The sequence below is a fragment of the Dipodomys spectabilis genome, unplaced genomic scaffold, assembly GCF_019054845.1.
Source record: "Dipodomys spectabilis isolate Male_0828 unplaced genomic scaffold, ASM1905484v1 ptg000197l, whole genome shotgun sequence".
Lineage (NCBI taxonomy): Eukaryota > Metazoa > Chordata > Mammalia > Rodentia > Heteromyidae > Dipodomys > Dipodomys spectabilis.
Genome location: NW_024870874.1, coordinates 4,141,779 through 4,285,957, shown reverse-complemented (window position 1 = coordinate 4,285,957; position 144,179 = coordinate 4,141,779). Strand labels below are relative to the sequence as shown.

General features: G+C 37.1%; 2 protein-coding genes, 1 long non-coding RNA gene and 1 pseudogene across 3 annotated transcripts; 2 read left to right on the top strand and 2 right to left on the bottom strand.

Moving 5' to 3' along the window:
* Positions 1 to 61,303: 61,303 nt before the first annotated feature.
* Bmt2 (base methyltransferase of 25S rRNA 2 homolog) lies at positions 61,304 to 96,348 on the top strand. The gene is made up of 5 exons (XM_042695971.1): positions 61,304 to 61,578; positions 76,249 to 76,390; positions 79,578 to 79,748; positions 85,858 to 85,972; positions 93,185 to 96,348. The coding sequence occupies exons 1-5, from the start codon at positions 61,419 to 61,421 to the stop codon at positions 93,812 to 93,814; spliced, it is 1,218 nt and encodes a 405-aa protein (XP_042551905.1). The 5' UTR covers positions 61,304 to 61,418; the 3' UTR covers positions 93,815 to 96,348.
* Positions 77,620 to 94,621, bottom strand: LOC122121800. Its single transcript, XR_006150040.1, has 3 exons — positions 94,544 to 94,621; positions 84,019 to 84,031; positions 77,620 to 77,630 (listed from the first exon to the last, which is right to left on the bottom strand). It is a non-coding gene; the product is annotated as an uncharacterized LOC122121800 (long non-coding RNA).
* Positions 96,349 to 103,202: 6,854 nt separating the features above from the next.
* Positions 103,203 to 122,801, top strand: Tmem168 (transmembrane protein 168). Its single transcript, XM_042695925.1, has 5 exons — positions 103,203 to 103,405; positions 110,225 to 111,476; positions 113,634 to 113,776; positions 115,604 to 115,878; positions 120,140 to 122,801. Exons 2-5 carry the CDS (start codon positions 110,349 to 110,351, stop codon positions 120,685 to 120,687), a joined length of 2,094 nt encoding a protein of 697 aa, XP_042551859.1. The 5' UTR covers positions 103,203 to 103,405; positions 110,225 to 110,348; the 3' UTR covers positions 120,688 to 122,801.
* Positions 122,802 to 126,707: 3,906 nt separating this feature from the next.
* LOC122121758 lies at positions 126,708 to 127,563 on the bottom strand (annotated as a pseudogene).
* Positions 127,564 to 144,179: the final 16,616 nt, after the last annotated feature.

Sequence of the window (144,179 nt, the reverse complement as noted above, 5' to 3'; positions counted from 1 at the left end):
TCCCTTTTTTCTGTGCCAATCTTAGTTTCATGGGACACATTATTGTTAAGGTCTTGGCATCCTGAGTCTTGACTTGAAAATCAATTGCCTTAAAAATAATTTATAGTAGCCTTCAGATGCCTAGCAATTCCTCTCTCTGCCTCCAAACTCAGCCTCCCCAAAGGCCCTATTAACCCATAATGTATCTGATTTATAGAACATTCAGTTTCAACTGCATTGTAAATTAAATAAACTTGGTGAGCTAGCTGAAGACAATACTACCATTTATAGAGTCTCTAGTGTGGGGGAAATGTGTTTTTATTAATGAATTCATTTAACAAATGTCTTTCTGGACCATGCCTCTTATTAGATTACATTTTTATTTAATAATTCAGTTTTAGGAATAGTATTGGAGGAAGTTTACTTTTGCAACTGTCACTGAAACATGGTATTATTTTCTGTGGCAGCAAAAATATCATCCTAAGCCAAAAGCATGGAGAAAAAATAAACTTAGTTTCTAATAGGGATTAACATTAAGACTATATGGGCCAACATACTCTGTCAGATTATCATATTTTCTCCCAAGAGAAGTGTGATGGCCAAAAAACAGGTGGTGAACGTATTAAAATTAATATTTTATGAAACTCTGTCAAAATGAGGAGTTTGTAATATGTATGAGAGAAACATAACAATGAATTATCTTCTCTATGGAAATAAAAGGTTGTGCACCTGAGAACCTTTCTAAATATCCCCAGTTTACCCTGAAATTATCTTATGAAGCTTTATTACCAATTTTATTCGTTACCATTTATTACCAATTTTTTTCTGGGATATAGAACATTCCCAACATATTTTCTAGTATTTTTATATTATCTATTCCATAATTTTTTTTGGAATTTATGCTTTCTCCTGGTTGAAAATTATCCAGTTGGTTCGATTTTTCCCATATGGAGAAACAGAAAGCAGACTAGCAAAGCCAAGTGTGATCTTTCCAAGTCGCGATGAGAGAGGCAGTCACTATTTTTGTACTCTAACAGATTGCTAACATTGTTGTTTATCAAAGTGAGGATCTGGGTAACTTTGCCACCTATAACTGTCATTTAAATTTTCTTAGTTCATGTTTTTTTGGAAGGGGAGTATTTTTTTATTTTTTTGTATTTGTGACTATCATTTTATCTATCTTATTATTTGTGACCTATTTTAAAGATTATCAGAATATAATCTTGAAATTGTATGCAAGTATGCTATTTGAATGTATTAAGTTACCCAACTACTCCAGAAGATCATCTGACTATTCTAGGAAAACACCTATGGATTTGTGCTCAAAATTTAAAAATGAAAAAACCTATTAGTTCTTCAACATAACTGCCTTAAGAATTCCTACCTTTATTTCATCAGTGTTGTTACTGCTTAAAAACAATTTCTTTGGACTCCATTTATACATTTTAATTTAGATCCTGCTGCTTTGTTTTAACTAAACTCAGTAGGAGTAAACCCTTATCCGTCAAATGTGGAATTTTCAGAAAGAGATAATTCTTTCCCAAGATCTGATGAACAATGTGATGCTCAGGCTGGAAGACTATTTGAGAGAAAGTTTATGACTACATGGTATCAGTGTGATATTTCTGTCTGCCTAAAGTAGTTCTGAAACAACTCTAAAAATAACGTCCCAAATTATCTCAAGGGCACTTGTCTGCCCAAATGCCTGTGTATCCTTCACAGATCCCTGTTTTCACCAGTACTATCACTGGCTCACATGGGTTGACATTATCCTGAACTAACTGAATGGGCCATTTGACCATAAAGGAAATGTGAAGTTTTCAGAGAGTTGTGAAGAGATGGGTGGTGTACACTCATATTTGGGGAGAATCACTCTGGCCTGGATTGAGAGTACTGAGGATACAGTAGTGTAAGGTTAAGTAGACACAAGGACTCTAATTAGGAAGCTACTGCACTGATTCAGGCAAGGAATCTTGGTGGCTTAGAACAAGGGTAGAAACGATAGAAAATAGAAGTGGTAAGAGGTGAATAGATTAGGACTACAGTCTGAAGATACAGCAATCAGGTACTCCTACACTGGTTCTCAACTAGTTGTCAATTTTCTTGCAAGGTACAGTGGGCAATAACTGGAGACATGGGATACATGACATACTTATTGTCATGTCAGGAGACAGGGGATACATATCTTAGTCCAGGGCTGCCATGAAGCAATCTCCATTGCACAGGGCAGACTCCCTGTTTAAGAAAAAGATAATTAATTTGCCAATTTTTACATTTTTTTATTTTAACATTTTTTATTGTAAAAATGCTGTACAGAAGGGTTACAGTTACATGAGCAAGATAATGGGTACATTTCCTATTGAGCATTGTTGCCTCCTCCTTTGTTTTCCCCCTACCATGCCTTCCCTCCCACCTCCACAACTACCCGTCCCCCCCACCCCAAAGTTGTCAAGTTCTTTTTCAACATAGTGCTTTGTACATCTCATTGTTATAATGGGTGGAAGATTGAGCTACAAGGTTGAGGCCAATATCAAAGTAATGTCATTGTTTTTATTGTCAGTAGGCAAAATCACATGATTCCTGCCATGTTGGAATAAGGAATAAAATTAAACAGGCCTTCTTTGTTATACACATATTTATTATTCATGTCCTCAAATTTACAAGTTTGCATAGGGAACTACCACACATAGAATCAGTTTACATTTTAAAATTCCTCTTTCTGCTTCAAACTAGCTTATATTTTATGTAGGATTTTTTTATGTTTGCCATTTTCTGACAAAAATTGGGCATGTTATAATTACCAGAGAAACTGAAAAACCTCACAAAAGGTACAGGTATTCATGACATGCATGAAAATAAGCCATTGAGATATCAAGATCTGATAGCAAAGACAAATTCTTCAAAAGAGGCTTTGAAGTAGCACTTGGTTATTTGGCAAAGTTCACCCACTTTATGAGCATGCTACAAAAGACAAGTGAGATATAATAGACAGATTATTGTGTTTTCCGATCATTTCTTTTTATAAATTAGCCTCTCAACAAGCCTTGATTTATTTTTTAATTTCATTTTCTTTTATTGTAAAGGTGATATACGGAGAGGTTACAGATACATAAGTAAGGTATTGAGTACATTTCATATCAAACATTGTTACCACCTCCCTCGTTTTCTCCCACTTTCCCTCCCTCCCTCCCCCACACCCCATCCCTGCCAAGTTGTAAAGTTCATTTCCAACATAATGTCTTGTGAGTATCGCTGTTGCATTGATTCATCCTTTGTCCTTTGTCTCATCTTTTTGTGATTCCATTTCCTTTCCGCAAATCAGATAAACATATACAAGACACAAGAGGTTTTTGTTTGTTTGTTTGTTTTAATGTACTGTGTGAAGTTATTTCTTTTTCCTTTCTTTTTGGCCCTTTAGTTTATCCCCTGTTGTCACTGTTTTTGATTTTGGTATTCTTTTTTTTTTTTTTTTTTGCCAGTCATGGGGCCTGAGCTCTGGGCTTGGGCGCTGTCCCTCAGCTTTTCAGCTCAAGGCTAGAGCTCTACCACTTGAGCCACAGCGCCACTTCTGGCTTTTTCTGCTTATGTGGTGCTGAGGAATCGAACTCAGGGCCTCATGCATGCAAGGCAAGCACTCTACCACTGAGCCACCTTCCCAGCCCTGATTTTGGTATTCTGTGTCTTGTATCTTCAAAAACTTGATTTGTATCTACATTTATTTTTTATGCATCCTAAGAAACAACCACCTGCAGAATCTAGCCTAGATGTTCTTAATTAGGGTATAAAATAAACTTTGATAATTTAGAAACTAACATCTTAGCTTTTTTCTCCTATACAAAAATAAACAAGAATTCACCTCAGTTCCTCTATTTATTGCCATTCCCATCACTCACATCATAAATGCAGTTCTTTCTTAAAGAATTTGACTTCCATCTCTTCTGAGCATATGACATGAAACCTCACCTCTGCTCAGCTTTTTTTTCTGCTTGGTTGTCAGGCACTAGCTGCTTTGTAGTTAGACATAATTACAATAAGTTAACTCCAATGAGTTACAGAACATGCAGCCTCCTCTAAGTTACCTCAAGAAGTTTCTGAATCTATTGATATGTACAATTAGTTTGGATCAGTATAAAACTTGCTACCTAATCAAACATATGCACTTCTCAGTAGGCCAGAGAATTCTTTTTTTTTTTTTTTTTTGATCCGGTTGTGGGGCCTGAACTCTGGGCCTGGGCCCTGTCCCTCAGCTCTTCAGCTCAAGGCTAGCACTCTACCACTTGAGCCACAGTGCCACTTCCGGCTTTTTTTTTCCTTCTGCTTATGTGGTACTGAGGAATTGAACCTAGGGCCTCATGCAAGGCAAGGCAAGCACTCTACCACTGAGCCACCTTCTCAGCCCCCCAGAGAATTCTTAATACAGATCAGTCTCCAAAATGGCAAAAAACAAAAACAAAAAATCAGCTTGAAACTACCATTCCAATGAAGTATGTCCATGCTTGGTCTATATTTGGAGAACTCTCTTATCACTCAGAGCCAAACATACATTGTGTTCCAGGAGATATTCTTCCTCTTTGGAACTTCATGGTTCTAGAATAGATCATTCCCAATTTTAGCTTGCCTGTCAGTTCAGTCATAGTCCCTGTGGATGTCCATTTTACTGATTAGGGAACACAGGCTTGGAAGGATTAAGCATTCTTCATAATCATAAACACAGCAAATGGCTCAACTGAGATTGCAACCACAGCAGATTAAATCCAGAGACTTCCCATGTCATCATTCTGCAATATGGACTCCATGGAAAAAAGTGCTAAGCAAAAACAGGAAATAAGGCTAGTATTTGATTCATGACAAAAGGACCTCTTGAATAATGAAGATGGTTTGGTGGTGAATTTTGAATTACACCAGAACAACTGTCTGCAGCCAACCCTTGGATTTGAGGAAGGATGCACCTACATAGAAATTAACAATTTTAACACCTGGAAATTCTTCCAAACATAAAAGCTGCTAGATATCTCATATGAAGAAAAGAGTGTCATGGATGGACATGACTTTCATCTCAATACTTGGGAGACTGAGAGAGTAGGATTGCATATTTGATGCCAGCTTGGGCTACATAGCAAAATATATCTTAAAGAAAAGAGAGAAAAAAGGAAGATATGGTTTAATGTCTATAACCAGACTGAAATTTAAAACAAACAAAAACTACTGCACTGACCCTAATGATTGCACCAAAGGTACATCCATTAAAAGCACACAGCAACAATCTAAGCATGAACATTTTTAAAAATCAGGTTTAGCAAATATGGTCCTAATAAGTTAGCATTTCTAAGATTTATGCTTCTTTATTTCTGCTATGAAAGTACCAATTTAAGGTGTGGTTTCAGTGAGGAGCGGAATGTTTAAAAATGCAAACTTTTGGGGCTGGGACAGTGGCTCAGTGGTAGAGCGCTTGCCTTGCATGCATGAGGCACTGGGTTCAATTCCTCAGCACCACATAAGCAGGAAAAAAAAGCTGGAAGTGGTGCTGAGGCTCAAATGGTAGGCTCAAGCGCTAGCCTTGAGCTGAAGAGCTGAAGGACAGCACCCAGGCCCAGAGTTCAGGATCCCGGAAATGACAAAAAAAAAAAAAAAAGCAAACTTTTGCTTCCCTTCCCCTCACTTACTGAAACAGAATGTGTAGAAGTAACTTAGATTATTTTTTGATATTAGTTTTTTATTGTTCTTCCATGTTCTTCTTAGTAGCAGATGCTAATAATACAAAAGTTTCACTGTGACATGTCCATATATGCACATAACACTCGTATTTGCCTCTGAAATTCGTTTTGCTTAGCCTCTCATGCGGTTCTGACATATATAAGCTTGAGAGGCACAGCATCATAGAAATTAGATTTTTATAGCCACAAGCACATGAATAATATATTTTGTCATTTGTATAATTTCCTATATCATAATTGGCCCCTATAGGTCCTTGTCCAATAGTTTGGCTGTGAGCAATTAGTTATTTCTGGAAATTGTTTAGCATTGTTTTCTAACATTGATTCACATTTATCATTCACAAAGTTGAGAGGATGATGTAAGGTAGCAGAGAGTACGAACAAATATGAGCCACATCAGGCCCTGTCACTATCTTCTCAGCACAATAATATCACAGTGACCAGAGCCTTTATATATTTTGTTTCTTTTTTAATTTAATTTTATTGTCAAAGTGATGTACAGAGGGGTTACAGTTACATATGTAAGGTAGTGAGTTCATTCCTTGTCAAACATTGTTACCTCCTCCCTCATTTTTCTCCCACTTCCCTCCCTCCAAACCTCCTACCAAAGTTGTAAAGTTCATTTCCAAGATATTGTCCTTTGAGTGTCACTGTTGCATTGGTTCACCCTTTGTCCTTTGTCTAATCATTTTGTTGTTCTCCTTCCCTTCCCTAAGTCAGATAAATATATATACAATACACTGGGTACCAACATCAAATACAGTGACAAGTGATAAACCATAGGGAAAAAAAGAATGAAAAAAAAAAGAAAGAACTTCACATAGTGCATTAAAAACAACAACCATGAAGAAAAACCTCTTGCTTCCATACCTTGGGGTTCATTTCACTTAGCATCATCTTCTATGGTCAAAGTACATAGCTATTCAGCTATTCTGCTCATCTTTTAGGACTATCCTAGGCATATACTAATTATTACAAATGAGGGAAACCGTGGAGCTATGTTTTTTTGGGTCTGGCTTACTTCACTTAATATGACTTTTTTTCAAGTCTTTCCATTTCCTAACAAATGGGGTGGTGTCATTCTTTCTGATGGAGGCATAGAATTCCTACACACACACACACACACACACACACACACACACACACACACACACACACCACATTTTCTTGATACACTCATCTACTGAGGATCATCTGGATTGGTTCCATGCCTTAGCTATGATGAGTAATGACACTATAAACATAGTTGTGCTGGTAGCTTTAGTGTGGCCTTGTTTGCGGACATTTGGGTGAATGCTCACAAGTGGGATTGATAAATCATAGGGGAGCTCTATGTTTAGTCTTTTGAGAAAACACCATACTGCTTTCCAGAGTGGTTGAACAAGTTTACACTCCCATCAACAGTGTAATAGCAAACCTTTTGGTCACATCCCTGCTCTACTATGGTGAGCCACTTTACCAACTCCTCTTTACATTGGTCGTTTTTTGTAATAGGTTTTCCCTTTTACACACTGAGTCAAGCTGGACTGCAATCTTTCTAACAGTGCTTCCTCATGTTGCTGGACTGACAGCTGAGTTGCAGGACACTCAAGTCATTGTGATTTGCTTATATTTGGGATGTAATGCTTGAGCCATTGTGCCTAAGTGTTGGTCAAGATGGAGTTGCTATCCCATGATTTCCATCTGCGAACTAGATAGGATTATAGACTCGTCTGGTGCCACTGTTATTTTTTGTTATTGTTTGTTTGTTTTTTAATCATGGTGCTTTTACAGTGCCTGGGCATTGACCATGGACTCTTTTGCTCACAGCTAGAACTGTACCACGTTGAGCCACAGTTTCACTTCTGGTTTTCTGGTGATTAATTGGAGGTAAGAATGACATTGCCCCATTTGTTAGGAAATGGAAAGGCTTGGAAATAATTATATTAAGTGAAGTAAGCCAAGCCCAAAGAAACATAGGTCCCTGTCTGAGACATGCAGAAAAGGTCAGATAAGGTGATGTTAGGGAAATGAACCCTAAGATATGTATTCAAATGTTTTTCTTTTCTTTCATGTGATTGTTTCTAATGCATTTATAAGATTATTTCTTTGTTGCTTTGTATGTCCCTCCCCCACAGTATAACCCCTGCTTTCACTGCATTTGATGTCGGTATAATTTGTGGAGGGGAAGGGAAAAAACAAGTCGTTTGAATAAGGATAGAGGTGGGCCCGTTGCAACAATGAGAAGTACAAGTAGTTATGTCGAAAACGAACTTTACAACTTTGGTGGGGGAGGGGGGGCGGGGGGAAGATGGGAAGGGATGGGAAGGGGAAACAAAGGAGGAAGCTACAATGCTTGATAAGAAATGTACTCATTATCTTGTCCATGTAATTGTAACCCCTCTGTACAGTATTTTCACAATAAAAAATAAATACAAATTTAAAAAAAAAGAATCTTGTAGACTTTCCTATCTGGGCTGGCTTTGAAATATGATCAGCACATCTCACCCTCCTCAGTAGCTAGGATTACAGGTGTGAACCACCCACTGGTGACTGGCTGCTTTTTTTTTTCTTCAGTTATCTATGATGAGCTCTTTTCCATGTTTTAAAGCAACATATATGAAGCAGAAAGAGCACTAACAATCTGCAAGGCATTAAAATCTGCTGTGTTAGGTTTCTATGATTATATCATCATGTGGTCTTATTTCACACCCCAATGCAAGAGAAGATATCTCTTCTCAGATAGGCACTTAGTTTAAACATAGTATCTACTACTTTATTCCCAAATACAAAGCTATAAAGATTAGCCTCAGTATAAGAAAGCATAAGCCAATGCTCCAGAAATCAAAATTGTTTGATCTGAGAATTAAATAAGGAACATAGTTTGCTTTTTCCTTCAAAAAAGTAAATTATGAAACTATGAAAATGCTAAATAAATTTATGATATTCATGAAATGTTTATAGATAATGACAGGTTTTCCAAAATTATGTAATCAGCCATTTCTAAATTGGTGCTGGTATAATTAATGTTTATTTGAAAAATCCTCAGAGAGAAGCAGAAGATATATCTCCAGTTTTGTAATGATCTGAAGTTATTCTCTTGACTGCTTTTCCAAACACTTGGGTTAACACCTATGTAAATCAGCTCATGCTAATATATGCATATTAATGAAGGTCAAACTTTACTGTTCTCAGAGCTAATTTAAAAAGAAAATAAAACTAATTTCCTCTTTCAGATAGTAGTATCACCAACAGATTCTTATTTTCACAGATCCAAACAACACTGAAGAATAGAAACCTTCCCCATTCAATGCCTCTAACAGTTTGTGTCTTATTTTAAGATCCTCTTAGCTGCTATTTCTAAAAGTTTTGTCTGATGTGTTGTAGTGTTCTTTCTACTATAGTAGAAAGAACCTTGTTCTATCATTCTGAAAACCCAAATTTCAATCCTTTAGCTACCATTAAAGGAAACCACTTTTCTTTTGAACTGCTTCTCTAAAGGGGAGATAGTCAAAGTGGCTTTTAATGTTAGTTACTGCGGCTGCTATCAGAAAAAGGAGAATATATGAGAGAAAGAGAGACAGACACAGAGAGAAGAAGAGGAAGAGGAGATGGGGGAAGAGGAGAAAAAGAAAGAGGAAGGAAGGGCCATGACAATGTGGAAAATGTGTAAGCCTTGTGCACTGTTGGTAGGATTGTAAAACCATGTAGCCAATAGCCAAAAAGTAGAAGCATCCCAAATGTCTATGGCTGGATGAATATATAAAGAAAATGTGGCATATACAGAAAATAGAGCCTCAAGAAAAGAAAAAGATTCTGACACACATGATAACATTTGTGAGTATTCAGAACATCATGCTAAGTGAAATAAGCCAGTCACAAAAATGCAAATACACTGTTTCGCTTGTCTTAAGTATCAAAGCTATCAATTGTACAAAGCTATCAAATTATCAAATTATACAATTATATAAGCTATCAAATTCTGAAGAGCAGAGTAGAAGACAGGTTGCCAGTAGCTGGAGGAAGGGGGGCATGGAGACAAGCTGTTTAATGGGTGTAGAGTTGGAGATCTGTAAAATTTCTAAAGCCTGGTTGTACAATAATGTACATACACCTAATACTATTCAACTGTAATTTAAAGATAATTTTAACAGTACATTTAATGTTATACATAATCAGTATTATTTTTTAATCATATAACTTAACATTGTTACTATGTTACTAGGTATGGGCCAGGCCTTGAACTCAAGGTTTGAAAACTGTCCTGAGCTTATTTTACTCAAGGTAAGTGCTCCACTATTTGAGCCAAAGCTCCATTTCCAGCTTTCTGGTGGTTAACTGGAAATTAGAGTGGCGTGGATTTTCCTTCTGGGGCTGCCTTTGGATCATAATCCTCAGCTCTCAGCCTCCTGAGTAGCGAGGGTTACAGTTGTGAGCTATCAGAGTCCAGGTCAATATATGCATACTATATGTATATATATGTACATATAGTTTTAATATTAAAAAGTGTAGCTGGACACTGGAGTCTGACACCTATAATCATAGCTACTCAGGAAGCTGAAAGCCAAAGGATCATGGTTTGAATCTCAAAAATGTCATGTAGGCACAAAACAAAACCTTACCTCTGCCTGCAAGCCAATATATTAAGAAAAAAGATCTTACTTGGATATATTTGAAACAAATTAATAATTACTAAAGATGATAGAATTCTGGCATAAAAACATTCTGAAATATTCCAACTAGAGGAAAGAAAACTGAAGATAAAAGTTTTAAGATATAGAGATTATTCTTACATGTAGTTTGAATTGGAACCGCATACAATATTTTAAACTGGTTATCAGTGATTCATGAAAAGTATTAATGGATTGTTGATAAACACATAGAAAGGAATAGAAATGTTCAAACATACGGCGTCTTCTTGAGCCCAGGGCTCAAACCAGTATTTTACTTTTCATTCTTCAAATGTATTTGCATAGATAAAAAACAAAGAAATAAGACATAAAGAGATAACTTCAACCTTATAAGGACCTACACTCAGAAAGGAAAAATAAATAAATAAATATGTATGTATATATATATATTTATTTATTTATTTAAAAAGGAAAAAATAAATATAAGTCACTAACCTAGCCAATTTCATATACTTTCAAGCATCCACCGGATGTTATCAAGTATCCCACATGGATAAGGGAGTAGACACACTTTATATATATATATATATATATGTGTATATATATATGTATATATATTATATATATAATATGTAATATATTATATATATTGTATATATTATATATATTATATTATATATTTATATATACATATATATGCAAATATGTCAATATACAGATGTGTGAATATACACACATGCATATACATTTATGTTTATGTATATATACATATGTTCATATGTTTATATTTATAATGTATACATATTCATGTCAGCTATATATATATGCATATGTGTGTGCATGTATGTGTATATATTGGCCTAAACTTTGTTTAACTTCTCATTCTCCAATTCTATCCTCTAACACTTTGGTCTTCACTCTTTCCCACAGCCCAAGCAGGACAATGTTTGAGAAACAGCTCATTGGAGCATGTTATTCAGGAATGTATTTTCTCTGTGCTGAAGTCTTCATAGGAAAGGAAATTATACCCCCAAAGGGCCATACCTGATAAACAATAGATGACTGTTTTGCAAAGATGGAAATGTAAGACAAGGAGATAAACTGATCGCTGTGACTTCCTGAGGAGAAATGAAGAGATTGACTCTGAGGTCAGAAGAAAAAAGATACAGTAGGCAAGAAAGAGGAACACTGAAAGCGAGGGTGATATGGAAAGGTCTAACAGGAAGTGCTAAGTTTCTGCTGTGTATTGGACCGTCTGAGACCTTTTCTCCGATTCCTTACAAAATCTGAAAAAAAATTACTTTCTCATTGTTTCCGTTGATTGTACTTTATAGGTAGACTAAAGAACTAAGTGAGCTAAGTATAGAGTAAATGAAAGCTTCTTTTTGGGACACCACAATATTTCAATAAATTGTATGAATGCATTTGCTGACAACAAAATGAAAGGAATTGTCTTGAGAGTCTAGATAACCCACTATTTTGAATTTTCTATTATTATTATGCAATTTTACATAAAAATTTACACATTGTTTCTTTTTTGAAGAAAGAGCTTTGAGCTCAAGTGTGTCCTTGAGCGAGGTACTGGGAGAGGGAAACTCAGAGACAGTGTTGGGAGCTTGCAGCAAGGTCCTCTTCTGGGCCTAGTCTGAGCCACATGTTGGCCACAGAATCATGTTATATTTCTCTGCAGAATTCCCAAACAGACTGTGGATTATCAGAAAAGCCTCTGTGCATCTTAAGCACATAACAAGCCAACAGGAGCAGCGTTGAATGTGCCTTATAAAACCAGTTATTGAGGAAGGAAAAGCCGCTGAACACAATGATCAATGTGACCTAACTCAAAATTGAGGAGAGGAGCCTACTAAGGGTGTTTTCTTGGCTTCTCAGTGTGTGTTCTCACCTGAGGAATGACAGTCACAAGCTTTTAAGGAATTGTTTAGCATAATTATTGTGGATCCTTTGGGCTATGTAGGAAGTGGTAATGTCTGCAATCAATGGTGCATAAATAAGACTTTTTAAGAAATTCCAAACGTCTACATTTCTCAGAATTTACTTCTACCTTAATTCACATTGACCTGACTCATGCTTTCTCAACTACTTCACCTCTTTATTCTTTGTATCATGGCATCACAACAACATAGTCATACTATGGGAACAAGAGCAGTGAAAGCATTTTCACAGGTGGTGACTTCTATGAAAACCAAAGCTAAATGACCTAGAGAGGAAAAATGGAATGAACTGGTTTCTTTAGAGAACATCTTAACTTCCCTTGCAGTATATCTGATTCTGCCATCAAGTTTTATAGTTTAATTAATGATGTTATTTAGCAATGTCATTGTCTGTCTAGTGTATTCTAGCATATAAGTGAAATATTATGTTATATGTTCCAGTGGAGGAAGATAAAAATATGGGAAGGTCACAGACATTACAGAATAATAGTTAACCTAAAGCCAGTCTGCCCAGATTCAAATCCAGTACTTTCTCTTACTAATTGCATGAGCCTCATTCTCCTCATTGGTAAGGTGGTAATAATAAACACATATCTTAAAGAGTTGCACAAATTGAACAAATGGGTATGCTCAGGATTTTACTTCACATATAGCAATTGTTTAATAAATATGCCTATTAACAATGGAAGGAAAGATGTAAATTTCTTTTAATTGAAGTATATTATAAGCTTTTATCATATGGTTTCTTATGGTTATCACTGGAAACTAAGACTCATGGCACAGAAAATAGCTGTTACTCCCTTAATTCTTTTGAAGACAGGTCAGCATGTGAGTGGAAGTCTATAAGTTTCAAAATAATAACATACATTCAGAAAAACATTGCATAGATATTTTAATTATACATCAATGAGATCAACATGAAAACTAGAAGGAGCCAGGTGCTGGTGGCTCAGGCCTATAAACCTAGCTAATCAGGAGACTGGGATTTGAGGATCGTGGTTCAAAGCCAGCCCAGGCAGGAAAGTCCATGAGACTCTTATCTCTAATAAACCACTCACAAACCCTGGCCCAAGTGGTAGAGTGCTAGCCTTGAGCTGAAGAGCTGAGGGACAGCTCCCAGGCCTAGAGTTAAAGTCTCTTTACCAAAAACAATAACAACAAAAACTAGAAGGAAAAGAGAAAGTATATTTCCTATTAACAAAGCAAACTCTGGTGTGGATATTAATTAGTAAAAAGGATTTTCCACTTGTTTTCACAGCTATCGCAAGGACAGCATGAACTTTAAAAGGTTTCAGTCTTGTACAATCTTAAATTCAATTCTAGTTAAAAGAGACTAAAATAGAAATAAATGTGGATATGTTTGTTTTTTTTAAGAAAAGAAAAGAACAGGTCTTAGCACTAAGAAAAAAAATCATTTACTTTATCTGACAGCTTAATCACCAACATAAAAGTGAGATGAAATCTGACACCTGTAGGTTAGACAGAGAGTCAAAGGAAATTGATGTTATATTACACATAATAATACTTGGAAACATAGAAATACCAAAGAATGAGTGTAATGCTTCCCAGCCAGAAATCTGGTATTTCAGTAGGAAGAAAACAAAATTAGATAGAAAAATTGATAGGAATTGGTGAAAGAGGGTTGTAGGTTAGGACTACGAATCTGACATTAAAATGGAAAGGAATGTTCATCAAATAATGTCCTAATAATGTTCATGTGCAATAATGGATTGCTAGAAATGGGTGGGAATAGAATAGATGGGGGTGAGAATGATGGGAAGGGCAACTCTGATTAATATGCATTTTACATAAAAATGGATATGTTGTATTGAAACTTCTTCATACAACTATGTAAAATGATTTAAAAGGTATTTTAAAGCATTAGAAAATTTCCCAATATTTTCTGAACTATTCTGGATAAAAGAATATCATTAAGGTTAGTGTTATTTAGAGCACAGAAGAATAAATAGTACAATAACAGAAGAATAACAGTACAATAAATGGAATAGCTAAAGATAGCACTTAGGGTGAGTCATCTTAGTAAAATAGAGTAAGTTTTCAGTGGAGGGATCTCACAGAATGCCATCAGGAGTTAGTGATAAAGATTTAAACAGAATATACATCATCCCTATTGAATGAATCAGAGATTCATGATCCATGTATTTAGTAACAAATGCTTTTTCTATAACTCAGGTTGACCCCTGTGCTGACCTTGTTTCTCCAGGTTGACCTCAGTACCATCAATGCTGCCCTATCCCTTTTTCATCCATAGGAATCTTTACTCCACCATCATGGCACTGAAGAGGGATGGTCTGCAACTTCAAACTCCCTTGGTATCCCCAAAGGCAAGTGCTCAGGACTTCTGGTTCAAGAGGATGGCTAAAGGAAAATTCATGGGGAAGTAACACATTTTCAGTAATCATATAATGTTATGATTATGTTCCTGTTTTATGGCTGCTGACTTTTAAGAAATCTTTGGAAGGGTAACAGTACTTCTACTCTCTAAATTTCGTCCTTACCTCTGAGCTCTTCAATTTTCATTGGCCACCTCATCAATAATTCAGGTATCTTGCAAAAAGAGAAAAGACAATGACAACCCTTCTTCCAAGTAGGAAATGTTACACAACCCAGAGAACTCAAACAGTAAAGACCTGATTTTCCTCACTGTGGGTAACAATCACCTTGATACTCAATGTTTCCACATTTGTCATGATAAAATCCTTACAAGAATAACTCTTGCCATTTTATCACCAATTTGAATGGAAAAAAATGTGCAATTATAAGGTTTATTGTTAATTTAAAACATGAAAACAAAACTAATAAGTAGACATAATCCAACTCAAATAGTCTGTGTGACAGACTACAAATTGAACTCTAATAAATTATGTTTTAGGGTTTAAAATATGAATTATGATATCACTTATGGTATGAATTATAAATGCAAAGTTATACTAGTATGGATTTTAGTTAGAATGTCTTTATAAGAAAGTCTGAAGGTTGAGCTGGACATGGTGGCACATGCATGTAATCTACTCCCAGCTAAGCACATGGTAGATATCGAGAACAAAAATGACCCTATTCTGGAAATAGCTGAAGCAAAAAAAAAAAAGAAAAGAAAGGGACTAGGAATGTAGTTGAAATGGCCTATGAAGCATGAGACTCTGAATTCAAAGCCCAGTACCAGTGTCTCACAAAAAGTCTTTACAATAATAAGATAACCATTGTGAGAAAAACATAGTCCAAAAGCTTTTCTTCTAAGCCTGGTTTTCTTTACTAGAGAATAATCATAGTAATTGTAATTTGCAGAGATAATAAAAACATTAAATAAATAAAACAAATGAGTCTTGCATACATTCAACATTCCATTATAGAATATTTCTCTTTGACAGGATTTAAAATTTGATTGTACCTTTCTTCTTTGTCTCCCCTTATGTAAATAAGATATTGCAAAATTTTATATATTGCCGGATATAACCCTGTATATTGAAACCTAATGGAAAAAAATCTTTTAAAACCTCTATTTTATATTTTAAAAATAAGGAAAACATCAAAATTTCAGGGTACTCTCCATGTTATATTAGTGTCATATTTATATAAATTTTTAACTATTTACTGCAATTTCTCTCATGCTTCATTTGTTTTTCTCTTTACTTTAAGTAAATCTTAAAATACAATGTTTTCTGCTTTAAAATTTTGTTTTCATATATCTGTAATTCTTTTAATTTATGCTTAAAATTATAAAGCGGTCAAAATTATTTTTTACATTTTGAGTAGGTAGGATTAAGCTTTTTCCAAAGCATTTTATTAATTACATGACTCAACAACAACAGTGTCAAAAAAGTAAACTTTCACTCTGTGAAAATTATTATGGAGTTTATGGAGAACACATAAAAATTTGTTCTTAATAAATTATTTAAATGTGCTTAGAGAATAGCTATGGTACAGGTTCATGCTGTATTGTGGTTCATAAAATTATTCTGAGGCAACTATTTTGAATTTGTAAACTTTTGTGATTAATACAATTTGGCATACATCCAATTCATCAACCCAAATTATGTTATTGATACAGGAAATTTTAGTAATGTGTCTTTATAACTACAAAATCACTTAATCATGAATAATCTAGACCAATTCAGATAAATATATCTTTCAATCACACATTTTCAGAATTTTTTGTTGAAGGACAGCAATAATTATTAATAATTATTAACACTAATAATTTAATAATTATTAACACTAACCTTGTTTGTATTTGTATAACTATCAGTGCGCAATATTAATATATATCTTGTTTTTGTTCTTTCTTTTCTCATAAAAAGGGTTAATATATATTTTCAGTCACCTGCCCTCATATCCAGGTTTTTGTTTATTTGTTTTTGTTGGTCATAGAGCTTGAACTCTAGGCCTGAGTGTTGTCCCTCAGCTCTTCAGCTCAAGGCTAGCATTCTACCGCTTGAGCTACAGCACCACTTCCTGTTTTCTGGTGGTTTATTGGAGATAAGAGTTTCATGGACTTTCCTGCCGGGCTGGCTTTGAACCGGGATCCTCAGATCTCAGCCTCCTGAGTAGCTAGGATTACAGGCATGCGCCACCGGTGCCCAGGTTTTATTTTTAAAATAGAAGTGTTAATTGATAGGTACACGTATTTCTTAAGAATGTCATTAATTCATTTTCATTAAGCAATTATCTCACCAAGGTAAGTACAGCAAATGATTATCTGACAAACTAATCTAGCTTCTTGAGGGCAGATTTTATATTCAATGCTTTCTTTTATTTCTAGGGAAACAATAAATGCCTCATGTAGAGAAAATGCTTAAATGATTCTTGTTTCTGAACAATAAAATTCAAGCATAAAATGTTTTAAGTAGTATGAGATTCTAAAAATGTCTGAGTGAAATGCAACTAAAAAGTTCTGTATTTGATGTTGGTATAATTTGTGGAGGGGAAGGGAAAAAACAAATTGTTTAAATAGGAATACAAGTAGACCCATTGCAACAATGAGATGTACAAGTCCTTATGTGGAAAAACAAACTTTACAACTTTGGCGGAGGGGGGGGGAATATGAGTGGGAGGGGGCGGGATATGGGAAGGGATAGGAAGGGGAAACAAAGGAGGAAGCAACAATGCTTGATAAGAAATGTACTCATTATCTTGCTCATGTAATTGTAACTCCTCTGTACGGTATTTGAAAAATTAAAAAAAAAGTTCTGCTAGAACTAGTTATCTCATACTGAGATGTAATATTTTACAAATTGAGGTATTCACAAAGCTGTGCAACTAATGAGCTTCCACCTACTGTCTATCTACTATAAACATATTATCCACAGACCCATGTCAGAGATTTGCATGCCCTGGAATGTGATGAACAACAGACAGTCAGATAGGTACACTATGATCATTGTAATCAGTGCTATCATAAGGGTATGCAAGAATAAGGAGGTTGTCAGGGGCACAAAACCAACTGACTGGGCCTGTGGGATCTCATAAGCTTTATGATACCCCTGAGAGCATGAGGGCACACAGAGAATGTGGCAACGTACATGCAATAGCTCATTGACTGTTGCCATGGAAGCAGGCAGTAATGGAGTGTGGGGAACAGAAGGACATATAAAGAGATGACTATACTACACATTCTGAAAAAGAAACCCATGAAATGCTAGCTTCTTATTGGTCATCACTATAGAGACAGCCTTTAAAAGCCCATATGAGATGAAAATTCTGGTACACACACACACACACACACACACACACACACACACACACACACACACACCATAGTTATCTATGCCTCATCATGAAAAAATTTTAAGGTTAATTTTATAAGCTGTTTCCAGGATCCCTTTATAACCTACAACAAGGAAAATGTCCCTAGATTACACACAAAATAGTAGCATTATTTACTAACCCTGGCATTCATCTGAAAAAGTAAGTAGTTCCTACTGTTTTATCTCAATATTGCATAGCAGATTCCAAAACTCCTATTTCCTATTATCAGGCCATTTAAAAAAATGCAACCTCCTCTTGTGCAGAAAGATGGAATTGTGCCTAAGTCAGAATCCTATAAGAGGCAAGAGATGGGTATCATAAATTGTACATCGGAAGTGACCTACAAGAAGTAATCCCAGGTCATTGTTACTCTCTGAGGATATTTTTAGCCACAAAAAAAGACTTAACAGGGGAAAGAGACCATGACAGGTGGCAAAATTCTCTAATTTTTCCCCAACAAGTTATGCTTTGAAGTAAATTCTACAAATCAAGGGATGCACATACTTTTGCTACAAAAGTCAAACAATAAAAATAGAAAAAAAAGAATTACAGATGGAGAAGTCAAAACAAAGACACCAACTCCACACAATCAAACATAATCCCATCTTCCTTCCGAGAGTCAGAGCCAAATAAGATATAGACCCAGGAACTGAAATCATCATATCCTTGAACTACAGATTTTCTTGGTTTGAGATCAGCTCATATTTGAAAATTATAGTCTTTTTATGTTTTTTATTGTAAAAATACTGTATAGAAGGGTTACTATTACATGAGTAAGGTAATGAGTACATTTCCTATTGAGCATTGTTACCTCTTCCTTTATTTTTCCCCTACCATCCCTTTCCTCTCCACCTTCCCACTCCTCCTTCCCTCCACCCAGAAATTATAGTTTTGTCTATAGCTTGGTGTCAGAAGCAATCCTGGATTCAATGTACTTGCATAACACACCCATGGAATATATCTGCTTTAGATACTGACAAGAAATCTCAGAGCTACTAGGAGAATGGATCTGATCTTATCAGTTAGACTGAGATGTGCTTACAATGGTTCTTGCATGTTCCACAGTGTCTAAATTAACTTTGATGCATGAAAAGTGTAATTCATCCTTCAAAAAAGAAAGTTGGTATTTTTAAGTAAATATGAAGTATAATTGTTACATGGATTTTTTACACTGATTTACTTGAAATTTCAGCCACGTGGGTTGTAAAATACAATATCTCACTCCTTTGAGTCTAGACACTGTCATCAAAAATTTCACTTGAAGAATGAGTATCATTTTCAGCATTTATTGTAAGTAATATTAATAATAACATTGACATTTTAAGCTCTCATACAAACATTAAGAAATTTAAAATTTGATTGAATTTCCTTGGAGCTTAAAGCTCCAAGCATTTGCATTATTACATGCAGAGATTAACAACACTATTTTTAAGGTAAATTGACTCTCTTATTTATATGTTATGTTGTATGTTAGTTACAACTATACAGACTTCCAATTCTAAGAAAAGACCTCCAAGGCTTTAGTTAAATACCTGGAATTTCTAAAACTGCCAATCAATAGGAGCATTGACTTTATAACACTTATTTGTACCCAGTATATTATAAGTCTATAACATGACATCTATAAACATACTTTATTAAATGAATGTATAGCATATACTTATGTTAGTATATTTATTTGTAATAGAAGTAATTAAATAATATATGCATATAGAATATAAATAAATATAATTGGTATATTCAAACATATCATTTCTAGAAAGTATACTCACATTAGCAAGTTATATTTCAAGTAAATGTAGTTTCAACATTCCTATAAGTATATTTATCAAATCAGGGAGAAAAGACATGAAAAGAACTGGAAGGACTTCAATGAATCAAAGTCATATAAGGTGAATACTGAAAAACAAGGATCTGATTTTATCAGAATCCAAATTTGCAAATAAAATGAAATATTGTTTTAATGTACTATAGTTTGGCATCCCTAAGTAAATAATGATGTATTTTATAGATAATAAAATTTAGAACAAATGATACAATAACTAATCTATTTTAAACATCAGATAACTCAGAGAAAAGTTTAAAACAGTACCAGTACTTGGGGAAATTTTGAAAGCACTTTCCTTAACTTAACAATTGAGTCATTTGGGATTTTTTTTTTTAATTTGCTTTTACTTTACCTCCGAATTTCATTAGGTGTGACTCTTTTTAAAATATGTTTTTACTGTTATCATAAAGGTGATGTATAGAAAGTTTCATAAGTCAGGTAATGAGTGCATTTTTTTGGATAATGATATACCTTCTTTTGTTCTCTCCCAGTTTTCCCTTCCCATCCCTGCCCACAAGTTGTATAGCTCATTTTCAATGTAGTGTCTAGTGAGTATGTACTTACCACTGCTGCATTTGTTCACCCTTTGTCCCTCTATTTCTGTACTCCTCTTATGTTCATTTCCCAAGCACAGGGAAATGAACAAACAAGAAAAAAGAAATGAAAACTAAAATAACAACAGAGAAAAAATCCTCATTTTCATTTCCTGAAGTTCATTTCAATAAATATTATTTTATATGATCACTGGCATATAGGCATTGCACTTTTGTGTCCCTTCCCCTCCTTCTCAGGCTGCACTGTGTGTGAATGCCTACAGTCCTGTATAAATTATCCTGCATTGGTGTATGTCAGTAGATCTACCTTCTGTAATGCACCTTTTGTCTCTCTGAGCTTGGCTTACCTCACTTTTAACATGATTTGTTCCTGGTCTTTCCATTTCCCTGTAAATGACATATTATTTTTTCTAATAGCTGCATAAAATTCCACTGTGCATAGATACCACATTTTTATCCCCTTATCTATTTTAAGGCTACTGGGATATTTCCATAACTTGGCTCTTGTGAATAGTGCAGCAATGAACATGGATGTTCAAATGTCTTTGCAATATCCTAGTTGGTGTGATATTGTGGGTAGATGCCCAGGATGGTTGTGACTCTTAATCCATTTCCTCGGTTCCCTAATCATATTAACAGCATTCTTTTTCTAGTGTTTTGGAAGTTCAAAGCTCCTCAGTTGTTGATAACTGTGACAATTCCAAAAAGAAATGTGACTGTACCTTCATTTTAATAGTTATTGATATCATCTTATCCTTAACTTAGCTATTAAGTAATTTCCCCAGAGAATTACCTATCTTCTCTTTTGAGTTTTATCTGTCCTTTCCTTATGAGGTTTGGTGGAAAGAAACCATGGTCTACTATGTTTTATATTTTCCCAATTTATTTCATGAAACCATTTTTCAACCAATCAAGAAAATTTCCTTTCCTGACTATGTTTGCTTTTCAAACACATTTTTCTCCCTTACTGAATACATAGCTAATTTAAGTTTCTACTGTAAGCTTAAGAACACATTCAAGTTTTCCTTGGTAATTAATAGATAATGCATTTTAGCTAATGAGTTAATCTGTTTCTTATTGGTATTGTGAAGAGCATACATCTTTTCCATTTTAAAATTGACTACAGAGCTGGGTGTGTTCATGCATGCCTACAATGACAACACTGCAGAGTCTAATACAGTGTGGGTTATTTAGTGAGACAATGGCAAAAAACAGACACTAGCAAGAATTTAAACAGGTACAAAAAATGGTTTCTTTCTCTGTATCAACTAAATTGCCCTCACAATTGCTCAAAAGTACTAATCCAATCTATATTTTTAATATTCTTAGAGAATAAATTGTTACAACATTCAGAAATTTCATGTCTATGATATCATTAACTTAAACTTTTCATAAAGCAATGATGCTTTTAAAACACTTGTTGGGAAAGTGGGAGAAAATGAGGGAGAGGGAATACTGTTCAAAGAGAAATGTACATGTTACCTGACTTATGTAAATATAACCCCTCTGTACATCACTTTTACAATAAAAGTTAAATTAACAATAAAAATTTTTAAACTTAAAAAGTAAAAAAACAAAATATTTGTCATCTTATACTAGCCTATAAAATATTTTGGAGATAACAAAGAAACTATATTTTCAATAAACATTTAAAACTCTTATTATTTTAGATATTAGTAGTAAAGCTAAAAAGTCTACAAACAGTAGATTCATTGACATATTCTTCTGAAGTTTTTATTAAAACCTTTTTATCGCTATGATTTAATTTGTTCGTTAGAAATAAAATTCTAATTCTAAAAGGTAAAAATGTCAGTTCTCTATTCCTACCAACCCTTCCCTGCTCACTTTCATATCCATCTTCCTAAAATGCCTTTGGGTGCTTTCTTCACATTATTAGCATCTTAAATATTTTGAAGAACAAGTCAAATGACTTATATGAAGCCCTCTTAAACAACTAGATTGGAGTCACTGATTGCATGATGTGTATAATCACTTGAACTTTTGTCTATGCTATACTTAGCATTGTTTACTGTGGTTTATCTTATATGCATTCATATCTCCTTCCAGAGCATGAAATTTTAAGTACAATATAATGTCAGTTTTACTTTTATATTTTCAAGGCACAGAGACGTGTTGGTACAGAATAGATTCCACAAAAATCACTTAATAAAAATATTGGTTGCACTGGGCACTGGTGGCTCATGTAGTAATCTTAGCTACTCTAGAAGGCTGAGATCTGAGGATCACAGTTCAAACTCAGCCTAGGCAGGAAAGGTCGTGACACTCTAGTCTCCAATTAACCAGCAGGAAAACAAAAGTACAGGCTGTGGTTCAAAGTGGTAGAGTTGTTAGTCTTGAGGAAAAGACCACAAGAGGCAATGCCCAGGCAAAAAAAATTTTTTTATTAGAAATAGAAATAGAGATAGATAGATAGATAGATAGATAGATAGATAGATAGATAGATAGATAGATAGATAGATAGATTGCTATGAAAATTAGTAACACTACAGACCTAAAATGGAAGCAATAGTCTCTTCCTCTGACACAGGAGGAAAAAAGGTTGAAAATCTACAGTATAATTCTTTCTTGGAGATTCTTCCACCATGTCCAAGATGTAAAAGAAAGAAAAAAAAGGAGAAAGGAAGGAGGGAGGGAGAGAAGGAATGTGAGAGGGAGGGATGGAGGGACCAAGGAAAAATTGGGGGAAGAAAATCAATTCAGATAACTGTTATGGTTAAGGCATTCACACCTTTGGTTTGGCCAAACTACAAATATTTGTGAATAGATTTTACAACATACACTCTAAGGAACCGGAAACAAATAAAGAGAAGTTTTATTTGGGAAATCAGAGGACAGTTGAGGGGGTTATTCCTATCTCATCCATCATCACACCTAGCTGTACTGAGAATTAACACACTCAGAACAAAACTATTTTAGACACAGAATTAGAAAATAAGAGACAATGAAATCTATACCATCAAACTCTTTCATTTCTGTGTATTAGTCTGAGTTCTAAAGAAAAAACAAAACTACATATAAATTTATTTTTAATATATGTTTTTATTGTAAAGATACTGTACAGAGGGGTTACAGTTACATGAGTAAGGTAATGAGTACATTTCCTATCGAGCATTATTACCCTCTCCTTTGTTTTTCCCTTACCATTCCTTCCCTCCCCACCTTCCCAACTCCTCCTTCCTCCCAACCCCAAGTTGTAAAGTTTGTTTTCAACATAGTGCCTTGTATACCTCATTGTTACAATAGGTCAACCTGTATCCTTATTTCAGCATTTTGTTATTTCCCTTCCCCTCCCCAAATTAGAAAAAATGTACATAAAAGATGCAGGCACTGGAGTCAAACAGAGTGAAAACAGGGGTTATACCATGGGGGAAGAACATACAACAGAAACAAAAAAATCATGTAATACATTATAAGTACATTAAAAACAACAGCAACAAAAAAAACCTCTTGTATCCCTATCTTGTGGTTCATTTCACTTAGCATCATCTTATTTGTACATAGCTTTTGACCTTTTCTGCTTGTCCTGGACATATACTAGTTATTGCAAATAAGAGAAACCATGGACCTATGTTTCTTTGGGCCTGACTTATTTCACTTAGTATAATTTTTTTTCCAAGTCTTTTCATTTCCTAATAAATGGAGTGGTGTCATTCTAGCTGATGGAGGCTTAGAATTCCATTATATACCATATTTTCTTGATCCATTCATTTCCTGAGGGGCATCTAGGTTGATTCCAAATCTTAGCTATGGTAAATAATGCTGCAATACATTTCCTGATTTTTATGTATCTTAGTAATTAACAGGTGCTCAGGACTATTCTAAAGAGGATTTTACACTTTACAGACAAAACATTAAGTGATTTTAAGGTCTTCTCAGAGTTATCATTTGCATCATGAAAATGACCTGAACTTTATAGGATTAAAAACCTATAATCTCACCTCTCCAAGTTACTTCTTAAACTAATTTATCTAATACTTGACCAATAGAAAATTTCTGTAATCTAGGTATAGTAGTCATGCTTGTTGGAAATCCAGAGGAGCTCAATGAGGCCAGCCAGTCACAAAGTTCATGAGACAAAACGCGCCCCACTCCCCCATCACAACCAATAAGAAGCTAGGTGCAGTGGCTCATGTCTATCATTCTGGCTGTGTGAGAAGTATAAAAAGGATGACTGTGGTCCAAGTTATCCCCAAGCTAAAAGTGAGGCCCTGTTCAAAAATAAAGTTAAAAATGCTGAGTAGCTCAATGAGTTGAAAAACTGCCATCAGTGTGATGTTCTCAGTGCCAGCTCCAGTAGCTATAAAAGACAATGATCTCAAACTTGCCTGAAATGATTTTTATGTCTTCTGTAGGTCAAGTCTTTTAAAGTGGGAAGCAAATATTTGGGAAAGAAGTACCCAATGACTCTGGGAAATATTGGAAGAAATTGGATAACAAAATATTAGAAATATGACTTGAATACTTTGGTGGAGAATTGTTCTTAGAAATGTGTATGTCCTGACCCTGGGGGAATACAAGGACACTGTCTGCCCCCACCTCTACCCAGGCTCCTTGGGTACTCCCATCATCATGACTTCTGCATTGGCTCAGGCACTCCCAGTCCGAAAACTGCTGTTCTGCATTATACACCTCTCTGTTGGGAAATGAAGGAGCTACCTCTGTCTTCTTCGCACTGATCAGTTGGTTCTTGCAGTCTATACTTATTTGTTATTACTGTTGTCTTCATGTGTGTGTTGTTGCTGTTATTGTTATTTCTCATTTTTCCTTTGCTCACAATTTAAGCAAATAGGTAAACAAAACGGCAACAATATTGAAGCAAGGATCAGTAATAAATTGGTTTCAGGTTAGCCTGGGGGTGGGAGGGAATGTTCACACGATCCTCATCTCAACAAAAACTGATGAGAATAATGTTACATACTCATCAAGAAGCATAAATAAGATAATCACAGTCCAAGCAAGTCTGGAAAAAAAAATTTTAAGCAAGTGTCTACCTCATAAAGAGGCCAACACAAAATAGTCAAGAATCAAAACTCAAGCAACAGAGGACCTAGCAAGCACTAAATACTGAGTTCACACCTCAGCACCAACCAAAAGAAAATGTGGAAACCTAATAATGATCAATGCAGGAAGGTCCATGAGAAAAAATACTTCCTTACATGTTGGTAGTGAGTGTACAATGGGCACTTGGAAACTGCCTCTGCTAGAAAACATTGTCTCCTTACTTGGGTTCACAAATTGCCAAAAAGATAACTACTAAAAGCAAGAATAAGAGCTTGGCAAGAAACAACTGCCCAATAAATAAGTGGGCTAAAGACTTAAAGTGAAACTTCTCTGAAGAGGAAAGAAAGATGGCTAATAGACACATGAAGAATTGCTCAACCTCCCTAGCCATAAAAGAAATGCAAATCAAAACAACATTGAAATACCACCTCACTCCAATTAGAATGGCTATAATCAAGAACTCTAATAACAACAGATGCTGGAGGGGATGTGGACAGAAGGGAACATTACTGCATTGTTGGTGGGAGTGTAAACTTGTTCAACCACTTTGGAAAGCAGTATGAAGGTTCCTCAAAAGACTCCACATAGAGCTCCCCTATGACCCAGCAATCCCACTTTTGGGCATTTACCCAAATGATCACAAACAAGACCATACTAAAGCTACCAGCATGACTATGTTTATTGCAGCATTATTTACCATAGCTAAGATATGTAATCAACCCAGATGCCCCTTAGTAGATGAATGGATCAAGAAAATGTGGTATATATACAATGGAATTCTATGCCTCCATCGGAAAGAATGACATTGCCCCATTTGTTAGGAAATGGAAAGGCTTGGAAAAAAATATATTAAGTGAAGTAAGCCAGGCCCAAAGAAATATAGGTCCCATGGTTTGTCTGAGACAAACAGAAACTGTCAGACATCAAAAAATTGATGTTAGGTAAAATGAACCCCAAGATAAGGACTCAGATGTTTTTTGCTTTCTTACGATTGTTTCCAACATATTTATAAGATGATTTCTTCGTTGCTTTGTATGTACCTCCCCCATGGTATAAGCCCTGCTTTCACTGTATTTGATGTTGATATAATTTGTGGAGGGGAAGGGAAAAAACAAATCGTTTAAATAGGGTTACAGGTGGACCTATTGCAACAGTGAGATGTACAAGTTGTTATGTCGAGAAAGGAACTTTACAACTTTGGCAGAGTGGAGGTCGGGGAGTGGGAGGAGGTGGTAGTAAGGGGTTGTGGGGGTCATGGGGTGGAGAGGGGAAGGGATGGGAAGGGGAAACAAAGGAGGAGGCAACAATGCTTGATAAGAAAAGTACTCACTATCTTGCCCATGTAATTGTAACTCCTCTCTATGGTATTTTCACAATTAAAAAAAAAAGTATAAGAGTTTGAAATCTGTGTCTCCAGTTTACATGAATCTTTTCTGTGAGCCATTTTCTCATGCCTGACAGCCACCTCAAATTCCAGAAAGAATAACATTTACTGATCAATACCTTGTGACAAGATTTGAGTGCACCCTGAAAAACCATATGAAAGTCTTCCTTTCATCACCAGGCCCCTGCCTGAACCACCATGGGCTGACAATCACCTGGAGCATACCTCTGATTCGGGAGCAACACCCCTGACTTGGCTGTTTTATAATTATGCACAACCTTTAACCCTGTGCCATTTTTTTCCCTCTTCTTAAACCTGAATTTGTGCCATTACCCTGTAGATGTGCTTGCAATGCTCACCTTGCCTCTTCCAAGAGCAGCACTTCTTGCCACATAATAAATCTTCTTTCTTTCCCTGTCACCACTTTTATTTTATTTGTCTTGACATTTGAAAGCCTTGGAGCAAGGTCTCATGCCTGAACTTTGTTCAAACTCTGGTGAGAAGCATCAAAAAAGAAATACATGTTTTGCCAATTCACCATTCACCATAAGTTAACTCCAGATGGAAAGACTAAATTGGTCCCACACAGCTGCTGGAAATCTTTGATTCCAGGAACTTCTTCTTACCTTTCTTCTTCGGCATCAGATGTTTCCTTGATCATTTTTGGTGAGTCATAGAAATGAGAATTTGGATGTTACAATCTGTGAAGTCTGACCTTGGACAAGTTCTCTATTATCAGTTTCTTTTCATCCCCTTGTTTCCTGAAGGCTCTTTCTGGGGCTTTGTCTGCTCATGGAAAATTATGGTTTGCAGATTCTGCTGAGTATCTGTTTATCTGACCTAATATGAATTTCTGCTCTTTCTCTGATGGGAAAATTTGGATTCTCTTAACTTTGTGCTGGCATTAAATAGGAAAGAGACATTGAGGTATACAGAAGAAAAAGAGTTTGTAGTTGAGATCTGAGTTGCGATTTGCTTACAATTGGACAGGACAATGTATACTTTATTGTTCCCTCAGGAGAATCCTAGCAGGCTAGTCAACAAACTTGTGATTGGAAAAAGAAGATAAACGATTGGTTTTCCTAAGAATGTATTCCTACTTAATGAAATTTCTCTGTATCATTTTGTGTTTGCCTATTAATCAACATGCATGATGGTTGGCTTGATGGAGATTAAAATCTGATGGATGTGGTTGTAGAGCACAGGGGCAGCAAAGATGGTGCTGAGAGGAAGTTGAGTGGGCAGAGCCCGATTTACTGTAGAGCACGTGGGCAGCAAAGATGGCGCTGAGAGGGAGTTGAGTGGGCAGAGCCCAATTTGTTTTACGTTCAGTGTGTAACCAGCCCGTGGAAGCTTAGGTGCATGATAGGGTGTGACCTTTACAGTGATTGGTTCCTCTTCCTCCCCTGCCTGCCACCTGCTCTTTTTTGCTTTAAAAAGGGCTTGCTCTGTTAATAAATTTCTTCCTGCTTGACTTGACTCCCAACTGCGTCTGATTGTCTCCCAGGCTGAGGGAGGCTGGGGAACGGGCAGGCAAGTGGCGCACTTACCTTTCCTAGGCGCACTTACCTTTCCTTGGACCCTGCCCGTCTTTCGTGGGATGGATGAAGACCTGACATCTGGCGCCCAACGTGAGGCTCGAAAGGAAAAGATACCGGCTGAGGCTAAGCAGTCTCTCAGGGTAAGTGAAACCCTTAGTATGGGTAATGCTATCTCACAGAAGGAGGAGGAGGCAACATTAGGCCTAGAGGGAGTAAAGGTGGACTTGGGAAGTGAGAAGGAAAAGGAATGGGTCAAATTTGACCAAGAAGGCACTGGAACATGCACAGTGGAAGTCAAAACAAGGGAGAAAGTTACCCCCTCTGACTCAGGTGATCCTGATGGTCCTAGGCCCCCTCCCTATTCCCAAGGTTGGAGGGGAGGTACGGCACCCTACGCAACCTGCGAAAGGGACCTGCAAGACCCGGACCCCTACTAACCTTCCATGGAGGGGCCGAGGGCTGGGGAAGTAACCTACTTGGAGGTCTACCCTGGAAGGGAAGGGCCACCCGAGAGCCTGGGACCTTAGGCCACAGGATTCGCTTCCCCAAGCTTATCCAGTCAATCTGGCACCAGGAGCTAACAGGCCCTTGGAATGGTATCCATGGGAAGCTAAGGATCTTAAAGAGCTCCGAAAGGCAGTGGTGGAGGATGGCCCAAACTCTCCTTGGGCCCAGACCCTATTACAGGACATTGCTTATCACCCATGGGTCCCTAAGGATTGGCTGGATGTGGCCAAAGCCATCCTTACCAGTTCTCAGTTTATTAAATGTGTGCTTTCTTTAAGGAGGAATGCAGAGTGCGAGCAGAGAATAACTGGCAGGTTCAACCCACGATACTCCACTGGCGTCCAACAGGCCGCAATACCTGGCCCGTACCGTGACCAGGTGAGGCAGGCAGGACTTGCCACGTGGTACAAACTGGATGATGGGCCTACTGAGTCCCCCATAGCAGGAGTGAGACAAAAACCGGGTGAGCCTCTACCTGATTTTATAGACCGAGTCCAACAGAGTGTTCACCTCAAGCTGCTGGCAGGGAACCTCCTGTAAAGCCGAATTTGAAATCCTTACCCAAAAGACCACCAGAGACCGTCACCAATGTAAAAGCAAAGGAGTCTTTATTGCAAGCTCCAGCTTGGTCCCCCCCCCCCCCCCCCCCCGTACATGGCAGCAGCCCATGACGCTGAGAGGCCCCGAGCCCAGGGTTACAGCACTTTTTATACATTTTTTAGGGAAGGCAGGGGCTTTGCATACATCATAACTTCTTGTAACAAATGACTACAAACCGCGCAAAAATCATAAAAACAATTCTATAGTATGATTGGCGCACTACAAAGCGAGAAAGGACCAGAAACAAGTTGTTGGTTAGATCAAGGGGGCTGACATACTTTAAACTGGTTGGCTTGCACCACAGGGGAGTCTCAAGAGGATAGGTGCTAAACTGCAGGGTGTCTGGTTTAGATAATGGTCACCAGACCCTAGGAGGGGCTCTTCTGGAGTTTCAGATATCGTAATTCCAGGCATTGGGGCTGAAGTGGGTCAAGGGTTAAGTTGAAGAACTGAGATGGGGATCTTAAGAGAAATGGAGTTGCTTAGGATCCTCACTCCCAGATCAGTTTGTAAAGCTGCTGGTCTGGGAAGGGGTGAATGCAGACCACCACATGGCCTGTGCGGGATTGAGAGAGTTCCCTGAGCAGATGGGTGGTGGCCTTGTAGGATGTGGGAATGCAACAGCACCAGTCCCTATCACTAGCTTTAGCTTTACAGGCTCAGACATCGGCAATGACTGAGGCTATTACCCAGGCGCTGGCAGCCCAGGGCCAAGGAATCCCAAGACCATCAGGGACAGGGACTTGTTTTAAATGTGGCAGGAGGGGCACTTTAAGAGGGACTATTCACAACTATCCCCCTCCCACCAACCGACCTGGGGGGGTCCAAACCGCCCCCTACACCCTGCCCCAGGTGCAGGAAGGGATACCATTGGAAAAAGGATTGCTGATCCAAATTTTATGTAAATGGGAAGCCTTTAAACAAAGGGAGGGGCATCCTCAGCCCTATTAACTCAAGCAGGAACCCCCTCTGCTGTGAGGCCCAGGCAGCCTCGCTCATGGCAGGGTGACCCAGGCCCATTGGACCGTCCCCCTGGTGGAAGGACTCCACCCTAAAATGAGTATTCTCATAGGCAGAAAGAGGTTTCACTGCTTAATTGACACGGGGGCAGATTAAACCATACTCAGGGAGGAGGAAATGCCCTTGGACTGGAAGCTTGCATATGGGTCCCTGATACTGGGGGTAGGGGGCAACTCCCAGTCCAAAGAGATGGTCGCCCTTATGAAATGGACTAGCCCAGATGGAGAACAGGGAAAGATACGCCCTTTAGTGGCAAAAAACCTCACTGCCAATTTACTAGGGCAAGATATGCTAAGACAAAATGGATGCTGTGGTCACTACAGACCATCGAGCAGCATATGATGATATCCTGGATGGAGAAGAAGCCCAAAGGCTTAAACAGGATCTAGAGAGAGTTAAGGAAAAGGATTTTTTTAACTTTCATAATTACAGAGAATAACATAGGGGACCCGCTCGGGTCTACCCCCAATCCTAAAAGCCACTGCCCCCCAAGTTACCTCCCATTAGCCTCCCAGAAGCCCTATCTGGGTGGAGCAGTGGCCATTGACCAAACCTAAACTTGTAGCCCTCCACCTTTTGGTGAAGGTACAGATAAACCTTGGGCACTTATGTCCTTCTAGGAGTCCTTGGAACACACCTGTATTTGTTATTCAAAAAGCCTCTGGGGCTTGGCATATACTCCTAGATCTACCTAAGGTAAATGAAAAGATGGAGCTAATAGGAACGCCCCTAAGAGGCATGCCCTGGACTCCCGCTATACCTCCAGAATATGCCTTGGTTGTGATTGATATTAAAGATTGTTTTTTTTTTTTCTATCCCCCTGCATCCAGATGACTGTGAGAAGTTTACTTTCTCCATCCCTTCTCTTAATTTTTCCCAGCCTGATCAGAGATTTGAATGGACAGTGCTGCCACAGGGAATGGCCAATAGCCCTGCCTTTTGCCAACAATACTTGGACACACTTTTAGGGCCTGTGCTGGGTTCAGATACCTACCTTGCCTATGCCTACATGGATGATATAATTCTGGGGCACCAAGACCCGAGCTGCCTGGAGGGCCTTCTGGCCCAGGTTCTCGCCATATTAAAAAAGGGGGGGTTTACCATAGCCCTCAATAAAATTCAAAAGGTACCTCCTTTTAAGGTTCTCGGAACCCACCTTACCTTGACTCAGGCCAGCGCCCTTAAGCCTTTGCTGGATTTTCCAGCCTCTCTAACCTTAACCCAACTTCAGAGTCTTTTAGGGGAAATCAATTGGCTGTTGCCATGGGTTTCTGTCCCTAAAGCTAGTCTTGTGCCCTTATTTGCCCTACTAAAAGAAAGGACGGGGGCTGGGAAAGTGGCTCAGTGGTAGAGTGCTTGCCTTGAATGTGTGAGGCCCTGGGTTCGATTCCTCAGCACCACATAAGCAAAAAGAAAAAAGCCGGAAGTGATGCTGTGGCTCAAGTGGTAGAATGCTAGCCTTGAGCTGAAAAGCTGAGGGACAGCGCCCAGGCCCAGAGTTCAGGCCTCACGACTGGACCCCCCAAAAAAATAAATAAATAAAAATAAAAGAAAGGACGCCCCAAGAAGTTGTTACAATTACAGACAGCCATCGGGTAATATTTTTGAACCCATTTCCCTTTGGTTGTTTGCAGGTGTCACATTAATTTCTGCAGTTTTACCTCCAAGGGGGAGCCATTAGAGTGGGTTCACACTCCCTTGGGGGGCACACCTCGGGTGTACTCTCAAGCAGACCAACTTGCAGATGCTATCGTCAAGGGAAGGACCCAAGCCCAAAGGCATTATGGCCTTGACCCTCATTCCATTGTTTTTCCTTTTCGGATGGCAGACATTGAGTGGCTCACTCGAGCCAATGCTCGTCTTGCTCTCTCCTTGGAGGGGTTTCTAGGCCAAATTGTCTGCCATTATGGGCCATCCAAATGGACTGTCATGTTATGGCGACTTCCCCTCAAAATGCCATCTCTATTTTCTCCTATGCCTATTCCTGGTGCCCTCCATGGTTTTACTGACAGAGGGAAAGCAGGCTCTGCATATGCAGCCTTTGAGGAGCAACAAAAGACCCCGAGCCAACAAAGATTTCAACCTTGTCAAGGGTCAGCACAATATAAAGAAATGCTGGCCATAATTATGGCCCTTCAGGACATTCAAAAACCCTTTAATTTGTATTCTGATAGCTTATAAAACAAAAAAGGGGGAGTTAGCCCCCATATACAGTTACAGATAGCTTTGTTTACCATTAACATTTTAAATTTTTCAAAAGGGACAACTGAATCCAGATTTCAGAAGCACTGGGGACAACTAAACCCTAAGCCCCAAGTGAAAGTCAGGTGGAAGGACCCCCTGACACAACAATGGAGAGGACCTGATCCCCTAGTTACTATGGGCAGGGGATTTGGATGGGTTTTTCCCCATAGGGGAGACAACCCCCATTTGGATCCCTGCCAGGAACCTTAAGTTTTTACCCAACTCCTCTATACAGGAGGATACCCAAGGATAAACTAACCAACAAGGAAAGAAAAATGGCTATGGTGACTGAGGCTTGTGTTTAAAAGAGAAAAGCCAGAAAGATAATTACTAACCATCCCCAAGGGCAACCAGCCCTTGAGAAGCTCTTGTGTTCTCTAACAATTGCAGATAGCAATACTCCAGCTGTTGGCTGTCCTGACCCTCCCAGTCTCGGCAATGGCCCTACAGAATCTGCATCAACCTCAATGGGTGACCTGGGCAGTGATCAGCACTGGCAATGCAGAAATTCAATAGCACCACAAGAGAAGCTGTCCCTTCGACCTGGTGGCCTGACCTTCATTTTGATCACCACCCTATGTCATTATGTATGGACTGTTTAATATTTCTGTAGGAGCTAATTATTTTAATGTTACCTGCTCTAATTGTTCTTTTACTAATTGCTTGTATAGTAGCATTATTGAATCCATACTTATTGTTAAACAACCACCTTTTGTTATGCTTCCAGTTTAGATCTTTTTCAACCCCACAGGCAAATAGCTGGATTAGAACAAGCCCCACCTCTGGATTCTGAAGTGGCAAAGACTTCTATCCCATCCTTGACTAATGTTAAAGGACTGCTAATGGTAATGCTTTTGCTGATGTTTTTTCTATTCCTTCTTTGCATTATACGTGCACTGCAAAACTCTTATGGGCTTAGCCAGCCAGTTACATAAGATCAAGCTCCAAGTGAATGAATTTCCCCTGAGAGGAATCGCAGCCAGAGACGGGTAAGAGGGGGTGTCAGTCTGACCAACCTAAGACAGGGCCTTCAGGTTCGCTCTGAAGAAGTTCCAGATGAGGGGTAAGGCAGACAAGGTGATCCACCCAACCTAAGACAGGCGGGTTCACTTCTGTAAACAAAGACTGGGGAGATGTTGGGAGCCTTTGGGAGCTGACAGTAAAGCTCAAAGGTCATTTTAACCCCTGTGCTTGCTTAAAGGCACGTACAAGGAACTGGCTCACTTAAAAGACACCAGGTGCCCAGGATTGCTTTGCTATGTCTGCAGTTTGTTTTAAATTTTCCTTGTTTTTCTGGACTATAGTAGAATGGCCTGAGTGTGGGGGCCCACGACGATGCACCATGATGCATGGGTGGAGCTCCTAATATCTAGGCTGCTCCCATGTTCTGAAGAGGATGACCTTACAAGATACTGACTTTTATATATGCCCAGGAATTAATTGAACTGCTTCGGACATTTCTAACTGTGGTGGGACTGATGTTTATTACTGTGCTAGGTGGGGATGTGCGGTAACTGGGACGGGCTCTTGGATCATGCACAAGGGCCCTCCCTATCCTTGTCTGGTGAATCTCACCCCCCAGACTTGCCTTAAACCCCCTGCGTGGCCAATGCTATCCTTACCAATGTAATCCTGTTAAAACAACCTTTACAGAGGAGGGAAAAGGATAACTAACTGGGAGGTGGGTCTGCCATTAAAACAAAAAAGGGGGAATCTGTAGAGCACATGGGCAGCAAAGATGGCGCTGAGAGGGAGTTGAGTGGGCAGAGCCCAATTTGCCTTATGCCTTATGGCGTAACCAGCCGGAGGAAGCTTAGGTTCATGATAGGGTGTGACCTTGACAGTGGTTGATTCCTCTTTCTCCCCTGCCATGCCACCTGCTCTTTTTTGCTTTAAAAATGGCTTGCTCTGTTAATAAAGGAGTTTCTTCCTGCTTGACTTGACTCCCCGCTCTGTCTGATTGTCTCCCGGGCTGAGGGAGGCTGGGGAAGGGGCTAGAGGCGCAGTTACCTTTCCTTGGACCCCGTCCATCTTTCATGGGACAGACGAAGACCTGACATGTGGTAATGGCCTATTCATTGGTCAAAACTTAATTTGGCCTGAAATTACAAAAAATAATTAAAAATAACTAATTCTAACCTGCATTTGATTTCACTATGTCTATAAACATTTCAATGTAAAGAGCCACAAGATTGAAACCTAGAGAAATTATTTAAATTTAGAACATTATTTTGGAGAGCCTTAAATATTAAATAAAATTCCATAAAGTCATAAATTTGCAAATAAGGATAAGGTTAGTGAATAAGGAGAAAACAGAAAAAGATCACAATTTAAGCAAACAAGTAAGCAAAACAACTACATTAAAGCAAGGATCAGGAATAAATAGGTTTCAGGCCAGCCTAGGGGGAAAAAATGTTCACATGATCCCATCTCAACAAAAACTGATGGGAATAATGGTACATGCTCATCAAGAAGCATAAATAAGACAATCACAGTCTAAGCAAGTGCCTACCTCATAAAGAGGCCAACGCAAAACAGTCAAGAAGCAAAGCTCAAGTAACAGAGGATCTGCCTAGCAAGCACTAAATATGAGTTTAAACCTCAGCACCACTCAAAAGAAAACATGGAAACCTAATGTGTGCGTTCAGCCACTTTATTTTTGTATCTACATTTTTAAGCTCATTGTAGAAAGATGTTGTTAAATCTCTGTGTATGTGCACACAAGCTTCCATATGTGTGGGTACACATGAGTATCTGTAGGATGACTTGGGTGCAACTAAAGAGTTAATATGGAGGAACTGCTGCCTCATTTTACTTTTTCTATTTTTATCTACCTCTTCTCAAATACTCAAAAGTATTTGACTCAAGTCAAACTAAAATTCAGGGATTCAAGACTTAATTTTCAGACACTCAGGAATGAAAGGATAAATTGATTTGATGGACAAGTAATGTTAATCTATTTCAATGCCATAAATATAATTTGGACTCAATTTCCTACATGTATACATATGTATATCTTCCATATATATTATTGTATCCTCCATATATATTGTATCTATATATAATATATTATAAAAAGATATAGTAACATGTAATTACACATTATGTATAATTATGTATAATATATAATTATGTAATTATACATTACAAATGCATATTTGTTTATATAGTAGCAATATACTTTTATGAATTGCTATTGTATAGAAAACAGTTAAAGATTGGCTTCTTCCTAGGTCTTTAATGAAATATAAGACTACTAAGAGTAATTTACTGTATTGGGAAAAATAAACAATATTGTCTAAATTCAATCTTGTATAAAAAAATTGCAAACCTTGTTTTTATTTTTGGCAAAAGTGTCCACTTTTTTCAAATACCCAAAGAAGATTTACAAAAGTTGAGAACATCCTGGAACATAAATTCAACAAGCTTCAATGTATTGAAGTTTTACTTACTGTGCTTTCACTACAGTAGAATTTAACTCCATGACCCTAAATCTGGGCAGTGGTGAATCTTCATACTAGTAAATTCTAGTAAGAATTTCTTCCTCTATATAGATGACTTTGTGATGCCACAGGGTTCCCTTCTTTGTGGAGCTGGGACAACATACAACTGTCCTCTTTGAACACTCACTGTCATTCTTTGCTGTGTATGGATTGTTCTCTTTCCCCAACTTGCTGACTGGTAGTAATTACTCTTCCTATTGCTATACTAAATGATGTTTGTCACAGCTAAGACATAAACAATGCATTAATTAAAAGGATGCTTTCTTAAATTTGAAATTTGATAAATAATGGTCTTTTGGTTATTACTAAGCCACTTGTTAACACTAAATTTGATGTCTTCTGGCTGTTTAGGCAATATGTTACACTAATCTTAGCACTGGTTCTCTGGCTCTGGAAACTATAAATCATCACTGAAAATGACGGAGTTTTTCTATGATTGCTCCTGATTATCAGTTTTGAGCTGTGAGATATAAAGAGAAGTGTGCCCTTTCTGCATAGCGATTGCTTCCCAGTCATGGGCTCAGTCTTTCATGCCACACTAGCCAAATTATGTTCATCAAACACAGATATTTCTAGTTAAGCTCTATAAGTATAGTGTGGAATCTGACACTTATTTTGGTGATTCAATTCCCTTTCATTTCGTAACTGAATAATCCATATAACTGATTGGATTCAGTAGGGTTTTTTAAATTTTTAATGTAAAGGTGATGTACAGAGGGGTACCAGTTATGTAAGTCAGGTATTGAGTACATTCCTTTTGACAGTGTCACCTCTTCTCTGGTAGTTTTAATTTTGATGGCAACATGTATTTTCATAATAATTCTTAGAGCAATATTACTTATGAGAGTCATATTGATGACTGACTTGGAACAGAAACTTGTTTCTCCAGGAGAGGATTAGATAGTGTTGGAATCTGGTTCATATTAGATATGATACCTGTGAGCCAGTTTGAGTAAAAGATGGCAAATACAGTGTGCCTTTTAGTAGTATCTCATGCACTTAGATAATGGAGGTTAACACTGGTTTAAAATTAAGCAAGCTACTTAATACCATTGAGGGCTACAGGTTCTCCTAGTCCCTTAGTTGCACTGATGTGGTATTTGAAGGTAAGTGATTGTGATCCTTGTAGAAAAGAATGTTGTGCTTATATTGTGTAGTGTGTCTGTAGGTCTTCCCACATTGCCTTAGCAAGATCAGCCTTTCCTCTGGCTCCTTCATCCACCAAGAGTAGCTTTAAACTTGAAAGGTTGAAAATATGATTAGCTTCTGATTTTGAATCTATTTTGTGTTCTGCTCTGTGATGTTTCTGCATTGGCTAGACTTCAATTATTACAAATTGTGTCCTCTTTCATGTACAAAGTCAGAGCGACAAACACCTTAGTTCAAAAACTGAGGAATGCCCAAACATGGAGTTGAAATTATAATAGTGGCTTAGAAACTGCTTTTTTTTTTTTTTTTTTGCCAGTCCTGGGGCTTAAACTCAGGGCCTGGGCACTGTCCCTGAGCTTCACTTGTTCAAGGCTAGCACTCTACCATTTGAGCCACAGCACCACTTCTGGCTTTTTCTGTTTATGTGGTACTAAGGAATCAAACTGAGGGCTTCATGCATGCTAGACAGTACTCTACCACTAGGCCACATTCCCAGCCAGAAATTGCTTTTCTAAAAAATAGCTGCCTAACTCTTCATGTGGTCTTACAAATGACCAATGATTAACTAAAAGCAGTCTTAAAGTTTTGTTCTGTGTCCATTTTACATCTATCTTTGTGTTGAGCCATTCTCTCCCATAGTGAAATTCACAGTTACCTTGAGATTGATAGAGAACATCTTATGACAAGAGTTGAATCTACCAAAGCCACAAGTGACTTTCTTATCATGGCCAGGTGGCACCTGACTAATCATGAGAAGATAATCAACTAGACCATACATCTGACTTCTTAACCTTTGTTTTGGATTATTTAGTAATAATGCATATATGTTGACCCTGCTCTTTTTCTTAAGCTTGAGATTCATGTCTTAACCCTGAAAATGTGTTGAAATACTTTCTTACCTCTTCCCACAGCATAATAAAGCTACAATACATCTTTCTTCACCCCTCATCACAATGTTGTTCACTTTTACTTGGTAAAACCCCCAGAGCCAAGACTCTAGTGTAGAATTCTAGTTATAGATGTCAAATTGATTCATTTTCAGGAGGATATTTGGCAATACCTATCCATATTTTAAAACAATGGATTTTTGGCCCAGATGTTTCTCCACTAGTACTTACCCAGTGAAGCATTAGCAAAAGAATTATAAGAAAGCCCGGCACTAATGACTCATGCCTGAAATCCTAACTACTCAAGAGGCAGAGATCTGAAAAATCACAATTTGAACCCAGCTCAGGCAGAAAAGTTCATGACATTCTTACTCTAACTAATCACCAAAAAGCTGGAAGTAGAGGTGTGCTCTCCTTGAACACAAAAGCACAGGGACAGTGCCCAGGTCCTGAGGTCAAGCCTCAGGACTGGCTCACACACATAAAATGTGTTATAAGATATATGAGATAGATGGATAGATAGATAGGATAGATAGATAGATAGATAGGCAGGCAGGCAGGCAGGCAGATAGAATGCTATGATATATAATTATTTATAAGGAATATAAATAGCAATGTAATTATAAAATTCTTTAATTTTCATATGAGAAACTGCAGAGAGAAAAAGTAAAAAATCTGATTTTGGAGAGTTTTTTTTATTTTTACTGAGGAAAACAAGAACATAGTGCCTTTGCTCACTTAGACAAATTAAAAAGTTGAGTTGTAAGTGAAGCTATTTGGAGGGAGATGGGAAAAATGATTTACCTTTTTAGACTATACCTTTCTGCTTTATATTATATATTTGCATATACTCTATATAGTATCTTACTATGTAATTTTCTAATAATCCTCGAGTATTTGTTTAGCAGGCCAATCTAGTGGTGAAATTTTATTTCATCATTTTATTTATTCTTATTAGTTTATATTGAAAATAAAATCTAAATTATTTTATCATTTCAGAACAATTTCTCTAAATTATTTATAATTGACTGTGAAGTACTTCAGACCGTGTGATAGATGAATTTGTTGCATCCCACTCTAAGGGAGACAGGTAACTATCATTTGAGTATTTGCATGAAGAATATCTGCTAAATGCATGGTTATTGACAAAATGCTCTAACCAAAGTTTATAAGCTGAAGGCAGCTGTACTGAACTTTTCTGAGTCTTTATCTCCAACCAACACCGGAGGTTTTTCCAGGTGTTCGTAAGCCTCCTCCCACTACCACTGGTGAAACAAATGATGCAAAATTGTTGTGTAGATTTCACTGCTCTCCCTTCCTCCTGCCCTCCGTTAATGAACACCTTAGTATTATAGGATGCTCAGTGTCCTAACCCTTCAGAATGAAACTCTAGTTTTTAATTATGAATGAGTTATGTGACTGCCTAATTTATGTCTTTTCTTTTGGTCACTGGACTCTAAAACACTACAGTTAGTAGTTAACATTAAAGTTAGTCTACATTAAAGTCTGTCAAGTTGTTGTTAGAGTGCCCAAAATGATATCTCAGAATATGTCTAGAAAACTATTTATTATACAAGCAGATCATGGGACTATTTTTTCCAATGAACATTGGACAAATTTAGTTTAAAAACTTGGCCTTTTTTGTAAGAAATTACTTCATTGTGAAGTTATAGGGAGGAAGAAAAACCTATAGCTTAACTTTTAGAGATCATGCTGTTTGCCTCTGAAACATGAAATGTTTTCTGTACTTGACTCAAGAAATATGCACACAGAATTGAAATCTAAGATTCAATCACAGCTTTCACATGCATCTTTCCCAAGCTATCCAAAGATCTCTATCATAAATTCAATTCTTCAACCTGATAGCCTCTTTGGGAAGTGTGTAAAAGGCTTTCCTCATAAGATATGCAAAATATTCTGCTGGTTTCTCAATCTGCAATGCCGAGGAATTTGATTTAAGCCTTTGATCATTCTAGCTAAATTATTTCTGACAAAACTCTGCTGATCACAAAAAAGTCCTCAATTAGTAGTCAAAATAGAATTCTCCTTAATGTAGATTTCTCCATTATCACATATTTGCCATCATTTTGCATTGCCAGTCTACCTGCATTACCTGAAATAGTAGTTACATAATTAACTGCATACCTTGTGGCTCATTCCTGTAGTCCAAGCTATTTTGGTGTCTGAGACTAGAAGGATTAAGGCTCAATGCCTCCTTCACAAAAAAAAAAAAAAAAAAAAAATCCAGGAAAACAGCAACAACAAGAAAAAAGATTGTTGATAGCTCAATACCAATACTGCCAAAAAAGGATAGTTGTGTATTTTAACTACTTTCACAAAATTTAAGTCAACTAATCCCTTGTAGTAATTATATTCATCAACTCTTACCATTTTATATCATTTAGATCTGCTTAACAAGTTATTTATTCTTAAAAGCTAAAATAGTTCTAAAGAATAGTTCACATAATTTTGAATGTCCTGCCTTTTCAAATGTAAGTCTTCTGTGTGCTTTTTGATATATCATCTTGGCCTAAAATTTAACATACTCAGTTTCTCTGCCTCATAAGATCCTTTTCTCCATTCCTTATCAAAATGTTAATTCAAAGTAACAATCTCACAATATTTCATCTTCCAGTAAGATTCACTTTCTACACGATTGGTAAAATTCACATGAGATTATTTTGTACTTTTAATCTGGACATAGTTCACTACAGGCTTTGTGTTGAATAGTTCACTATGCTTTCTGTACATAATGAATTAGACATGTTCGTCTGATATCTGTGGAAACAGAGCTCCAACAGTTGCTAGAAACAAACACCTGCCAAAGATCTCAGAGGTAGCTATTCCTGTATTCTTATAGTTGAACTGTGTTCTCAAGTCGTTTTGCAAGTTGCTCAATCATCATACAAGTTAGCCACAAAGTTGAAACCAAAACCCAATTTCCTGATTACAGGCATTTCCACTGAGGATTGATAACATCAATCTCTCTTCAATTTTATGTTCACTCTGAAAAGTCTAACTTTTTAGCAGTAGCAAATATAAAAGAAAATCTATATGGGAATTCCAATCTATGTTGTTAATATCCAGATAATATCCTAAGTAAAATCATTGGCAACCAAAGCCTGAGTTGTAATACCTGACTTTGAGTCTGAATATTCACCCATCAGAAAGAATGGCACCGCCCCATTTGTTAAGAAATGGAAAGACTTGGAAAAAAAAATATACTAAGTAAACCAGGCCCAAAGAAACACAGTTCCCATGGTTTCTCTTATTTGCAATAACTAGTATACATCTAGGATAATCTTACCAGACAAGTAGAAAAGGTCAAAAGCTATGCACATATGAACATATAAGATGATGCTAAATGAAATGAACCATAAGATAGGGACACAAGAGGTTTATCTTGTTGCTGATGATTTAAATGTACTTATAATGTACTGTATGATTGTTTTGTTTCTTTTGTATGTTCTTCCCCCCATGGTATAACCCTTGTTTTCACTGTATTTGATTCCAGTGCCTGCATCTTGTATGTACATTTTCCTAATTTGGGAAGGGGAAGGGAAATAACAAAACGTGAAACAAGGATACAAGTCGACCCATTGTAACAATGAAATGTATAAGACACTATGCTGAAAAGAAACTATACAACTTCAAGGTGGAGGAGGGGGCTGTAAGGACTTGGGGAGGTGGGGAGCAAAGGGATGGTAGGGGAAAAACAAAGGAGGGGGTAATAATGCTCGATAGGAAATGTACTCATTACCTTACTCATGTGACTGTAACCCCTCTGTACAGTATCTTTACAATAAAAATATATATTAAAAAAGACAGTAGTTATTGCAAATAAGGGAAACCATGGAACCTATGTTTCTTTGGGCCTGGCTTACTTTACTTAATATAATTTTTTCCAAGTCTTTCCATTTCCTAACAAATGGGGCAATGTCATTCTTTCTGATGGAGGCATTGATGTTAGGCGAAATGAGCCCCAAGATAAGGACTCAAATGGTTTTTCTTTCTTGCTATTGTTTATAAGATGATTTTTTTTTTTTTTGCTTTGTATGTCCCTCTCCTACGGTATAACCCCTGGTTTCACTGTATTTGATGTTGGCATAATTTGGGGAGGAGAAAGGAAAAAACAAATTGTTTAAATAGGGATACTGTGGACCCATTGCAACAATGAGATGTACAGACGTTATGTTGAAAAACAAACTTTACAACTTTGGTGGGGTGCGGGTGGGGTAGCTGAGAGGCCAGGGATGGCAGCAATGCTTGATAAGAAATGTAATCACTACCTTGCTCATGTAATTGTAACTCCCCTGTACAGTATTTTCACAATAAAAACTTATTAATAAAAAACAAAAATACACTTTATATTTAGAAATGGAAAAATAATTATCTTTACAGTTTGGGCCAAAACTTCAGAGAAACAAATTCTCAACCTGTGTCTACCTTGTTTGTAGTAGTGTCACCATTTATACAGAAAAGAATCCAAAGGCCAGGAAATATACATGTAAAGAACTCTCTCTTGGTGTCAGGATTTCTGGAATTGACTTATATTCATGACCAGCATGGAATTTTCCTACAGGGATCCTGACTTCCAGGCCCCCTCTACCCTTCTTTCTAGTAAAATTAGTTTCCTTCTTTCTAGTAAAATTAGTTTCCTTTTATGATGTTTTAAGATATGAAAGGCATAATTGAATATAATAATTTCTCCTTTCAATTCTAAGATTTGGAGTTTGGGAATTGTTGGTCTCATTCCTTGTTGATCTCATATAGATGATATAATCCTTGGGGTTTAGTAATCCTTGGGGTTTCTAGTGGTGGAATATAGATCAGTAGTAGAATGATTGACTAGCATATGTGAAGCCCTGCATTGGATCTCCAGCATGACAAAAACAAAACAAATTAGGAACCTTAAAATCTAGCTGAGATTGAGCCATTATTGAAGCATCCTTTTTACAGTCCACTCTTTGTGTAATAAAATTGCTAAAGCTGTTGGCTTCCTTCCTAGTCATTGTCTCAACCTTACCTGAATTGAGAAAGTAGAAGTAGACAGAACATACATAGGTGAAATTATAAAACGTATACTTCCATACCAATGGCAAGATAATTTTTAAGTTCTATACATTTAATGCTTTATGTCAACTGGCACAAGAACCTCAGTGGGTCTGTATCAAAATGGATACCTGGTCCTATAGCATAGGAATCCTTGTTAACAAGATATGGTAAACTACCCGGAAAAGGCAAGTATTTTTAATACAAAAATTAGTAGGTACTGAAATTATTGAAGGTATGGCTTAAAAGGTGAAAATTACCAGAAAAACTGAATTAAGATATACAATGACTTGGAAATAATTATATATTGCTGATTGAATTCCTTACATTCAGCTTGGCATTTTCTTGTTTTCTGTGCCCATATGTTCTGGGTTGAATTTTTAGTCCCTTCTCTAAAACCCTCAGGGTACTTTTGCTCTTTAATCTACAGAATCAGGGCAATCTCATTTCTCATTCTGTATCACTCATTTCTTATTCTCATAATGTCATTCCTTTTCTCCCCAAATGTCAGAAATTAACATTTGCAAGCAGGAAATTCTACCTAGCCTCAAACGCACGAGGATTAACACACTTAGAGAAATGACTATCAGAGTCATGTGTATAACTGAGTTCAGGCATGGTTTAATGGAAATATATCAATCTTTAATATTTTTATTTCTTTGAGGAATATCTTAGTGATAAGCTTCTAACAATCTTACTTTCCTCACCTATAGACTAAGGATTGTAAAATGGATAATCTAAGATCAAGATATAGGAAATTTAATCAGCCATTTGAATATTTAAAATCTTATATATATTAGAACTATTGGAGGTATGGCTTAGAAGTTAAAAACAAAAACATAGCATAGCAATATATTCCATTAATAATGTTTCCCAGAAATTTGTTAGCTTGCAATTATATCTTTTCTTTCATGATGCGTTACTACACACAAGCTTTGAATCATGCATTTCCAAAAGGCCCATAGAGGTCTAATTATGGTATATTTCCTTTCATAATATAGCTACAGAATAAGTAATTATAATTTTAATTATAAAATCACAACATATGTAATATGGTAGGCATTATGATAAGCCTAATCATCATTCATTTACTCACAAACTAACTAAAGAAAGTTATAATTAGGGGAGGAATCCAAAGGCATAACTTAGGGGAGAAATCCAATGGCATACCCAACTAATGTACTATTTATCAAAATAAATACCACAAAGTGTAATCATGTATTGAGAGGTGGTCAAAGGGTACTACAGAAATGGAGGGAGGAAGGAAGGGTGAGAAAATTCAGTCATTGTTTTCAATGTTCATTATATAAAAATTATGTAACTTGAGGATAGGGATAGGAGGGGGAGAATGAAGAATTGACATGACTAAGAAATATAGTACTCACAATCTGACTTATAGAATTGTAACCCCTTTGTATAACTATTTAACAATATTGAGAGTAATAATTATTACAAATATTTTGTAAAGACTATTCAGAATTTGAAAGATGAGCTGAGGTAGGATAAGTAGAATGAAGTGATGAAGTTAGAAATAAATACTTTTTAAAATATATTTTTATTGTAAAGATACTTAGAGGGTTTACAGTTATATGAGTAAGATAATGAGTACATTTCCTATGGAGCAGTGTTACAACCTCCTTTGTTTTCCCCTACCATCCCTTCCCTTCCTTCCACACAACTCCTCCCTCCTCCTCATCACGGTGTAAAGTTCCTTTTCAACATAGTATCATGTACCTCTCAGTGTTACAATGGGTCAACCTGTATCCTTATTTCAGCATTTTGTTATTTCTCTTCCCCTCCTCAAATTAGAAAAAATGTATATACACAAGATGCAGAGTACTGGAATCAAATACTGGAATCAAATGAAAACAGGGGTTATACCATGGGGGAAAACATACAACAGAAACAAAAAATCACATAGTACATTATAAGTACTTTAAAAACAACAGCAACAAAGAAAAAACCTCTTGTGTCCCTATCTTGGGGACATTTTGCTTAGCATCATCTTATATGGTCATATATACATAGCTTTTGAGCTTTTCCACTTGTCTGGTAAGGTTATCCTAGATGTATTCTAGTTATTGCAAATAAGGGAAACCATGGGACCTATGTTTCTTTGGGCCTGGCTTATTTCACTTAGTATAATTTTTTTCCAAGTCTCCATTTCCTAACAAATGGGGCAGTGTCATTTTTTCTGGTGGAGGCATAGAATTCCTTTATATAGATATACATTTTCTTGATCCATTCATTTCATCTGCTGAGAGGCATCTTGGTTGGTTCCATATCTTAGCTATGGAAAATAATGCTGTAATAAACATTGTTGTGCTGGTATACTATGGCCTTGTTTGTGATCATTTGGGTAAATGCTGGGCCATAGGGGAGCTCTACATGGAGTCTTTTCAGGAACCTCCATATTGCTTTCCAAAGTGGTTGAACAAGTTTGCACTCCCACCAACAATGCAGTAGGGTTCCCTTCTGGCCACATCCCCTCCAGCATCTGTTATTAGATTTATTGATTATAGCCATTCTAACTGGAATGAGGTGGTATCTCAATGTTGTTTGGATTTGCATTTCTTTTATGGCCAGAGAAGTTGAGCATTTCTTCATGTGTCTATTGGCCATCCTTCTTTCCTCTTCAGAGAAGTCTCTCTTTAAGTCTTTAGCCCACTTATTAATTGGGCAGTTGTTTCTTTTAGGATTTGTTGTTGGGGGAGTTAAACTTTTGAGTTCTAAGTATATTTGAGATATGAGACCCTTGTCCATTGTATGGCTAGTTAAGATCTTCTCCCAATCTGTGGGCTTTCTATTGATCTTGCTAGCTATGTCCTTTGCCATGCAATCCCATTTGTCCAACCTTTCTTTGATTTGTTGTGTTTCTGGGTCTCTATTGAGAAAATTTCAGCCATTGCCTAGGAGACCTAGGGTTTCTCCCGTTCCTTCCTGTAATGTTTTCAGGGTGTCTGCTTTTACTTCAAGGTCTTTGGCCCATTTGGAGTTGATTCTGGTGCAGGGTGATAGATAAGAATCTAGCTTTAATTTTCTGCAAGTGTTTAACCAATTTTACCAGCACCATTTACTGAAGAGGCTGTCTTTCTTCCATTCTATTTTTTTAGCTTCCTTGTCGAAGATTAGGTGGCTATATTTCTGTAGGTTCATTCCTGGGATTTCGATTCTATTCCATTGGTCCTGAGGTCTGTTCTTGTGCCAGTACCAAGCTGTTTTGATTACTATGGCTTTGCAGTACAGTTTGTTTTTGGTCCAATCGTGGAGCCTGAACTCTGGGCCTGGGCACTGTCTCTCAGCTCTTCAGCTCAAGGCTAGTGCTCTACCACTTGAGCCACAGCGCCATTTCTGGCTTTTTTTCTTTTTGCTTATGTGGTGCTGAAGAATCGAACCCAGGGCCTCAGGCATGCAAGGCAAGTGCTCTACCACTGAGCCACCTTCCCAGCCCCTGCAGTACAGTTTGAAATTTGGTATTGATATTTCTCCAGCACAATTCTTTCAGTTAAGGATCGTTCTTGCTATTCTGGGTCTTTTATTGTTCCATATGAATTTTTGGATTGCTTCTTCTATTTCCTTGAAGAATGAGGATGGAATATTGATAGGTATTACATCGAATTTGTAGATAGCCTTTGGCAGTATTGCCATTTTCACAATGTTAATCCTCCCAATCCAGGAACATGGGAGGTTTTTTCCACTTCCTTAATTCTGCCTTAATTCCTTTTTCAGGTTTTTAGTTTTCATCATAGAGGGCCTTTATTTCTTTAGTTAAATTCTAGGTATTTTATTTTTTGTGGGCTATAACAAAAGAGATTGCTTCCTGATTTCAGCTATTCTCTTCTCATTATTGGCATACAGGAAAGCCATTGATTTTTGAGGGCTAATTTTATGCCCTGCTACTTTGCCAACGTTTCAGATCAGCTTGAGTAACTTGGGAGTAGAATCCAAGGGGTTCTTTAATACAAGATCATACAAAGAGGGACAGTTTTACTTCATCTTTCCCTATTTTGATCCCATTTATGTTTGCATCTTGTTTTATTGCTCTAGTTTGGGCATGTCAATATTTGCTAGGAAATCATCCATTTCTTCCAGATCTCAAACTTGTTAGCATAAAGGTTTGAGAAGTATTCCCTTATTATGAGTCTTGGTTGTTTCTGTGGTGATGTTTCCGTTCTCATATCCAAGTTTGTTTATTTGGGTGTGTTTTCTTTTTCTAGTATGATTTGCTAAGGGTCTGCCAATTTTATTGATTCTATGTTTTTTTCTCTATGTTTTCTATGTTTCTTCATTTTGTTAATTGTTTTTTTTTCTCTAATTCATTTAATTCTGATTTAATTTTAATTATTTGTTTCCAACTACTGGATTGGGGTTTAGGTTTTAGCTCTTTTACAAGAAACTTCAGGTACCTCCTTAAATTGTTGGTTTCAGGTCTCTTCAATTTGTTGATGTAGGAACTAAGACCTATAAACTTGCCTCTGAGTCGTGCCTTTGCTGTGTCCCTGAGGAACTTGTAGTTTGTGTGCTCATTTTTGTTAAATATCATGAACATTTAAATTTCCTTTCTAATCTCTTCCATCACCCACTCGTGATTCAACAGTGTGTTGTTCAGCTTCCATGCATTACAGAATTTTCTTTGGTGGCTTTTGGTGTTGAATTTTAATTTTATTCCCTTGTCTGAGAGATTGCAGGGCCTAATTTCAATGTTTCTAAATTTGGACAAATTTACTTTGTGACCTAAAATGTGGTCTATTTTGGAGATTGTTCTGTATGCTGCTGAGAAGAATGTGTAATCTGATGCTGCTGGTTGAAATGTTCTGTAAATGTCTGTTAAGTCTAGTTGATCTATGCAGTTGTTTAAATTTGAGGTTTTTCTGTTCAGTTTTTTGCTGGGTTGATCTATCCAGTGGGGATAATGGTGCGTTAAAGTCCCTAACAATTGTCTTTGGATCTATGTGAGATTTTGGGGAAAGTAGTGTTTCTTGGATAAATTTGGGTGCTCCATTGTTTCATGAATAGATATTTAGAATTGTAATATCCTCCTGAAGGAGAGATCCCTTAACTAGTATGTAGCGACCTTCTTTATCTCTTCTCACTAATTTTAATCTGAAGTCTATTTTTATCTGATATTAGGATTGTAACTCCCACCTGTTCATGGGGGCCATTTGCTTGATAGATTTTATTCTAGCCTTTTATTTTCAGTATATTTTTGTTGGGGGGGGGTAAAATGTATCTCTTGAAGACAGCAAAAAGATGGATCTTATTTTTTGATGCAGCTGGTCAATCTGTCATTTAATTGGGGAGTTGAGTTCATTGATGTTGAGAGTTAGGACTGAGAGGTGATTGTCTGTTCCTGCCTTTTTATCCTTTTGGGGGTGGGGAGGGGGGACTGTGCCTTGACTGTTCTTGCTGTGATTATGTAGTTTGTGGGCCGTTTCACAGCCAATATCCAGTTCTTGTTGGTTTTCTATGTGTAGAACATCTTTGAGGATTTTTTGTAAAGCTTGTTTGGTAGCCATATATTGTTTCACTTTTTCCTTGTTGTGGAGGGTTTTTATTTGTCCTTCTGCTATGAAGGAGGGCTTAGCTGGGCAGAGTATTCTTGATTGGTAGTTATTTGTCTTTAGGGAATGACATACCTCATTCCATGTTCTCCTTCCTTTCATGGTCTCTGCTGTGAAGTCTGAGATTATTCAAATTGGCTTACCTTTATAGGTGATGGTTCTCTTCTCTCTGGCTGCTTTAAGAAATAAGGATACAGGATGACCCATTGTAACAATGAAATGTATAAGACAGTATGTTGAAAACAAACTTTACAACTTTGCAGGGGGGGTGGGGAGGAAGGAGATGGGGAGATGGGGAGGAAAGGGATGATAGGGGAAAAATAAAGGAGGGTGTAACAATGCTTGAGAGGAAATGGACTCATTACCTTGCTCATGTAACTGTAACCCCTCTATACAGTATCTTTACAATAAAAATATATATTCAAAAAGATATTTTTTCCTTAGTGTCTATTGATCCTGTGTGGACTACAATGTGGCAATAGGATATTCTATTCTGGTCTGGTCTGTTTGGGGTTCTAAAACTTCTTGTATCTGGATGGGCCTGTCCTTTTGTATATTTGGAAGTTCTCTCCTAGGATTCTGGTGAATATATTTCCTAATCCATTGGCTTCTCTCTCCAGGCCCTCCTCAATACCTAAAAAATTTAAAAAGGATCAGATTCAGGAATTAAAACACAGCCAGGAATTGAAAGCTAAAAATCACTGAGAACACCAAGCATTCTTACCATTACTCTCTCCTATTTTAGATGAAAAGTAAGTTATAAACTCCTTGAATAATATGGAGCCCTGAGAATAAATGGGCATGTCTGATGAATGGATTCTTAACCAAACTGAAGTTCCTAAATGTTCTATCAATTGCCCTATTATTTCTGTCATAATAGGTTCAATTTAGGCCCATAGTTTCAGTAACTTTCAGTAACTTCTTCACATTCATAGGAGAGCAAAACCAGGCATTTAACAAATGATTAGGGGTTGCCAAGTGGCCAGGTATCTAGATAAAGATTCAAGATGAAGTCCTCCAGATCAGAAAGTAGACATGCCCCAGGACAGGAATTGCCATGTGGAGTTTCTTTCTTTCTATCACCTATGTGTGAAAGAGGAGGTGCTCCTCTTTCCCTTGTCTATTTCTTCTTTATCTTGTTTTGCTAAATAAATCTTTGTAGATTTCTTCTTATTTTATGAGACCCTACAAAAAGCTGTTCACCATTTACTTCAGGGACTGTCAAGCATGTGAAAATTGGGAAACTGAGTCAAATTTTTACCCAGCCTTCATCCCTTTTCTCTCTTCCAGTGACAAAATGAATTTCTCTAAGGGTTCAATTGTCTAATATATTACAATGTTCTTTTTTCTTTGTTAGGTTTTTTTAGCTATTTCATTTGTACCATTAAAAGAAAGTAAAAATTGACATTAAGTTAATATTATGCTGCACCATATAATAAAACACTAAATACATAAACCATGCATTGGTATAAATAAGTGTATGTTATAGAGTCTTGTAAGAACATACTTATTTTACTCCACACCAGCAGAATCTAAAAGGAAAAATGACCCCCTCTAACTCCACATAACATCATGAACACCAGAATCATGAGGAAAGATTTCTTTGTTTATCTGATGTTTGGATGTCAGTGAAGGCTACCTCTAGAGATACCATTGAATGGAACATTTGACATCATCTGGCCAAAAAAAGTTTGATGCCATATTTTAATATATAATGATTGAGATATTACATTGCACTGTCAACTTTTCATTTTTCTGGAGAATTACAGAATCATTCAAGAAGTCTTAAAAAATGAGTCTTTCAAATATGCTTTCAGTGCTGCCTTTTTATCTGTAAATATAGATAGTTTAAAACTAAAGAAGAGGGTAAGAAAGATAAAAACCAAGGAGAAAGATGGTACTGTAGAGTCAAAGAAGGTTTTATGATAGTTTTTATGGGAAAGTTTCAAATTTTAAATTTACAAATCTTGGCTATTAACATAATAAGTTTAATATTAAATTGTCAATAACAGAGTTCAATGTATATATCTGCAGGGAATTCTAAAACAGTATCATAGTTTGGGTAGCTTAAACAAGAGAACTTTATTTTCTCACAGTAGATGAGATATGTGGTCAAAATATTAGTAAATTCAGGGTATATAAAGTGAAATTTATTTTATAATTATGAAAAATATTATTGGAACAGCAATATAGCTAATACCAGATTACACCATACACACACACACACACACACACACACACACACACACATATACTCAAAATTTCATACATATATATGTATATATATATATATACATATATATACTATTAGGTATATAGCAAACTCTCAAAAAATAAAAAGACACAAAACTATTTGAAGGAACTACAGAGTAATCAAAGTCTGGCACAAATTAAAAAAGTTATTCAATTTTTTAAAAAAGGAAAAAGCAATCAATAAACTCCATATTTATATGTCTTTTCACTTGAGATTTTGGAACAATTAGAAATGAAGCAGAAAACCACACTCTCATTGTCTTCAATATTAGAAAACAGAATTTTGCAATGCCAAAGTAATAGGGAATAACTACAGTGAGGAGACAGCGCTAGAGTATAGATCCCTAAGATACAAAGTGCCTTCCAAGTTTATATGTTCGTGGAAGATTCCAAGAAGCACAGGGTAACATAGTAGTTTAAAGTTTTTTAAAGCGAGGCAAGGAATCTAGCTGTTAACTTCCGCAGAGAAATTGGAATTTGGAAAAGTTTGAGTACAGTCCACTTGAGTGGGTTGGGTTGAATGCTTTGTGCTTCCCATTAAAATCCTGAGACAACTTTGATTGCAGATTAAGAAGAAAATTATGAACCAATTCATAAGATTAAATTATATATTCTAAGATCAAGAGCAAAACTGAACCCTAAGATTGTGAGTGAATTTTAATACAACAAAGTATAAAATTCAGTCTTTTACAAGTTTGAAATGATCATCCAGTAACTTCACTACCTAGTCACATATAAATTGACATTATAAGAGAAATATTTAAAAATTCAGCTATTAAATGAAAAATCATTAAAAAATACCTTGACAGGGGCCGGGAAGGTGGCTCAGTGGCAGAGTGCTTATCTTACATGCATGAGGCCTGGGGTTCGATTCCTCAGCACCACATAAGCAGAAAAATCAGGAAGTGGCCTTGTGGCTCAAGTGGTAGAGCATTAGCCTTGATTTGAAGAGCTGAGGGACAATGCCCAGGCCGAGTTCAGGCCCCACGACCAACCAAAAAAAAACCAAACCAAAACAAAACCCTAGACATTAAAAGTATCTACAAACATTTAAAAAAGGAATCTCTAAATGAAAGCCAGGGGAAAGATGAGTAGAAACAGATCCTAAGTTGGCCTGGATGGTAAGTCTCACAAAGACTTTGTATAAAAAAAAATTATAAAGATGTTCACAATCAAAGATGATCAAAATGAGTGATCAGATGCACTCAATAGAGAAACAATGATATAAAAGAACTCAGTGGAAATTTTAGAACTGGAAAGTATAATGAGCATAAAGAAAAAGTGCTTCTTTCTCATTAATCATTAGGAAAGTATAAAATGAAAACACAATGAAATTCTAATTCACATCCTTAGAATAGCTAGAATGTAAGTTGCAACACAAAATGTTGGCAAGGATATAGAGCAATTAGAATTTTCATACATTGCCAAGAGATATGTAAAACAATACAGCAGAACCACTTTGGGGGAAAAAATATGTACTTTCTTGTAAAGTAAAAACATACACCTATGATCCAGAATTTCAGTTCTTAGGTATTCATAAACAACAAGTAAAAATATAAGCCCATAAAAATCTTAACAGAAAAGGTTCAAACATCTACCAATATGTGAATGGATCAACTAATTGTGATCTATGTCATAATACAATGGAATATTGTTTTTTAAAAAAAAGGGAGAATGCAGTATTGTACAACATGAATGTAAAAGATAAGTTGCTTGCATGAGGCCAGACACAAAAAAGCAAATACTGAAAAATTCTTTTAACAAGAAATTGAAGAATAGACATGTTATTGTCATGGGATTAGAGAAAATGTATTAGTCGGGGCACAGTGAAATTTTCTGGGATGATAAAAATATTCAATATCTTACTACAATAGATTTTTATTTGGCTCTATTCATCTTTTGAAACTCACCATCCTATGTATATTTTATAGCAATAAAACAGTGTGAAATGTATCTGTAGATCACACTCACTTCTAAATTTCAAATTCCTTAACACCATTAGATTAATTATTCTCCATGAGAAGTCATAATAGTACATATTCTCCATGGAATGAGATGCTATAAATAGCAAATACTAACTATAGAAAGAAATGAGAATACAGAAAAAGGAACAAGAAAATTTCCAGTCTTACAAAATAAGAAGGACTTGAGAAAGTGAAACTACAAAAATATTTTCTGTTCCTTATTAACATTTCTTTTGTCATCAAGATTCAATTGTACTTTCTAGGTGGAAAAGTATTCAAATTGGTCCACGCCTTTGGAAAGGATTCCATTGTAATGGATTCTAGCTAGAAGAGTAGGTCTTTTCACATAGAATTTTATATTGTAAATGAAAAATTGATATTGTATTTTAAATGCTTGTAATTAAAAAGCAAATTGTAGTATACAGAAAGCAAATATATTTAGATAGAATAATGTCATTATTATAGGTATATGATTAAGAAGCAAACACAATGCAATAGGATTGTTTGTTAAAGCTGAGCTCAGCCCTGAAATCACCTAACATGATTTTGAAATAAATCAATAACTTGAAATAGTACAACAGTTTTGAGCCTAGTTAATTGAACAATAAGCTTTGAGATGTTAATCTTGACAAATTATAACTTAATGAGGAAAGGTTATTTTTTTCAATTTTGTTTATTTTTATGTCTCCAGATCTTAGTGTCTAGCAAATAGTAGGCTCTCAATGAGTATGTTGTGAATGAATAATTAATGAATGAATATGAAATAACTCAGTTTTTCAAGCTAAAAAATAATTTTAGTTTTAAGTATAATGCATAATTCCTTTATATGATGTAGCATAGAGCAGGGCCAAGCATTTGTTTGCAGTATTTGGTGATTTGCATTTCTTTTACTTGAAAATTGTCAATTTTTTATTCTAAATTTTTATTGTAGATCAGACATGGTGCCCAGAAAAGGGCACATAAGCATCATCAGAAGTTGTTTTAATTTTAAAAGCTGACAGAAAATTAGATATTAGACTATTAACTAGATCTAAGAATTAGATAATTAAAAAGAAATTCTAGCACACAAACTTGCATTCATTTACTCACTACTTAACATGTATTTATTAATACCTATTTATTCAATACCTATTTTTTAGCCACTTACTATGTGGGAGGATATGCTGTGGAAGATAAGATAGAGAATCTGTCATGAAGAGTTTACTATCTAACAAAAGAGAAAGATAATAAACAAGGACACAAATAATTACAATTTTCAATACATGCTATGAAGGAAATTATTATAATGTGATGAGGAATTTCAGTCAGGTGCCTGGCACATTTGTTGTTAATTTTAGGAAGTACTTCCTTAGGGAGGAAACATCTGTGTTGAGATATTATTGATTAAAAGAATCTAAGAATCATAGTGCTAAGAATATAAGCTTTCTACCAGATGAAATGACATGTTCAAAATATTTGAAGTGGAAAATAACTTAGCATGCTCCTGAGATCAGCTACTGGCTGGAGCATTAAGTGAAAAGTGGAAAAGCTGAAAATAGAATAATAAATGAGAATGTACAATTCGCAGTCATCATAGTGAGTTTGGATTTTAAGTGCAATACTCATGTATTTAATAGTTTTAAGCAAGAAAATTGCATGATGCAATTTATATATTTAAAATATCATTTCTTCTTCTGTGTGAAGAATAAAGGAAAACAAGTAGAAATGTTTAAAGAAGTTCATGGCATTATAGCAGTTACACTAGAGCTGGGTGACAGTGAGAAACTCTGAATGAACATGTTTGGAGAGAATTAATAGGACTTCTTGAGTGACTGAAAGTTGATAAAGGGGAGACTGAAATCAGCAATGACCCTCCAGTTTCTAGCTTACAATGTGGGAAGACTATGAAGATGTGGTAAACCAGATCATAGAAAAGGAACTCTCCCCCACCCCACCCCCAAAAATACCAAGGGGAAGAGAAAATCCTAGAATATGAGGAATCAAAGAATTTAAAAATCTCCCTTTATAAGAGAGTAATTCAAGAAGGAAGAAGTGATCAGAAATGTTCAAGAATGATAGTGTGGGTAAAGGAACAACAACAACAAAATACCCACTAGAACAAAGGAGGAGGCAAGAATGCTTGATAAGAAATGTACTCATTATCTTGCCCATGTAATTGTAACCCCTCTGTACAGCATTTTCACAATAAAAAAATAAAAATAAAAAAGAAATACCCACTAGATTTGTCTAGCTGAAGCCTGTTAGTGATATTGATGGAGCAATTTTAATAAAGATTATGGAATAAAAACACTGAAGGGGAAGTAAGACAATGAAAAGGGAAGAGTAAACAAGTCTTTCAAGTTGCATTTTGAAGGAAAGCAGAAAAATGAAATGAAATATGGAGGAAATCATTGGATTGTGATACTCACAAGACACTATGTTGGAAATGGACTTTACAACTTCAGGTGGGGGTAGAAGTGGGGCAGGTGGGGGAGGGAAAGGATAGTAGGAGAAAAACTGAAAGGTTAAAGTTTGAGGCAGTGACCACCACGTGTTGCTTGTTTCTGTCTAGCAAAGCAACACGTGGTGGTAATCAAAACCTGGTTGATTGTGCGCCTATATAAGACCTGCAAATCCTTAGCTTGGGCTCTCCTCCTGGGCTCCGCTGTGTTGGAGTGTAGGAGGAGGCCTGTGCTGCCGCCCGTTTAAATAAAACAGCTGTAGAGTCTGACTCTCGGTGGTCTTCTTGTGGGGGGTCATGTGACCTTGGCATTACAAAACAAAGGAAGGGGTAACAATGCTCAACAAGAAATGTACTCATTACCTTACTCGTGTACCTCTAAACCCGCTGTACAACATCTTTACAATAAAATAACAGAAAAAGAAAAAAGAAATCACTAAGAAAGAGTCCAAACAAAAAAATATGAACCTGGATTAGGACAATAATAGTAATAGTGGAAAAAGGATTCACAGATGCTAGGCTCATTTCATAGATGGAATAAACTGTAAATGTAAGCAGTTTAAAAAGAGTTAGAAGGAAAGATTACTCCAAGATTGCTAACATGGACAGTGTGATAAACAGGATTGCTGGTAATTGGAAAGAATACAGTTTAAGGAGTTATAGTACACTAAATATCACATCCAAAGTTCAAGAAAGCTGATAAATCAATATTTGAGAGGCATAGAGATAAAATCCAGAGTTTTAGGGTTATGTGACATTCAGGAAGATCATGCAGAGATTGCAGTTGGTTGAGAATTGACTGATAAAAGAAGTAGAAGCAGGGTATGTGATCCGCTATTTCAAAAATTAGGCATAAACTGGACTGCATGCTAATATAAGCAGATTTATTCTATTAAAATATATCTCTATTGGTTGGAATAAAAATAAATCATCAAGAAAGCACATTTGAACCATAAACTCCTGACTTCCAAATTTCTGGCGGTCACCTTACATTTAGGCAAATTAATTCCATGGCCTTTTGTAGAAGTAGATACAATAGTATTATATCTCATCTTTATTTTCACTGGTTTTCATGGTATTGTCTTTAATGATTTTTCCCACCATCATTCCTTTTTACTCCATCTCAGCTCTCAGACACATGACCTTTTTGCCAATCTCATTACAGCTTGTGCTCATTTTCTCAAGTTTCCTATCAATTGGGGTAATTGCTTCCCACACAAGACTCAGTCTCCTATTAACTGGCTCATTACCTTGAGTTAAAAGTTCAGAAACTTCTTCAAACTGAAATCACTGCAGTGTTCTGAAAAGAAACTAGTTTTGAAGATGCTGACACATCCATAAGCCAAAATATTTTTTGGATCAGATATATTGGTGTACATATCTAACTTATTTCTTATCAAGCTCCTATAGGTACTAATAACTCATTAATGACTATTTAACTCTTAGTAATATCTGTCAAACATAAACAGCAGTAGACGATAAAATCAGTGTGTTGGTCACAGCTCTGTTTGTGTTGATAGAGCTAATGTGCTTCAGAAAAAAACTACTATTAAAGTTTCTATACTTCTCTCTTCAGTTAAAGACAATTAGGTTAATAAACACTTGTACTCATTATTTCCATGCTAACTAGTTTTATCTTTGCATTTTGTATGTTTACCTCATTGATTGTACAAAACATTCCAGATGCACATCACTTTATAGGTAAGAATAAAATTTAAACAAAAGTAAATAAAATGTCCCAATCATTGGAACTTTTGCCTCCACTATCAAATATTTATATTACAAACATTTATGGTGAATACCTGGCATAGACATTTCTTCAAGGTTCACACATGGACTTATGAATCCAGAAATGCTATCCAAAGTAAATAATACTGCAATATATTCTCACTGAGACATGAGTAGTATGGGTTGATTTTAATAAAAGAGCTATCACACCAATATGGAACAATCTGAAAAAGTTTTCATGGAGGAAATTTCTTACATACTTGTCCATGTGCTCTTTGAACTGACTCTGCCAAGAAAGATGAGATAGAGATAAGCAAAGAACAAACAACAAAACAAAACAAAACAAAAACACAAGGAAGGCATTATAGGTGAAGGAAACACTGAGCCAAAGAGGTAGAATTGTGTTCAAGATAGATAGATTAAACCAGTTGGCCTGAAAACAGCCTGTATGTGTTCTCTTTTGTACTGTGAGGAAGTTACCCTTCAAGTAAGAAGCCTAAACACCAAGAGTGTACTATGCTATGAGAAACCTTACCTACTAATGTGGAGAACTGACATCACTGGCTCTGACAGCCCTTGAAACAGCAACAAAATGTCAACAGGCCGAGAGAGGCCATTATACAAGTGTATCTGCTAAGCATATAGTTGAGCGAACCAGTTGATATTACTGTTCATCTCTACCAGAGTTTCAGGATTCTCATAACACAAAGGATCAACATTATTTTACATGGTTATATTTTTGGGTGAACCAATGACACTTATCTTGATGGGGGTTAAAATGGTGAAAGAAACAGAATTTGTCTATGTGGGCTTCTTGTTTTACATTCTTAGCTTTTAGTCTTCTTTCCCACTAACTGTAGTTATCCTTATAATAAATGGTTAATTAACTTAATTTTAAGCTCAAAGTGGACTTCTTACTGTTATTTGTCTTTTAATAAAGGAAGGATAATCTTCAAGATTTAAGTGCTGAAAAGGTAAGAGATAGGGTGGGCATATATAACAAAAGAGGAAGAAACAAATATGTAAAATCAACATATAACAATCCTAAACACCTAAGTTAAACTATTCTGCTCCAGATTAGCAAGATAATAACTTTCTTTTGTTTAACTTGTCTACTTATAATGTCAATGTCACTGACTGTGGGGTGTGAGGGAGTGGAATCAGTGGGAGTGGGAGAGATGAAGAAGGATACTGAAGAGTGAAAGATTGAAGCACGTTACATACGTGTATATATAACATATAATACCATATATAGTATTATATAATATATAATATTGTATATTTTTAAAATAATATAATATCTTTAAATAGGTATGGTAAGTCATCATCATCTAACAGAAACACTTAGCAGAAAACAAGACTTTTTTTTTGGCTGGTCATGGGACTTGAACTCTGGGCCTGGGCACTATCCCTCAGCTCTTCGGCTCAAGGCTAGCACTCTACAACTTGGTGGTTAATTGGAGATAAGAGTCTCACGGGCTTTCCTGCCCTGGCTGACTTAGAACAGTGATCCTCAGATCTCAGCCTCCGGAGTAGCTAGGGTTACAGGCTTCAGCTACCAGCACATTTGTTGTTCTAGTGACAATTACTTTTAGGTCACCTGATTTTCTTCTCTGATGTCTATTCACTAAACATGTCTGTGAACAACAACAACAACAAAAAGTAGAAATCACTGATGCTAGTTCAAGTAGAAAAGGCATTTATTACAGAATGTTAGGTGGTCTTCAAACTCGAGAGACAGAGTTAGAGATGACCCAGCTCCAATGAACACCTAAGTCAGACTTAAGCAAGTTCTAGGAAGAAAGGTTCAATGCATGTGTACTTGGATTACAAGTACACGGCACATTTTTCAACATGGAAAAATGTTGAAAAATGGAAGAGAGAACTTTATTTCCACAATCCTAAAAGACCCATACCCTCATAACTCTCTCAAACGATCAAAAAGATTTGCAGTTCTAGCTTCACTATTTTTGCTCTATTCCCCAACAGGTGCTTCATTCAAAAAATACAATTAGCATATGCTTGCATTCATAATGTGGCAAATTCTTCAAAACCAAAAATTATTTCTAAAGGAGTTGAATAGCCTCAGCGCAAGAAGGCACATATCCCAAAACTTTCTCAAAGTTAATCACAGAATCACTGTGGCTTAACAGTTGAAAGGAAGCTTCTCAATTGCCAGTGTTTTCTAAACGTTGGCCTAGTACTTGCTAGAGAGCTATAAAATTAACGTAGTGTGTTCTATAGTTTCAATACTAAAAACAAAATTTTAAATGTGAGTGATTTTTATCTTCTTTCTCTCTTCCTATATTTTCTAAATTTCCCTGTGAACATATTTACTGTTTTTGGTATTAAAAAAGGAAGTTACGTAAAACTAAAAGAGTGAAAATCTCAATGCAAATAACACTTTATGCTTTTTACCACAAATTTTCACCTTCATTTGCATCTGATAACATCTAAAATATTAAAAGAGCCAAAGGAGATATATCATTTTTTATTTCCAAATGAATCTCCCCCAAATAAGACCACCATCCTCGGACTTTACTAGGCACTGCCCTGTAATTTCTCTTCGTAATTATAATTAGTCCTTTTGAAGTTTATACATCCCTGTCTCCTCGTTTGATCTTGCCTCTTCACAATGCTCACAGGGATGCCATCTTTCACCAATATTCTTTCACCCCATATTCCTCTTGTGATCTGGCAGCAAGGAAATGCCTTGTTTGGGGGGCATCTTTTTTATTCAGAAGTTAGTGTAGAAAACAGTTACATCATAGAAGCACCATTAACATGTATAATATGACGTTTTCATTGCAACAATTTCCATACAATATGATGGAACCAACCAAGGTAAAGTGGAGGTAGTCCACAATGTGACAAAATTCATCCCATAATTTCTACCTGTTGAATATCTGAAAATCCTGAACCCTCAATACCACTTTAGAAGCTAATAGTCTCTCTCCGAAGAACAGTGTTCTGAATTTCTGAAACACAAGTAGGCGACATAACTTCCCAAGCCCAAGCAGAGACAGGAGAGTAGAGAGCGGGGAAGGAGGGGTGAGGGTGGAAGAGGAAAGAGAAAGGAGGAATGGGGAAAGGAGGGGAGAGAGAGGGGAGAAGATAGAGAGAGGGGAGGGGAGAGAGAGGAGAGAGGGGGCGGGGAGGAAGAACAGGTTGGAAGGGGTGGGGGTGGGAGACAGAGAGAAAAGGGGGGGAGGGGAGGGGAGAGAGGAGAGAGGGGGCGGGGAGGAAGGGAGCACAGGTTGCCAAACCTGTCTGCTACACAGATTCCAAATTAAAGTGAGGGCAGTCAGCTGTGTGGACTTTAAAAGCTCTTAAGTTCTGAGGCAAGGAAGCCTTTCTTTAACCATTGCAAGAGCTATTAAGGACAGCTGTGTGTGTTTTCTAACTGTCCTCCATCTTCCATTGCTTTTCTTGAAACACCCTTACCTCTTTCCCTATTTTCTGTATTCTTCACCAGCAGCAAGCAGTCATGCAAGCATTAGCCGTTGCTGGCCTGTGAACTAAATCAGGATTTCATAGCCTGACCTCTCCTGGCACCAAAGAAAAGCATGTAAGCTTCGGTCTCTGGAAGTCTTCAAATCTCTGTGAAGTCATCTTTAAAGGGCATCTAGCTATGGGAAACCTCCATGGGAGTGATACAGTGCAGCAGAGGTCTCATAGAAGGCCTTGATCCCGCTGCACCAGGTGATAAACCACAGTGGGAGGAAAAGGCTGGGCGACGGAATGAAACAACCTAGCAAACTGCGAGCTGCAAGAGCTCCCCGCATCCCCACAGGCCGCACCACGGCGCCTGCGCAGAGATTCCGGGGAGGGGTGTGCAGAGGCTCGGAGGCCCGAGCTCCCGTCTCCTCTTGGAACCCCGCCCCCTCCAGCTGCTCGCCTTCCCAAACAACCTGGTGCCCAGCCACTGCTCTCCTTCTATTGGCTTTCAGCCTTTTCCGTTTCCGCCCAGCCCTCCAGCATCCACCAATCAAACCTGCGTATTTATAGTAGGGTCCGCCTTCGAGGCCGTCGCTCTGGCTCCGCTGCCTGGCTCGGGCTGCTGCCTCCGCTGCTGCCTCCTCCATCCCCACCTCCTCCGTCAGGGGAGCGACTGCGGGGGCCTGAGGGGCGGCGGCGGCGGCGGCAGCGGCAGCGGCGGCGATATGGAGCCCGAAGCCGTCGGCCGAGGCGCTGCTCGAGGACAGGGGGCCGGGCCTCCGAGCGCTCCGCAGCCCCGGGAGCAGGAGCGGAAGCTGGAGCAGGAGAAGCTCTCCGGAGTGGTGAAGAGCGTCCACCGACGGCTCCGTAAGAAGTATCGAGAAGGTAAACAGCGAAGCGGGCCCGGGGGGCGGGGAGGCCTGGTCACCCCCGGCCCCCTGTCACCTCTCCCCCCCCCCCCCCGACAGGCCACCATTGGAACCTCAGGGAGCTGCACGTCGGCCCCGGCCTGTGCGGCTCTGCGAGGCCGGGTCCGAGCCCTCGGTCGGCGTCGACAGCGAGCTCCCCCGCCCCCTTTTCTTCCCGGGCCCACGGAGGGGGGGCGGGGAGGGGCGGGGACGCGGGGCCTGTGCGGGGCCTAGGTCCCGAGTAGCTGCAGGATGCTGAGTGTTGTCAGCACACACGGGCGCGCGCGCACACGCACACACACACACACACACACACACACACACACACACACGCAAGGGGGGGTCGCTCGAAAAGGTAAAACGCGAAAACAGGTAAAATGCATGTTTGGGGCGAAGCTGCCGCCCCCCCCCCCTCTGCTTGCCGGGTCAGTGGCTGCCTTCCCCCCACGGCAGCCCAGACCCTCCTCCTAGTCCATCATTCCACAGGCCGTGTCGAAGCTTTCTTCCCTCTGGCTTCCAAGGCTGCGAAGTCAGCAGGCCCTTTAGTAGCCTGTTGTCCTTCAACCTGGTTGAAAAGGGAAGGGAGGTATGGGGGGTACAGCCAGACCCACACCCCAGATCCTAGATCCCTCACATGATTGATCTTAGCATTTATGTAGGAACCGGGACAAATCACTAAAATACTATCTGTTTAGTTTTGAATAGACTTTAGCCACCAAACCTCCTAAAGACCCAGATAGATGCCAGTGAAACAACTAGTCAGTGAGCACCCCGTCCATGGAAGATTATAAGCAAGGGAAGAAGCCTACTGACTTTTGATTGTGCCTGGAGTGTTGATCATTGAAGCCTACGGATATCCTAGGTCATATTAAGTATAAGCCTTTTTGGAGATTTCGATGCTGGAAATTCTCAGTATTTTCATATGCTCAGGAGAATTTTCTTCTAAAAAATTATTGTAAGTTAACTTTCAGGCGGCTCTCATTTAAGCTTAATTGCACATAGGAAAATGTCAGCAGCCTTCTAGTGTTATCTTATGTTTAGTTAATAATTTGTGGTAAACAAAATTGTGACGGTGAAGGAACAAAGACTTGTGGGATCATGTTACTTATGCACTTCAGTTACTCTGGAAAGTTCAAACCAAGTGTCTTTGTTTCTTTGAACGTAGTCAATGCATTTCATTTTTAAAACTATTCCAAGTATTCTTTTCTAGACAACTCAAGCTTAGCTTTTAATGGAGGCTTCTTAATCATCTCCCAAATATGGCTGATAGTTATTGTTTAATAGTTTCCAATAGGAGAGACTTGTCAAGCATAGTTAACATAATTGAAAATTGTTTTTTTTAAAGAATGCTTTAAACCTCAACCATAATTCAATAAAATGAGTAGTTACCATAGTAACAATTGCATCATTCTTGATAGTCAAAGAATGCACTTACATAATCGCATTCACTGTATGTTTTTAAGTTTGGAGAAATGAAATAAATGGACACTCTTCCTGGCAGTTTATTATGCTATTTTGTACAGATTTAACTAAGTGCATCTTTTTAAAGGAAGAAATGACTAATATATAATTCAGTTTCCATTTTTACCCTTTTATAATAGTTTCATTGTTATTCATTATTCATTTATTCGTAAATGAATAGGTACTACTTAAATTAGCACACTACTAATGTGTCATCTTCTAGTCAAGTGCTGTTTATGCTTGCTTAGCCCCACATGTTTAAGCATGTATTTAAGCAGGAATATTAGCCACTGAACACTTATTTGTAAGAATTGATAGTTGGAAATTACCAGAGCTAGAACAGATACATTGAATTTAAAAATGAATGATGTAGTGTATTTCTGGATAGGTTAAGTTCTGGCAATTTAAACATTTGAATGAGACTATTCTCCATTTTAATGCCCCTGAATTCCACTGATGATCTAGACTTCTCTAGGCTTTGGTGGGGTGATAGAGAAGGCCCTACTAGTGAACTAGCAAAATAGACTATCCTGATGAGCATGCTTTCTACCTTTATTTTTGGCATAGGCCTAAATTTAGTTGTAAAACAGCTTTCTATGAAACACTCTGATTGTGCACATAATCCCAAAGAACTAATTTTTAGTGTTTTAAGGACTTGGTATTTGGATACTGATGGCTCCAAGCCTATAGATGTACTTTATAACTTTTTCTAAGTCAGCTGTTTCCATAGTTTAAATGGTGCTTATTCTAGATCAACCTTCACAGAGCTATTTAATCAATTATATATCTGGCCTGTAGTATGTGTAACTGTGCAAACTATATTTCCTGAAAATGCTAGCTTAGAATTTTGGAACATATGACTGAAAGGATCCTTAGTTTTTACCAATGATTCCCAACATGGCTGTTCAGCATGTTCATGTATATACCTTTTGGAAAATTCCCACATTCTACTTCAGATTTACAGTTTCCAGAATTCTTATCAATAGGATCTTGAAATTGGTTAGCAAGATTTATCTAAACTAATTATTTTCCTTTAAGGGCCTAAAAAGATGAAAATCCAAATACTGGTGATTCTCAGTGTTTCAGTGAAAGGAAAAATGGAAAGCAGAAAGTAGCCCTAGAATTTGGGTTAGGGAAAAGGACATCAATTGATCCTACCTGTGATTTGGGAGAAGACATAGTGAAAAAAATATACATTGCAGAAGAAAGAGAAAGCATGCTCAATAGTGAAGACATGAATGAGGGCTAGATAACAGGTATAGAGATATCCCTTTCTTTGTCTCAGGTAGTGAAATTAAAAAAGGAAGCAGAAGAAAGAAGAGAGATTTTCATGCAGTTATAAGAATTTTTTCCACATTGTCCCAGTATGTTTATCCTACCTAGTCTTTGTATAGATAGTGGTAGTAGGCCTGCACTTGAACAGCAAATAGTTTAAGGCCAGACCAGGTATAAATGTTCACCATGAAGCTCTATCCTGACTAACAGCTGGGTCCAGTGGTGGATGACTGTCAATTCTAGCAACACATGGAAGCACAACTATGAAGAAGAAAGCTCATGCTATCCCTGGGCATAAAGCTAGACCCTACCTCAAAAATAACCATGTCAGCTGGGTGATAGTGGCTCATGCCTGTAATCCTAGCTACTCAGGAGGCTGAGATCTGAGGGGTGTGGTTCAAAGCCAGATGGGACAGGAAAGTCTGGAAGTGGAACTATGCTCAAGAAAAAGTTCAGGGATAGCACCCAGACCCTGACTTCAACCCCCAGACTGGCACAAAAGCAACAACAAAAAATAACCACAATAAAAAATGAGTACTAGGTCTTGAGTTCAGTACTTAGTCTTGGAGGAAAAGAAAATCACTGTAGGTAACAATTAAAATACTCTATAAGCAGTAGTTAAATAGAAAAGATTACTGATATGGAAACAGAAATGGAGAATGCAGGATAGCTTGGCTCTGTAGAGTAAGTCCAGAAAAAAACTGATGAAACAAGGTTAACAGTTGTAAAAAGATAATCTGCTTTAGATGATAACTGCTTATTGATTATGCAGATTCTTCTACATAGTTTTGAGACAAAAGCAATATTAAATTCTAAAGCAATATTAAAGGTAGGCTGAAAAAAAAAAACAGTTGGAGTTGAATATTCTTACCAAAGATCTGAAGCAAAGGAATTGTGGGGAGAAGTGGAAACCTTTAAATTAAGAATAATATTAACCTAAATCCAAAATTATAGAATGAATAAAACATGGGCATTTTTCCTGAAACAGTTTTGAACATTTTAAAATTAGCATCACAGACTTTTTATCTGAACTTTTTTTTAACTTCACTAAGGGCCCTTCATTACTGTTGTTTTAATATTGTTCAATTCCTTGACCCCCAAGAAACTTTAAACAGATTCTCCTTGTCTTACCCTTCAAGTGAGATTTTGTTTTTTTCTTTTTATGTTTTTTTCCCAAGCACACATATTCTGATCCAGAATCTGACTTTTTGATAGAATCTTTGCTAGATCAGCAGAGAAAGTAAGGTAATTACTCTCCACAGAAAGTCCCTTTAACTTTCTTTGCCTTAGGAAACTGAACTTTAATTCCAGCAGGGGAAAATAAAAACAAAAAACATCTTAATAATTAGTAACACTAAAAGATAAAGGAGTATTGATGTAGTCAATTCATAAAAGAACACATGGATGTGTAATGTATGTTACCTGTTTAGTTTTATTACTGTTGCTCCTTTCGGTGTCATTTTAGGGTCTTTTTATATTTCAGATGTACTAAAATTGAAACTATTGCTATAGTTTCCTTGATTGTCTTAGGGAAAAATGAAACGTGATTCTTAGGAACAGTAGAATACAGGCATTTAAAAGCCCCGTAGAGTATACCCTGGATAAAGTAGTTAAGAAAAACACTAAAATAAATTTCTATAAGCTGCATTAGGAAGGAATCCAGAAGAAAAGATTGGTTAGGCGATAGCTATACTAATCTGATTTAGAGTTGATAATGACATAAATAGCAGCAGTGATCATGAAAACAGAAAAATATCAAACATATTGGAGGTGAGAATAAACAGTTTCAGTGAAAGTAAAGGAGAAGAGACAAAAAGAATGTAAACATTTCTTGACTGGAAAAATGTGAATCATAGCATTCAGTTTGGAAATGTATGTGTTTGAATACGGTATGTGTGAGGAGAACAGATAGGCTTGTTACCTGATGGATGCGACAGTGATTTACTTTGGATTATATTCTTTGAAGATTTAGAATTCGAAGCCCTATACAAGGGGTTCAGACTTTGAGGTCAGGTGAGCTACCAAGTGGAGTAATGTGTAACTGAGGAGAGATCCTTCAAAGACACTGGTAATTAGGGGTTAAAAGGAAAAGGTAAGAGTTTTCTTCGTAAACACAAGGGGATACTTGCAGAGATTCAAATTTCTTTTGTCCTGGATGTTAACATAATAGTAGAATTGTACCCTGTTTAAGCTTCATTTATTGTAAATGTGCTCAAAAGGACAACCAAAAGTACTCAAGGAAATTCAAAATTACTACTATTATTACATAAGTAGTTTTGTGTTGATTCTGAAAGATTCCCACTTTTTGTCTTAAGTGCAGTGTTTTTATGTATATTATGTGTATATCATGTTTATAGCTTTCAGTGTTTTATTGTGCTTTACTGTGGCACAATCCTATGGTGATCCTTTTTTTTTATTTATTTTTTATTTTTTATTTTTTTTTTGGGTCCGGTCGTGGGGCCTGAACTCTGGGCCTGGGCGCTGTCCCTCAGCTCTTCAGCTCAAGGCTAGCACTCTACCACTTGAGCCACAGCGCCCCTTCCGGCTTTTTTTTTTTTTTTTCTGCTTATGTGGTGCTGAGGAATCGAACCCAGGGCCTCTGGCATGCAAGGCAAGCTCTCTATCACTGAGCCACCTTCCCAGCCCTCCTATGGTGATTCTTAAAATGTCAATACCTGGAGGCCCATAAAGCAGCCCCATGGATCGAGATTAGAACCTAGGAATCTGCAAATTTAATTTCCTCTTGTATGAATCTCAGACAGGTGATAACAGAACTAACTAGTGTTTGAAAAAGTGCCGAATTAAGGGTTTTTTGTGTTTTTTTTTTTTTTGGTCTTTTTGTTTTTTAGCAAATAAGCCTCTTTGATGCTAAAGAATGTGCTTGTCTTGAAAGTTCTGACTGTATTTCTTATTCATTCCTTACTTGTATGTGCTTATGAAATACATAACTTACATAACAAAAGATAAAAGTATATAAAATTAAATAATTTTCTAATACTATACAGAAATAAAGCATACATACATAGCATACTTTTTTTGTTCATTGAGATGACTGAGTTAGTGATTTTTCAATACTAAGTATTCCTTCCTGTATACTACTGTGTAGAGTTTTCTGTTTGTTTTTTTTCCTCTCACTAGGCTTGAACTCAGGGCATTGTGCTCCCACTCAACTTTTTTGCTCATAGCTGATGTTTTATCACTTAAACCACATCTCCAGTCCAGCTCTTTTACTGGTTAATTGGAGATAGAGCCTCTCAGATTTTTCAAACCCAGATCATCAGATTTCAGCCTCCTGACTATATAGGATTAGAGAGGTGAGCCATCAGCCCCCACCTGAGTTACTTGTTTTTAAAGAACACTGTGCATGTAAATAGTTATTTTAAAAGTTTCTGTTTTTTTCTGGTTGTACTGGGATTGGAACTCATGGCTTAATGCTTGCTTGGCTTACATGCTCAGCTTGTATGCTGACACTCAAGTCACACCTCCAGCCTGACTTTCTGCTGGTTATTCTGGAGATAGAGAAGTGAATATAAATATGTTCAGATAGTTGTGTTTATTAATTTTTATATTCTTTTTTTTTTTTTTTTTTGGTCCGGTCGTGGGGCCTGAACTCTGGACCTGGGCGCTGTCCCTCAGCTCTTCAGCTCAAGGCTAGCACTCTACCACTTGAGCCACAGTGCTACTTCCAGCTTTTTTCTTTTTGCTTATGTGGTGCTGAGGAATCGAACCCAGGGCCTCTGGCATGCAAGGCAAGCACTCTACCACTGAGCTACCTTCCCAACTCCCTAATTTTTATATTCTTTTTAAAGTTAGTTTTTTTATACAAATAGTTTCAACTGAATTTATGTTCATATCTTCATAAATTTTGTTTGATCATATACTTTTAGTAGTGATACAAGTTAATCTCAACATTACTCTTAGTTTTTATATGTGAATAACAAAGTATAAATATTGTAAAGTAATTATCTTTAAGATTTGTTAATTTCATGATGAATCTGCTTGTATTTATTTTACTGAGTACAGTGAAATCATTTCTTTTTTTAGTCTGCTGTTTTCCTCTTTTGTTACCCATTGGCTCCTACATATAAGGTAATAGTTTGGAGAATTTGCCTATGTTTACATATATATTTTACACCCTAAATTTACAGATTAAAATTTCCTAGCCAACATTAACCTCCTAAATTTTGGAGGTTAAATTTTATACTGGTAACAAAATCCAACATCTGAGAACCACTGATCTAAACTGTACTGGTTATACTCCCTTGAATTTAGTGACACTGATGCTCATTTCAGGGGTTGTTTAGAATGCATGTCTAGTCACCATACATTTAAAAAGGGGTGGCTCTGTATTCCCAATTTTAACTTACAACAGAAATTTGTCTGTTTATAAAAATTAAGTTAGAAAGTTCAGTATGAATACTACACAGGCAATTCTGTGTGGTCATATACAAATTTATAAAATTAATTTTCACAAAATAGTAACACGTTGACATATCAATCCTGACTTTTCTGAAATTATTTCTTATCACAGGATATTTTTAAAGGCTTTCGCATTTTGGATTAATTCTTTTTCATCACAAATATGTTTATAATTAAAGACTGCTCCATGAAGCTATACCATGAGCCAAATTGTGTTTGTAGATACTGTGTGTTCTATGCATCATTTTGTTTTTAATTAAATTTGTACTTTGCCGTAAGTCTCATAGCTCTCAGAAGAATTTCACTAGACATTAGAGTTTATAGTCTTGCCTTAGACTAGTTGGCTTTGAGCCATGAATGTATAGTAAAATCATCTGGGAAACATTAGAATAAATGACCAGCTCCCACTCCAGATCAATTAAAGGAAATCTCTGGGTGATTCCAGTGTGCATCCAGACTTGGCAACTGGAGGTGAGAACCACTGCCAGAAAACTAACAAATAATGTAGTTACAAAGATTAAATAACTGCATTTGACTGACAAAAGTCTACTTATTTGTGGTAAGTATACTTACTGTACTTTGTTCTGCTACAAACCTTTGTTAATATCCCTGAATGTTCATAAAGTTAAAACTCATGAAAAGATGCAAGGAATTAGTAGCATAACTTTGAACACTGTTTCTGTTTTAATGTCTTGGAATAACTGTTTTAATGTCTTGAACTTGTTTCCACTTATTCATGAGTTTCTATACTTACGTTAGAGGAAATGACCTTTGAAAGTTCTTTGAACTTGACTTTGGTAATCTGGTCACCTAGAGATAAAGCATTTTATAGCTAATATTTGATAGTAGTCCTAAGTAAAGATCAAATAATTGTTCTAAACTTAAAGTTTAAGACTTAAGATAACTAGATACAATTTTTTTTATTTTATAACATTTACCATGCTCACTTTTTGTTGTTTATTTTTTTATGTTTGGCTACAGAGGGAAACGAAAACTTGATCACTTGAACCACATCTTTTGCTTTTTATTTAGATTTTATTTCCTTATTTTTTCAGATAGGGTGTTAATCTAATATCCCTCAGACCAGTCTCACCAAAGCATAATCCCAGCCATACACTAGTGGCTCATGCTTGTAATGCTAGCTGCTCAAGAGGCTGAGATTTGAGGATTGCAGTTTGAAGCCAGCCTGGGCAGGAAAATCCATGAAACTCTTTATTTCCTAGTAACCAGGGGTGCACGCATGCGTACACACACACACACACACACACACACCACACACACACACACACACACACACACACACACACACACACACACACACACACACACACACACACACACACACACACACACACACACACAAGCTGGAAGTGGAGACATGACTCAAGTGGTAAAGTGGTTGCCTTGATCAAAAAAGCTCAGAAACAGTACAAGACCTGAGTTCAAGCCCCAGGAATAGTGTGTGTTTAAAAAACAAATGCTCCAATCCTGTCTCCACTTCCAAGTAGCTGGTATTACAGGTTGATACTATAGCAAGTTTTGCCATCATGCCTGGCTTTGCGTATTATCATTTAATTCATAGAAATAGACCACATCTATTTAATTAAATATATATATATGTATACATATATATCTCCATGGGTTTGTTCAATAGTTATATACCTTTGAAATCATCACAATCAAGGTACAATATATTTCTGCTATTCTCAAAATTTCTTTATGCTTCTTTGCAGTCTATCTCTACTATGTGCCCACTTATTTCTTGTCATTATGAATTCATCTCACATTTTTAGAGCCTTATTTATATACTGTTTATTTTGTTTTGAATTGCACTGTTTAACAACTTAGTAGTGCACCATTACTCTTTGGTATCATGATTCACAGGCTAAACTGCCAGGGGTTAGGACATGCTATATTTTTTTGAGGCAAGTTAACAAATGAAAACTAGTATGCGTTTAAGGTTGATAGTATTGTATTTTGATACAAGTTTGCCTTGTGTAATAATTACCACAATCAAACTGATTAACATCTATCACTTGACCATAGTTACTGTGTGTGTGTGTGTGCACGTGCGTGCGTGTGCGCACACGTGTGTGAGTGCGCAGGCATACAAGAGAGAGACAGAGAGAGAATGTTAAGATCTCCATTCCCATAGCAGTATATAATGGCTACATAGTTTACAGACTCAGCACAGCATAAGATATTTCTTGTTTGTGGGCTTGAATTCAGGGCCTGTACTTGTTAGGGAGACACTATACCCCTTGAGTCATGCTTCCAGCCCTGGAGTTCTGTTTTCTCTATATTTAGCACTTGTTATCATTTGTCTTTTTGGTAATAGCCATCTCATTGTGGTTTTAATGTGCATTTCCTGATGATCAGTGATGTTGATCTTTTCAAGTGCTTTTGACCTTCTGTCTGTCTTCTTTAGGAAAATGTCTATTATAGTTTCTTGCTTATTGTGAAGTTAAATATTGGCTTTTTTGTTATTGAGTTGAATGGGTCTTTTATATTTTTTGAATGTTAACACCTTACCAGGTACTCATATACTCACCTCAAACTGGCCTCAGATTTATGCATAATAAGCTGCTTTTCTTTGCTTTTGTATTATACTCCCTAAGGCTAAGAATTACGATAGGATTACTAAGAAAACTATATTCTTCCAAATGTATTTCTAAATATTAGAGGATATTGGAATGTAAAAATTATGTAGTGTAACTTAAAATTGTGTATTGTGATATTTCCAACATTTTCTCAGGATTATTTTGTGTCTTTTGTATTTCTATATGAAATTTAGGTTTTCTTTTTATACATATTCTGTGAAGAAATGTGGACATTTAAACTACATTGGGCTGATCCATGAACATGGGATTTGTTCCTTATTATAGGGTTTCTGTGACTTCTTGCTTTATAGTTTTCATTGTAGAGGTTTTTAACATCTTTGATTATTTATGATATCATAGTCTTATAATTTTTAATATAACCTGTCAGATAGTCCTTTATTATGTTGAAATATTATCCTGTCCATTTGTTTTCTGACTTCTTTTTTTTTTGGTGGGGGGGTCCGGTCGTGGGCCTGAACTCTGGGCCTGGGCGCTGTCCCTCAGCTCTTCAGCTCAAGGCTAGTGCTCTACCACTTGAGCCACAGCACCACTTCCGGCTTTTTTCCTTTTTGCTTATGTGGTGATGAGGAATCGAACCTAGGGCCCCATGCATGCAAGGCAAGCACTCTACCACTGAGCCACCTTCCCAGCCCTGTTTCCTGACTTCTATATCAGTAAGTTTATTGTTGATGCTTAAAAAAGCTATTTACTTTTACATGTTGACTTTGTATCCTAATATATTGCTGCTATTGATCAGAGTCTTCTGGTGGAATATTTGTCTGTCAATAATTTTGAGGCAGAATCTCTCTATGTATCCCAGACTGGCATTAAACTTATGATCCTCTTGCCTCTACCGATTGAAGATTAGGATTATGGAAGTGTATTGATGCCAAGCTATTTTTTCAGGTCTTTGAAATATGTAATCATAACATCAGCAAACACATAATTTGACTTTTTCCTTTCCTACTTTATTCCCTTTACTTCTTCCTCTTACCTTATTCTCTTAAGTTTCAAATAAGACTGGTGATAATGGACAACCTTGTCTCATTTCTGGTTTAGGTTTTTTTTTCTTCATGTTTTCTATGGCAGCACTTCGGTTTGAATGCAGAACTTCGTACTTGCTAGGCAGGTCCTTCAACACTTGAATCATGGCACCAGCATATTTCCTGATTTTAGAGAAAATGCTCTGTTTTTCACCATACAATTCACTGTTTGTTGGCTGTAGATCTATCATATGTAACCTTTATTGCATATGGTATTCATTCCCAGAATGAATCCATTCCAGTATCAAATATGGCCTTCTTAATGTGTTGAATTTGGTTTGTAACTAGTTTTTAACTTCTGTTTTCATCAAGAAACTTGGTTTATGTTTGTGTGTGTGTGTCTGTCCGTCCTTTTTTTTAAAGCCTGACGGAATTCAGCAGTGAATCTTCCAGTACTAGGTTTTTCTTTGTTGAGAGATTTTTAAATTCTTATTTTAATCTCATTGCTCATTAATGTTCTGTCTAAGTTTTCACCTTCTTGCATCAATTTTGTTTGGTCATATATATCTAGAAAATAGTCTGTTTCTTCTAGTTTTTCCAATGCACTTGAGTATAAGTTTTTAAAATGTTGCCTAATGATCCTGTGTATTTCAGTGATGTCTTTTGTGACATTTGTTTTCACCTCTCACTTGATTAATTTACATCTTTTTTCTGTTTTCTTAGGCTTTGATTAAATAAGACTTTGTCAGTGGTATTTATCCTTTCAAAGAACCAACTGTTGTTTCACTAACCCTTTATATTTTCTTAGTTTTCATTTCATTAATTTCACCTTTGTTCTTTATCATTTCCTTCTACTAACTTTTTGATTGGCTTGTTCTCATTTTTCTAAAACTTGGAGATATTTCTGATTTTTTTTTTTTAATGCAGGCATTTGTGAATATAAATATCCTTCTTAGAACCACTTCCATTGTATCCAACAGGGCTTGTTATTTTGTGTTTTAATTTAATACTAGGAATTTTGAAACTTTCTCCAGCTTGTTCAATAACCCACAGATCATTAAAAAGTATATTGTTTAATCTCTAGGAGTGATATTTTTTGTGGTTTTTCTTACTGTTGATTTCTAATTTTATTTCATTATGATCTTATGAATGTATTAAGTCATTCTAATTTTCTTGTATTTGTTTTATGTCATAATATAATCTATTTTGGAGAAAGTTCTGTTGGCTGATGGGAATAATATATAATCTGCAGATGTTTGGTGGAATATTCTGTCTGTCAAGTCTATAGTGTCTTCATCTATAGTATCTTTTCTTGTCTTCTTTGTTTTTGGTTCCCTTCTTGGGGCCTGAACTTAGGAGTAAGAGGCTAACCCTGAGCATTTTTTACACAGGGCTAGCACTCTACCACTTGAGCCAAAGCTCAAAAATTGAAAATTGTATTTTAAATAAAAAAATCTTTCCAGTTATTTAAGGTAGCGTGTATGTGTCTGTGCATTTGTGCGTCTGTGTGCTGCTCCTGGGTCTTGAACTCGGGGCCTAGACACTGTCGTTTAGCTTTTTTGATCATGGAAATGTGCTCTACCACTGACTTTTTTTTTTTTTTTTGGCAGAAAGTCTCATGGACTTTCCTGCCTGGACTGGCTTTGAACTGTGATCCTCAGTTTTAGCTTCCTGAGTAGCTAGGATTACACAGGTGTGAGCCACCAGCATCCACCTATACTGTTCTTTAACTCTGATTATTTCTTTGATTTTTTTTTTTTCATTTGGACAATATGTCTACTCTTGAGAACTGCTGTGCTTGGATTATGTCCAGTGGTATTTGTTTTATGAAGTTGAATACATTATCTTTTATAAGGCATTTCTTTTTTATAGATGTTTGTTGTTTAATTGTGACATATTTTGTGAAAGTGACATGGCAGTAGTTATGGTATCGAGATTCCAGATAATTTGGTCCATGATTTCCATATTGAACTTGTTTTGGCAAATCACTAATATTAAAAATTATGTATTTATCTTTTACAATGGGTTTTCATAAATGTAAAGGTAATATAAGAAATATAAGTTCTAGTAAAACAAGTGTTGTCCTAGAATTCTGTCAGACAACCAGACAACTTTATCTTTTAAGCTAGACAGAGCTTTAAGTTGATTATTATGCTATGTATTTGAATAAAACATTGATGATTTCTTCTCTAATTCTTTTAGTTTGGCCATAAATGCTTGTTAACTATTAATTTCAAGTTAGACATCAGGATATATATCATAATGATGCTTCCTAAAACTAATGTTTGGATTCTCTATTGTGTAGCAAAGTGAGATGTGTACTTTGTCCTTTTGGATGCGTTGAATTTTTTTAGGGTACTTATAGGAATGGATAAGAAAAAAGTGTTATTAATCACAATGATTTTGTCATTCACAAATGCTATGGTATTAAAATAAATCATAATTATTAATTGAAAACTTTGATTTAGCTTAAGTGCTTAAATATATCTTATACTGTATTCAGTAGACCTTTGGGTGGATTTGAAGATGTTTTAGTTCCTGATTTATTCTTTTGTTTGTTGATTGGTTGGTTTTGTCAATACCAGTGCTTGAACTCTGGATTTCATGCCCTTAGTTCAATTGTTTTGCTCACAGGTAGTGCTCTAACACTTGAATCATCCTACCTGCACACTTTTTACTGGTTAATTGGAGATAGACAGTTTTAGGCTTTTCTTCCCTCAGCTGGCATCAAATACAGAGTGAAAAACAGGAAGGGCTGAGAGTATGGTTCGGTGGTCAGATATCTGGCTTATCAAGTGGAAAGCCTTAGGTTCAAACTGAAGTACTATCCTGACTCAAAATCCCAGTATTTCCCCAAATAAACAAATAAAAAGTAGTTACTGAATAAATAATATTGTCAACTTAGAGTCTTAATTCAGAACATAATTCAAGATTTTGGAGAGGTTTGCATGATTGTTTTTTCCAAGAAATTTGTTTGCCCTAGGAGTATAATTTTTTAACGTACAGTATTCTTTAAAGTACCTGTGTATATAAATAAAAATATTTACTTGTTTGGTAATGCACATTGTCATCTCCTGACCAACTCCTTTTTGTTATAGGGAGCTTGTAATATGTAGAGATCCAAGAAGATAATAGTCAAGAAACATGCTTAGATATATCTGCTCTTCTCTTGCAAATTCATATTGCCCAGTGGTAGCAAGAAAATTAATGCTTGAATGCCCAGTCCAAATTGTCTGGAATCGTTACCACTTTATAATCTGAAAACTTTTGCATATCTATTTATATTTTATTATGAGAACGCTTACAAATCCATCTGCTTAAAATGCTAAAATTTATTTGACTATCATATTGTCAAAATTAAAATAATGTATCCGTTTCCAGAAAGGTAATTTTTTTTCCTTTCCTTTTTTTTTTTTGTGCCAGTCCTAGAGTTTAAACTCAGGGCCTGGTGCTGTTTTGGAGCTTCTTTTGCTAAAAGCTAGCACTGTACCACTGGAGTCACAGCTCTGCTTCTGGCTTTTTGATAGTTAATTTGAGATAAGCACCTCACAGACTTTGCTGCCCTGGATAACTTCAAACTGCAATCTTCAGATCTCAGCCTTTTGAGTAACTAGGATTATAGACATGAGCCACTGGTGTCAGGTATAGAAAGGAACTTTTTAAATGTTGAAACCTTAAAGCATCTGGGCTGGAGTTGTGACTCTGAGGTACAGCACGTACCTAGGAAGCATGAGGACTTGAGTTCAAAGCCCAATACAGCCCCCCCACACACACAAAAAAAGGGAATGCATAAAAATTTGAATACTATTTTAGTTTATGATTTTTCTTTTACTTATTTTGAAAGTATTTTAAAAATAATTAGATTATACAATTTAAAAAATTTAACTTACTCTTTTGGTTTGTTTGCAGTGGGAGATTTTGATAAGATCTGGCGAGAACACTGTGAAGATGAGGAAACACTTTGTGAATATGCTGTTGCAATGAAAAACTTGGCAGATAATCATTGGGCAAAAACTTGTGAGGGCGAAGGTCGCATTGAATGGTGTTGTAGGTGAGTGATTTTATGAAATAATGTTTTTGGTTTTTAATGGTTCTCAAAAAACTCATATCTAATGCTATATATAATTGTACCCAAGCAGGAAACTATAATTTTTTTTTATTGTAAAAATAGTGTAAAGAGGGGTTACAGTTACATGAGTAAGGTAATGAATACATTTCCTATCAAGTATTGTTACCTCCTCCTTTGTTTTTCCCCTAACATCCTTTCCTCTCCACCTCCCCAACTTCCCTCCTTCCCCCCAAGTTGTAAAGTTCGTTTTCAACATAGTGTCTTGTATATCTCATTATTTCAATGGGTCAGTCTGAATCCTTGTTTCAGTATTTTGTTATTTCCCTTCCCTTCCCCAAATTAGAAAAATTTATATACAAGATGCAGAGTACCTATGTCAAATACAATGAAAACCGTTTATATCATGGGGAAAGAACAAACAAAAGAATCACATAGTACATTTTAGATACATTAACAACAATAGCAAGAAAGTAAAAACAAGTTATGTCCCTATCTTGGGGTTCATTTCACTTAACATCATCTTACATTGTCATATGTACATAGCTTTTGACTTTTTAGTAAGTGAAGTAAGCCAGGCCCAAAGAAATATAGGTCCCATGGTTTCCTTTATTTGCTATAAATATTTTTTAAAAGATGTCTTTTAACAGCTTTTTCCTTCTTGTTTCACCCATTACCCTATCCCCTAGAATAGAAGTCTTTATCAGAGGTGTATACTTTGTTAGAATTGTGGAATCTACAATGAAATATTATTGTTACCAAAATCCATTATTTCTATTAGGTTGGCTCATGATGTTATACATTTTAGAGCTTTAAAGTTATTCAGTACTATGTATGTGCCATTATTGTATCATACAAAATTATTTCTCTGCCCTAAAAATCCTCTGTTTATCATCTCCATCTGTTCATTTCTACTGTCCCAGCAACCACTGACCTTTTTACTGTATTCACAGTTTTTCATTTCTGGAATGATTTCTAGATTTCATTTAGTTGGAATCCTACATTGTGTAGCCTTTGAGATTAGCTTGTTTTTCACTTAGGTAGTATACATTTAAGGCCATATCTTTTCATTGCTTGATAGCTTTTTTCTTTTTACCTCTATATTCCATTGTCTGGATATGGGACTATATCCATCCACCCATGGATGGGAATATTGATTGCTTGCAAATTTAGTAATTATGAATAAAACTACCATAAGCAATTATGTTGACATAAGTTTTCAGTTCTTTTGGATAGATACCAAGGACCTAATTAATTGTTGGATAATATAGTAACTTTGTAAGAAAGAATCTTCCAAAGTAGTTGTGCCATTTTATATTCCCACCAGCTATGAATGAACATTTCTTTTGCTTTGACACATTTACTGTTAGTGTTCTATATTTTGACCCTTCCAAGATAGATAGATAGATAGATATTTTATTGTTTTAACTTGCCTTTCCTAACAGCATGTGAGAAGCAACATATTCTTGTTTGACATCTCTACATCTTTGGTGAGTTGTCTGTTTAGGTCTCCATGTCTTTTTTTTTTTTTTTGTGACTGTGTGCTGATGCTGGAGCTTGGAACTCAGGGCCTGGGCACTGTCCCTCAGCTTTTGGCTTTCTTTTGGTGGTTAATTGCAGAGAAGACTCTTACAAACTTTCCCACCTGGGCTGGTTTCTTACCATAATCTTCAGATCTGAACTTCTTGAATAACTAGCATTACGGATGTGAGCCACCTGTGTCCAGTTCTTTGTCTATTTTTTAACTGGGTGGTTTTCTTATTTTAAGAGTTCTCTGTATATTTTAGGTAAGTTTTTTTTTTAATCATGAATGTCTTACAATTTTTTTTGCTGTTGATTATAATTTCATTCCCTTGACAGTATCTTCATATAACAGAAAAAAATAATTTTAATGAATCTCAGTTTATCAGGTCTTTTATTCATGATTTCGGCCTTAATAGAAAAACTGTGCGTTCCAGAACTGGGGCTTGAACTTAAGACCTCAAACTCTCACGCAGCTCTTTTGCTCACTGGTGGTACTCCTGCCACTTGAGCCACATGTTCTGTGTTCCAAGTAGGAGAGAGAAGCTTCCAATCTATTAATGGCCTGAATCAAACAAAAAAAAGGGGAAAAAACATCCCTAATCCCATTTTTCTTCTTAATCTTCCTCTCTTCTTCACTCTGCCCCTCAGAGGTACTTAAGCTTCTGTTTTTAAACTTTCATGCTTGGATTAGAACTTAATTAACTGGTTCTCATGCCTTTGGATTTGGACTAGAAGTACACTACTTATTTTTCTGGTTTTCTAGTTTACAAACAACAGATTAAGAGCTAGGGCCTGAGCTTAAATTAAGTCTCATACCTACCCTTTTATCAAAAAAGAAAGAGGAGAGATGGGGAAAGGAAGGAAAGAAGGAAGGAAGGAAGGAAGATAGGTCTGTAAGTTTTTTTTCACTTTTGTAAGGATTCAGCCATCCATTTTCTACCTAGTCTTTTAATACTGTCCTGGCATAGATATAACCTCAGCTGCAAGGTCCACTCTCCTTCTTTTCCATGCCTTTACCTATGATATCATCCACCTGGAAAGGTCTTCCCTCCTTAACTAACATTATTCCTTGGCCTGAATCATTCCTACTTTGTTTCTATCAGAAACTCACTAGTAATTTTAGATAGGATTAAGTATTTCACAAATAAATATAAATAAACACATCATTTTTTTTCTCTCAGTTGTATTTTGTTTACTCTGTTAGATAATTATTTGTCTCCTTCACAAGTCTGAACTGCTTGAGGGGTGGCTTCTTGATTTTTTTTTTTACCTATGTACTTAATACTGGATTAATGATGAATTAATTTTAACTCATGTATAATTCTAGTTAAAATTGCATTAGAATAAGTCAAAGAAATCATACATAATAGAAGCTAAGAAAAGCTAAAGTTTAACTAATGGTATCCTGAATATATGTGAGAGGAATAGACATTGTTCCTCACATCCTTGTTCTGCTTGCCTAAAAACAGTTTTTAATGAATTTAATTTCCTATTCTATGTTGTGTAGTATTTTTAACAATATATATGTGCTACATGGTACTCAGACTTGTTCTTTGACATTTTAAAAACAAGACTAATTTGAAATTTCTTCTTCATATTTTATCATCCTAGCCAGTACTTTTAAATGCAACTTTATTTTGACTTGTAGTGTATGCAGAGAATATTTCCAAAATGGTGGGAAAAGAAAAGCACTTGAAAAAGATGAAAAAAGAGCGGTACTCACCACTAAGACCACCCCAGCCTTAAACATGCATGAGTCTTCTAAACTTGAAGGTCATTTAACCAACCTCAACTTTACAAACCCTGAATTTATAACTGAGTAAGTATACTTTTTCCATTTCCATTAACATTGCCATGACTAGCTGTGCTAATGTCAAACAGAACAATGGCTTATATTAAGTAATGGGAGGTTTACTTGCTTCCCTATTAATAGATTAAGACTGAAAGTACATTTGTGTTATTATTAGGCATAAAACTAGAATACAACTTTAAGACATCTGGAAAACTAGTAGTTCTATGGTTTTACTAAAAATGAGAAAAATAGTTTATTAAATATTGTTTTTATTCAGCTAATAATACAAAGAATCAAAACAGAAAAATCTACTTAAACTGTTTATGTAGTTCTAGTCTCTAAGAAATTTCCAATAAGAAAAAAGATGAAGCCAATAAAAATATACTTTGGAAAAAATGAAGGGTTATTAATAGTAATCAAATTGATTAATAATCCGTTTTACTGTTGGTATAAAAGTTAGCTTGCTAGTAATACAACATTAATAAGTAAACTATTTTTGAATAGTTTTTGAATATTTTAAGTACTTGTAAAAAGGAGTTGCCATTCACTGAAATAGTTTATGAATACACTTTCCTGTTCATTCTCCTACCCCTCCCCTCTTGCAAGTTCCCATTACATGGTACTTACTTCGTTGGGCTTTGATTTTGTCTTTTTAAAGAATTATACTATTTGCAGTCTCCATCAAGTCTCTTACACTTCAGCTAATTCATTAGTAATCTTTTGTTTATCACCTAGTGTGTTTACTTATAGATATATTGGCACATTCTAGCTTCCACAGATGAGGGAAACCATGCACAAATTTTACAAGGATATGAGTACCATAATTCAATTATTAATAGCATTAAATTTATTTAAGTATTCTAGTATCAGAATGAATATTTTGTATCAAGTAGTATTTTATTGTCTGAAATGCTAAGCTCTACTAATTCTAGACATGTTCTTGATAAATCCTGAAAAACTATGAAAGTAAATTAAATTCTTAAGCAATTCGAAAACTTTACATATCAACATAACATTATCTTTGGTTGATTTGGTTTATATTTGTCGAAAATACTGTGTACTTCTGAATAATTACATTTGAAAATGAATTAACATATCTCTGATCAGTAGAAAAGGATAAGGCATCTTTTCCTTTATTCATAGGTCACTACAAAGGATGAAAATATAAACATTCTATATCTCAAATTTAGAAAAATATTTTAAAACGTTGACCAGTATAAGCCATTATATAGTTATACTTCTACCCAATACAACAATGGGTACACAAATAATGAAAGAGACTAAAACAAAAGAACCTTACAGAAATTTTATAGTTCATGCATTCATATTTACCTATTTTTAATAGTTGATCCTTCTACTTATGTTCTTCCACATAGCTAGTACCAAAGGGGCAACACCACAATGTTCAGCATTTTTGTTGAAATGGTGTCTGGCCCCTTTTTTTGCCCAGGCTATCCTCAAACCTCTCATTCTCTCTCTCTCCAAGTAACTGAGACTTCCTGGCTTTGGGATTTTTAAAAGTGAGTTTTCCTAGTGAGCAAAAGATGTAAGGGAGAAGTTCAAATGCCTTTTGTGTGTGTGTATGCCAGTACCAGGGCGTGAACAGGACCTTGCACTCTCATCTTGTTTGCTCACAATTGCCACTCTACATTTGAGCCCCGCCTTCAATCTGACATTTTGCTAGTGAATTGGAGATGGAGTTCCTCTAACTTTTTTCCTGGACTGGCTCAAACCTTGATTATCTAGGTCCCAGCCTTCTGAGTAACTAGGATTATAGTTATGAGCCACTAGTTCCTAGTTTAAATGTCTTAACATAATTTAGAATCAAAATATAATATTTAGTATTTCAATAAAAGTTTTCAGTAGTGTGTTTCTGGTAGTTTACAATATATTATACACACACACAATACGCACACACACACACAAAATACACACACACACACACACACACACCCGCGCCTCTGAATGTGAAGAATTAGTTTGTAATTATAAATGCCAAATCTGGAGACTTAGTAAAATTATCAAGGTATCAAGTCCTACTTTGAACAATGTTTGATAAAGGTTTTGAAGATATCATATAAGCTGTGTTCATTGCCAATTCTAAAATGGTTTCATCCCTACTTTTTCTTTTGGTTTAAAAAGACATGTTAAAGGCTATGCTATACTTACCAACTTGTTCCTGTCTTAAAAGTTCCTTTGTTAAAAGTTAGGAAGACAGTTCCTTTCTCAATTTTAGCAGGTACTCAAGTATTAGGGAAATAACTTATTGAGTCTCTTTTTCTGTAAATAGTAAAATAATACTGTGTAGTCCTAGAGCTATTTAAATGGGAAGCACCAAGTTTTTGATTTAAGACCCAGAGCATTAGTTGTTGAAAATAAAAGCAATGGTGATTATATAGGTTCAATACAATTGACAAATCTTAACGAGACTAATACTATGATTCAGATTTCTATTAGTGAGACTATGTGCAAAGGAAAATGATGACTACAGAGTATTTCAGACTGAAATCACAAAGTTTCCTTTGTAAGAGTGAAAGCATTCCAAAAAATTTGTGCTGATCTGGGGCTGGGAAGGTGGCTCAGTGGTAGAGCACTTGCCTTGCATGCATGAGGCCCTGGGTTCAATTCCTTAGCACCACATAAGCAAAAAGAAAAAAGCCGGAAGTGGCGCTGTGGCTCAAGTGGTAGAGCGCTAGCCTTGAGCTGAAGAGCTGAGGGACAGCACCCAGGCCCAGAGTTCAGGCCCCATGACCGGACCCAAAAAAAAAAAAAATTGTGCTAATCTCAGGTTATTAGATTCTCAATGTAGTTCTACGAACTGTATCACTAACTTTTGAAGATTTACTATCTAAAACAAGTTGTATTATTAGTTCAGTAACTGGAATGTAATTTGACCTAATGAAAATATAAGCTTATTAGACATTTGCAAAATTACATTAAGCTAATATAGAATGTAGATAATGCAGGATTCTTCAGTGTCTTTTTAAAACTAACAAATTAGGTTTTGTATCTATAAGATACAAATTAAGAGAGACTGTTCTTGGCTTTACTAATTAAGTTATTGACCTTGAGAGGTTTGTGTCATGTTAAAGGTGGTACCTAAATTTGAGTTTGAAGTTTAAGCAGGTGGCTTATCAAGAATGTTACCCATTCTATTATAAGTACACATTTATTTTGTGTATGTATGTCTATGGAGTAATTTCTTTTATTATCTGTACCAACTAAATGAATTCATTTTTAATGTTTATACATGTATGTCTATAGTGTAATTTCTTTCATTATCTGAACCAACCAAATAAAATGAATTCATTTTTAATGTTATCATAACCCACATTAACAAAATTAGAAGATAACAATGGCTAGAGTCCAAATGTATATGTAGACATTGTGTTGGATTGATTGAAAGGTAAATTGTATAATGCTTCAACATTAAATATTACTTTTGTATGTCCTTGTAAGGATCACTCACCTTCTGTTTGAACACTAGGGATTGCATTTAGGGACTGTGCTTGACAGGCAAGCACTACCACTTGAATCATAGATTAGTCCTGTTTTTTTCATTTGTTTGTTTATTGTTTGTGTGTTTTGCCATTCCTGGGCTTGAACTCAGGGCCTGGGCACTGTCCCTGAGCTTCTTTTGCTCAAGGCTAGCACTCTACCACTTGAGCCATAATGTCACTTCTGGCTTTTTCTGTTTATGTAGTCCTGAGGAATTGAACCCAGGGCTTCATGTATGTTAGGTGAGCACTCTACCACTAAGCCACATTCCCAGCCCTGTTTGCTTTTCAGATAAAACAAATCGTAAAGGCAATCCTGAAGTAGTCTTGGGAAGAGCAGTGACACCCAAATCTGAAAAGGGCCATCTTGAGTACTAGAGTGACTTAGGAGTTAAAGAGCACTTTAGCTAAAAGTCTCAAGCAAAACCTTCCTACGTGACAAGATTTTTATCCATTCTGCTTCTATCTATCCACTCTGTGTCTTTCACTGTTGAAACAGTGAAACATTTCCTTTGGTCCACTATCACTGGCACTGACAGTATAATAACGACTTACTTTTTAAAAATTTTTGTTGGTTGTGGGGCTTGAACTCTGGGCCTGGATGCTGTCCCTCTGCTCTTCAGCTCAAGGCAAATGCTGTACCACTTGAGCCACAGTGTCACTTTGGTTTTCTGGTGGTTAATTGGAGATAAGAGTCTCATGGATTTTCCTGCCTGGGCTGGCTTTGTACTGTGATCCCCAGATCTCAGCCTTCTTAGTAGCTATGGGTACAAGTGTGAGCCACCAGCGCCCGGCATGACTTACTTTTTTATCCTGATATGGATGGCACATTGAAACAGCCAATGAGTTTTGTGCCAACCTAGATCACATAGCAAGACCCTGTGTCAAAAAGGGGGAGGGGGGCAAGAAAGGGACAGAAAAAGGAGGGGAAGGGAGAAGAAGAAAGGAAGGAAAATGTCCGAAGTTGAAACCTCATATTGTTTTAATAGGCATTAGGACTGCAGGATTGGGAACAACAAAATCCACTGTTTTCCTTCATTGTTATTTGTTGCTATATAGAACACATGGAGTTACCTTTTTATTAAATTTGCTCCTCTTTTCCCACTAGTTTTAGAAATGAAAAACCTTACAATAGGAAATTTTCCTCACTTAAAAATAGCATTCTAAGTTTACTTTCTATTCACAAAATCTTTAATTTGGAATGACACTTTTAAATCATGGGCTGTACTATTCATTAATATGTATAGTATGATTTTAGAATTCATTGAATATTTAATGAATATCTTATATATTAAAACACTAGCAGGTGTCATGTTAGAAAGCAATGGTTCAAATGTTTCTACAAAAGAATTTTATTTATAAGTTACTAACTGCCTAGCAGGTGTAATTCATATACTTTTAAAACAAAGGCATGAAGACTAATGTAGCTCATTGGAAGAGTGTTTGTTAGCATATACAAAACCCTGAATCAAACCTCAGCACTATGGATGAACAAACAAAAGACAAATAAAACAAAGATACAGAGATACCTCATATCTTTAAAAAAAAAAAAAAATAGTATTCTAGTCTGGCACTGTTGGCTCAAGCCTATAATCCTAGCTACTCAGAAGGCTGAGATCTAAGGATCACAATTCAAAGCCAGCCCAGGTAGGAAGTGGGTGAGACTTTTATCTCCAGTTAACAACCAGAAAACAGGAAGTGGCACTGTGGCTCAAGTGGTAGAGCACTATCCTTGAGCTGAAGAGCTGAGGGACAGCGCCTAGCCCCAGAGTTCAAGCCCCACAACCACCCCCCTCAAAAAAAATATTCTATTCATGCCTTTTCCTTTTAGTCTTTTTAATTATTGAGACAAAGTGCAAAGACATTGAATTGGCTATTAAGAATTAATTTGTGAGTGGATTTTTTTTCCTCTACATTATGTCAAAAATGTTCATGGAGCCAATTGCTATTGGCTCGTACTCTAATTCTAAACTACTTAGGGTGTTGAGATCTGATAATTGAGATTTGGAGCCAGCCTAAGCAGACAAATCCTTGAAATACTTATCAATTAACCAGTAAAAAGCCAGAACTGGAAGCATGGCATAGCAGTAGAGCACCAGCCTTGATTGGAAAAGCTGAGCAAGAGTACATCGCTCTAAGTTCAAGCCCCAGTAACTGAAAAAAAAAAAAAAAAGAAAGAAAAGAGAAGAAGAAGAAGAAAATATGTGGTTATAAGATCCTTTCACATTTTCTATCACAATAAGTTGTCATTTGCCTTAAAAAAAAAAACTCTTGGATGAGTAAAAAGTGGAATTACCCATAGTGCATGATATGTGATACTGTGAAAGCTTAAATACACTGATCTTTTGTTATACTACACTATACAAGACATACAGAAAATATAAAACAAGATGCCACCTTTTACAAACCTTTTTCAAACTAGTATTTTTTACTTAATAGATCATAAATAATAATATACAGTGAATAATATACAGTGAATTTTTAAGCTTTTCCATTTTAACGCCAAATACGGTAATAATAGATATAGTCTACATGGTGTTTATTCTCAAATACTCAAAATTTTTATTCTTTATTTTTGGTTTGCCTTTAATATTATGAAGAATCTTCCATTTGTCTTTTATGATGTGTATTATTTTTAGGTTGCTCCAAGCCTCAGGAAAAATCAGATTACTTGATGTTGGCAGCTGCTTTAACCCATTTTTGAAGTTTGAAGAATTTCTAACTGTTGGCATTGACATCGTACCTGCTGTAGAGGTATGTATAGTTTTGTTTGCAGACTTGAATATTTTACACATATATTTGTCAGAAAAACTTGTGTGTGTGTGTGTGTGTGTGTGTGGCTTCAGAGTTGGAACACAGAACCTTACTTATGCTCAACTTGCTTGTCAGAAAAACGTGTGTGTGTGTGTGTGTGTGTGTGTGTGTGTGTGTGTGTGTGTGTGTGTGTGGCTTCAGAGTTGGAACACAGAACCTTACTTATGCTCAACTTGCTTGCTTGGCTTTTATTCCACCACTGGAGAACTTGTGTGTGTGTGTGTGTGTGTGTGTGTGTGTGTGTGGCTTCAGAGTTGGAACACAGAACCTTACTTATGTTCAACTTGCTTGCTTGGCTTTTATTCCACCACTGGAGCCCTGATGCCAGCACAAAAGTGCTATATTTCTAAACGGAAATAAGTGGAAAGATATCCAGGTAGCTCAAGTGTTTGAGCTTTGCATTTTGTTTGATTTGGTTCACATTTATTCTTATGCATCTCTTTCTGAAGTGTACCATGTTGCAAAGACATTTTAGAATGGTGGAAATAGGCAAGAACATTGGAGTTGGCCAAAAGCTTAGTACACTGTTCTTCTACAAATATTAAGGTTATAAAAATAAATATCCAACTAACACTTGGCCAAGTATAATACTATTCTTTAAGGATATTGTAATGACTCATGATTTTAATACTGTCACTACATTTTAGTGAAGCAGGATCATCTATTAAGAGCTGAAACCTTGTTTTATCATATTCATATGATGCCCAGAGTTTGTATTAGAGGATGTATTTTGAAGATAGATAATTTCAGGGCAAGCACCTTCTATATTTATATGAGAAAATAATTTCATATTTTTTATTGAAAAACACAAATTAATGATTTCCATTATACTTTTAACATAGCTCCATACACAAAATTTATGTATAAACTTCTTTTGGTTTTTTTGTTTGTTTTGTTCTGAAATTCTAGTAATTTTACCCAGGTCTTTATACGTGCTAGGCCTTTGCTCTGTCATTGACCCTATACTTCAGCCCACAAACTTCTAATGTTATTAGATCTCTCTCTTTCCTCTTTGTCTGTATATGTCTGTCTCTGTCTCTTTCCCTCTCTCTCTTTCTCTCTCTCTCTCTCTCACACACACACACACACACACACAGCTATCACAGTTATAGTCTTAGTACTTGGAAGAATATCTGGGATACCAAAGAACAAAATCATACTTCCAAATTTGGTTTGAATATCTACACCATAACTTCTAGTCTTTGAGTCTGTTTTCTTATGTGTGTATGAGAACCATAGTGGACCACATTTCATAAGATTTTAATGCTTTCTTGAAGAGAAAGTCTTTCAAGCATGTAGGACAAAACTCAAAGTATAGTGAAACCTAAAGAAATTTGCTATTATTACAGAAAAGTTCCTGTGTAAAAATTCAGCTTTCTTCTGAGACTGTTCTTTTCATTTTGATGAACATAACTTATCTAGATTGAAAGTATCAGTAACATTAAGGAACAAGAAAATGCTAAAATTATCACTGTTTCCCAAAAGCAAATATATACTCTTCTGTAAGATGGGTATTCTTAGTTTATCAAACAGTGAAACTTGGACATCAGGAGCTAATGTCTTTCTCTCCCCTTCAAGGTGCATTATGAACTGCTGAGATGTAATGGTCATTTTAAAATGCTCAGTCCTAAATGCTATTTTTAAAATCATAATTTTTTTATAGACAAGACTGTGTACTCTGAAATGAGTAGTTATTAGAGTATGCAAAAGAACTGGCTGAGTGAAGGGTTTGTTAAACCTTGCAACTAATGAGAAAATAAAATGAAAAGATGTACTATCCCATCTAGTAAAACAGAGATCAGATTTATCACTTTTCTCTGTGCCTACAGCAACCAAAATGTGGGCAAATAAATGCAACAGTTTATGTCCCACTGAAGATCAGGTAATGAAAAACTATGATCTCTGAGAGATGGAAAAGACATGTGATGAGCCCTCTCTTGTGCTAGAGTAATTGCTTTGAAATAATTTCCAGGTGAGGGGAAATTGAAGCAGGCCCTAGAGTGTGGAGGTGAAGTGGAGCTTTAGAATCTTAAGAAACTAAAGAAGCTAGAGATTGTAGGCTAGTACCAAACATGAGAAAGCTATAAAGAGACAAAACTCCAGAAGCTTGCAAAGGGAACCCCTTTGAGTATACTCAACTAAGTACTGATTAGCATGTTTATGAGAAACCTGCATAAGACTAGAAAAAGAACAACTTGAAGGATTTAGAAGTTACAGTGTCTAGCAGTAATGAAAGATCAGATTATAGTATCTGTTCCTATCAGCCACACTAGAATATTCACACGACATTGGGTAGAGTACACAGAAAGGCGATGTCTCAGTAGTAGAGAGTAGTAAGACTGAGCACTGCTCTAGCATAGAACAAAGCTCAAGAATGTTTACACCAAGCTTCAGCCAGCCAGTAAACTTTTTAAGTGCCACCTGTGCAAAGACCATTATGTATTACTTTCTCAAATAGCAAGTCTAGATGATTATGTCCCTACTTGTCTATTCACTAACTGCTAACAAGGGTGAGGGAGTAAAGTATTACCATATGTATTTTGCTAATAAATGCTGCTATATGATAAAGTTAAATAATTTTTAAAAATGCAGTGTGTGTCAGTTTTGTGTCATTATACAAAATACCTGAGATAATCAACTTATATTTGAAATTTTAGTGGTTTTTGTCTATGATTGGCTCCATTGTGTTGGGGCCTGTGCTGAAGTAACACATGATGGTGGGAGCACATGACAGAGCAAAACCATATCTTATGCCCAGGAAGCAAAGGAGAAGAAGGGGGCCTGGTTCCTCATTCTTCACCAGTGACCAAGAAGCTTGCCATGAGGCCCTGCCTCCCAATAGTACCACTCTGGGAAGCAGACATTTACAACATGGGTCATTAGGAGGGCATTTGAGATACAAGCAGTAGCACTTTTCTCAGAATTCTTCCTGTACAGCATTAATATTCAGAAAATTATGGAATATTAATTTCTTACTATTTAGAGAATAGTTTGCTTAATAATTTATTTCTATAATCAAACTCACATAGATAAAACCTTATAAATTTACTGCAGTGCATTTTACCCCTGTATGAATTTTATTCCTTTAGCCGTAGTGCTTCTGTTGCTCATTGGACTATGTCAATTAAATTTAATATGTAGTTTTTTTCAAGCCTTTAAAATACCATTTTCTTGACCTTAAAAACATTGGTATAGGGCTGGGAAGGTGGCTCAAGTGGTAGAGTGCTTGGCTTGCATGCATGAGGCCCTGGGTTCGATTCCTCAGCACCACATAAGCAGAAAAAGCCAGAAATGGTGCTGTGGCTCAAGTGGTAGAGCGCTAGCCTTGAGCTGATGAGCTGAGGGATAGTGCCCTGGCCCAGAACCAACAAAAAAACAAAAAATAAGACAAAAACATTGGTATAATTCTGCTTGTACAAATTTTATAATATCTCTTTCATTACTGCTTAGCTTTCATCAATGAAACAAAATACCTAAGAAAATCAACTTGCAGGAGGAAAGATGTATTTTGTTCAGTGTTTCAGAGGTTCTGGTCCAAGGATGGCTTAGCCTCCATCACTTTGGGCTTTGAGGCAAGACAGCATCACAACAATGGAAGCTGAGCAATGGACTGGGGAAAAGATGCACCTTTTTGTCCATTCAGCTATGATGGATATTAATTTATTGATGGGGCTAGTTTTTTATGATTCAATCTCCTCTTGCCCCTAAATATTACGACATTGGATACCAATCCTTCAATATATGAGTCTTTGAAGGGTGTTCCAAACTGGCATTTTGCTGCTGGTTCCCAGAGGCTTATGTCCATCTCATTGTAAAATGCATTTCAACTCATCTCCCAAAGCCCTTGAAATCTCAACACTTCCAACGGTCACTTTCAAGACTAATGAAATCATAGATGTGAGTGCCTATAAAATTAAAAAACAATAGGTTCTATACTTAAACCATATAGCATTGGGCAAGCATTCATTTTCCAAAAGGAAGGAATAGAATGAGGAAGACTGGTCCTCCTCATTGCCTATGGCTTGCTTTGGCAGACATTTCACATTTCTGGGCATTTTTCTTAACCTCCTGGGGTCTCCGTTGCAGTTTCAGCTTCACTCTTGCAGCTTCAAGCATTGCCCTCTCAGGTGCTGCCCACAGAGCTTCTGATTGTCTCACATTGCCTGGCCTTCCAGACCTTCCTATAAAATCTAGGTGGAGGCTTCTATGATTCCACAACCCTGGAATTCTGCATGCCTGAAAAGCCAGCATCATGTGGATGACACCAAGAAGGTCTGCCACCAGCACAAGCCATAGCCAGAACCCCTTGGACTTCAGCTTCAGTGGCTCTCAGTGCCTGAAAGACTAAACATGGGGTAATAAATACAGGGGAAGAGTGTTAGCTTTTCTTGTCACTGTGACATAATTCCTGATTTAAACAACTTAAAAAAGGAAAGATTTATTTCAGCTCAAAGTTTCAGTGGTTTCAGTATTATTTCTTGGCTCCCGGCACTTGGACAGAACATCATAGTGGAGGAATACATGGTAGAGGAGAGCTGTTTACCTTAAGGCTGACAGGATATAGAGAGCAAGGATGGTACTGGGGACCAGGTGTAGCCTTCATATGCAAGCCACCAGTGACCTGCTTTCTCTATCTAATAGGTCAAACCTCCTAAAGTTTCCAGACCATTGCAAAATAGTGCCACCAGCTATGGACTAAGTATTCAAAACATGAACCTGTACCAGATATTTCATAGTTAAACCATAGCAGGAATAATGCCCTAGGCTGCCCTAGCAAAGCAGGACATCCCAAGGCACTCTTCTCAAAGCAATCTTGGAAATAAATTTACTTTGTACATACTTGAGCCTGTGATAAATTGAGAGTGGCCAATTCCTGGGATGCCTTGAAGACCTTTTTCCCATCATCCTGTTGCAAAGTACTTAAAGCTTTTACTATTTGTGTTATTTTGAGACAGGTCTTCACTAAGTAGCTGAAGCTCACTTCAAACTTACAATCCCCCTTATTTAGTCTCTAAAGCTCACCTCAGATTTACAATCCCCTCATTTAGTCTCTGAAGCTCACCTCAGATTTACAATCCCCTCATTTAGTCTCTCACACAGGTTCCACCACAACCAATTTGACTTTCTGTTATTTAACTTTCTTGGTGGTGCTGGGATTTGGACTTAGTGGCTTTGTGCTTCCTAAGCATGCACAGTACCACTTAAGGCATACTTCTAGCCCTTTTTGCTTTTATTAATTTCCAAATAAGGTTCCACATTTTATCCATCTGGGCTGGCCTACGATTCTTCTATTTATACTTGCCATATAGCTTGGATGTTGGGCATATCCACTGCATCCACATTTTCATTAGTTGAGATGGGTCTCATGAACTGTTTTCTAGGTGGCCTCCTGATCATCTGTGATTACAGATTTGATATACTGTGCCCAGCTTTGCCTCTTTCTAATGGTATTCATCTCTTCAGTAACCATTCCACTCTTAGCTGCAGTTTTATGTGTGATTTTTATCTGGCCATACTGCAACTTTTTCAAATCTCTCTGCTTTGCTTTTTATTCATGATTTTTACTGTACATATGACTTAAAGTAGCCATTGGAACCTTGTCACTACTCTGTGATGCCTTTAAATTTCCTCCGATAAACTAGTCTACCATTTTTAAACTGAGCCTCATGCAGTCTCAAGGAATGGACAAAATGTAGAGAGGTCTTTTCAAGATTCTAACACAAGGGGCTGGGAAGTCGGCTCAGTGGTAGAGCACTTGCCTTGCATGCTCGAGGCCCTAGGTTCGATTCCTCAGTACCACGTAAGAAAAAAAGCCAGAAGTGGCGCTGTGGCTCAAGTGGTAGAGTGCTAGCCTTGAGCTGAAGAGCTGAGGGACAGCACCCAGGCCCAGAGTTCAGGCCCCACAACCGGACCCCCCCCCCCAAAAAAAAAAAAAAAAAACAAAGATTCTAACACAAATGGACTCTAGTCTGGTTCTCTAGAATCCTCCTCTCCATCTCAATGTTCATGAGAACCACCATCTTACAGTGACACTCCTAACAGCATTCTGGTTTTCTGAGCAACTACCAGAATCACGCACAAGGCTCCAGTTTTCAACATTCTAAGTATTGATAGCCAGCTCCTCTAAACTTTTTCAAATTCTTCCCAATTCATTTATATAATCAGATATAGTCATAGCAACTACCCCATTTCTCAATATTATTCAACCATCTATTACTTTGTGACAAAATTGCCTTATAAAGTCAACATTGTAGCAGTGAGGAAATGTAATAGAGGAGGCTACTCATCTCATGGAAGTCTGGTAGCAGACAGAGTGAGCAAGGGTCTAGGAAAAGGTATTCCCTGCATAGGCAATGCCTCTAGTAACCTACTTCCTTTAATTGGTCCTACCTTCTGCATTTTCTTAAATCTCCCAACAGTCCATTAAGCTGTGAATCTCTCAATTATTCCATTGATGAGGTTAGTGCCTTTCTGAATTAGTCATCTCCTACCTCTGAAGTTGCAGCAAACCTGAGCCCTTAGGGAGTTCAGATCTAAACTATACCAATAATAGTCCTTGGTTTCTCTGATTCATCCTTTTTTCATCGTAATTTGTTTAAAAATTGTTTTTATATTAGCTTGATTTTGGGAACTATACATGTTAAAGTGGATGTAAATATGACTAAGCTTAAAAATCATTCCGTGATATCATATTCAAATTAAATTTGAAATACACTCATGATTTTTAAATGTATGTGTAAAATTAGGATTTCAAGTTTGTAGAAAAAAGTAATTATACATTCATATATATATATGTATGTGTATGAGAGAGATGTATGTTTGTATATTAAATAACTAGAAATTTTCTAGGCTTAGATTTTTGTGATTGTTAGCTTTGAATAAACCTATATAGACTTAATTTAGAAAGGAAAGGAACATAATCAAGGCTAAAATTATATAGAAATGTTTTAGCATATTAAGGTGTATACGATTTTGAATGTATATATATATGTATTTAATTAATTATTGTCTTTGAGGCAAGAGTCATACTATGTATCACAGGCTGACTGCCAACTTGTGGCCCTCCTGCCTCACCCTCAAACTGCTGGGTTTATAGGTATATGCCACCACATCCCTTGAAGTTCTTAATGTGCTTTTTTTTTCTTTCTACAGAGTGTATATAAATGTGACTTCCTGAACTTACAGCTTCAGCAACCGCTTCAGCTTGCACAGGATGCTATAGATGCTTTTTTGAAGCAGCTGAAAAACCCTATTGATTCTCTTCCTGGAGAACTTTTCCATGTGGTTGTTTTCTCTCTCCTTCTTTCCTATTTCCCATCACCCTACCAGCGATGGATTTGCTGCAAGAAAGCCCATGAGCTATTAGTATTAAATGGTTTGCTACTTATCATCACACCTGATTCCTCCCATCAGAACCGTCATGCTATGATGATGAAAAGCTGGAAGATTGCTATTGAGTCCCTGGGTTTTAAACGCTTCAAGTATTCAAAATTTTCTCATATGCATCTGATGGCATTTAGGAAAATATCCCTTAAAACTACAAGTGACTTGGTTAGTCGGAACTATCCAGGGATGTTATATATTCCTCAGGATTTCAACAGTATAGAAGATGAGGAGTATTCTAACCCTTCCTGCTATGTTCGATCTGATATAGAAGATGAACAACTAGCATATGGCTTCACAGAGCTACCTGATGCTCCATATGACTCAGATTCTGGAGAAAGTCAAGCCAGCTCCATTCCCTTCTATGAGTTAGAGGATCCCATATTACTTTTAAGTTAATACAAAAGCAAACTGCCCTTTCAGTCCAGACTCCTAAACTAATTGCTTACACTAATCAGAAATACTAACGTGAACTCAGTACATAAAATCTGGTTTGCATAGAAGAAATGCAAAGGTTTACAGAGTTTGCTATTTTTTTCTACTTCTGGATTTAAAATTTTATTCTTATATAGAAAGCTTGAAATTTCATGCAGTGAGTTCTATACTAGCAGAAACCACTGTTACTTTAGCATTTCGCACTAAGATATAGAAAGGTACCTCTTTTCTCTTTAGTGCTATTGTTGAAAAGATGAAGCATAAATTCCTACATATTTTCATTTTCTTCAGTTGTTCAATGTTGACTTTAAGACTATTGCATTGAGAAACCTTAAGATAGGTAGAATGTTGTAGATTGCACTTTGATGACTCAATATACCCTGGAAATAGACTGGTTTAGTTGTTTTGTGATGCACTTACTTTTGTCTTTTTTCTAACTAAATTGTTACCTGTCACAGAAGTACATTTTCTATTCAGTTCATCTGATGATCCAATATTTTCTGAGATTTTTGGAGTTGGTAATAATGCTTTTACTTTTGACAACAACAGACATTGAAAGAGAAAATTTCCCCAAAGTGTATATTCTGATTTCATTAGTACAATACAGTAACCACCATTGCCAGAGTATTATTTTCTTAACTTTCTTGTTGATTTGGGCCTTGGTGGTAAGTATATTTATCTGTGAGTGTTCACTTTTTTTAAAATTTAGGTTTCATTTAGGTTTCTATTCCAGCAAGGAACAATGTATAATACTCAACGCTCACTGTAAACACCTTTGTGAAAGGGTTGCACTTGTAAGAGACTTTATGTTCTATTGAGACCAGCTTTGATACAGTCCCACCTTCCCATTAAGGAGGTGCTGCACTACAACTTTGGAATATATAGGAAATTTTAAAATTTACCCTCTCCTAGTAATCTCACAAAATGATCTTGACCTTTTGATATCCTAATTTCTTTCTAAACCCTAGCAGAAACCATTAGTTGGCTGTGGGAATTTTCCCTTTCCACATTGACAAATGCCTTTCTGTGCTTCTGAATCAGAAGCAAATGACTAAGGAGAAATATATGTCCAAACAAGACAAGTTATAAACAGCTTAGAACATTTAGTCCATGTTGTCTTGTCAGCCAGCAATTGTCATGTAAACTATCATTTTTAAGAGTGCCACTGTGTGGATTTTTTTCAAGTGGTTATTACATTAAAATTACCTCATACTGAGGTTTTTGCACTGAAATATCACAGTTTCAGATTTCATGGTTAATGTGTGTATGTTTGTATTTTAAAAGAAACTTGCATTTTCCATAGTTGATCCTAAATTTCATAAACTGCACTTCTCTACTCTGGTAAAACTGAGATTTTCGTGCTTATTGTGAATTGCTGTAATTTACTTTGAATGTCAAATTTCATTTAGAAATACAAACTTGTCCTTGAAAATTTTGTGTGTTTGTGTACCCAGTATTTCAAAGTAAATTTCACATGGTAAATTAATGAAAGTAACAAGATTGTAATTAACCTAAAAAAAGTTAAGACTAAATGTAAGGAATGTTGGTTGCTGAAATGCACTATTAAGTAACCACAATTTTTCAGTTACTTTCAATGGCATATAATCCCTTAATAATTAGGGTTGATTTTTTTTTTCCAGTTAAGTACTAAAGGACCAGGCTTTAAATTCCCTTAAAAGAAAAATAAAAGGAAAAACAAATTAAAAAGCAGTATGTTCAGGAGAATTGTTGTATTACACCTGTTTCATACTCTTTATTCTGTTTGGTTTGTCTAAATCTAATTCCAAGAGCAAAGAAAACAATACACCAAATGAAAGGGTTTTGAAAGTAAATGAAAAGCAGTGCTTTTGAAAGGGTGATCTAAAAATGACCTTTGAGACAGCTTTTGTGTTGTAGCTAAAACGTTGGTGCTATAGATTCTTCTGACTGTTTACAGATGTTAATTTTGCTTATGCTCCAAAATGTGCATGATGTATTTTAAGTAGTGCTTTAAAAACATGTCTTTTTCTAAAACTTACCACCCCTTAGTATAAATTTATTTGAATCTATATCATTTGTTCACCTTACTCAAATTAAGTTGGCATAGGATTTAATCCTATGCCGAACACATACTCCACCAAGGCCATTGCAGTGTGTAAATGTGGAAGTATAGGCAGTCATTGTGGCTTGGTGCCAGATTATATGTATAATGACAAATGAAGTTGTTAGGGTCTTCTAATTCTGTATGGGTACTCTTAAGAATAATTCCATTTTGTTATAAGGAAGTTAAAGAGCCTCCTTGTTATATTCACAGCAATTTGTCCAAAATAATTTGGTATTTCAAAAACAAATGACAATAATGTAGATGGATTCTTCAGGATCATGAATAGATCATGTCATTTTACCATAGTTGCCAAGTGGTTGGAGGTAGCATACCTGAAAGTGTATGTTTGTGTTTGTTGTATTTTTTCACATTTTGTGAACAAAGCACATTTATTAAAATTTTAAATTTTCTAAGATTCTTTGTCTGTTACTTATAAAATGAAAGTTTTGTCATCTTTAGTATATCTCACTAAATAATTTCAGAATTGGGAATAAATTCAGATCCTGACTATTAATATTTTTCCAACTAGATCTTACCCGATCAGATTCCTTAATTTCAAAAATGGCATCACTGAGATTCAGAGAACTCAAGCGGCTTCTCCATTATCCTGCATCACCATTCTGTTTACAACAGATAGTAGGGTAAATTCCCAGTTCACCATGTCAGCTATATAATTAACGTATCTCTTCTTTTATGGTAGCAGTCAGCTTTGTCATGAAGTGAAATATTTTTAGTGAGTAGTTGTTTATACCATGTGCAGAGTGACAGCAGATATTGGGGGTGTTTACAGCACCTGCTTTCATGGAGCTCATGATCTAATGGAAAAGACAAGCTTGTATTTAGGAATGACTTCCTACTCTTTCAACAACTTTGCTCATGCTTAAAATTTTTAATTTGCTTCCCAGAAATGAAATAAGATTTTTAAAAGGAGGGAGGGGGCTTTAAACACAACGAAATTTATTGAGCAAATGACAAATACATTGTATATAAGAGGAATATATAGTACACACACACACACACCAGTCAAAACTTTGCTCCATTTCCCATTCTTGGGAACATAGCACACTGGTAGGATTCCTCTAAAAGATCAGGAGAATATAGATTTAAAATTAGGCTAGAAATTTATCTTAAAGAATGGCCTTTAGCATATCCAATGCCTTGGGTTCAAGCCCAGCAGTACTACATTATTTTTTTTCTCTTAGTGCTGCAGATTCTTAGTTAACAAAGGTAGAAAACAAAATTCTGTTATTATTCCAAGAACAGCAAAAAGATTTATGATAATGATGTTTTGTAGGAGCCTGTGCAATATTTCATGATTTAAAAAACCTTATCTATAATCCATTGCAAACACAAAACTGTCCAAGAATGTTAGTAGTGGTCTGTGCTAAACAATACCCAAAGAATAGACACTAAAAAATTGTTGTTTTGTCCTGTGGTCCAGGCTACTCTTGAACCAGGCAGTTCTGCTTCTGTGAGCTAGGATCATAAGTGTGAGTCATATAGCCAACCTAAGTATAACTCTCCTCTCTTCCTCCTTTCCCTCTCCTCCTCCTGTGCCTCTTCCCCCGCCCCCTCCATGCTGTTTATCAACCCCCAGGGCCTTGTTCTCCTCCAAAGAAGAAAGTAGGTATCTAGCTATATTTTGTGAGGCATGATGGGAGAACACTGGAAATAAGTGACTGGGAGCTTATATGATTGAGAGACATAGGATAAGAACTAGCTCAGAGAACAACTAGCTCAGCAATTGCTATTCTGTGTCTACAGCTTAAAGAGGAAGTATTTACACTTCGCAGGAGGTACAGAACCCAGCAGACTATCAGTGTGGATACTTGTGATTCCATTGAAGTCCTAGCTATTGGACAGTTTCACAGTCTTCACAGGTTTACACAACAGGCCTAGTCTGGCGTTGGAAAAGAATCTTACATTATCTTAGTGAGCCATCAAGATGTTATAGCAAGGAAACAATGCCTGAATTCACTGCATAATCAGAAATAACTACACATTCTCATCCTGCTTCAGTGGCTCAGGGGCTAGCTTCTTCATGAATACAAGTTGGTCTAGAAGTGTGACTGTGACCCAACTCCTGAACTATACAAGATCTGTGTTGGGACATCTATAGGGACAGATATCCAGGACATCAAGGAGCTTGCTCTCTGAGACCAGTGTTGTGGCTGACTGCCCACACACTAAATGCCACCCCTCTTCTTTGGGGCCAGATGCAGAAGCCTGTTACGGAGAAGGGTGAGGAGTTCACACTGTTGCTCTACAGAAACAGCATTGACAACTCTCTATGTTATAGCATTTTCTTTTCCTACAGGTTTACACAGCCAGAATAGTGCTCCCTAAAGGAACCCTGACTGGGTCCAGTATTAGTCCCATTTCTGAGGAGACACTATCAGGAAAGGGGCATAGAGTGGAATGCCACAGTTCTTGCTGCTGCCCCACCTACATGGTTCTCACTCCCACTTAGGCACCACACCTTGTCTGACCATGCATTGCTGGCAGAACTTGGTGTGAGCACCATAGACCACGCTGCAGTGTCTGCCACTTCCAGATTGTGGACCTGTGCTAGGGAGTAGCTGGAGGGCAAGTGTTTCATGCCCTGCTCACTGATGAGGACACCAATACCAGAGCCCCTTGCTAGTAGCAGAGCTTGTATAACAGTCCACTACTGTTAGATGAGTAGCCACACATTGAGTACCCCACATCCACTGCTGTCTGCAATACATCTGCCTAAATTTTGGCTTGACCCTCATTACTCTGCCACAGCAACATAGCCTGCCTTAGAAGCTATAGGATACAACACTAGAGTTAAATAGAATTAAAACCAAAGCCACACAACAAATGGACACCTGAAGACACATCTTCAGGAGAAAGTGGCTTATTTAAAAAGGCCACTCCATAAAAGTGGCAAAGATAGATAATTCACCAAAGGCCCAAATCTCAATGTAGAGGAGAAGAAATACGTAAAAACAAGGGAATGTGACACCTCCAAAGGAATACACTAACTCTCTTACAACTTCCAAAAAAATTGAATGATATCCAAGAAAATACATATAAGGAGTTCAAAATGAAATTAGGAAGGCAATGCCATATATGAAAGCGAAAGTGAAAGGATTCTGCAAAGGAACTAAATATAAATCATGGAAACGAATTGCTTAAAAAGGCAAATGAAAAATATAGTTGAAAGTCCTGGGTAATAAGTATGAGATGTTACCTGAAAAATAATTCAGAAAAAGGAAGGTGCCACTCAATTGGTAGAGAACTTGCCTAAAAAACACAAGATCCCCAAGTCCCAAACTCAGCTCTGCAGAGCAAAAAGAAAAAAAGAAGAAAAAAATCTATTAATGTCAGTAGATAACAAAGGATGAATTAAAAAATATTATGATCATATATCTATATGTTCTACTGTTGAAACAACCAAACTTATGAAATAAATAGTATTCGAAATAGACTAAAATACAGTAGAAGATTTCAAGACCCTGCTTCTGGATGATGACGGATCATCAAAATGTTAAAAAAAATAATAAACATCAGTTAAACTATACTTTGAGGTAAATGAACTTAAAGAAAAATTTACAGAACCTTCCATCCAACAGCTGAAGAACACTCACTTTTCATCAGCATATGAAACTTCCTCTAGAAAAAACCCTATGTTAAGCCACAAAAAATCCTAATGAATTAAAAGGAAACAAACAAAAAAACCCAGAAGTCATGTGTCATGTTCTATATTTTGTACTTTTATCTTCTGTCAAACAAAAAAAATCATTATTTCCTACATTTGTGTGTATACAATATGATATTTCCACACATGCATATTATGTACCTTAATAATAGTTACTCTTCTATTACTCTTTCCTACTCCTTCCTCTTGGATTTTATACAATTTTTAATATGTGTCATGCTATGTGCATTCATACCTCAATCATACTCACCCCTCATCATCCTGTCCTTTTATTCCTCCACCTCTTGCTACACACACAGTGGTCCCTACCTGTAAAGTCCTTATTTTACATTCATATCATTTCTCCTTCTTAGGTCTATATTCTTCATGTTAGAGAAAAAAACGTGGTAATTTCTAACTCTAGCTTATTTTGCTTAACTTGATAATCTCCATTTCCGTCTATTTTCTAGCAGATGATCTCAAAGAAATAGGGTGGGTAGAAATGAACACTTCACTGTTCATAATCACCAGGTACTTTGAGTAAACATGGTTAATCTTAAGTAACTAAAGATTGATGAGAGCTGTCTGCTCCCTGACTTCTGGGTGGTGTCCTGCAAGGAAAACAAATCTTAGACATGTAAACAGTATACAGACAAGACTTTGTGGCAGAGTATTAAAGATGAAGGGAGACATCTGAAGGGTGTCAGCTTTCTAGATTCAGCTGATTCTTTCACTACATCAATGCTAAGACAAAAGTGCCCATATAATATTCTAGCCTCTCATTTTACAATGAAACAATCTTTTCTCATTCTTTATGTTAACTAAAATACCTCCAGTGCCAATTTGCATAGTGATATTGAAAGCATTTGTGCATCCAGCTCTGTAGTAAAGATCCTAATTAGTGTCTTTCAAATGCTAATGACACACCCTGGAGTGTGTAGATTAAAGCTAACTAAAATATATCATCTCACAGAAATAGTGTAAAGTATACAAACAAGATAATAAGCATCAAGAAGACTTTCAAGGTCATAAGGCAGAGAATCATGTTTGAGGAAGAAGATGAAAAAGCACTGGTTTTAACAAGGGTATTAGTACTAAGCAATAGAAAATACTATAACTAATTTAAGGAGAAAAGAATTGTAGTAGAGGATATTGAGTAGTTGAAAGGATTGCTAGCACTGCAGGTCTGGACCAACATGGACAGAAATGACAACTGACTAAATTTATACAGTGCCTATAAAAGGTTATAAAGAAATTCATGTAGACTACAATAAAATACAGAATTGTTGGAAGAGCCTCCAGGATGGTCCTTTAAGCACAGGCAACTGGCATCCTTGCACCATTAATACTAAATACGTATACACATTTAAGACTCTGAGGTGTTTCCATTGCTCCTGCAGTTACTTAGGATGTGTAACTTTCTTTTCTCTTTTTCCCTTTTTTTCTTTTTCCCTTTCTTTCTTTCCTTCTTTCCTTCCTTCTTTCTTTCTTTCTTTCTTTCTTTCTTTCTTTCTTTCTTTCTTTCTTTCTTTCTTTCTTTCTTCTGTGTGTGTGTGTGTGTGTGTGTGTGTGTGTGTGTGTGTGTGTGTGTGAATATCAGGTTCCTGCTGATATACATGAATGGTTGAACAAGTATTTGACATTTCAGTTTCAACTATTAGACTCCTAAGATGGGCAATTCAAATAGGGGGAGCTTCAAATAGTGGGCATCCAAATATAATACCAACAACATCTAAAGTGTCCATTGAAATCATATTGTATTGTAAATGATGAGGATATTAAGGATAGTCTGAATATTTTGCAGATGGTGAGGCCAGAATTAAAGATTTAAGACCTGGATAATGATTGTATTTAGAATTAGAAATCTAGAGAAAATGTGAATTCACTTTTCATCTGAGTCTGAGGAATGGTTCAACCATACAGATGTGTCTCCCACAACAGATGTGCCTCCATTTATTAAATTTATTAAAGGAAAATTATGAATGTCAGACTCTGTTAAGGGGCACAGAAAAATATGTAGAAAAATACTTATACAAAGTTGGTATAGGTAACTAGTGATATTGAGAGCCCATAGTATAATGTAATCTTTTACAAATATTTGTGTCAATTCTACTTATCAATTATTGCACTAAGTTGATTAAATGTTGCACAAAATTTGACATGTCTCTTCCTTTAAAACAATGAGAGCAGGCTTGATTGCAGAGTTGGGCAATGTGTAGGAATTTCAGTTTAAGGTGAAAAGGGGCCAGAATACACAATTGTATTTATTTAAAGAATTTCTTTCTCTGTGTGTGTTGCCCCAGCGCCTTACGCATGCTAGGCAATATAACACCCTTAAGCCCTATTTAAGGATATTGAGCGTTATCCTAAAGGGATAAATCCATCCATAAGTCTTAAGGTATTTTTATGTACATTCTCACTAAATCCACACAATCACTCTAAAATAGGTGTATCAGTATTCATTTACATGTAAGGAAAAATAAGGCTTTGAGATTATTTGGCATCTATAAGAGCTACAAGCAGTAGAAAATTTTTGGGAGAATAAAAGCTAGGCAGGCAGGAAGGACTTTTTGCAAAAAGAAGGGGAACTCATATTTTTGGTCTGGGCAACTTTCAGTCTTCTGAATCTTTTCTCTAGGCTAACTGTGCACTCCTTTATAATAAATACCTACTTTTAGCAAAAGAGCCTCATGAAACCACTTCGGCTTGAACCCTCCTTTGTGTATACCTGATCAGGTTCCTCATCCTCTATCATTCCTGGTTCTCTTCAACAGAATGACCTTAATGTGGAGCCATAGCTCAGGCTTGTAATTTAGCTACTTAGGAGGTTGAGATCTGAGGATTGTGGTTCGAAGCCAGGTGGGGCAGGGAAGTCCATGAGACTCCAATTAACAACTCAAAAGAAGCCAGAAGCCATGCTGAGCAAAAGAAGCTCAGGGACAGCAACCAGGCCCTGAGTTCAAGCCCCAAGACCTTCCCACCCGCTCCCCCTCAAAAAAAAAAAACAAAAAAACAAAAAACGGTGATGATGATCTGAGGTGTGGTCTACTCAATATCTCATTTATGCCTGATGTTTCCTCTCACTAATTTTCCGTCCATTCACTCCTTGGCTTTAAGTTCTTACTTGCCTGTGCTCTATTTTGGGTGAAGATTAATTTTCACTGAAAATAATGAGTAGATTTAATGATAGATTTAATTAGAAATGCAGGTAGGGCTAAGAGAGTTGAGCTCTGATGGTGGGCGTGAGCAGGCAGACACAGTGCTGTATTAGCCCAAGTGTATCAAGAAGCTGCCACACCTGTAGTACTTATAATCCCTATGCACAGGCTACACTCAGTGCAAACAGCACCTCTTTTAGTTCACTCGGAGGGAGTGACCTGGATGCAGATGCATAAGGAGCCTGATTCTTGGTTTGATTGTTTTATTTTCCCTCTGCCCTCCGCTGTGCCTTCCAGGTGGCCCCAGCGAGGCTGGTTCCCAGGTAGGGGCGGCAGGCACCGGGAACACAGGCACACCTGGGCCCCAGCTTAGAATGGGGAGGAACCTGGGCGCAGGACGGAAGCGCGCTGCTCGGTTTGACCCCGACAGCGATCCGTACCGTCGCGGATTCGGCGGTGCAAACATGGCGGCCGAAGCCCGGCTGGTAACGGAGAAAGTTTCTACCGAGACCGGCTTAAACTAGTCGGCGCGGCCTGGCGTCCTCCCTTGCCGGGGTTCGGCACCTCGTGGGGTTAGATCGTAGGCTCAACCCCTGCTCAGTTTGCTGGCGCGGGAGCCTTGTCAGAGCGGTGTGACGGGGCCGAGTCAGGTACGGGCCTCGGGTGGGCGGTGGGACCCGGAACCTGACGCCGCCCCGGACCCGCGTCGTGCGGCTGCAGGCTCCGCCCCGCCGGCCTCGCGGCCGCGGCGGGGGCCGGCGCGGGGGGCGGAGGGCGGAGGGCGGAGGGCGTGGGGTCCGCGGCCCGCTGCCGCCGCGTCGTCCCCACAGGAAGGGTGCGGCCGCCACCCGTGTCCCCCCGTGTCCCCCCGTGTCCCCCCACAGGGCGGGTGCGGCCGCCACCCGTGTCCCCCCGTGTCCCCCCACAGGAAGGGTGCGGCCGCCACCCGTGTCCCCCCGTGTCCCCCCACAGGGCGGGTGCGGCCGCCACCCGTGTCCCCCCGTGTCCCCCCACAGGGAGGGTGCGGCCGCCACCCGTGTCCCCCCGTGTCCCCCCACAGGAAGGGTGCGGCCGCCACCCGTGTCCCCCCGTGTCCCCCCACAGGGCGGGTGCGGCCGCCACCCGTGTCCCCCCGTGTCCCCCGACAGGGAGGGTGCGGCCGCCACCCGTGTCCCCCCGTGTCCCCCGACAGGGAGGGTGCGGCCGCCACCCCGTGTCCACCCGTGTCCCCCCACAGGGAGGGTGCGGCCGCCACCCGTGTCCCCCCGTGTCCCCCCACAGTGGAGGGTGCGGCCGCCACCCGTGTCCCCCCGTGTCCCCCCACAGGGCGGGTGCGGCCGCCACCCGTGTCCCCCCGTGTCCCCCCACAGGGAGGGTGCGGCCGCCACCCGTGTCCCCCCGTGTCCCCCCACAGGGCGGGTGCGGCCGCCACCCGTGTCCCCCCGTGTCCCCCCGTGTCCCCCCACAGGGCGGGTGCGGCCGCCACCCGTGTCCCCCCCGTGTCCCCCCACAGGGAGGGTGCGGCCGCCACCCGTGTCCCCCCGTGTCCCCCGACAGGGAGGGTGCGGCCGCCACCCCCGTGTCCACCCGTGTCCCCCCACAGGGAGGGTGCGGCCGCCACCCGTGTCCCCCCGTGTCCCCCCACAGTGGAGGGTGCGGCCGCCACCCGTGTCCCCCCGTGTCCCCCCACAGGGAGGGTGCGGCCGCCACCCGTGTCCCCCCGTGTCCCCCCACAGGGCGGGTGCGGCCGCCACCCGTGTCCCCCCGTGTCCCCCCACAGTGGAGGGTGCGGCCGCCACCCGTGTCCACCCGTGTCCCCCCACAGGGAGGGTGCGGCCGCCACCCGTGTCCCCCCGTGTCCCCCCACAGTGGAGGGTGCGGCCGCCACCCGTGTCCACCCGTGTCCCCCCACAGGGAGGGTGCGGCTGCCACCCGTGTCCCCCCACAGGGAGGGTGCGGCCGCCACCCGTGTCCCCCCACAGGGAGGGTGCGGCTGACACCCCGTGTCCCCCCACAGGGCGGGTGCGGCCGCCACCCGTGTCCCCCCGTGTCCCCCGACAGGGAGGGTGCGGCTGACACCCGTGTCCCCCCGTGTCCCCCCACAGGGAGGGTGCGGCCACCACCCCGTGTCCACCCGTGTCCCCCCACAGTGGAGGGTGCGGCCGCCACCCGTGTCCCCCCACAGTGGAGGGTGCGGCCGCCACCCGTGTCCCCCCCCACCCACAGTGGAGGGTGCGGCCGCCACCCGTGTCCCCCCACAGTGGAGGGTGCGGCCGCCACCCGTGTCCCCCCCCCCCCACAGTGGAGAGGTGCTGGCCGCCACCCGTGTCCCCCCCACAGTGGAGGGGTGCGGCCGCCACCCCCGTGTCCCCCCCACAGTGGAGAGGTGCTGGCCTCCACATTGTGTCCTCCTTCCTCCCACAGTTGAGCTGGCCAGCACACTGTGTCTTCCTTCCCTCTAAAGTTGAGGGGTACTGGCCGCCACATTGTGTTCTCCTTCTCCACCCCCCCCCCCCCCCCCCAGAGTTGAGGGGCTGCTGGAGGAGCTCCGGCCCAACCTCCCCTTCACCCTAGGGAGGGGAGAAAGGACTGTGCCTGTGAGGACTTCGATGTTGCCGGTGCCAACTTTTTCTTCTTTTTATAAATTTTTTTTTTTGTGCAAATACGGTACAGAGGGGTTACAGTTACATGAGCAAGGTAATGAGTACATTTCCTATCACTTTCCCCTTACCCCTTACCGGTTGCCTCCTCCTTTGTTTTTCCCCTACCATCCCTTCCCTCCCACCTCCACAACTACACTCCACCCTCCCTCTCCCCCCCACAGCCTAACTTGTAAAGTTCGTTTTCAACATAGTGTCTTGTACATCTCATTGTTAGAATGGGTCAACCTTAAGAAATGGGCTTTACAGAGTACCTGCCGCAAACTCATGGAAACAAAAGAGTTGGCACTTCCTGAGCCTGGCTTCTCAGCATGGTTCTATCAGCCATAGGCATTTGTCTTAGATGGAACGGCAGTAGATTGCCAATGAGAGATAAGGGCATTCATGATGGGTCTTGAGTCCATTGCCTAGAATTAGGGCGTGGAGAGAGGATTTACCTGGTCTGGAAGAAACTGGGGTGAATTAAATGAAGGCCTGGGTAAAGTGGAAAGAGAAACAAACTAACAATTCCTGGAATCTCCTCTAGCTTTACTACTTGTGACTATGATATATAAGACAAGTTATTTCATGTGCGTTATTAATATCTGACTAGCATTACTGGTAGTTGTAGTTGTTTATTATTGTTAACTATTATCATTATGCAGATAATGGGGCTTCAACTCAGGGCCTAGGTGCTGTCCCTGAACTTTTGTGCTCAAGGTTAGTGCTTTACCACTTGAGCCACAACTGTACTTCCAGCTTTCTAGTAGTTAATTGGAGGTAAGAGTCTCACAGGCTTTTCTGCTAGGGCTGACTTCAACTGCAGTCCTCATATCTCAGCCTCCTGAGTAGCTAGGATTACAGGCATGGGCCACCTGTGCCCAGTATTATTTTTTTTCAACAAGTTATTGTTGGTATCTATTAGATGCCAAACTTTCCACTACACACTGGATATATTTTACGGAAGATAAGAGATCTTCAGGGATCTTGTGACCTAGGGACCAATGCAGACATTAAACGAATGAAGACTTTACTATTATAGAGGAAGTACAGGGATCACAGAGTGGAGCACAGGATTGTGTACCTAATAAATTGATTTAAGCTGAAGCCTGAGGAGTAACAGTAAGTCAATTGTAAGGACAGGTAGGCCCAGGAGGAGGGAAAGGAATGTACTTGGAGAGGGAAAGTAATCATGTTGTTCAGAGCTGAAATGTCAGCCTGTCCAGAATACAGCATGAGAGGAAGAGTGGTCCAATGTAAGATACTTTATAAAGGCTTTGTAAGGAGTTTAGACCGTATTGCTAAGGGTGATGGGAAGCCATGAGAGAGGTGTTTTGCATAGCTGAGAGATTAAATTTTGGTTTTAAAAAGAAAGGCAGGAGTATATAAAGGGAAACATTCAAGGCTGGGAATGTAGCTTAGTGGAAGAGTACTCACCTAGCACTCATGAAGCCCTGGGTTTGATTCCTCAGTCCCATATACACAGAAAAGGCACTGCAGCTCAAGTGGTAGAGTGCTAGCCTTGAACCAAAGAAGCTCAGGGACAGTGCCCAGGCCATGATTTCTAGTCCCAGAAGTGGCAAAAAAAAAAAAAAAGGAAACATTCAGTCACAAGAAATGGTGTCCAAAGTTGGTGTGGTGGCCTGGGTGATAAGAAGTTGAGGGAATATTTAAGAACTATTTGGGAATGCTGGGCACTGGTGGCTCATGACTAATCCTAGCTACCCAGAAGGCTGAGATATAACGATCTTGTTCTAAGCCACGCAGGGCAGAAAAATGTGTGAGATTCTTATAGCTACTAAAACCTACAAAAAAACAAAACAAGAAAAGAAAAACAGAAGTAGAGCTGTGGTTCAAGTGGTAGAATGCTAGCAAAAGAAGCTCAGGAGTAACACCCAGGCCCTGAGTTCAAACCTCCAAAATAAAAAGACATTTAAGGAGAAAAACAGACAGGAGGTTAAAATGGCAGTTGATGAAGAAGATAAGAAAGTTAATATTTGGTCCTTTTCTTTCATGTGTGTGTTTGGGGGAGCACTGCCAAGGTTTGAACACACAACCAGCCACATACTAAACATGTTTTACTACTTATTTCTGTGCCCAGACTAATGACTTACAAAATAATTGTACTTTGCCATCACTAGTTAGCTTTCCCTATATAATGATTGCTTTTTCTGTGCCCAGTTTTACCTGCCTCAAGAATAGTTGTCTACTAAATCATTAATGATGACAGACCAACTGAAAGGGTTGTAAAGGTTTATCATTTTGTTATTTTATTCTCTGAGATACTTATTTTGTGGAAGATCAGAATTGGGAGTTTGTAAATTAGCCATTTCAAACTACCTGACATGTGATTTTGGCCACTAAGAAGGTGGGTGCAAATATTTTATAATGTGATATATTGCACTTTATTAAATTACATAATTCAAGATAATGGCAATAATTGAGATTTCTCAAATATAATAATATATAGTGAGAAAATGTCTAGGCTTGGAATTAAGTATCCAAAAGATGAGCCTAGAATGAAGAACCTTCAAGAAAAACATGAAGGAGAGACCAATGAATTATTAAAAAATCTGGATATTTGGCCTTTGAAAGCTATAGAAAGAAAAGATTCAAAAGATGAGAAGATTCAATAATGTTAGAGGTTATTTAAAGAATGTGTAGATTGGCCCGATATGGTATATCACATCTATAATCTGATACTCAGGAAGTGTAGGTAGGGGGATCTTGTTTTTAGGTCAGCCTGGGTAAAGATGGTATACAAAAGCAAAAGGAATAGGGAGTGGCTCAAGGAGGTCGAATTCAGTCTCCTGTCCATTATGTTTAGGAATTTGCCTATCATTTTGGAACCCAGAAGGGCATTGGTACAGTGCGTACCCCCTGTTAGTGTTTTGAAATGAGTGGATAAGGAGTAAAGAGGGCAGATGATTGAACTTCGTAAAAGAGATGGGGATGAACAAGAATTGTTTTGGTTTGGTAGTTGTGTTTCTTTCCTATTCGCCATTGTACTGTTTTAAAGTGCTAAAGAGTAAAAGATAAAAGGGAAGAATGAGATGCTACAAGAGGCAGAAATACTCACATTGCATTAACTTTAGAGAATGGAAGAAAATCAATTAGAATACTTAGGCATTTACATAGGTTTAGTTATAAAAATACACTTACTGAATATATGGAAGTAGAATTAGTAATAACACTCCAGAGACCATAAGGTTCTTCAGTAACATACTTTTCCATCCAAATGAGTACTTTAGGGTTAATTCCAGCTTATCTTTTGTTTCTTTTGTTCACTCTGTTTATATTGCTGCTTAAGAAAGTATAAAGTAATCACGGAATAGTGGTGTGTGTGTGTGTGTGTGTGTGTGTGTGTGTGTGTGTGTGTGTGTGTGTGTGTGTGTGTGTGTGTGTGTGTGTTGATGTGGTGTGTGTGTGTGTGTTGATGTGGTGTGTGTGTGTTGATGTTGATCAAACCGAGAGCCTTGTAATTGGTAGACAAGCTTTGTACCACTGAGATATCCCTAGCCCTCAAATTACTTTTTGAATATTTGAATTCTTGAATATTGTGTGACCATAAGCTATTGCAATAGATGAGTTTTGTTTTGTTTTGTTTTTTTACAGCATACTGTAAATTTTGAAGATTTCCCTAATGGATTGTTTAATCATTGTTTTCACCAATGTCATAGGTTAGCATAGTTTAGGTGGAACTTGTGGGGAGTCACTGAAGTTGAGATAATTATCTGGATCCTCTAACCTAGGTCCAATAGCTTTTTCTTTTCCTTTTGCTTCTTTTGTTTGTTTTTTGTTGCTGTTAACTCATGTGGCTTGAACTAAGCGCTTGGCTGCTGTTCCTGAGCTCTTTTGCTCAAGGCTAGTACTGCCCTACCACTTTGGGCTACAGTTTCATTTCTGGTTTTCTGGTAGTTAATTGGAGATAAGAATCTTACACACTTTCTTGCCCAGGTTGGCTTTGAACTATGATCTTCAGAATCTTAGCCTCCTGAGTAGCTAGGTTTACAGACATGAGCCACCAGTACCAGCTTGCTTGCTTGCTTGCTTGCTTGCTTGGAAGAATCAAAAAAGTTTTTCATTTATTTTTATCTTGGTCAATATTCTAGTTTGTTTTCTTCTTAAGTTTTTGTCTTAAGAGGTTCAGGACTTGATCTGCTACAGATACAGTATTTAGATTTAAAATTAAGTTGATTATTACAGTAATGTACTTCAGAGATAAAAGTATAGGGGATGTTATGGTTCAAGATTAGGGAATAGGTAATTTTATTATAGTTAAATTTTATTTTTAGGTAACTATTAAAGAATATAAAGAATGAGATTTTAGCATATTTTAGAACTGCCTTGTTAAAAGATGTAGGGATTTTAGTCAGGTGTAACTATTGCTATTTCTGTGTACTAGTACTTTTCAAATTGGAGGTACTGATGATGTTCCTGATTGTATTTAATTACTTTGTAGCTTTCTATTGTACTGGAAACATATGCTACTATTTACACCAGATTGAACATGGAAAAGAAAGTGGATTAGACAAATTCAAATTTCTTCTTCATCTCTGGAAGGGGAGGATACATTGGTGGTGATTTAGTCATGCAGTTTTAGCAGGATGAGTAGGAAATAAGCATTTCTTATTTGACAAACTGTTGAGTTTTAACTGTTGAGTTCTGATAACTATAGAGCCAGAAACAACAGTTACTGACTGTTAAGATGTTCAAATCAAATTTTAAACTGGATTGCAGAAAACCTTTGTCTCTTATTATTTTGTATAAAGAAGAATGTCATAAAATATTGTGTAAAATTAATGCTCAAAAATTTCTTCTTCTTTTTAGATCACTAAAAAGAAAAATTCTGAGAAAATGTGGAATAGGAGTTATCAAGTCATTGGATTTGTTGAATGAAATACAAGAAGCTAAATTTTGTAACGTGGGGAAAAAACCTGAATTGCCAGAGTACATGTGTAAATCACTGCGTTACTGCTTTAGTCATTGTCTCTATCTAGCAATGACAAGACTGGAAGAAGTAAATAGAGAAGCAAACATGCATTCCTCAGTGCGGTATCTTGGCTATTTGGCCAGAATCAACTTATTAGTAGCTATATGCTTAGGCCTTTATGTAAGATGGGAAAAAACAGCAAATTCCCTAATTTTGGTAATTTTTATCCTTGGTCTTTTTGTTCTTGGAATTGCCAGCATCCTCTATTATTATTTTTCAATGGAAGCAGCAAGTTTAAGTCTCTCCAATCTTTGGTTTGGATTCTTGCTTGGGCTTCTGTGTTTTCTTGATAATTCATCCTTTAAGAATGATGTGAAAGAAGAATCAACAAAATACCTGCTTCTAACTTCCATAGTATTAAGGATATTATGCGCTTTAGTGGAGAGAATTTCTGGTTATGTCCGTCATCGACCCACTTTATTAACCACAGTAGAATTTCTGGAACTCGTTGGATTTGCCATTGCCAGCACAACTATGTTGGTAGAAATGTCTCTGAGTGTCATTTTACTTGTTGTAGCTTTGGCTCTGCTGATTATTGACCTGAGAATGAAATCTTTCCTAGCTATTCCAAATTTAATTATTTTTGCAGTATTGTTATTTTTTTTTTCACTGGAAACTCCAAAAAATGCAGTTGCTTTCGCGTGTTTTTTTATTTGTCTGGTTACTGATCCTTTCCTTGACATATATTTTAGTGGACTCTCAGTAATAGAAAGGTGGAAACCCTTTTTGTACCGTGGAAGAATTTGCAGAAGACTTTCGGTTGTTTCCATTGGAATGATTGAGCTTACATTTTTTATCCTTTCAGCATTTAAACTTAGAGACACTCATCTCTGGTATTTTGTAATACCAGGCTTTTCCATTTTTGGAATTTTTTGGATGATTTGCCATATTATTTTTCTTTTAACTCTTTGGGGATTCCATACCAAATTAAATGACTGCCATAAAGTATATTTTAACCACAGGGCAGAAAACAATAGCCTTGATAGAATCATGGCATCCAAAGGAATGCGTCATTTTTGCTTAATTTCAGAGCGATTAGTTTTTTTTAGTCTTCTTGCAACAGCAATTTTAGGAGCAGTTTCCTGGCAGGTAAGGTGATTATTGTTTTTTAAATTATTAGTATCTGTGATATGTGGTAAAATAGTAGCTTCAAGTGTTGAAATTAGGATTGTACAGAGTCATGATTTCAAAAGGAGATTCTTTTTGGGTGCTTCTTTATTCTTCATGGAATTGAAGCACTGAACATAATTTTGACAAGTTAATTTTATTTTATGGGGATCATCAAAGAGGCACCAAACTGTAAGGAATACTCAGTATGTTGCTTGATTCTCATTTTCAGATTTTTTATTAGTTACTCATTGTCCCATTAACATGTTCTTTCATGGATTTGCACTGGAACAACTTTCCAGTAATGAATCCAAAATACCAAGAAAAAAAAAAGCTTTTTTTAGTATATCAGTTTGTCAGCTGTGGGCAGGATTCATGAAAATAGAAATAGTATAATCCAATTCATCATTTACCTTTCTTTTGTAAATCGTTGTATGTCATAACCGAGTCTTTATGTAATAATATAGAATAGCTTTGCTTTTCTATAGTTTACCAAGTTTAGAATGTTAGAACTAGCCAAGAGTATCATTCTAAGTCATTTACATCAGAGAGCTGGAATTTTACCATTTACTTCTGTTGTGTTTTGTTCATAATCTCATTACAACTTTAAAGTGCAACATTACAGCTGTTGTTTTCTACAGTTTGTGTTATGTTCATTGAATGTGCTATTTTCTTTCCTCTTTTAATTTTTTTTTCTAAAATAAGTTAGTTAGAAAGACAGTACCATAACATTTGCTGCTAACTTTGCAGTTCAGATATAGGGTTTTATGATAATTGATAATTCAGAAAAGGATAAAAGAGGGAAAGCATCCAGATACTTATGGAAACATTCTCCATGGTGCTTTCTTATAAGTTCTGCTTTTGAAATCTTGCACATGAGATTTTCTCATGCCTTTCCTTGCCAGCAATTGTCATTTCTAGATTCTACCAGAGTTTGAGGCAGCTTTTTTGTAAAAAGACCTTTTGACCCAAATCAGAGACACAATAATCATAGCTGATTTCTCTGTTGGGGAAGGATTGGCAATCACTGGGTATGACAGATGTCTTATCATCAGCCTTATATCCAGGGAAGAAATGAAATCTAAAAGTGGAGAACAGATTCATTTCTAATAAGATAGTGGGATCAGCCATATTACTTCATTTGATATAGGAGCAGTGAGTTTTCAAAACTGCTGAATCTGCTGCTCATATTTCATTATTTCTTTTTTAAAAATTTTTTATTGTGAAAATACCGTACAGAGGGGCTACAATTACATGAGCAAGGTAATGAGTACATTTCTTATCAAGCATTGTTGCCTCCTCCTTTGTTTCCCCTTACCATCCCTTCCTATCTCCCCCCCACCATACCTCTTTTTCTACAGCATTGAGTCATTATAGTCTAGATGAGAAGAGAAACACTCTTAATACTCTTATTAATTATTTTATTACTTAATCCATTTGGTTTATAAGGGAATGAAATTTATGGCAGTTAAAAAAGCTAGAGCTAGGCGCTGGTGTATCAAGCCTGTAATCCAAGCTACTCAGGAGGCTGAGATCTGAGGATCATAGATCAAAATCAGCCTGGGCAGGAAACTCCGTGAGATTTATCTCTAATAAACCACTAGAAAACCGGAAGTGATGCTATGGCTCAAGTGGTAGAGCACTCACCTTGAGCTGAAGAGCGCAGGGAAAGTACCCAGGCCCAGAGTTCAAGCCCCAAAAAAGCTAGAAAGCTCAGTATCAATGTGTTGACATCTGCTAAGGAACTACGTCTCCCATAGCAGAAGGAGGGAAGGAAAGAAGAGAGATGGGTGATTAAAAGATATAACTAATAGCCTCAAGCCCTTTATAATCAGCATTAATCCAGGACCAGAACACCATCCATTAGACTGCTTAACACTGTTTTACTTAGGATTAATGTAACAGTTATTTCACAAATTTTAAGAAATAAGATGTAATGTGTTTTGCTTCTAAAAAATTTAAAGATATCTGTAAGTTTTATAAGTTAGCTCATCCATGTATGTCTCTTTTAACTTTATACTTGTTTTTAAATTATCATTACTGTTTTTATTCATGAAATAGGGGTAGAATGCTTGTATCTGAATATACTTACACATACTATGTAGCATCTTTTTTTTTTTTTTTTTTTATTTCTTTTAGACAACAAATGGAATCTTCCTGAGCATGTTTCTTATAGTTTTGCCATTGGAATCCATGGCCCATGGGCTCTTCCATGAACTGGGTAACTGTTTAGGAGGAACATCTGTTGGCTATGCTATTGTTATTCCTACCAACTTCTGCAGGTATTGTGAACTTAGTATAGTTAGTACTAACTTCATGATTCATAACATTTTCTTAGTAATTGTATAAGTATGAATATAAAATATGGCAGTTTATTTTTCAAAACTTTTTAAGATGTAATTTTCCATTCTGTACTTCTTTAGTCCAAGATTTTAGAAAACTATCACTAATAATAATGAATCTTAAGGGGTTAAATTTAAATATCTTGATTAAGTATGATTAGGTTATATCATAGGTAGAAATGAGAAAATATGAAAAAAATTTTCATGGAGAGCTCCATATCTTAAGAAAACTTGGTGGGAATCAAAATGATATAAAATAGAGTATGTACTGGACTGTGTTTAGGTGCTATGAACCTTAAGTTTAATGGCAGTATCTATTCTGCCCATTTCAAACAAAATTTTAATGAAGAGCTAATGAGAATTTGAATTGAAGAGCTTTCTGCACTCTGAAACATGATATAATCACCTGAAATTCAAAAGATTAGTGATGAACTTGAATTATTTGATTACAGATTTATTACAAATATTTTTACCCCAAAATGTGTGGGTAAGCTATATGAATTTGAATATTCCTAAAATATTTAAATATCTAAATATATTTAAGTATCTAAAATAGTTCTTTGCCACTAGTGAGTTTTGATGTCCATGTTTTCTTCATAGCTCTCTGGGGTATGGAAAGGATATATTTAAACCTAATAGTGTTTTTATCTTTATTTTGAATATTTTCTAAAGCTCCCCAATAGTTCATTCTTTTATGTTAAAGATTTGAAAAAAGGTTGAAATTTGTGATGAAAAGTGAAAGCGTCCCACAAAGTAAGATGTAGCAATTCTAAAGAAACAGTGTGTGGAAATAGTAATATGCAGTTAGATTCTGTTACAATTTTTGTATATCACTTATTCTTTTAGTTTTTGTGACCATTAAGTGTTCCAAATATGGAACAGAATATTTTACTTTAATAAAATCTCAAGTGTTTCTAGAATGGTATTGATAGCACATGAAGCAAAAAATTTAAAAATTTCCACATTCCTAAGAGAAATAAATTCCTGTTCTGGATAGTATTTCCTTTCTGCTAAGTATAAAAGTTAGTTAATGTGTTTACTTGGGTATCCTATGTTCCAGGATCCTATCTAAGTCTTTAATTAGTACAGTGTTATAAGATAATGGGCCTTTATTTATTTATTTTTTTTGTCAGTCATGAGGCTTGAACTCTGGGCCTGGGTGCTGTCCCTCAGCAATTCAGCTCAAGGCTAGCACTCTACCACTTGAGCCACAGTGCCACTTCTGGTTTTCTGGTGGTTTATTGGAGATAAGAGTCTCATGGCTTTTCCTGCCTGGGCTGGCTTTGAACCATGATCAATCCTCAGATCTCAGCCTCCTGAATAGCTAGGATTACAGGCATGAACCACCGGCACCTGACTTGGACCTAAATTTTAATAATCATTTTTAAATTATATTTACAAGTAGATAATTTCTCCTACCATTATATATCTTAAGTTGGTGCAATTTGAGCACAAGTTTATAAACACCCTGTGTTTTTCAGCATCTATATTTTAGTTTGTAACTTTATTCTGAAGAATAAAAATTTTTCTCCAGGTGTCCTTGAAATAGTATATTCCTACCTTTGAAAATTATTCCTATTACTTAGTAAGAAAATTAACATAAGGAATAATCTATCTTAGATAAAAGTTGACATACAATCTACCTAAAAAGTATTCTCCTAGCCTTTAGCTGTTGTTCTATTGATTGGAATTGAATTTTTGGAAGCCAGGTTTTGTGACATAGAATACTTGCTAAACCTGCAAATAATTTCTTTTCTTCTTCTTCAGTCCTGATGGTCAGCCAACATTGCTTCCACCAGAACATGTACAGGAGTTAAATTTGAGATCTACTGGTATGCTGAATGCCATCCAAAGATTTTTTGCATATCATATGATTGAGACCTATGGATGTGATTATTCCACGAGTGGACTATCTCTTGATACTCTACATTCCAAATTAAAAGCTTTCCTTGAACTTCGGACTGTAGATGGACCTAGACATGATACGTATGTTTTATATTATAGTGGGCACACCCATGGCTCAGGAGAGTGGGCACTAGCAGGTAAATCCACCTTTGTCAGTTTTACTATTCTGAAGGTACACCTGTTCATTCAGTTTCTCATTTGACTGTTTTATTTTTAGTAATGTATAACGAAGGTTTGAATATTGTAGAATTTATAGAGAAAAAGTCTGCTTTGTTTGAGACTTAAAGTTTCCTTTAAAGTATTAAAAACCATATTCTTGAATATGATTACATGTTTTAGAAGCCAGTGTCATTGACTAGTATTTTGAAGTCCTTAAATGTGCACTGCCATAGTCATCTGTGTAAGAAAATAATTTTGAAAGTAAGCTTTTTGTGTGTATTTACATGAAAAATTTATGCTCTAATATTTCTCAAAAACTTTACTTTTTTTGTCTTCAGTATTATGAAATTTATTTCAAATATTTTAAGGTAGATTTGGAAATAAATTTAGGCTTTAGGCTTTACTGCTGTTTATATCAGCTTTCTTCTTTCCTAGGAAAAGTAAAAGATACCAAGATAAATCATTTATAAATCAGTATTGTTAGACAGAATAACTATGAAAAAATTTAAAGGTATAATTTTGGTAAAGATGTAGTCATCCCGTTCAGGAATGATGCCTTTATATTTTTTGAAACATCCTACCAAGGAATTGACCATTATACAATTCCTGTGCTGTCCAAGAAAATTTGTTCCTGTGTAACTCTATCTCAGATTATTGTAAAAAATAAGATAAAAATAAGAAGCATAGCTTGGCACAGCCCTCCCTTATGCACAGTAAGGCAATTGCTTACCATGGTGTAAGCAATTGGCCTGAGGCACCCTGGCTCACTTTCAGGTATGGAGATTGAGCCAGAACACTTCTCAGTAAGTCTATACCCAGGCCTGCCTTCAACACAGCCCTCTAAGACCAATTCTGTCTTGAAATAGAATTGAACACCTCTACTCTGAAGAAAATGCTTTATGCCAAACCAGGTGAAAAAGAACTTTAAGCCCTGATAATTTCTCAAAGTTATTTTTCTAGTACTTTTGAAGTAAAAAACATCATGACTGGATTTTACTTTAGTTACAAGTTAAAAGCAGGTCCCAATACTATGGGAAATAAAATTTCCTCTCTTTTGTCCCCCACTTTTACTCACAGTACTTTTTAGAATAGTCTTCCTACATTTATGGTGTTTCATAATATGAAGCCTGGTATTTTTGTCTCTTTGCTTTAGGGTAAAAAACAATTATGATGATTATAAGAGAGATAGAAATAAATGAAAAAGTGTAGATAATCTATAAAGCAGTTTATTACAGATAAACAAAGCCTTTAAAAAGCAGTCTCAATTACTTGAAATGCATCAGATGGCTGTTTTCTGACATAAATGTAAGTACTTTGCGTCTGGGCCAAAAGCCAAACACAGTATAGAACCTATTCATATAAGAAAACAGGCAAAACAAAACAGAAGAGAAGCAATTTAAAAACTTTAATGCTGCTTTTTTTTGTTGATGTCTAAAGAGCATTTATATAAGAGAATTGGGTAAAATTACCTAATGAATGTTGAAATAGTTGTGCATGTCATGTGAAGCAGTGATACTTTGTGGCAGACAAAATGTGCATAATAGCACTTGTAATCTGTGTCATCTTCTGATTTCTACTAGAGAAATTAAATGAGATGGAAAAATAAATGTTTGATGATATTAAAAAAGGTATTTTTCTGGAGATATTGACAAAGCAACACTTTAGTAATAAGAACAGACCCTTCAGCAAAGTAACAGGCTATAAAATAAACATACAAACACTTTTCTATACCCCAGTAACGAACATTCTTATAAGGAAATTAGTGTAATGCCATTCATAGTAGTCTAACAAGAGACAAAACAAGCCAGGTGCTATGGCTCACACACCAGTAATCCTAGCCACTCAGGGGGCTGAGATCTGAAGAACCCGTTTCAAAGTCAGCTTGGACAGGAAAGTTCATGAGTCTCTTACCTCCAGTTAACTACCGAAAAGCTGGAAGTGGAGGTTATATCTCAAGTGATGGAGAGCTAGCTCTGAGCAAAACAAGAGTTCAAGAACAGGACCCTGCCCTGAGCTCAAATCCTAGGTCCAGCACCAAAAAAAAAAAAAGGACAAAACAAAAAACCTAGAATAAAGTTAAGTTAGACCTCTACCATAAAAAGTACAAACATTGAAGAATTTGAAGAAGACACTAGAATGGAAAGACTGTCTACGTTTATGGATTGGGAGAGTAAATATTGTCAAAATGGTATACTCCACAAATGGTCTACAAATTCAGTGCACACCTCATGAAAATACTGAGGATATTCTATACAGAACTAGAAAACAAAACTAAAAATTATATAGAAACCTATAAAATTATATAGGTCAAGTACTCTTGACCTAAAAGAGCTTGCTTTTAGTATTATGGGACAGTACTATATTATACTTGTCTGAATGTTAAGTGTCTTGTTCTTACTTTATGATACAGAGTAGTGACTAGCTTTACCAGAGGTGGTTTTAATGGTGTTACTCCAAAATATTCTGTTTCCAGATGACTCTTGGGAAGCTAATAGAAAATAGTGCCAGCTACTACAATAATAACAGAACTTTACTGTTTTGTTTGGTGATTTTTTTTTTCTTAACCTTTTTTGTTTTTCATTTTTTATGGAGTATACTAGAAGTCTATCATTCAAATAACAGCAGAATGTAGAAAAGCAGTTGGTGTTAATGGTACATTAAGAACTCTGATATTCTTTTCATATATATATATATATGTTGAATTTTTGGAAACTTTAGTTGTAAAAAGTTTACAAGTTTACCATGTTAAGTACACATTTTACAGAAATTAGCATCCATATTGGTCTAAAAACATTACACAATATTTTTTCTATTTGGATGGGCATAATGTACTCTATTAAATAAGGTCTTATCTATGTGGATAATCATAGAAACTAATAAAATACTGTAATTAAACAAATATATACCCATCAAAATAACTAATGTTTAAATGTTATATCCTTTAAAGTGAAAATTAATGTAAAAATGAGACAGAAAGTAATGTGAGAGATACAAAGCCTACCTACTGGAAATTAGGTTTCTAGGTTATTTGCTTTACACTTTCTTTGTAATTTCTTTGTATTTCTTTGTAATTCTTTAAATATTTTAGGTTCAGACTGATTTCAATATAAACTCATTCTTAAAACTTTTCTTGATACAAGAAGAATGTATTTTTCTTTCACTTAGTAGGGTCCTACTTATCAATGAAGAACCATTGATATATCAATTGATCTAGAACAGAAGTCATCAGAGTTCCTATATAGAGCCAGGTATTTGGGAACTGATACATTTTAGGCTACAAGATCACCGCTCAACACTGACCTTGCAGTGTGAGTGCAGCCATAGACAGAATATGACTAAGTGTGATTGTAAAAATGACCCTTGTTTTGGAATTCCTGTTTGGTGTTAGGTTGAATTTGGTTTCCAGTATTTCCCTAAGTAATTACACGATCATCTTCCAAAATAGTGTATGCTTCATGATTAGTCTCTTTAGAGAAACAATATGGTAAAGAACATTTAAAAATTATTAGTTTATTGTTTCAAAGCATAATCAAGTGTTAATTTTGGCAATCATGTGAAATTTAAATTTCCTATAATTTCTATTTGTCACAAAAGTTTGATTTTTTTCACCTATATAAAAACAAACTTTACAGCTTTCAGAGAGCTATAGTTTGCTACCCTAAGATAGAATATTTGCTTTTGTATATATTTTTATTTTACTAAATCTTACTATGGTCCTCTACTTGCAGCAATTCATCTAATTTTTCCCCCTGCTTTCTAACAGCGTAAGTCATATTAATAGAAATAGCATATTAATAGAAAGTGTGTTTCAAATTTTGATTAGGGTAGCAATATTAATATGGTAACTTCTAGAGATTCTGGATAGAGTCACTCAGCCACAGTCAATTGGTGTTATACAGTATACTTGATGATCTTCAGTAGGTGAGCTATTAAGTGAATCTTGACTTAACAGCATTTTAAATTTAGAATGAGTTTATGAGGATTTATCCCCATTATGAGTTAAAGAGCATATGTATATAAAACTGTTTTGAAAGCTGAAGCATGTTTTGTGTAAGTAATAAGTAATTTTTTTAACTTTGATTTGAAAATCTATTTGAAAAATACCCTTTGAAAACACATTTTAGATATATCTTTAAAATTTTCAGCAGCTTTTTTTGCTTACATATTTAATTCTAAGAACTTGAAGAAATGAAATTCTTTATAAATTATTGTTTATTTAAATGTTTTTCTTGTCCTCAGGTGGAGACATACTTCGCCTTGACACACTTTTAGAGTGGTGGAGAGAAAAGAATGGTTCCTTTTGCTCCCGGCTTATCATCATATTGGACAGTGAGAATTCAACCCCTTGGGTAAAAGAAGTGAGAAAGATTAATGACCAGTATATTGCAGTGCAAGGAGCAGAGCTAGCAAAGACAGTAGATATCGAAGAGGCTGACCCACCACAGCTGGGTGACTTCACAAAAGACTGGGTAGAATACAACTGCAACTCCATTAATAATATTTGCTGGACTGAAAAAGGACGTACTGTGAAAGCAATATATGGTGTGTCAAAACGGTGGAGTGACTACACTCTGCACTTGCCAACAGGAAGTGATGTGGCCAAGCATTGGATGTTACACTTTCCTCGTATTACATACCCATTAGTGCATCTGGCAAATTGGTTATGTGGTCTAAACCTTTTTTGGATCTGCAAAACTTGTTTTAGGTGCTTGAAAAGACTGAAAATGAGTTGGTTTCTTCCAACTGTGCTGGACACAGGACAAGGCTTTAAACTTGTCAAATCTTAATTTGAACCCCAAGAGGGGAATGTTATTCAAAGTTCATGTTACCAATTATCATTAACTTGTCATTTTTTGTATGCTTTATTTTTTATTTGTGGAAGATACCTTGCTACTTTTTGTAGCTGCTCTCACTTTGTCTTTTTCAAGTAATTATGGCAACTGTAAGGTGTTGGGAATAAAAATTATTTAAAAGTAAGTAGAGTCATAAATGCTGACTCCAAAGGTACAAGAGAAATGAATAACAGTGCACTCAGGAATGTTTGCTTTGCCTGATCAGAAAAAATAACAAAAGTTTTCTCTGGAATGGCCACTGAAAAATTATTAATGCCTTATTTTCTAGGCATACATTAGAGAATGTAGGCCAGACAAATGTTTGTGCCTCTTAAGAAAACTGCCAATTTACTAACAGAAGATTCTTGTTTGTGAACAGTAGGTTGACCTCCAAGAACATTTGAAGAACTATTCTTATAAAAGGCAGAGATCTGCTTATACTAAATTTGCAAAATTCCCTGATAATCTAGCACATTCAAATGTCTTGGTTGTGACTTGTTACCAGTATAGCAGAGAAGCCAAAATTACTTTTTAGGCCAAAACATTTTTTATGCAGGTAAGGGCCTGCAAGTTGTTCCTTCATGCATTGTTTAAAGCCTCTGAAAACACTGGTAATTTTAAGAGTCTTTCTCAGGGTAATTTAGTGTTTTCTTAATGAATAGCGTTTCCAGCCACAAATTCTCTCTAAAAAAATTGCTTTGCTTTTTAAGAAGTATTCTTATAAAAGAAATTTAGCCATTTCTCATGGACTAAATCAGTCTATTTTAACTTTTCAGAAAATATTTTGATCTCTGTGGAGTTAATGCTCTGCCATGAAAACTGTTTTTTAGATTCCCATTTGTGGTATTTTTTTCTATTGAAGGTCAAAGATAGGTCATATTTTTCTTGTATACCTATAATGTATTATGTGAAAAAAGTATTCATGAATAATCGACATTTTGTTAAGTATAATGGTGTGGCTGTAATTTTTAAAACTTAATTCAATGTTTTGTCAGAGTAAAGCAGGCACTGATTAAAGTATATGTTAGGCACTGATTAAAGTATATGCTAAGAAGTAATTCATTTCTTTTTCCCATCCAATAATCCTTAGATTCTAAATTTTCATCTTTGAGAAATAAGAGAGGAATATTATTGGGAGATAAAACTAGTCTTCATTGTTCAAATGACTTTTCACCATTGAAGCCAATTTATCAGCCTGAGAGGAAATAATGCCTCTACCATTTTCTACTGGTGACTTGAAAATTGTAGTTTTTGTTAGGAAGAAGTCTCTTAAAGTGTCAAGGAAATTGCATACCACTATCTATGCAGCATTGTTAGAGTACAATTATTTTTATGTTTTGAATATGATTTTCCTAATGCTTTGAATAAATATTGTTAAAAATTAATTTTTCATTTAATACACATTAACAGTTTCTGGATATTTTAGGTTATTAAAGTAGAAGTTATAAAACTACCCATGTTTTAGAATTCTGTGTTTGGTGACAGCTTGACTTGAATTTCCAGTATTTGGATAAGTGCTCACATTAGCATTATCCAAATGAAATAGTGTAATGTTTCATGATCGTTTCAGAAATAATGTAGCAGGAAATCCATGTTTTAAAGTTATTTATTTATTGGTTAAAAAAGCAATGCTTAGTAAAATATCCTTTAAAATGTGTCAGCAAATTAACTTAAGTAAATGTATTGGCTCTCAGCAAGCCAAACATAAAAATATATTCTGCATTTTTACAAATAGTACTAATATTATTACACTTAAAAGAGCAGTTTTACAGCCATAAATCTAACTTTTTAGTTTATAATTTCTATGAAAAGAAAATACCAAAAACTGTCTTTGCACTAAAAATGTAACTTGAGCTAGTTTTTTTACTAAAAAGTTATAGATTTCCTACTTTATTGAATTTTTCTGTTCAAATAAAAGAAACTGTAAATGAATCTTTGGGATGGTATCCTAAATTAAAGTTGACAACTTCAAAGTATAATGTCACAGTAAAGAGAAGGAACATAAGAACAATGCAGTAATACATAATTTTACCTAAAAATTAAAATATAGATCCAACAATTGATGAGAATCTTGTCTCTGTCATTTTACATGTTGTATATTTATGAAGGAGTTAGAGTGAAAGGAATTATTTTAGGGCAAGAATTTACTATTCTAAAAAGATATGCCATCACAATATTTTTTCTACAAAAATTTTCAGATTTTGGGGCTGGGAAGGTGGCTCAGTGGTAGAGCGCTTGCCTTGCATGCATGAGGCCCTGGGTTCCATTCCTCAGCACCACATAAGCAGAAAAAAGAAAAGCCGGAAGTGGCGCTGTGGCTCAAGTGGTAGAGTGCTACCCTTGAGCTGAAGAACTGAGGGACAGCGCCCAGGCCAAGAGTTCAGGGACCACAACTGGACCCCCCCCCAAAAAAAATTCAAATTTTTCTCATATAGTACTTTGCTAAAAATCATAAAAATGATAAAATCTAAAAACTTTTTTTTTGGCAGTACTGGTGTTTTAAATCAGGGCCTGGGCACTGTCCCTGAGCTTCTTTGGCTCAGGCTAGCACTCTACCACTTGAGCCTCTTGCCACTTCTGGCTTCTTCTGTGTATGTGGTGTCGAGGAATTGAACCCAAGGCTTCATGCATGCTAGGCCAGCACAACATCAGAGTCCCACATTCCCAGCCTTAAAAACTTCTTTTTAAAGTGTAGACCATTGTAGTATAAATTGAGGAGTCAACTTCCTTCTCTCTTCTCCATCCATCTTTTTGTTAGGCTATTCAAACCTTTTATGTATCTGAGCAGATGGTGCTTATCTGAAATCCTGAAGGCAAGTGCAATAGATTTACAAGCTCACAGCCAGCCTATGCACATAGCAAGACCCTGTGTCATGCAAAAATTTTTGTTTGTTTTAGTTTGTTTTCGGCTAAAATCTTCCTCCCTAGACATGTTGGATTTGTTCTTGCATAGATCTTTATAAGTTCAAAACCCTATGGAAAAGATTATTTTATAATCAGTTTATAAATTCTATACCTAAAAATCCCTCTATTAATAAAATCCATGTATTTAGTGCGTTGGTAGTTTTGAGTAAATTTTTGAGCCCATTTGTAACTTTTGTTAGTAATTTTGGGTGCCCAAGTACTGCTTTAAATATGTATTCTTTAACATTGAGAGCTCAGTCTCTTGAAGTATTATTCTGCATTATCTTTCCACAGGTGATGTAGTTAATGTTCTGTATGCCAGAATAAAATGATTTAATTTTTAAAATGTGATTAGATGAATTTAAGGGTAAACGCCCAAAGGAGTTTGATTGCTCAGTACTTTTGAATGTCTGTATTGGAAATTACTACTGTCATATTTTTATTTTAGAATATAAGCTTGATAATTTAAAATACTTTCTGTACATAGTTAACAAGAAGAGTGCCCTGCCCTTAACAGGAGGCATCTAAAATATATTTTTGACCAATGAATTTAAAAATCTTAAATAGAAATTGGAATGACTTGATTATAATTTACATTTTCTTTTAAATTCTATTGATGGATATTATTTCCAGATCTTCATTAATCAAAGGAAAGGAAAACCAACTTCACTTTTAAGTCAAAAGAATAAATAAATATCAAGTTTAGGAAAGAAAAAAAATCTACCTCAGGTTTGGATAAGCAAAACTGACGTCATCACAAGTCTTTTTGCAGTTGAGACCATTTATGTCAAGATTACAGTATGACCACCTTCTATTCATATCCCCAGTTTTAATTACATATAGACAGGACATTGATCACAAATGGAACTTATGAAGTTCTGATAAAAGAATTTGGGCACATTATTGGCAACTAAATTATAAATTCAGAAAGTTAAGCCTACTACCATAAATAAACAAAAAGGGACACTACAATTCTTTCATTTTTAGAATATTAGGCCTATTTGCAATATATAAAGACATGAAACTGAAATCTAAGCAATAATTGTTTTGATCAATATTCTGTTTATAATGCAATCCATATTTCTGTTTATCAGGAAATACCCATTACTTAGAGTGGATTCAAAATCCATACTTGATAAATGAAGTTACTAAAATATAAAAAAGCCATTTTGATTGATTAAAAATGTCAAATACATAAGTTATTTTATGTGATGATCTCACAATATTTTGTAAGTTTGAATTTAATTAGGAAGGGTATTTATTTTTAGCAAACTTCTGTTATTTGATGTAAACCTAAAAAAGGCTGATTTACTCCAAATTATAGATTTTTAACACTGCCACAGAAGTGAGGATTGTAGTGTACAAAGTTTATGTTAAATAAAAATAATTTTAAAAATCAAAACACCTGCAGGTGTATTGATGAACAAATATTTCATTCACTTGTAATACAAATGATAACAATTCAGAGCAGTTTTAAACTTGCAGTGGGTCATTTATTTTATTTTCCTTACCACACTGAAGAATCTTTGGATACAATTTTGGAGGTTAATGATACAGAAAAGTGTGTGTGTGTGTGTGTGTGTGTGTGTGTGTGTGTGTGTGTGTGTGTGCGCGCGTGCGTGCACACGTGCACCCTGATCCTAGGGCTTGAACTCAAGGTCTGGTCCTGAGCTGCTTTTGCTCAAGGATAGTGCTCTACCACTTGAGCCACAGCTCTACTTCTGGCATTTTTTTATACTTTATTGGAAATAAGAATCATGAACTTTGCTGTTCAGACTGGCTTTGAACGAGGAACCTCAGATTTCAGCCTCCAGAGTAACTAAGATTAAAGGTGTGAGGTACTGGCTCAAGCCCATACAGAGTATTTTTTTAAAAGTAAGTTTACTGTATGACTTGGTATATTAATAGAACAAATTATTTTCATGGAACAAGTTGCACACATATATGTTTGTGCATGTATATATATACATACATGTATACACATATGTATATATATGTGTGTTTTGGAATTCAGATGGATGTAATGCAGTTTTATAATAGGTATTTCTAGGTCTTCTATACTACTTACAATGATTCCTTGATCTAACAATAAAGATTGGTAAGAAAAATGGGGTGGGGATTTAAATTTGCAATACACATTAAAGCGCACTGGTATCTGATGTCTCCTTTCTAACTGGAATAGATAATCCTCTTTCTAACCTTTACCTTTGGATTTCCTTTTCTTGTCAATCCTGTGAAATTTATGGTTTCAGTGTCTTAAATGACATTTTCCCCTCAGAATATTGTAGAGTTTTTTTTTTAAATAGTGAAATCTTTCTCAGTTCTACACCACAAAGACAACACACAAGTATCCATACATATTTAGTCTCCAGATTTCCAATTTTCTTTGTTTTTCCTATCCATGGCAATCTGTGATCCACTTTATTGGCAATCATCTTCTTACCGACTCACCAATGATCTCCCTTTTGTCAAAAATGAAGATTATTTTAGTTGATCTCTAGAGAATGTATTAATTATTTCTCTTCTCCATCTTTGGCCTATGGTCTCCATCTATGATTTTAATTCTTTTTTCCATCTTTGGCCTATGGTTTTCATCTATGTTTCTTCTACCTTATGTTTTCCATCTATGTTTCCTCTGGATACATCTTAGCATTTTGATATGTTTTACCAAACCACCTTTTCTGCTTGGTATATTAACCCCAGACTTTTTTTTTTTTTTTGGGTCCAGTCGTGGGGTCTGAACTCTGGGCCTGGGCGCTGTCCCTCAGCTCTTCAGCTCAAGGCTAGCGCTCTACCACTTGAGCCACAGCACCTCTTCTGGCTTTTTTTTTTCCTTTTTGCTTATGTGGTGCTGAGGAATTGAACCCTGGGCCTCAGGCATGCAAGGCAAGCGCTCTACCACTGAGCCACCTTCCCAGCCCAACCCCCAGACTTTTTCACCCCCAAGACTTCTTCACTGACGGTTCCCTCAACGACCTTCAGTAACCTTATTCTCATTCGGAAGTTCAGCCACATCCTAATGATTGCTCTTCTTGTTTGTTTGTTTGTTTAAACAGGCTTGATTCACTTTACTATTCTTGTATAAAATTGTGTGTTGTAGCCGCAGCTGGAGCCTGGGTCCTCTGCGCGGAGACTCTGGTGTGGGTTTTCACACGATGATCAAGCGAATTCCTGATATGGCGATTTGGATGAATACAGTCTCTTTCCAGAGGTCAGGTAACTGTTGGTCTTGGAGATGGCATCAAAGGTGGCTTTGGTGAAGTTGCCCAAGGGAGCAGAACAGCCCCTGGCTGAGGCGGAGCAGTCATCAATACAGCCATCAGCTGCAGCTTCTTAGGAACAGGAGCTGACATCAAGATCCCAGTGCTCTGGGGGCGGGGATGAGGCGCACCAGCACAGAACCCAGCGGCTGTCACCTTGCATGGGACAGTGTGAGGCTTGCCAATCTTGTTCCCCCAGTATCCCCGCACAGGGACGATGGAGCCACGATGATGGATGGCCCCTAGAATGACAGTGGCAACCTCCTTGGAGCACTTAACACCCAGATGGACATGGCCTTTGTAGTTGCCAATGGCTACAAATGCCTTGAAGCTGGTGCGCTGGCCAGCTCCAGTCTGCTTCTGCATGGGCCTTATCTTCAACCCTGCATCCGCATCCTTGAGTGACACCCCCAGGAAGAAGTCAATAATCTCAGACTCCTTGATGGGCAGGGAGGAAAGAGAGATCTCCTCCAAAGACTTTGATCTTCGTGTCCTTAACCCGGCGGCCCAGTTTGGTGATGGGGATCCATTCCTTGTCTTCAGCCTTGTCTCTCTCTAAGAGCCCCAAACCTGCGACCTCGTCCCCGGAGGCTGCTACTGACAGCCTCCCAAGCCTGGGCTCCCCGGGTCCTCCGGGCCCTCCTGCCGCACCAGCGTCATCCACCATTTGGTGTTTTCCCAGAGAAGAAGCTGATTACTTTTAAATGTCTGTCTCTCTCTAGATATCTCTGACTTCAGGCAGAAGTAATTAGTCATGTACTCGTCCCTTCCCCCTCATCCTCTCCCTCCCCCCACCGTGGGGTAACAAGTTCAAATCAGAGCCCCCACATTACTCTCCAAATTGATTTATTCCTTCTGTCCATGTACAAATGGATGGCACGACTCCCAATTTATTACTCAAGCCAAAATGTCTTATCTTTGACTCAAAAGGCTTCATCTTTGACTCTTGTTCTTCATACATTGCATTATTTTTCCAGGTCCTACCCCTTCTTACTAAAGTTTTATGTAGTTTTTCCTTTGTTTTCATTTCAGCTGCCTTAATCTTATAAAAAGCCTTCACCATTTTCCTTAGGGGCTATTATAACTTAACTGGCTTTTCTACCTCAGGTCCTGTTTTGCTCCAATATAGCCCTGTATTGTCTTGCCAAAATAATCTCTATATTTCCTATAGCTGTGTTTATGATTTGACAGTTTCTATATCTCTAGCTATCCTGAATCCCAATCACCTTCCCTCTCCTATTAGTTAGAACTATTTGTGTGAGAAAATACCCTTTGATTAAAAAAAATAGTTTCATGTGGGTTAATATGCTGGTCTCAAAATATATTAGTCACAGGTGAAGTAGCACATTAGTCACCTTGGCAGGGTGGATAGACAGTGTTGGTGGCATAATTTTCACATGAGAAGTGTTTTCATATTATGTATGAATCATAGTTTTGCATTCAGAAGAGCTGTTCAGCATGGAGGTGGAGTATGGACGGTGACTAATGAGTATAACAGCTTGACTGTTGAACTTGTCACTCCATCTCCAACAAGACATCATGTAGAGATGGAAGAACCATGGCAAATGAAGGGTAGAACATTAGATCCGGTAAGCAGCTAGGTCTAGAGGTCCACAACTCTATGCTACAACATCAAGTACCTCTTTAATGCAGAGGAACTTGCCACTTGAGCTTTACTAAACTATTGGATAATACATACTATCCAGATCATGGTGAAAGATGAAATTGGAACTATGAACTCCAGGGATGAACTATGAAGTCCAGTCTGGTGCAACACATGCATCAGAATTTTTATTCTCATTGGCCACCTGTAGGTAGTGATGCTTCAGCTGAGTGGGGAGGGGAGCAACATGGGCAACGTCTGTGATAGACTAAGTCATTCCTTCATGGCTCTTTAAATTCTAGTTAGGCTTATCATTTAGGAAAGATCAGGGATTCAGGAGCTGTGCTAGGTATCATGCAGGATGCTTCCCTTTCTGCTCTCATTTGAAAATTACCTTTCTATACTGGAAAGGCTATCCCCTACCTAAACCCTGAACTTCTAAGCAATGAATGGCAGGTCTGAATCATTCCACTCAGTGAGGAAAGATATACTCCACAAAGGAGAGAGCAACATCCTTCTACTAGATTGAGTAGGGTCATCATCCACCTTCTTCCCAGCAGAACCACCATATTTGAAGTTCAGTCCTGCCAGGATGCTCAGGAAACCTTTGAAATAAATAGTTCTCTGTATTTCTTGTCAGATAACTTCACCCAGGAAATTCCTTGTGCCATGAATTTGCTACCTAAGAAATACAGACCTTGTGAAATAAGAGTACTTTTCAGGATACCAAAATTTCTGATATTTTTTTTATGAGAGACAAACTATTTCTTGGCTATAAAAGAATGAGAGCCATTATGAGTTCCAGACCATAGTTCTCATCACACCACTGGAAGATCTGAGCTGAAACACTTACCTTGGAAGTCATTTCTCAGTCCTGACAAACAGTGAAGGAATGAGGTTATTATGATGCCCTCAATGATCCATACTTGGATTTCAAAGCTATTGCAGCTGAAGTACAGCAAAGGTGAAGGCAGGGTTAAAGAATGAGGGTTCTGGCTGACTTGGAACTGATCACAACTGGAAGGTAAAGCTCAGCCATAAAACTATAAAATATATCAGACATCTGGATAGGTTACAGTTTTAAGGAAAGGGAAAAGCTAAGAACTTTCAAAACAAAAAGAAAGATTAGATAATTACACTTTTTCCCTAGTCCTGGACAGTGAGAAGGGTCTGATGTTGAGACTAAAAACTTCACTGATCTAGTTGAGTAGACAAAAGGAGCAAAAGGTCATGGCTTAGGTTCTTGAAGAGAAACAGAAGTGAAATCTCAGCAAACTATTATCTTGAATATCACTAGAATTGGAATGAAAAAGAATTCAACTCTGAGCCAACAGGCCAAAGGCCATGATTTGCATGTGATGGTGCAGAGAATTTGCAAGGAGTAAGCTTCCTATATTTTCATACAGTTCTTGAGGTAGAATAATTAGTATAATGAACTATCAAAATTTGGCATATAATGAAGTAACTGTTGGATTTTACACTGTTTGTTTGAATTTATTTGCTCGACATGGTCCTCCCTTGTAGACGATAAAAATTGAAGCTATTCCATTGTTTGTTTTATTTTGTCTTATGCACATTCTGAAGATAGTCTAAGTTTGAAAAGGACAGTAATGAAAATGACAGATTCCTTCTAATGGTTGAAGATTGCAGCTTCATTGAAATTACAGCTAATCCTATCTCTACCTATTAAAGGAAATATAGATCCTTTCCCTCTTTACTCTTCTTCAGCTTTAAATATTGAGCCCTTCAAAAGATAGGAAAAACATAGATGGAAGATAAAAACAATAAGAAGGGAAGAAAAGCTTTAACATTTCAGCACTGGTATTCTAGCTCCAGATCTCAGCACAGGGCTAGTATTTATAAGCATACTCCCTATTGCTCCTGGTCCTGGGGATTTCCCACATACATGAAGCTGCTGGTTTACCTATGCTTACCTTACCTTTACAAAATCATCTGAAACTCAGCTTCTTGACACTGAGGTCTGTTTGCTCTTCAGGGGAAGTAGAATCAAGGGCAGGACTTATATCAACACATATTGGCTCTCTGTTCATGGGAAACCCTTTTACAACCTTGCCCTGGCAAGTGGAGGCATGCATGAAGATCTGCAACTACCTCTTCAGTTTACTTTTTAGCACTCCTCCTCTGGAATTTCAGATTTCTCAGACAAGAGTCAACACCATTCCATTGTGCCTGTCAACCGCAAAGCTACGTACGCAGTAGAGCCCTTTTCATTTGGAGGTGTACAGGGTTATGTCATTCCATATGTCAGAATGTGCTGAGTAACAAATTTTCAAACTTCCAATTTTGTTGAAGTTTATTTGACAAGCACTACTCAGATCACTGGATAGCTTAGGCTGTAGGCAACACAGTTTCATTTATTACAATGCTAATTACTAATATTAACCCTCAGGTTATACAGTACACTTCACAATCATATAGAGGTTACAGGAGAGTTAGGAATGGTAGAAAGGGGCTCCAGAATTCAAAGAAGCATTACCTAAGGCAAGAGCAGAGAGAGGATACAGACGCAAAAAGAGCCACTGCATGTGGCCAGATGGGATACTAGTGAGGAATTTGATCTCAAAGCTGTGGTGGAGAGGTTGAGGCCCCGTGATGCAGAGTTGCTGGAGCTGTGAAGCTAGTTGAAGGTGCAGAGTCGAATTCAGGAGAAGTTGAGTCCACACAAGGAGCTGATTCTCTGTCTAATTGGATCTGGAGGGACAGAGTTTGACTGGATCATGCCAAGCAGGGGATAGAGCTGAGCTTCAAGTTCATTAACAGAACTTGATGCCTGGTCTGATGATGGGTGGAGTATGTCTCCATTTCCCAGTGCTAAATGGCCATCTTTTTATATTATTTTAGTAAGGGAGAATGGTCAATCCTGTATATTAAATTCATGCCTCACGTTTCTTATATGATTTGACATATTTATGGACGCAATTGTTGATTGGCTGAAATAAAGTTTATCAGTTTGTGTCTCATAATATGCAGACAGATGGTAGTTGTTTACTTGCATCAAACAACAAATGAAGTCATTTTTATTTTGGCACATATACTCAAAGTGAAATGGCTTAGGTCAAAACAATGTCTTTACAAAATGGAGTGGTTCAGGCTAGACACAGCCTTAAAACTGATGAGTTGTTACACATTTGAGGAACACAAAGCAGCCCAGCCTATTCGCTTAAACATTCCTTTAAACATTCCTTCCACCAGTTTCAAAGACAACAGGATAGTAAAATAAAACTAATACTCTCCTAAGTAAAGTCTTGATAGCAATTATTTATGGACCATGTGTTGATTTTTTCCTATTTTCTGAAATTTTGAATACATGTTTTAAAACCTATGACTTTAAAATAGATTTCAATACATTAAAGGAATAAAATCAGACTGGAAGATTCATAATAATTCATAATCCCATGTCAACATGAGAGGTAACTAATAGTATTTAATGCTTCTGGTATTTGGAATGTGTCTGCAAATAATGTACTGTTTTATAACTTATAATGCTGATTTTTTAAATTTTCATTAATTTTAGATATAATCTATTAATAACCTGCTTATCTGATAGATGGTGGTTACTTCATTCTTTTCTTGTCTTTCCAAAAGATTCTAAAGAATTTGATGGCTCTCAGTTTTCCCATTTTAATGTAATTATGACTCCATTTATCATTTCCTCAATCGTGGACACTATCTCTGGTCTCCCTTTCTCCCTTGATAAGGGTGTTAGCACTTCTGACATTTCTTCAACTTTTACTTCTTCTACTGCAATCTCTGCAGCCAGAGACTCTTTGAAGACTCACATGGAAATCAGATACTCCTCTCAGAAACACCTTCTGTAAGATTATTAGCTAGGCTCCTCTCTGACAGGCTAATTCATACCATTTTGCTTTTGTTGTCTATATATGTCTTGAAATCTTTGGTTTAATGATAGATCCTCTTATTACCTACATATTGGTAGTATAGTTATTTATTCTTTTACTTTTAATTTATTTGGAACCAAAGGAGAACCAGAGCTTGAACCAAAAGCCAATGTTAGTTTCATGTTCTACAAGACATGGCAAAACTGACTTCTACTTTTTAGGATATAAGATGCTAAAGAAACACTTGAGTGAAAACAACAAATATATTATTAAAGGAGTGATTTCAGGGTCCAGTACACATAAGTTCTAGAGGGGGATGGTTTCCTCAACTAAGTGAGGAGAGACCACAACAGCTTCCGTGCCTGGGGCTGATACCAGCCTGGGAGCTGGTGGGTGAGGAGCAGAGCTTCTGATTTTGCAGGGATATAGAAACTGGCTGAGTATCTGACAATGTTGTGGGTTGGTGATATGGGTCTCCAGAGGCATTTCTCCTGCCTCTTTTGAATGTAGCAAGATCTTTGAAGTGGAGGAGGGCCTAGTAAGCAAAGAAACTCCATATGGCTTTATACATGGTCATAATGTTGGATTCAAGTGCTTGCATTGCTGGAGTTAGAATGAAATTTTAATCAAAATTTTCTCAGAATGAGACCTAATTCTCTTCCATTTCAAACATTGAAAAGATCAAATTGCATAGTCTCCTAGCAGCTAATACATGGGAGGTTAGGGACTAGACTAACTGGAAGAGAACTCAATCTAATTAAAGTTGTAGCCTACTTCCAACACAGACTTGTAGAGCATTCTGAAAGATAAATCCAGTCCCATCCTAAGTGCACAGAATGAATAACATATGCTTCTGAGCACACACACACACTCACACATTTTACGTTCCAATTTTTTTTCCAGTTGTGGGGCTTGAACTCAGGGCCTGGCCACCATCTCTTAACTCTTTTGCTCAGGACTAGCACTCTACTATTCTGAGCCACAGCTCCACTTTTAGTTTATGAGTGGTTAATTGGATTTAAGAGTCTTATGGGGACTTTTCTGACCAGACTGGCTTCCAGATCCTCAGATCTCAGCCTCCTGAGTAGTTAGTATTACAGGCATGATCCACCAGTGCCTAGCTACTTTCCAGTGTTTTACTACATAGTGCAGAACACAAGAAATGGTATTAAGATATATCAAAAAGTATATTAAGAGTAAGGTGATAATAGAATCATATACCACCAGCAGACAACAATGTTTTTTTTGCAACCAATGTTGAGGAAATTAATAGGGCAAAGAGATAAGAAATTTCAGAATTGAATGGGACTTTGGGGATTAATAAATAATAGGGCAAAGAGATAAGAGAGTTTAGAGCTTAATGGGAATTTTGGGATTAACAAATATACCAGGAAATATAAAAAGAAAGTATAGTAGATGGCATCATAGGGGACATGGGATGGGAAGTATAACTAGCATGAGATATGATATGAATGACTCCAAGAAGAGGAATGTTCTGGCATAGTTTGAACAGGGCATCAAACACAAGGGATAGGCATAGAATGATGGGATATTGATAGATTAAAGGGAGATTTAGCCAGAAAATATACTAAATATGATGGGAAATTCTGTCAAAGAAAGAAATACTGCAAATACAAATACAGAACTATAACAATCCATAAGGATTTGTATTAGAAGAGGAAATACGTAGGTATAGAAATATAGATATAAATACAATTATAAATCTGTTTCCATAGGAGACTGGTTCCAGGATCCCTTCTAGAGATAATCAAGTCCCTTATATAAAATAGTGTAGTATTTCCATCTACTCAATATATATTTCCTTGTATATTTAAAATAATCTCTATTGTATAACTAATACAATGTGAGTTGGTGAATACTTGCTACACTGCGTTATTTAGAGAGAATAAGGAAAAAACTCTGTACATGTCCAATAGATCCACATTTTTTTTCATTTTTTTTGGCCCACGTTGTTAAATCTGTAGATGCCGAACTTGTACATTCAGAGGGACAACTGTATGTGTTTACAGTGAAACACCAAGATCTCAGAAACTTCTGAGGTATTACTTTCCACCTGAAAGAAATACGAGCATTTTTATGATATAATTACTTCTAATTATTTTTGCTGAGACATCAGAAGTATTTCATGAGCTAAGAATATATTAGTTAGAATAAGAAAAACTTGCTTAAACAATAATGAAAACAAGTTAAAAATATATGGATATAAGACTGATATAACTATCAGTGGCCAGAGTTGGAATAATTTGGAAAACAAAAGAAATTGAGGGACTTACTATGAGCTTCTCCATACCACCTGAACTTTGCAACGGGCACATATTTTTATTTTTGAAACTTGTGAACTTGTGATTTGCTTGCACTGCATCAAAACCATGTGTAATAAATCATATCTAATGAATAAGATGAGTTTACTTTTCTTAATGAAAAAGGATAACATTTCAACTGAGTACCTAGTATGATGGCCAAAACCGAATTTATCCATTGGTGAGTCATTTAAGTCCTTTGCTCAAATAAGAATATTTACCACAGAGAACCAAGTTAGCTTATTCTAAAATTTAAAAATTAGACATTCCTATCTTGGATAGGATCCAAAGCTTTGCATTAGCTAAAATAAAAGGCTTCCACAAATGACAGATATATCAGTACTACATAGTCAACTTTCAAAAAAAAAACAAACTGATCTTTGCAAACTTCTGCCTGGATTGTTAAACAGAAATCTTTCAATTAAAGGATCAACTACTTAACTCTGGAATCACACTTGTATACTTTTTGGTTGCAAGTATTTTCTGTAAAAGATTGAAAAACACAACCATTTCTTGTGCCCAACAGGCATTGGATCATCAGGATAAGTTTCACTGAAATAATTTAGTTGATTTCTTGTATCCTTGAGCAGTCATCCTTCATTTTTCTTACAAGAGTAACAAAATGGGAGAGGATAACAGTAACAGGGGAGAACAACAGAAGATTGATCAGACAGTATGAAAAGAGACATAGTAAAAGGGTAGATTTAAACTCTCATTTACTACTTTAAGACTTTTGGGGATAATATGGGAGTATGCTAGAATAGAGCATAACTGACATAAACTGATTTGTCTAGTCCTTAGAAGTTTTCTTTACATACGTTCCCATGAATAGAAGTTGTACAACTGCTCTGTCAGGGTTCCAAGTGAGCACCGGAATATCACGATGCCCCATGGTATCTCTTAGTCTTCACAATGAGCATTTGAAGTAGGTGTTATGTCCCCTATATGGAGGTGTGGATTACTAAAGATTGCTAGGACAGTAAGTGTCAGAAAACACATTCAAATCAGGTCTAACTTGTCCCCAACCACATTTCTCGCCATACAATTATGTATTTGATACCGTTCAGTTTAGTCATGATGTTCAAATATATCCTATGATTTTAATTATCCACAAGAAACAGATGGACAACTGTTTTGCAACAAACCCACCTTGTTTTCAGAAGTAAAATTCATGTTATAAAAATACCTTTAAAGTCTATGTACAAAGCTTAACCTATATTCTTTATATAGTTATTAACATTTAAATCAATCATTTATAGAGGCATTAGGCATCCTTCTTTGTCTTATTATGTTCTGCAATGCATAGATATCTTAGGTTCTTGTTCAGGTCTCTAATAATTCTGCTAAAAGTAGAGTTTTCATTTCTGAGTGATTTATAATTGAAGACAATGTAATTCCATTAGAAGATGACTTCAATTTTCAAATTCATTTTCAGTTAAGATTTGTACAAAATAAAATATAATTATGCTAAAGAATATCAAATTTGCTAATCAATTCTCTTTTAATGAATTCCCAGGAGAAACTGGTGTTGGCTATGATTCTTTATACAACACAGCTATATTCTAGCTGCTTTCCAAATATATTCAGCCTTTTTGTTTTTTGTTTTTTTCAGAAATGAGGATTGCATTATCTACTTACCACAAAATTAGAATTTTGCTGCCAAAACTACAAAAAAGGAGCACTTTGTGTGTTTACTATTGATCATTCATTTTCAGGTACATTCATTCTTTTACTTCATATCTTTGCTGCTCAAGTGCTAATGCCTTCCTACTAATTTAACTGTATTTTATGTGCTATTATAGCTAAAATGTGATATGATTATAGCTTGTCCCAAGATAACTTAAAGGAAATAAGTTTAAAAATACCCAACACTAGAAAAGATACATGGATGACATTTAAACCTTTGGTCCTTAAGTCATCTATAGAATGGGAAAACCCATGCAAGAGATGAAAAGCTACCAGAAAACATGAGTCACCTCACTAATTTTATGCCCAAATCCATCAATGATTGATTTTAATGCCTTTGCTCATCATTTATTTTTTTTCTGTAAGTATTTTATTTATCATTGAAGAAAAAAGAAAAACAGCAGCAAGTTCTGTGTTGGCTTCAATAAGACCAGATAATTAATCTTTAATATCACTACTGGACTCCAAAATTGAAGGCAACACAGTCATTACTACAAATTACTTGTTGACTCTATCCTGAAGAGAAAGAAAATTAGGAAACAGAATTTAAACAATTCCTCCAAACAACACATTTATAAATATCATATTTTAAATGCTTAAAAAGGCATGAATACTCCATTAATGGAAAAGCAGTTTGCTATTGGCAACAGAAAAAAAAAACACCTCAGCGACAATTTATTTATTTATTTATTTATTTTGGGTCCGGTCATGGGGCCTGAACTCTGGGCCTGGGCGCTGTAAACCCTCAGCTCTTCAGCTCAAGGCTAGCACTCTACCACTTGAGCCACAGTGCCACTTCCGGCTTTTTTCTTATGTGGTGCTGAGGAATGGAACCCAGGGCCTCGAACATGCAAGGCAAGTGCTCTACCACTGAGCCACCTTCCCAGCCCTTTTGCTCATCATTTATGAGCCCCTACTATTATTTATATACATTTTAAATTAAAATTAACTAGTTACATCATGATACACACTGCATCATCTATTTGAAGCATATCAAAGAATTCTCAGAGGAGAACCAGAAAGCTGATGAGCTAGTGTTGTTTTGTGATAAAATGATTAATTATTAATTGCCAAATGTGCTGCTATATTTTCCACTTTTTTGAAGTGAACTAAAAATTGCCAATATATTATGAAATAAACTTTCTTTAAAACCAAAATAACATTGTTTTCTTTTACTGTATTTCCATGCTATCTGTCAGCTCAGGTTCCTAGCAACACAAAGATAGGCCATCAACAACATATTTATTATTGATAGAAAGATACTGACTTGGCAGTTGCTGCTTGTCAAAGCAAAGAAGATTAAAGTGAGCCAAACACATTCCTCTTCAAAGTGAGCTCTAGAAATGACAGGTCCATAGACATACTAAACAATCTGTTTAGATTTGTAGAGTTGCCTGGAATGATTAGTTCTTTTCTTTAGGAAATATTTTTAAAGCAAGTATGAAAATAAGTCTTTAAACAAAGGTTTGTAAGCCTGCTTTTGATTAGTGAGGCAACAATTTTACAACTTGTTCTTTATAGTACTAGGTTAAAAACGAGTTGAAAGGTTTTTTTTTTTAATTTATGTACAGGAAGTAAGCTAACACAGGGCAATGCAGACAACTACTGCTGTAAGCAACTGATAGTTGTTTAACTCTTTTCATAAACCTATGCAGAAACTATGACTGTTTTTAACCCATGTTTTAGGGGTAGGAAGATAAGGCGAAGTAAAAATAACCTTAAGATCACTCAGTAAGGCAAGAGGGAGATTCATTCTGGGTTGTCTGGTTCTATAGCTGAACTTTAAGGATTCCTCTTTAATTAGTGTGCTAGTGGAGTGTAAAATGTTTTCCTCCATTAAAGCCACCAAAGACTAATATATTCAAGGAAGCTCAGAATCTTCAAAATTGAGTCAGTCACTGAATTAGTGGACTTTTACTGTGTTCTTTCCTTTCCAACAGGCTTGTTCCATACTTATACTTTCAGCTACTGACATTTGAATTCTTACCTCATGCTCTTGTGTTCTTCTAACTTAATCTTCTTAACACCTCCACAGAGTGGATTTCATTATCTCTACTTAAATTAACATATAACATATGCTAAAATTCTCATCTTAAATGTCTCCCCGAAGCTCACGAGTTAGGCTTGATCCCTAGTTTGGTGGTATTGTGACTTAGGGAACATTGAAGTGGGGAGATTTAGAAGAAAGTCTTTTGGTCACTGGGAGTATGTCCTTAAACAGATTGTGAACTCTGGTGTCTTCATCTTTCCCTCCTTTCTCTGGCCATAAGGTGACACGTGCTCCTGTCACAATGTGTGTTCTCCCCCAGTGTTGTCTTCCACTCCCCCCCCCCCCGCACCCCTCCCCCCATGCACACACTAGAGGTCTAAAAGCTGTAACTCCTCTTGACCAATCATGGACTGGAACCTTGAAAAACTGTGAGCCAAAATAAGCTATTTCTTTTTATAAGATGATTATCTCAGGTATTTGTTATGGAGGGCAGACTAACTGTAAAACGAAGTCAGGGATACCAGAAACTTAATTGTGAAAATGTGAAGGGTTTTGACATATTTTTATGTCACTTTTCTAGATTTGTTCATGAAAAGTTTTTCCTTAAAACCTCAAGGCCACAGACACCAATATGACGTTATTTCGAAAGTCTGTTCTTCTCCAGCAGTTTTTCTTACATTGGGAAGTTAATATAAGAGCTATATGAGGTGATGATGCTCAGATGACTTAGAAGTTGGGATTGGTCATAGATTCTTTTTTTCTAATTCAAGGAGAATGGAAGTGATAAACCTAGGATTAACCACTGCAGAAGCAAAGAAAAAGTCCTGGGTTGGTGACCTGGAGCATGTACCTTTTTAGCTCTACTTTATGAACTTTAGAACCAAGACCCTGTAACCAGTTCTCTCTAACCAGAGAAGTGTGCCAGCCTTTGGCTCCCAATACAGGATACTCCCAGCTTTACTCACCTTCAGGGAAGCCTCAGAAGCTCTAGTGTATGAACACTGACCTCACCTCCGTCCCTCTTAAACTCGTTCTTGCTGAATATTGCCAGAATTCCTAGTACACTGCTTTGTGCGATCTAGCATTTCGTGGATTTCATTCACACTCAGAGCAGACTGCCTTGATAGTCATTTTAATTCCCAAGTGCCAATGATTTTTTTTTAGTTATTTCTATTGTGCTCTGGTTATCATTATTTAAGCTACGTTATAATTGAAGGGTTAAAGTTTTGAGGCAGTGACCACTTGTTGCTTGTTTCTAGCAGAGCAACACGTGGTGGTAATCCAAACACCTGGTTGGTTGTGTGCCTTTATAACCCCTGCAAATCTTTAGCTCAGCGCTCTCCTTCTAGGCTCCGCTGTGTCGGAGTGTAGGATGAGGCCCCAGCTGCAGCCTGTTTAAGTAAAACCTTAAAACAGCTGTAAAGTCTGGTCTTCTTGGTGGGGGTCCTGTGACCTTGGCATAACAATAATGTCAAAAAATAAAATAATCATAAATGTAAGGAAGTCAAAAAGATTTTTTTAAAGAGCAACGTCTTTCTTTGTATTGCAGTTCTCTGCTTTTATATTTACTTTTCTCCCATTGGGTCTTAATCTGCAAATGATTCTTAAAGTTATCGAGGAAGAGTTGTTTTAGGTCGATAAAATTTTATTTTAAATCATCTAAAATTATTTATCTCATTTATGAACTAGTTACCTCAACTTAGATTTATGACACATGGATAAGTTTTCAGAACTTTAGGAGAACAAAAGTGTGCAAAAGACATGAATTGATGGCATTTGAAAGCTCAGATTATGCTGTTTTCTGTTCTTCAAGATTACATTATGCTGAAAACCACCATTGTTAAAAAATGAAATACAGCCTACACTTTTCCAATTTCTGAAAATTCTTAAGTGCAAACAAGAGTGTTAAGGTCATTATGAGTTTACAAACCAATGTTTTTGAAGGCTAGAGAAATAAGGGCTCTGTTTTTAAATGTACTTGTGTAGAAGCTGTCCTTAGCATAATCAACATATCTTGTTAACACAAAATATCAGTATGTATTGTTACAACAATTTTTAAAACATTTTCTATACCTAGTCAACAGACAGTTAAAAATAGATATTATTGAGGGGTTCCGGAAGATGGCGGAGGAGAAGCTGGAATCTGAACAAGCTCTCGCATAGAAAGCAGTTTTAGAGTTCCAGTGAACAGTCCTAAGCCAGAGAATCACACCAAGTGCGCCATCACAGGACAGAGAGTTAGACAAGAGAGGGAAAGCCAATGCAAGAAGACATATCTGAGCGCTTGCCAGCAGCCGCTGCAGCGGCAGCGGCGGCAGGGTCGCAGCAGAGACCGCAGCCAGGCCACACCTGAGTGCTCACACAGAGAGTCCGGGACAAATGAGCCAGACGCAGCGGGCGAGCGGATTCTACTCAACACCAGCAAGAACTGACAAGGAGTGGACATCTTCATCCTGCAGTTTGCAGACCAGAGACGACCCAGGATCCAAGACTCGGCGTGAGTAGAAGCCCAACGTCCTCACTCCTCACGGAGCAGAGGAGGGAAGGCCACCCCTCCCCCCCCCAGCACCGGTGATCTCCATCTTGGATACCGACAAAGCTCTAGGAGCTGCCAGCTCCAACTCAGGCCTTGGAATAAAACGAGTCATTTAGCAGGTCACAAGAATTTAACGGCAAAGTGACCTGCCAGACTCAGCTCCATCCAGGGAAAAGTCACCCAGCTCGGGTGCCAGCCATTGGAGTGGCTTTCCTCACTGGGTAACCAGAGCCAGAGGCTGCCCCTCCCTCTAGCAGCCTCCACAATCAATTGAAAAACAGAACCCTGAGAATGGCTCCAGGCTGGACTCTGTGAGTTTTTTTTCACAAAATAGCCCCAGGGAAAAGCTACTGATTGTTGAAAGGCCTCAACTCTACCCAGAACCTAGCCTCACCACTGCATCCCCCTCTTTTGTGATTCTCAAAGCAGATCACCCTCCCATTAAACTAATCTGGGAGGGGGATCTCAAAATCTTGGGTAAAGCAGAGCATTTTTCTGCCTGTTCGAACAAACTGACTTAAGAAACCAATCAAGCCACAGGACCTCAAGCTGACCAGAGACTCCAACAAGAGGCTGGTTACAGACAAAAGGGAGATACAGCATTCTTCCCACCCCTCCCAAAAAAAAAAAAAAAAATCAAAGAACTTTTTTTTTTCTTCTTCTTTTCTTTTTTTTTTATTTTGGTACCTTATATATATATAAAAATTTTTTTTCCTTTTCTAAAAATTTTATTAATCTTTAATTTTTGCCTTTTTTGAAAAAAATAATTGTTTTCCAGTAACTTTTTTTTCTCTTATAATTTTTATTTTAGGAATACGTGAATGTGCGTTTTCCTTTCTTTTCTTGTCTTCTTTCTCTTTTGCTTTCTTTCTTAACTATCTTTCTGTTTTTTGTCTAGCTCTACTGAACTTCTGATGTTTTTTTTCTCCCTTTCTTATCCTTTTCACCTTTTCCTCTCTTTTGATCTTTATGTGACTTAACTCTTGTCCTGCACATCCTCAGATAAACCCGTAGTTAACTAGTAGACCCTATCCCCCATTGTGTACACACTTAATCCACAAATTTATTACTCAATTCAAAACCTCTGAGACTTAAATTCCTTAATAGCAGTACTACCTCTTTATACCTATATAATATTTTAAGCATTTTTTTTAAGTTTTTCACTTCTCCTCTATGTCCCTTCCCTTCTCTTAATATACTCACATTCCTCTCTAAATAGATGGTCTTTTAATCTCCATAATAATATTAATTTTTACGTTTCTATTTTTTTCTGGTCTCTTTTCATTTCCCTTTCCCTTTCTTCTTTTTCTCTCTCTCTCTACTTGCATCCTACCCAACCTATTTCCTGCATTGGGATTAGGACATAGTTAACTCTCCCTGTGCCTCCCCACACCAATCTATTCCTATTTTTTACCCACATCTCTCCCTAACCCTAATAATTTCTGGTTTTCCAAATTCTTCTCTGCGGTTCGAAGCCCATTAACATATAGTTGTTTGATGTTGAATAGATGTATCTGTTGAACTAGATTGTATCTGTAGACTATTGACTGTACAAATGCAAACTTTGATTGATGGTTGCCTTAAGATGGTGTTCTAGCACAAAACTGGTGCTATTTTCATCTCAAATGGGCAGAGTAAGCCGGAAAAACACAAGAAAAATGGCAAATCTGGATATCTCAATTCCCAATCTTGATAATCAGGGGTCAGAACAGATAATGAATAATCCAGAGGAGAGTTCCCAAATAGCTCTACAAACACTGCTGGCAAACATGATAAATGAGAAGTTTGACAACTTACAAAGGACTCTGTATGAGCGTGAAAGGGAGAGAGAGGAGGCATCCCAAAAGCTTATACAGGAATATCATAAGCGTGAGGAAGCTACTCAAAAACTGATACAGGATTTGCGTGAACAACTTGAGAATACTCAAAGAGAAAGGGAGGAATGGCGTGAGCAGGCTGAGAACACTCAAAGAGAACTGCAGGAATCCCACGAACGGGAGGAGAAAGAACTACAGGAATCCCACGAACGGGAGGAAGCTAATCAAAGAGTAATACAGGAATTGAGAGACCAGGTAGAGAATACACAAAGATCATTAGAGGCATTCATGGAATCCATTAACAAAGAGCTGAAGGAAGTCAGGGAGACCACAAAGGGAATGCTGAATGGAACCCAACAGAAGGAATGGGAGTCCAAAGAAACCATAACCAATCAACTAAGTGATTTGAGAACAAACACTGAACACCAAATTAAGGAAGTAAAGAAATTCATACAAGACCTAAAACAGAGCTTCAACAAAGAACTTGAAGCCATCAAAGCTGACCAATTAGAAGGAAAAGAGATAAAAAACAAAGTAGAGAGTCTCGACAGCAGGTTAGACCATGCAGAAGATCGAATCTCAGGGATTGAAGACAGCCTAGATATTATAGAGAAAGAACATACAACCATCCAAGACAAGTCCAAGAAATATGATAGATCTATCCAACACCTGGAAGACACTATCAGAAGGCCTAATCTAAGGATAATGGGTGTAGAGGAACACCTAGAAACAGAAGTTAATGGTCTAGGAAATTTGTTTAACAGGATCCTAGCAGAGAACTTCCCAAACATACAAAAAGATAGGCCTATTCAGATACAAGAAGCTTTTAGAACCCCAAATAGACCAGACCAGAATAGAACATCGCACCATCACATTATAATCCACACAGGATCAACTCAGAACAAGGAAAAGATCCTTAAAGCTGTCAAGGAGAAAAGGGTAATCACTTATAAAGGGAAACCAATTAGAATCACCTCAGATTTCTCAGCAGAGACAATCAAAGCAAGAAGAGCCTGGAATGATGTATGCCATGCCCTAAAAACAAACAACTATCAACCAAGAATACTGTACCCAGCTAAACTCTCCTTCATAACTGAAGGCCAAATAAAAACCTTCCATAGCAAAGAAAAATTGAAACAATACATCTCCACCAAACCAGCCCTACAAAAGATTCTTAAAGATGTCCTACACATAGAGAACCAACAAGACCGAAATAAAGGCCAAGAAACTGCACCCAAACTGAGAATCCAAGAACCATAGGAAGAACCCAGTTTTTGCAGCCCCCAAGAAGGTGGATAACATGGCAGGAACTCCCAAATACCTCTTAGTCCTATCTCTTAACGTTAACGGACTGAACTCTGCAATTAAGCGACACAGACTGTCTAGTTGGATTAAAAAACAAGACCCTTCTATCTGCTGCCTGCAGGAGTCACATCTTGCCTGAAAAAACAAACACATTTTCAATGTTAA

Coding starts and splice junctions, on each gene's coding strand:
- Bmt2 (XM_042695971.1), top strand. CDS start 61,419: ATGGAGCCCGAAGCCGTCGGCCGAGGCGCTGCTCGAGGACAGGGGGCC. Junction 61,579..76,248: donor CCGTAAGAAGTATCGAGAAG/GTAAACAGCGAA, acceptor GTTTGTTTGCAG/TGGGAGATTTTGATAAGATC. Junction 85,973..93,184: donor ACATCGTACCTGCTGTAGAG/GTATGTATAGTT, acceptor TTCTTTCTACAG/AGTGTATATAAATGTGACTT.
- Tmem168 (XM_042695925.1), top strand. CDS start 110,349: ATGTGTAAATCACTGCGTTACTGCTTTAGTCATTGTCTCTATCTAGCA. Junction 111,477..113,633: donor TAGGAGCAGTTTCCTGGCAG/GTAAGGTGATTA, acceptor TATTTCTTTTAG/ACAACAAATGGAATCTTCCT. Junction 115,879..120,139: donor AGGAGAGTGGGCACTAGCAG/GTAAATCCACCT, acceptor TCTTGTCCTCAG/GTGGAGACATACTTCGCCTT.